Source organism: Myodes glareolus, chromosome 27, assembly GCF_982192425.1.
Source record: "Myodes glareolus chromosome 27, mMyoGla1.1, whole genome shotgun sequence".
NCBI classification, from domain to species: Eukaryota; Metazoa; Chordata; class Mammalia; order Rodentia; family Cricetidae; genus Myodes; species Myodes glareolus.
In genome coordinates this window covers 28,585,967-28,720,885 of record NC_142052.1, presented here as the reverse complement: position 1 = coordinate 28,720,885, position 134,919 = coordinate 28,585,967, and the positions used below count along the sequence as shown (strand labels likewise).

General features: G+C 37.7%; 2 protein-coding genes and 1 pseudogene across 2 annotated transcripts; 2 read left to right on the top strand and 1 right to left on the bottom strand.

The window, feature by feature from the left end:
* Window positions 1-19,248: 19,248 nt before the first annotated feature.
* Window positions 19,249-60,669, top strand: LOC148117628 (uncharacterized). The gene is made up of 4 exons (XM_087902343.1): window positions 19,249-19,440; window positions 57,837-57,963; window positions 58,159-58,219; window positions 58,976-60,669. Exons 1-4 carry the CDS (start codon window positions 19,360-19,362, stop codon window positions 60,528-60,530), a joined length of 1,824 nt encoding a protein of 607 aa, XP_087758469.1. The 5' UTR covers window positions 19,249-19,359; the 3' UTR covers window positions 60,531-60,669.
* A 20,900-nt stretch (window positions 60,670-81,569) lies between these two features.
* LOC148117626 (uncharacterized) lies at window positions 81,570-128,069 on the top strand. The gene is made up of 4 exons (XM_087902339.1): window positions 81,570-81,767; window positions 124,679-124,805; window positions 125,001-125,061; window positions 125,818-128,069. The coding sequence occupies exons 1-4, from the start codon at window positions 81,687-81,689 to the stop codon at window positions 127,640-127,642; spliced, it is 2,094 nt and encodes a 697-aa protein (XP_087758465.1). The 5' UTR covers window positions 81,570-81,686; the 3' UTR covers window positions 127,643-128,069.
* LOC148117627 (DAZ-associated protein 2 pseudogene) lies at window positions 87,215-88,391 on the bottom strand (annotated as a pseudogene).
* Window positions 128,070-134,919: the final 6,850 nt, after the last annotated feature.

Here is a 134,919-nt window from a genome sequence, read left to right as displayed (position 1 = left end):
TATAGGAGTAGCTCCTACAAGGTGAGCTAGGGTTCCTGGATAGGGAATCCTCGAGGCCAAAGAAAAGTCAGAAGAAACAGAAGACAGGATAGAATTGGGAGGTGTGTCCTGTCATGCTGAAGAAGCCAAACAGCCCATAGTTTCTTACAGAACTTCCTTAAATACAAAAGCATAACAAAGCACAGCACAGATGGTCAGTCAGTATCTGACCACAAGGTCATTCCTGTCCTTGAGTTAGTAGCCTCTCCACATTTATCTGAACCCAATTCCAATTTACCATATCCATTTAATTCTCATCTGAGGGAAACCAAGGATTATATAACTTGATAGTTTCAAAACACATCTCTAAGTCTGATATAGACACATGGATTCTGTGAGTTTCCAACAAATTCTTAGGCATAGAATGAAAGATAAAAGTTATCGTGTCCCAATACCCTGTAATTACTTTTCTTATTATCTGACACTCCTGACACTCTTTCAGGGTCCCTGTTTTAGGCACCAATAGTTGGGGTCCGTTCCCAACTACCTCCATTATTGATGACTCTGTGTAGTACCACAAAAATCAGAACACAAAAGATGCAGGGTAGAAAATACAACTGCATACTTTATTGCAAAGTTGTATACTAATAATACTCAAATCACAATCCAAGCTAGGTTCTCATAATACTTGAAATAGTTACAGAAACTACCAACTTTGATACAAGTTATTTCAATAGTTTTGTCCTTTAGTTAATCTAAACAAGAAGTCTGTTGTTATGGAAATAGCTTTAGCTGTAATACAATATATACAAACACTTCATCAGGAGACAAAGCACAACCTAATCATAGCGAGTGAACTATGGTGAACTTCTGTGTACTCAAGGACTGACTATTGGCAGGGCATTCTACTGATAGAGGAGGTATGCTTCCTCCTTACTTAGCCTGCCAAGCATGTCAGCAAGAGTGCGACCTCAAGTCACCCCTGCACAGTTTCTATGAAGTTCAAAGATAGCCCTTTACAGTGGAGTTATGTTTCTGCATTAGCATAATCTCTGACTGGACCTACTGAACCTCTGATCTCTTTCTGTCCTTGAGTTGTTCTCATGGGTATCTTTGTCACAATCACTGGAATCTAACCACTATAGCTATTTATTGTAAATTCATCTCAAGGTTTTTTTTCCATATTTGAAAATTTTTTATACCTACACACTAAAGGAACAAATGAAAGAGAGGAATTTAGAAAGAAAGAAAGAGAGAGTCCGCAAACCTGAAAGAAGACTAGGTAACTGGAAGAGTGGATAGGTAAAAAGAACCTTGAAATGTTGCCCAATATGGTAGCAATTAATAACATGATCAGTGAAGAGGCAGCTTGATTCAAATGAGATACTTAGAGTACTATATACTTTCTCTACTCCAAAGTTTAGTAATCAAAGTTAATACACTTAGTAAACAATGTATAAATGTATTCACACGTTGAAATTATTCATATTTCTTCTTTCTGCATTTCTGTTATGACTGCCAAATTGCTTGAAACATGACTTTGATCGCATTTTTACTTGTGCCAGTTTGTTTTCTATTGTGATGTCGATCACAATGTCTTTAGCTGCTTGAGGAAGAAAGGATTTTTTTGACTTACATTTCCCAATTTAACCTGTCAATCAGGATGTCACTACCGGCGCTAAAGAAGAGGAATGTTGACAGGTGTTTTGCTCCTCATTTCTTGCTTAGCCTGCCCAGGGGTTTCATAGTGCATAGTGGTCTTTGTGCTCCCACTTAAATCATTAATCACAAAACATTCCTTATAGGTCAGATCTGATAGAGACATTTCTCTTTTGAGATTCACTATTTCCAGATGTCAAAAAGTTATACCACAGTGGGGAAAAACTAAATGACACATTATTGAGCAGAACAACTTCTCAGTTTTCGTTCTTCAAGCTGCGTTTTGATTTGGAGCAATCAGAGATGAGTCCAACATTGTCAGTGAAGTCAGAAAGCTGTAAATTCAGGACTAAGACGAGGTGGACAACAGAAGTCCAGGTGATTTCTGCTGTTGTGAATCACAGTGGCTGCCTTGCTGAAGATATGGTTTGATGCCTTTATAGCAGGCATAGACACTTTCCTGGACAACATATTGAAATGTCAGTACTTTTAAACATGTTAGTCTACTAGGGTACACAGTGTTCAAGGATCACAGCTGGAAAGAATCACAGATAGCTTTGTATCCTATAAAGGTGCAACTGTGCAGAAGAAGGTAGACTAGTCCTCTCCTAAGTATCACTGGTTGAGATTCAGGTAAATGAAAGCTAACACCCTCACTAGTGCCTTCTACTCATGGGTGTTGAATCCTGTTCTACATCCTATACTGAGCTACAAGCTTTTATTTATTTTTGGTAAGGTCAGGAAATTCCCTGGAATTCAAATCATATGAGGCTTCCTATTCCTATGAGAAACACTGGTGACTGTTAGGGAGCTTGCTTCTTAGCAGGATATCTGTATGATTATGAAGATCACCAAAAGTAATGTTTAATTACCACAGTTTAATTGAGCTTCTTGAAAGTGGTCCCTGGAAATCAACATAAATTGCCATAACAGTAGCAATCATCAGGAGTCAGCACCCAGGCAATATAACATGGCATTCCAGTTGACTCTTTGGGGATGGAGCTCTGGGAACTGAGGGTTATGAGCTGGTCATCCTAAAAATTTTAGTTTATCTGCTTGGATGCCCTAAAACTCATCAGACCATGAAAGCCTTGTATAAAGCACAGGTAAGCATGTGAGCAATGAGAGGTACAGGAGAAATCACAGAGGAAAAAAAAAAACACATGAAGAAGGACGTAGTAACTCACATCATGGCAATGACAGGAAAGAGAATTGGATTGGGGGCAGGGGTGATCTAAAAATCTAGTGACATGGAGCTCATGACATATTTTGAATTTCTTTGTGTGGAAAAGTATATGGAACTGAGTATAACACCTATGCTTCTGGCTGAACCGGCCATTGACTCTTTTACAACAGCAAGTAAAAAGATTGGCACAGAAACTAATTATATAATGCAGAATATGAATGAGAAATGCAATATAATCATAATGTGATTCTTAAGAAAATGGTAATCAAATTCTAAACTTTTAGAAACTAAGACTCATGTTTTTAGAATCAGAAAAGAATGGGAGAAAATACTCCAAATTTGCAGAATAACAATTATAAAGTAATACTGAACATGTTGTAAATCATGAAAACCTAAATATTTTAACAATGCTTTTAAGCCTGAAGGATACCATGAAGTGAAATATGACAGGCATAAAGAGTCAAATCTCATGTGAGTTCATTTGTATGTGTTGTTTAAAATTTCTGTTAAAAGTTGGGGGTATAATTATGGTTACCAGAAGATTGTGAGTGGTCATCAGGATGGAAGATAGAAGGTGGTTAAAAGGAATATTTTCTTGAAGTAGGAAGAGGGCTACAATTAATATACAATAAAAATATCATCCTTAAGAATAGCCACAAATAAAATATAATATTGTGGTTAATTCTAAAGAAGTGGAAGACCTGTATGACAAGAACTTTACACTTTGGAAGAAAGAAACTGAAGGAGAGACCAGAGAATGGGAAGATCTCTCATGCCCTTGGGTAGGTAAAAATTAATATAATAAAATTAAAATCTTTCCAAAAGATATCAACTGGTTCAATACCATTCCCATGTAAATCTCAGCAAAATTTTTCAAAAACCTTAAAGAAAATATTCAACTTTATATAAAAAAGTAAAAAGCCCACATCATAAAACCAACCATATTGAATCACAAAAAAAGAGAATATGGGCAGTATATTTGAGCTCATTTGCACAGGAGACCATTTTCTAAATATAACCCCAGCAGTACAGACACTGAGAGTAATAATAAATGGTACCTCCTGATACTGAGAAATTTCTGTGAACCAAATGGCATGATCAACAATACAAAAAAGATCTTCACCTACCCCCCAATGAACAGCGGACTGATCTACAAAACATACAAAGAACTAAAAAAAAATTGTCATCAAAAGAACAAATAATGCAATAAAAAGTGGGGTGCAGACCTAATCAGAGAACTCTCAATACATGAATCTAAATTGCCTGAGAGAGACTTAGGGAAATTTCCGACGTCCTTAGCATTTAGAGAAATGAGAATCAAAACAACTCTGAGATTCCATCTTACATCTGTAACAATAGTCAAGATCAAAAAAACTGATGACAACTTAAACTGGAGAGGATGTGGGATTAAGGGAATGCTCCTCCATTGCTGATGGGAGTGTACACTTGTACAGCCACTTTGGATATCAATATGGTGATTTCTCAGAAAATTAGGAAGCAAACCACCTGGTGATGGTACTTGACTTTAATCCCCGCATTTGGGAGGCAGAGACAGGCAGATCTCTGTGATTTTTAGGCTAGCCTTGTTTACAATAGCTACTTCAGGACACACTCAAAAGCTACAGATAAACAATGTCTTAAAAAACCAAAAAATAAAAAAAGGAAAGAAAATAAGGTAACAACCTATTTCAAAACACAGCCATACAACTTTTGGTTATGTACCCAATGGACACTAAACCATACTACAAGGAGAAGTGCTCAACTATGTTCACAGCAACATTATTTTTCACAGTCGGAACCTGAAAACAACCCCTCCACTGAAGAATTGATAAAGAAATTATAGTATATTTGCACAATGGAGTACTACACAGTGGATAAAAATAATGAATCCTGAAATTTATGGGCAAATTGCTGGATCTAAAAAACATCATAAAAGAGTGAGTTAACCCAGACCCAGAAAGACAAATATAATATGTACTCACTCCTAAGTGGCTTCTAGATATAAAACACAGGACAAACATCTTACAATTCACAATTCCAGAGAATATAGACAGCAAAAAGGAGACTACGAGTGACATTCATGGATCTCTTCTACATAGGACATACAGAAAAACAATATCTGAATAAACATGGAGAATGTGGATCATAAAAGAAGGGGAGTGGAGAAGAAAGGAACGTAGTGGACAAATACATAGTTGAATAAAAAAACAGTTAAAAAATCCTTGCTACACAGAAGATCATGGCTGAATTATCCAGAGTGAGAGTAATAAGTGAATATTTGAAATATGGAACTTTGCTTAATTATGTAGCTGAATAAAATAACTTCTCAGGCTAAGGAAAACTGATTCATGGCATCTAATTAAAAATAATCTACACATACTTTACAACAGAAAATTGAAGATTCTGTTTTTGTTGCCACAGACTTTCCAGGCTAATATTATGTCTTTCTGGGTTCTTTGATTGAGTTCAAAACTCTATAATGATAGTTGTCCTTAGTTATGGTGTGTGTAAATATAAAAGTTGAGACTCACAAAAGTAGGATAGATGTTATACTTTACTTTGCCAATTGTAAGTTGACTAAATGTTGTAACTATAATTAAACCAATTAAAATGCCCATATTTTATTAAGCACAGCTCTCTTGGGTGGCCAAGAACATGGCAGGGGAGACAGAAAACCTGGGAGCACATGCAAACCTCAGACTATAAGTTCCTTTTCTAGAAGCCCACTTAATACCCTGTTGAAGTGGTCTTCAAATCCTCTTGAGAAGGGATCAGGACCTGGCATGCAGGGATTTGAAGTCCAAACCAATGAAACTCCCAGGCTGGGTCTGGGATGGATGCCAGGGGCTAGGGTGTTGCTCCCAACTTAATATTCCAGAACCTTTGGATATAGGGGTCACAGAAAGTCGAGATGATAATTATGACTGATATTTTAGACGCTCTTTCTAAAAGTGATAAACTCAAGTCTGGCTACTTCCAGTGGGCATGGGATGTCATGGGAGGGGCAGAGTTGAAAGTTGGTGGGTGTAGAAGGAGCGGTGGGCTGCTTGCCACCTTGCCCGGCTCCTGCCCGCCTGGCTAACTTTACCCGAAATAATTACACGGAAACTGTTTTCTTTTAAACACTGTCTAGCCCATCTCGCCAGCCCCTAATTGCCTAACTTTCACATATTGATTCAACCTATTTCTAATATCTGTGTAGCACCATGAGCTCATGGCTTACTGGGAAAGACTCAGCATGTCTGACCTGGCAGCTTCATGGCGGGCAGCTCTCCTGACCCTGCATTCTTTCTCCCACAATTCTGTTCTGTTTTCCCTGCCTGCCTATGTTCTGACCTATCAGGCCAAGCAGGTTCTTTATTAATTAACCAATGAAAGCAACATATAGAAAGAAGACTCTCCTACATCAGGTGGTTATAGAAAGGCATTAAACTGAGAGCTTAAAAAACGTCCCTGCATACATAAATTTTTCTTTCTTTCTTTCTATCTTCCTTCCTTCCTTCTTCTTCTTCTTCTTCTTCTTCTTCTTCTTCTTCTTCTTCTTCTTCTTCTTCTTCTTCTTGTTCTCCTTTGTTCTTTCAAGATAACGTTTCTCTGGGACAGTCCTGACTCTCCTGGAACTCACTCTGTATACCAGGCTGTCCTTGAACTCACTGACAACCACGTGGTTTTTCACCCTGAGTCTTGAGATTAAATGTGTGAGCCACCAACGCCTAGCAAGATGCTATTTTTCTTAAGAAGCCTCTAGGGTGGGGGATGTATCTACTGCAATACCTCCCCACCCTATCTTTTTTAACTTTTACTTGTCCTGTCTCTCTCATCCATTGTGGTCTTCACATTAAAACTCTGTCAGTGAAGAATGACATGCTGTTTTCAGCTCACTGGTGTACTTAAGAAAATATTCTGGGAATATCTTTGCTGTGTAACTCTCCCATCTGCCTAAATGTCCAGACTGGTAATTTGCCCATTTCTATTTCAATTGTTCAAAATATAATCTGGATAATGAGCCTAAAGGACACTTAAGGATAATACCATATGTGGAATACAAAATCTGTCTAAGATGTCTCCTCTTTGAGCATTACCCAGAGATTAATGCATATCATCATTAAAGAGATTTTTCTGTATTAATCTCCTAAATGTGTGAAGTGATTTCTCAATGGAAAGGCATATTAATTCTAGAGCAGTTATATTTCCCTCCTGTTAGAAAAGTTGTTTCTGAGACAATTTCTCCTAGGTAGACTCAAGTGGCCTTCATCCCTTTCTGTTAGTTTTCAGTATAATTACCTTGAGTGTCCTCTATGTTTTGCCTTCAAAATTTTAAAATGATTATACCACCTCACAGTTTTAAAATTATATATTTGAGTCATGTAGTTGACTATTCAATGCAATCACAGTAAAAGTATTTGCATATGGACCATTCTTTATGTCTTCAAAGCAGAATAGGAGGAATAAATTATTGTATACTCTGAAGGAGAAACAGCATTGGCAGTCAGTTGTTGGAGCCACCATTATAAAATATTGCCGATTGTGGTAGGGGGAGTGATTTTGTACTTTCCCTGCATGTTTTAATTAATGTCATGTGAATGAACACAGAACAGATTGTGTGGTTGTACAGATTGGAAAGGTTATCTTGAGCCCTAAAGCATTGAACTTGCAATTACAAAACTATCCTATGCACATATGATTGATCTTGCTTGACACAGTTATGTCAGCTCAGAGATGCGAGAAACAGGCAACTGACTGTAACTCTATTTGTCAGGATCAGATCTCAGCAGCCAACATAAATATATGGGCAACATACACCTATCTCTTATTAATGACATCCTCTCTTTCAGGGAAGGGTCTACTCTTTTCTCAAAGTCAATATAGAAATGTTGTATTTAATTTTAGGGCTGGAGAGATGGTTCAGCGGTTCAGAACACTGGCTACTCTTCCAAAGGTCCTGAGTTCATTCCCAGCAACCACATGGTAGCTTACAATCATGTAAAATGAGATCTGGTGCCCTCTTCTGGCCTGCAAGTATGCATGCAGGCAGAACACTATATGCATACTATATAAATCAATCTTTTTAAAAAGTGCATTTTTATCATCACTTTAAAAATCACTTTTTGGTATCATTTTCAAACACTTTCTTAAGTGTTTTGCTACTCTTATCTCAATTTGTTTCTGTTTTGTCATGTTTCTAAGTCATTATTATTTTCATTTCATTTCTCTAGAGTTATCTTGGTTATTGATTTCTGTGTAGAGCAATGTCTCCTATAGTTAAAGCTTGCTCATTCTTTGTAAATGAGAACTATTTTGAACACCTAACTTTACCTCTCCTGCCCAGTGGTGGGACAAATGTCCTGTATCTCCTTCAGGTTTGACCTTATGTAGTCAGTGAGAAAGAAAAACAGAGCAGTTAATGAATGTCAGCTAATCATACTGGCTTCTATTGGGGACTTACAAGTGAGAGAGACTGGTACGAGACTTGAGCTCATTGACCACCTTTAAAGCTGGTGGAGGCACAGTGCAGAAAGGGCACACTTAGGCTAAGGGTGAGAGCTTTCCTTCTTCAACAGTCATTGAGGTTAGCTATGTGGAATCAGGTAGTCAATGGTCCATGCTCTATCAATGACCTGATTGACCACTGTTTTCACTCAGTGTGATTATTCAGTTGTAGGTGGCCTGAAATTGAAAGCACAGTGCTGTTCACAGTGGGGCAGGTGGTTTTGGTTTCCAATGGATTATGTATTATTAAAGTGGAATGGAAATGGAACCCACAGCATTCAGTCTGAGGATTCATGGAAACAGGTCTTTCCCATTTGTGTCTAGGTATTCTATAGACATAAAAGAGTGTTATAGTGACTGGCTCCTTAATTTCTCTGGTCATTCTCAATATTTGACTATGGCTTTTTATTGTTGAGAACAATTGGAATTTGTGCTACAGTGATATGTAAAATAAATGTCATTAATCCATTAACTTCCAAAAAGCCAACAAAACTTTTTCATTCATATTGTTTTTTAGAGTCTAACATCATTATTAACCCATCCTTTAAAAGCTTTTTTTAACCTGCCAAGATAGCTTTCTTTATTAAAGGGGAAATTGAGACAACTGTTATTATTGAATTATTTGGATATCTGATAGAAACATGCCCTAAAATCTGATTGGAAGATCTTTGGTAACTCCTATGGTCAACTCAGGTTCTAATTTTATATCTTCAGTTGTAGCAACTAAAGCGATACACATACCACTAAAAATCACTTTAGTTGAGATGATACTAGAATAAGATACTTTCATTTACCAAGTGATGCTGAATTGCACTTAATATGTTTATTCAGTTATGTTGATTTATTCTTATTTTATGTACATTTGTGTTACATGTGCATGTATGTCTATGTGATGGTGTCATGTCCCATAGAACTCAAGCTAAAAACAGTTGTGAGGTTCCATGTGGGTGCTGACAATTAAACTTGGGTCCTCTAGAAGAACAGTCAGTATTCTTACCCACAGTGTCATCTCTCCAGCCCCATCAATCAACTACAATTCTAAATGTGGCTTTAGAATTGGAGAAAGAAGTTATTTTCTCATTTCTTGGTGGTTGGAGCTTTAATGGTGGTATTTTCCTTTTAAGCATCAATTTGCTTAATTTTAAATTTTAATAGACGTGACCAAATGACTGCAAGATTAAATTAATAGGTAAATATCTTTCCACAAACAAGTACCAGTTACCTTGATCAAAACAATTAACCAAATCTTGTCATGGATCTAATAGTTCTTACTGTTTAATCAATTTTTCATCAGAAATAACACTCAACAATATGCTTCCTGGTTTCCTGTATTTTTTTAACTTATTGCAATACAAAAGGTTATTTTCTGTAAATGTATATAATGTGGTATTGAAGTATTTGCTGAAAGAGTTCGAATGTGTAGTTATAGTACAAATTCAAAAACTAGGAACTAGCTATATAGAAATTTAACTGACTGAAAATGCCAGTATATTAGTCAGGGTTCTCTAGAGTCACAGAACTTAAGAACTAAATCTTTCTCTCTATCTTTCTTTCTCTCTCTCTTTCTCTTTATCTCTCAGCTCTGTGTGTGTATTTATATATTTGGATTATTTTGAATAACTTACAAATTTCAGTTCTTCAATGGCTTGCACTAAATGGAAAGTCTGAAAATCTAGTAGTTTCTCGGTCCCACAAGACTGGGTTTCCCAGCTGTTTTGTGTATATGCTGGAATCTCAAAGAAGTAGACTTCAATGACCATGAAGAACCACATATGTTGACAAGGTGAGGGAAAGCAGAGAGAGAAATGACAGCTCTGTCCTCTATTTCTGAATTATAGTTCATTCCAAATGTAGTAAAGTTGACAACCAAGAACAGCTATCACAATGCATCCCTTGTCAACTTGTCATATAATCATATCAACTTATCAATTTCTAAATAGAAAGTAATAACGAGGTTGTAATTATGTCTAAACATAATGTAAGTATACCAAATACAAATCCAAATAGATTATAGGTTTAGAATAGTGACAATGTCCCTTGGAGGACATCTTTCTAGTATTTCAAACTTACTTCCAATAACCACTGATATTCTCTTAATTGATGTTGCAGCATGTGATAAGGAATTGAAATAATATAGCTATAACAATACAAATGCATTATTAACAAAATAGAATGGAAGCACTCATGCCAGTTAAAGTTTTCATTTCTGCAATGGTGACATGGCCTTGGATGGTATTAAGAACAGTCATTTTCTACTACACATTTTGCATTTCTTACACCCTCTGCAACCACATCACATGGTTTGGGGTCTTTCCTAGAGAAGTGACCCATACCTTCACTTCTGATAGGTATGTGACTTTGTCATCCTTCCCAGATAGGACTGTTGTATTTTTCCATTAACTTTGTTCCCAAGGCACAATACCACAAAGAGATATCCTAAAAAATCTCCTGAACTCCAGACATAATCCTTATTTCTCCATTGTACAGAGATAACTTAATTTCCCCATGGTAATTTGAATATATCACCCTGCTTAAGTTGTTATTTCCTTCTTTTTCTGGGGACTTATGGGCATTCAAAGCACATATTACCAGAGAGAAGTTTACTTTTAAAGTATAATAGTATATTTGCTGTGTCTCTTGACAGAAGCCCTTCCCTGTTGGTACCAAAACTTCCATGACATCAGAATTTATGGTGGCAGAAATAGGAACACAAACTTTCCTAGATGAACAGTTGTCATAATAGTGAGTAGAAATATTCCCCTTTCAGACCTAAATTCCTGGGCCAATGGATCCTGGCTGTAGAAGACACCATATCATATATTGTATGCTGATTCAGAGCACATAGGACTTTCTGGAGAAAATTGTCACAGCTCTAAATATGCTGAAGCCTAATTGGTGCTGTAATTGTTTTTTCAAATGAACAAAGTCCATTCAACCTTTCTATAAGTTCACCTTCTTCAGGATGCTGGAGAACATGGTAATAGCAGAGAATTCCTTGATGCAGGCCCTCTCTCAGGCTTCTCTGGCTGGGAAGTGAGTTTCCTGATCAGAAGCAATACTGTGTAAAATACAATGCTCATAGATAAGACATTCTGTAAATACATTGATCATGGATTTATAGAAGCAGTACATGTAGGAAAGGCAAATCCATAACCAGCATAAGTGTCCATTCCAATAAGGACAAAATCTTGTTGCTGAGGGGCAATTGTCTTCTACCCTGTAAAGTTTTGTTGGTTGTATTGCTTTAATAGAATGCTTATTGGCCAGTAACCAGGCAGGAAGTATAGGTGGGGCAACCAGAACAGGAGAGTTCTGGGAAGAGGAAAGGCTGAATCTGCAGTCTCACCCAGACTAAGAGGAAACAAGATGAGAAAGCCTCACTGATGAAAGGTACTAAGCCATGTCATTAACACAGGAATATTTATGGGTTAATGTATGATGTAAGAGTTAATAAGAAGACTGCGCTAACCCCTGTCTTTGCCACTGGGAATACTATATTGTCAAAATTTTCCAGTGATTCGTTTCTTGTATGTTATTCAGTCTCTCTCTTTCTCTCTCTGTCTCTCTCTGTGTCTCTGTCTCTCTCTGTGTCTCTGTCTCCGTCTCTGTCTCTGTCTCAGTCTCTCTCTCTCTCTCTCTCTCTGTGTGTGTGTGTGTGTGTGTGTGTGTGTGTGTAGACTATGTAGAACAGGCTTTAAAACCCACAGTGATCTTCCTGTCTTTCTTGTGTTGCATGAAAGCAGCCATGTCCTCCCTAAACAGTGTTATCAGAGTGAAAGCAATGTTGTTTTGAGGTTAAGAGAGATCATCATAACTATTCATCTATGAGCACAGTATACAGTGCTGTTAGGTGACTTTATCTTGAAGTTTTCTGGTTTTATGCTCTCTATCTTTTGTGTCTGTGAGAAAATTGTATTGGTACAGTTACATTTTAGATCAAACATCAAGGTTGATAATTGACTTTTCACATTGTCATTTACTGAATTTTCAACTAAAACCTTATTGTAAAATATGAACATGCCAGAGGCTTTTCTTTCCATCACTTTTATAATTTATATATATCCCAGCATGACTGAGGAAAGATTGTCCCTAAATGCCCCTGCTTTTACATTGTGATCATGTTCAGAACTGGATTTGTTAACTGAGCATGCTTAAGAAGAGGGAGGATATTACATGAGTATGTTCAGACTCCCTATGTAAAATCTCCATGCTTCCTTTGTTAGGAAAATGGCTGCTTTGGAAAAAACTCCCATGGTTTCTATGTCTCCTGCAGGGACAAAAATTTCCTAATTTCTCTGTCTTGGCTCTTGAGATGACTATTCTTTGTAGTCAAACTGACTAATTCTGGGATTATTGACTATACAAAAATTGGTTATATCTGAGAGGGATTTTACGTCATTAAAGGTTTTGAAAAGGTAAACCCTTCATTCATGAGAATCATCTGAGGTGATAAGCTCCACATTTGCTTTTTTTTTTTTTTTTTTTTGAGACAGGGTTTCATTGTAGATCTGGAGCCTGTTTTGGAAGTAGCTCTTGTAGAGTTGGTTGACCTTGAACTCAAAGAGATCTGCCTGCCTCTTTACCCAACTGCTGGGATTAAAGGCATGCACCATCACCTCCCAGCAAGCTTCACTTTTAGCTGCTTGGTGGCAGTACACACCTTTAACACTATGTTATGAGTCTGTAAGGACAAACAAGTCCAGGGGTGTTAAGAGGCAATATTAAGTGAAATGTTATGAGTTTGCAAAGACAAACAAGTCCTTATTTAAGATGCAATATTAAGTGACACACAGAATGAAACTAAAAAGCATGAAGCAATGTGTGCAGTGGTGATAAGAGGTTGAGCTGGTGAACAGTGTGATGTAACTATATGATAAGCAGACATGTGTGCTAATCTAGAAATAAAAAAAGTAATGTATCCACAGACAGTATAAAAACTTGAGGCTCACGGCCAGAAGACATTCTCAAAATGACTTGCTAGACATGCTGTCAGAGCGGTCATAGAGAATCCAATGAACCAACAACTTCACAGCTGAGACCGTCAAAAAGCCAGAGAACTAGCTCTTGCCTGCGGATCAAGACTTGCTGACTCACTGATAGACCTTCCAAGAGCCAGAGAACTAGCTCTCACCTGCGGATCAAGACTTGCTGATTCAGAGGTCTACGTCGAGAGCCACGGACCATTATCAGGTCATATACACCAATGCCTCAGTAAAATAGGATAGACCTTGCCTAGGACATAGGAACCCTTGCTGAATGTGTGATGTGATTGAAGGTGTGATGTGATTGATTGACTAGGATTGTTATAGGTTTGATGTTTACCTATATCTGCCATACGAATAATTAGAGATTTAAAGGATTGTTATAGTTTTGATATTTGCCCATACCTGCTAACAATTGGAGATTTGACTATTGGCATAAGAAACTTGTTCCTAGAACAAACACTGTGGTCATCCTGAGTATTTACTTGCAGACCTCTAAGTAAGGGCAGAATGCCTGCTCAGGAATAAGGCTCGTGACACACTATCACTCAGGAGGCTGAGGCAGTGAGATTTTCTGAGCTTGAGACAAGTCTGGCCTACAGAATTAGTTTAAGGGTTACACAGACAAATTTGTCTTAAAAAGACCATGGAAAACAAAACAAAACAAAACAAAACAAAAACAGAAAAAGTAAACAAACAAAACAAAACAAAGACTATGATCCACTTTTAACCTAGATCTCACTTTCTGGTAGCAGCCGATATATAGAAAGGATATTAAAGTAAGAAGCTCTCTTTTTGCTCTCGTATCCAGGTCTGGCGATCAAGTTCATTCCATTACCAGCATTAGAGCCGACCTCTTTGGAATTTTGGTGTATACTGAAAACCAGCTGAGACATTGAGCCTCATTGACTGAACAACTACTGGGTTCTTCACTTGATCTTAGACCAAAGGCTGTGAAGAAATCTACTGGATTCTTCCAGTTTTCATTGGTGGGCAGCTATTTTTTAGACGACCTGGACCACAGCTTGTGAAATTTTCTAATAAGCCCACTTTCTAATAAGATGGTGAGATTCATTCTACCAGTCCTGTTTATGTAGAGAATCTTGAATAATGCAGCTGCATGGTTTTATGCACCAGTACATGGAGGAATATTTGCTGGCTAACATCAGTGCACATAAAGACATTCTTCCCGACTCTATTATTCTCTATGTATTCAAATTTCCACGAAGACTACTCTCTTTATTATTTTTCATTTGTCTAGAATTTGCTCTGAATTTCAGGAATAAAACTCAAAAATCCATGGAGCCATCACCTTGCCTTCTAGTGGGGGAAAGATCTTTTTGAGATCTGGTTCCTGCTGTTTTCTCACGGTTCTCTGAAATCCCTGTGACAACCTGGTAAAATGTACCTTCTGTTCATCTGATCTCAGCATGATATCACACAACAAACATTTCCTTTTGTGATCTTAAAACTCTCTTTAGTTGTTAATAGTCTAGGCTTCCTTCTGCATGTAGGACAGGAAATCACTGCACCACCTAGCATAGGTGCATAACAAGCTAGCTAGCCATGTTATGTCCTGGGGGAAAAAGGCAAAGTTCCTATGGAGTACAAGATTGTGACAGTGTCTGCTACTGGAGACAGGCACAAGTGATGTTGAAATGTTTATCTTGGCAGATCTAGAAAAGACCTTTGATGGGGGGGCAGAAAAGAATGGCCAGAATCCCTTGTGCTGGGTCTGTAGCCCTTTGGAAGGTGTTCTTGCCACTCAGGCCTCTGTAAACAATCCGGTGCTCCAGGTGACCTGCCAGTCAGAAGGGTTGCAGCGTTCTTCCTGTGACCCACCTCCATGTCAGGCTTTCCAGAGCAGCTGGCACCAGCGGTTTCCTGTGCTGTGGTGCATTTGCTGCTACATAGAGATGAGGATCTGAGAGCTTTGGTGAGCTGGGAAACAACAATATGGTGAGCAAGGGAATGCAGGTTCCAGATGGGGAGGAGCAGAGGGTGTGGTATGGGAGGCAGTGTGGTGCATTCTCCCTGGATCTGGGTGGGACCCTGCCACGACATTCCCTGTGTTGTGAAGTCCCATGCGGTCCTTGCTAATTTGTGGGCCTGCGGGCAGGCCTCTGAATAACTTAGCTCTGTGGGCTTCATTTGTTTATAGAGAGTTGTGAGCAGGGAGCTGTGTGTACAAACATCTTAATAGTCAATTTCTGCAGGGTTGATACATTCATGGAAACAAGTTGACAAACTTGGAGAGGCCTAGTTTCTCCAGTATTTTCCTGACATTCAGTACTTTTCATTTAACCTTCACATATAGTCATCATTAATTTTAAATTTCTGGAGGTTATGAAAGGATTCTCGTGTTTTTGGTAGCACTCCACTACTATGCTGTAATGTGGAAGAGTAGAATTGGTGACATATAGAGTATTTACCAATGTTTAGGAAATAGATAAGTCTCACAACGTAGAATTTAGCTGAGGGACAGCTGTGTCTAAAACACCAAAAATTTAAGTATATGCTAATCAGTACTGGTAGAGATTAGGATGCTTAGGTATGCATTGTTCACTAGTATTTTGCAGGTATTTGTCTCAAAACTATTACAAAGAAGCCATCACTGACTTCAAACCTGTCACTAGGCCCTTCTGCATATCAAAAGTCACCTCTAACAAGCTGCTCAAGGAGGCATTACAGGGTCACAAAGAACCTTGTGGCCTGGTGTGCCTTAAAGTTCCTGTTTTCTTTTTGAGAAAAGCATAGTTTTGCCAGATGGGCAATATGACATCAGGTGACAAATCCTTGAATGGCAAAATAGGGTTGTGGTAAGAACTGACTTGATCAATTGAGGCTTTCATTTAGGAACTCATGCAGGGAGAGAGAACATTCTTGGGAGCATCCCCTAAGGGGCCAATGTATTAATAATAAAACACAGTTCTTTCTCTAAAACCAGGAATATGTTTGAAAGAGCGGTAATGGTCGAGGGCTAAATCTTCCCACCATAGTTAGCTATGGTTGTCACCCCAAGGCCACTCTGCACTTAGTAAAGGTCTTGAGATTCCCTGTGTTGCCCTTATGTAGAATTGTTTGACTAGCTTTCTCCTAAATTTGTGTGATTGTTTCTCCTGACTTCTGATAATTCTCCCATTTCCTTCCATTCCCCCCCCCCGGAAGTATACAAGATACAGGATGCTTTTCCTCTCTCTATTTCTTTTTTGTTTTTGTTTTTTGAACAGAGTTTCTCTATAGGACTGACTTGACTATCCTAGACTGTCCTGACTCTTCTAGAACTCACTCTGTTGACCAGGCATGCTTCAAACTCACAGAGATTACTTGGCTCTGCCTCCTGAGTTTTGGGATTGATGGCGTGTGACGGCACTGCCTGGCAAGAGGCTACTTTCCTTAAGAAGCTTAAAAAGCATAGGACATTCTTCACCAAGACCTCCTTATCCTACCTTTTATCCTTTTTACATTTTTCTATTCCTGTCTTTCTCATCCCTTGTGACCTTCACCTCAGAAGCCTGCCAGTGTAGAATGCCCTGCTTTTTCAGGTCACCCTGTACTTAAGAAATTATTCTGAGAATAACTTTGACTCCAGTCTACCCAGTTGTCTAATATGGCAAGTTGTCTGTTTTTATTTCAATTGTTCAAGGTGTATCCTGGAGCCAGATCCTAAAGGACACTCAAGGATAATAGCATATGTGGAACTCAAAATCTATCTTAGCTCTCTCCTCTTTGAGTATTAGCCAGAGATGGATGCATGCCATCATTAAACAGATTTTTCTTTATTAATTTCCTAAGTGAGTGAAATGGTTTCTCAATGGAAAGCCGTATTGAAAGACCCCAAAAGTCAGAGGGGTCTCAGTTGGAACCCTCTGCCCAAGGACCAGTCCACTGGATGCAAGAGCAAGAGGCAGTCTATTGAGTACACAGGCGCCTGCAGATGCCTCAACAGCTTAGCTGAATGAGCATGCCGGGCTAGAGATACAACATGCATTTATAGGGGGTTCAGGGGTTACATAAGAGGCTGCATAGCAAGAAGCATTTCATTGGTTCTCACATGGTAGACTGGGTCAAGCTTAGAATAGGGCAGTTTATCCATCTGCAGGTTATCAGAAAAACCATAAGATCTAGATAAAGCTAAGTTTGGCACTCTGGTTGTTTTGATAGAATGTCATAGTGACTTGCTGTTCCCGCTATCTTCCTGTTGTCCTAGTTTCTAAATAACTAACTGAACGCAGATATTCTCTTCAGTAGGGCCCACCTGGTTCCTCTTTTTGTGCAAGAGGCCAGTATCAATTGGGTGGGGGTCTTTCAGTATCAGTTCTAAAACAGCTGCATTTCCATCTTGTTAGAAAATTTTTTCTGGGACAACTTCTGTTATATTGACTTAGGGGGCTTGGTCTGCTGCTGTCCAGGGTAATGACCTACTGTCCTCCATATTTTACTTTCAAAATTCTTAAATAAAAAGACTGTACCACCTCAGAGCTTTAAAATTATGAATTTGTCTTATGTAGTTAAGTATCCAATGGAGTCACAGGAAAAGAATTTGCATATGGAACATTTCTTCTGTCTTCAGGTCAGAATAGGAGGAATAATTTAATGTGTACACTGCAAGGGACACAACATGGGCAATCAGCTCTTGGTGCCACCAGTATGAAAAAAGGGCCCAACTGTTGTACGGGGGAGTGATTTTGTAATTTCCCAGTATGGTTTATTTTAATTAATGCCCTGTTAAGGAACACAGAGCAGATGGTGAGGGGTGAACAGTTGGGAAGGTAATTGTGAGCCAATGAACGATGAATTTGCAATTAGGAAACAATCCTATGAATATATGAATGATCTTGCCTGACACAGTTGTGTTTGCTCAGAGATTTGGAAAACAGGCCATTGACTACAGTGGTGTCCCAAACCTGAGACAGACAGCAAGCCAAGTTAAATTGACATTTTTCTTGTCTTGCATGGAAGCAGCTGTGGCCTTCTGCCTTGCCACCCTGCTCAGAGCAAAACCAGCTGAACATCAAGCCTCGTGAGCTGAACAACTACTGGATTTTTCACTTGATCTTTGGGAAAAGGGTGAGAAGCAATCTACTGGCTTCTTCAATTGTCATTTATAAGTAGCTATGTTTAGACAACCTGAAACACAGCTTGTGAGACATTTTAATAAGCCGACATTTTATGTACCTGTTGAGCTTCATTCTACCTGTCCTGTTCATGTAGAGAATCTTGAATACTGCAGTTGTATATTTTATTTACCTGACCATGGAGTAAGATGTGCTGGCTAACAATAGTGCTCATGAAGACATTCCTTCCAGCTTCATTATTCTCTACATATTCACATTTCTATGAACAGTACTTTTTTATTATTATTCATTTTCCTGGAGTTTGCTTCGAATTTCAGTAATAAAACTCTTAAAGAAAGGAGCCATCATCCAGCCTTTTGATGGGGGAAAGACCTATCATCTTGTTTCAGACCTGACTCCTGCTTTTCTTTTTTCTGTTGTGTGAAATATCTGTGAAAACCTTGTAAAAAGTATCTTCAGTTCATCCAACCTCAGCAAGAAGCATGAACAATCATCTCCTTTTGTGACCTTAAAATTCTCTTTAGCTGTTCATATTCTGGGCATTCATATTCTGTTCCCCCTGTGGAACAGGGAATCCCTGCAACCACCTAGCACAGCACAGTGCACAGTACAAGCCAGCTAGCCACGTTGTGTCCTGGAGGAAAAAGGGAAAGTTTCTAAGGAGTGCAAAATTTTGAAGGTGTCTGCTTTTATAGCCAGGGGCAAGTGCTATTGAAATGCATATTTCGGCCTATCAAGAAAAGATCTTTGACTCAGGTGGATGGAATGACCAGAAACCTCTGTGCTGTCTCTTTAAGTACCCTTCAGCCCTGTGGGAGGTGTTCTTGTCACTCAGGCCGCACTAGCCAATCAGGTACTCCAGGTGACCTGCCAGTCAGAACTAATGCAGGCCTCTTCCGGGCATCCGCTTTCCGTCTCGATATTGCCGATTTTGCTGAGGACCTGGCACTGGTGGTTTCCTTTGTGAAGTTGCTGCTGCTAGGAGATGGTGAACAGCTTTGGCGACCTGAGAAACGACAGCATGGTGAGCTGGGGAATGCTGTCTCCAGATGGGGAGGAGCAGAGGGTGAGTTGAGGGAGACAGGATGTTGTGTTCTTCCGGGATCCGTGTGGGAATCTGCCGCCAGATTCCCTGCCTTGTGAAGTCCCGTGCGGTCCTGTAAATTCCTAGACCAAGGGGCAGGCCTCTGAACAACTTTGCGCTTTGGGCTTAATCGGCTTTGAGAATTGGGAGCAGGGTGCTGTGTGTACAAACATCTTTCTTGTCAACTTCAGTATGCCAAAGACGGAGAAGCCTAGTTTCTCCAGTTTCTTCTTGATATTGATCACTTTGCATTTAACTTTATGTACAATCTCCATTTATTTTTAACTATGCGGACGTTATCAAGGCATCTCACCTGTTGGATAGCACTGCACTTCTAAGCTGCAACGTAGAAGAGTAGAAGTGCTGATATGAAGGATTTGCCAATGCCTTGGAAATAGTTTAGTCTCACAAAGAAGAATTTAGGCTCTAAGTCACCCAAAAGATAAATGTGTTGTAATCAGGACTGTTAGAGATTAGGATGCTAGGGCACACCGTGCAGAAAAGGAGAGGCTGGACTGAGGGTGAAAATTTCCCATTTCTTAAGTAGTTGAGATTATCTATGTGGAATCAGGTAGTCAATTGTAGATGCTCTATCAGTGTCCTGATTGACCATTGTTTGCAGTCTACAGACCAGTGCAAAAAGGAATCTGGGAAAGGGACTGACCTTATCTTTAAACCTAATTGCTATATTTACTGTAGTACATCTATAATAGAAGATCTGGGTAAAATATTGTGGCCCTACTTAACAGAACTTTTCTGCATTAAGACATTGATCTTTCGAGAAAATACATGAGAAATTTTTAATGTGGTCGAATACAAATCCCTAGTCTCTGGAGTACATGACCATAAAATCTGTCTCAAGTTTTCAAAATAGTTTTAGAGTTGACAACTACATCATATTTGCATTCTCCTTGCTTCCTCCAAGCCCTAATATGCCTGGATTGTTTTATAATTCCTGGTCTGTCTTTCTTTAACAACAGTTACAAAGTAACCATAGTTACACAGTGACAGTAGTTACTTTATGAATGTGATCTGTGTCTTTAGGATTAATTAGATTATTACTTCATCAGACATCTTAAAAATATGCTCAGTTAACAGAATGGGGTAATTAAGACACCCAAAGATAGGTTACAGAATGGATTAAATTTTACTTTTTTAATCCTAATGGAAAGGAAACAACTGTGGGGAGACATTGGATAATAAAAAACTCTGCTGAGTCAAATCAACCTCTTTGCTTTAAAGATATGTTGAGCTCAGAATAAAAAAGCAGGATATGTGTTAAATTGGGGAATAAAGATATAGAGACCATCAAAGTTGTTAGGAATATTTTCCTAATGTGAGCTCTCTGCTGATGAAAAATTCCAATCAACTCAAATCAAAACAAGCCAAATTAAAAAATAAGTCCAGGTTTAATGGGAGTTCTGTACTCTCAGGTGGCCCCAAGGGGTCATGAACGCGACCACTGGGAGGAAGGGAAAGAGACCACGTGTTCCTCATTTGGGAGTTCACTTAAGTATTCTGTGGAAGTGGTTCTGAGCACTCCACAGGAAGTAGCCAGATTTGAGTCTACATCCTTTTTTCCAAAGAGAGCCTAAATGTTTTTCATATTTACCACTCCAATTTTCTGTCACCCCTATATCCAAAGAGTCTAGAATGTTAAGTTAGGAGCTTAGGCCCCAGCCCTTGCATCTGTTCTAGCCCCCTGACCCAGAGAGTTAGCACTTTGGACCTGGCCAGCTGGGATTTGGGGGATGTAGACTCAAATCTGGCAACTTCCTATGGGCAGAGGGCATCATGGGAAAGGGGAGAGCTAGGAGTCCACATTCAGCAAAAGGTGTGGCTGGAGAGGCATCTCAAGTACTGGCATCCCAGAGATGTCAGGCATCTGTTCCTTGGGGGAGGTGAGAGGCAGGTGTCTAGGAAAAAATTGTTATCACCAAAGATGAGTGTGCCAGAATGAGGAGCAGGTAGGTGATGTAGTGGAGAGCAGGCTGCATCCCTGGCCTGGCTAGCTTATACCCAAAAAAATCACACAGAAATCTGTATTTATTAAATCACTGCCTGGCCCATTAGTTCTAGCCTCTTATTGGCTAACTCTCACATCTTGATTCAACCCATTTCTAATAATCTGTATGTCACCATGAGCTCATGGCTTACCGGGAAAGATTCAGCATGTCTTACCTAGCAGCTTCATGGCAGGTGGCTCTCTCTGACTCTGCTTTCTTCCTCCCAGAATTCTGTTCTGTCTTCCCCACCTACCTGAGTTTGCCCTGTCAACTAGGCCAAGGCAGTCTCTTTAACCAATGAAAGTAGCACAGACAGGAGACCCTCCTACACCAGGTAGGCTTTAATTTGTCAAAACATGGTGGGATGGTCTTCAAGGTTCCTGCTACACCAGAGAGTCTGCAAGACATTCTGAAAGACACAGAGGAAAGTAACTGATAACATTTGCCAGTACAAGTTGGGACAGTCTTTCAAATTTCCTGCTTCACTGACAAGTCTGTCAGATACTCTAGGCCTGTAGGTTAAAGATTTATGGCCCACGGATGCCGAGGAACTTCAAGTGACTGTCCAGGCAGCCAGAATTCTCTGACATCAGGTATTATTACATCCTTCTGGGATCTGTGATGGAGCAGAAGACTGAACAATTAGATTTATAGTTTTCCTTACTTATGATGGAAAGTAAATTAGGTGAAAAAGTTTTGAATTACTAAAATAGGGTAGGTAATAGAGTATTTTCTCTAAACTTGCTAAATACAAAAATAATGAATATTTTAAATATTATTAAATATCTTGATAAGTGGATTGTTGTATGTAGTTTAGTGAAAAAGCCCAAACCTTTTATTTTAGTTTAGACACAATGTGGAATTGTTGTGGAATATTTGTATGACAGGATTTCTTTTTTTTTTTGAAAGTAATTTTATTAAATTATAAAGAGTTTCCATTTACGCCCCTCCTCCCAACGCCCTCCCACTCCCCCCTCCCTCTTCTCCTCCCTCTTTGTCCCCAAGGGGAGTCAGGGTCTCCTGCCCTGTGGGAAGTCCAAGTTCTTCCCCCCTCCCTCCAGGTCCAGGAAGGTGAGCATCCAAACAGACTGGATCCCAAAAATCCAGTATATGCAGAGGAAACCAGTCCCAGTGTCATTGTCAATGGCTTCTCAGTAAGACTGCTGGCCAGCCACATTCAGAAAATCCGGCCACATTCAGAGAATCTGGTTGGATTACATTCTCATTCAGTCACGGTCAATCTGGCCTTGGTAAACTCTCATTAGATCCGACCCCTTGTATCAGTGCGTGATAGTATCCCTCGCAGTCCTTCGTCATTTTCTTCCTTCCATTTGGATCTTGGGGGGCTCAGTTCCGTGCTCCAACGCAGGCCTCATCTGTATCATCATCCAACGCCAGATGAGGGATCTATGGTGATAAGCAAAATATTCATCAGTATGGTCACGGGCCAAGGCCGGTTCAGGCACCCCCTCCTCTGTCCAGAGAACAATCTGGGGATCTCTCCTTGGACCTGGGATCCCATATATAATCAAGTTTCCTGTAAACTCTAATATGACTCCCTTAGTTGAAATATATTCTTCCCTGATCCCACATTCATCCTTCCTCCCTTCCCCCCATCCCGGTCAACAGAGCTTTCTCCATTCCTCCCCTACTCCCTTCTCTCTAACCCTCTCCCCTTCCAACAACCCTCCCACCCCCCCCCATGCACCCAAGGTTACCTGGGACTCTTGACTATTTCCTACCTCCTGGCGGATAGCTAAAAAAATCTTCATCAGGTTCGTCTTCTTATTTAGCTTCTCTAGGATCACGAATAATAGGCTCAAAGACCTTTAACTATGGTTAGAATCCACTTATGAGTGAATACATACCATATTCCTCTTTTTGGGTCTGGCTTACCTCACTCAGTAAAGCGTTTTCTATGTCCATCCATTTGCATGCAAAATTCAAGATGTCATTATTTTTTACCGCTGAGTAAAACTCTAATGTGTATATGTTCCACACCTTCTTTAACCATTCTTCTATTGAGGGGCACCTAGGCTGTTTCCAGGTTCTGGCTATTACAAATAGTGCTGCTATGAACATAGTTGAACAAATGCTTTTGTAGTATGTTTGGGTATCTCTAGGGTATATTCCCAAGAGAGGAATTGCTGGGTCCTGAGGGAGGTTGACTCCCAGTTTCCTGAGAAACCGCCACACTGATTTCCAAAGTGGCTGCACAAGTTTGCATTCCCACCAACAATGGATGAGTGTTCCCCTCATTCCACTACCCCCCCCCTCATTTCTCTCTCTCATTAGAAAAGAAACACACATCTAAAAGTTCTGTTTGCAATCTTATACACTGCAGAACCACCTGACCAGGAATAGTGCAACTCTACAGTGGGCTGGTTCCTCCGTCATGAATCATTAATCAAGAAAATCCCCAATCACTGAATGTTTTCCTTTACAAATAGAGTTGAATAAAATTTTGCTTTGTTCTTTGTGAACATCTCATAAGAATGCTCCAGCTAGCCTAAAACACACACTGTATAGCTTAATAAATAAATATGTTGGATATTTTAAAACAACTTCCAGGAAACATTCTATTCTATACAATTAGCTCATTTTTCCAGAGCATAATAGTTTTCTATACAAGATGGCATATCCAAAATAGTTGTCTTTATATTTTCTTAAATTTCAATAAACTGGAAGTGGGAGAAATTTCACACTGCTTACATTTTCTCCATTCCTCATTACTTCATTCTATGAAATTAGAATCAATTTTTCTTGAACAGTTTGTAATTTAGAAACATTTTAACTAGTTTCTCTGTAATTATGGTATTTGGACATTTTGTTTTAGTGCTAAGACTCCAACTGTCAAAGGTGAAATAATGCCTATTAAAGTAAACTTTACAGCTACCAGTAAACCAGGTATTTTTTTTACTTTTAGTTTTTCGAGACAGGATTTCTCTCTGTCTTAGGAACCTGTACTAAACTCACTCTATAGACCAGGCCAGCCTTGAACTCATAGAAATCCACCTGATTCTGCCTCCTGAGCACTGGGATTAATGCCATTTGCCACCACCACCTGCCAGTTACTTTTTAAGAATGTTTTTCTAAAATAGTTAGAAACAGTTAATTTGAGGCAAAGGAACTGGTGGCACAGATCATGCTTTCTTTGATCCATAAACCAGTTCCAAGATCACGACATGCTGACATTTTTTCTTAGGCTTGTTTCTTGCTAGATCTTATAACTTCCCTGTTTCTCTTTATCTACATTTTGCCTCCTTCCTTTCTGTATGTCCTATATTTGTTTCTGCTTCTGATATCTGGCTGGTTGGCTGCTGCCTAACTTTAGGTCCTGGGCTTGTCCCTCTCATTCTCGTCCATTCTAGCCTTGTTCTCTCTAGATTCCTCCTCCAATTTTTCCCTTCTACCAGCCAGTCCTGCCTTCTGTTAGCTATTTACTGTTCAGCTTTTGGACCAATCAAGTGCCTTAGGCAGACAAGACAAAACAACAATACCTCTTTACACAATGAAGCAAATGCAACACAACTTCACATAGCTAAAATAATATTCCATGGCATAAACAAATGTAACACATGCTGACATTGTGAAAGTATCCTTCCACAACAGGGACAGGGGCATGAAGTGATTGGAGAGAGGAAGGGGAAAGAAGTTTTCCTTTGTTTATGTTTTAAATATTAAACACGGAGAATAGAGCTAAATAGAGAATTCTCAGAAAGTGAAATACAAATGGCTGACAAACATTTAAGTCTTTAACGCACTTATTAAGTATTGGGGAAATGCAAACCAATTACTATTTCTCTCTGATTTGATTTCATTAATGTCAATATACCTATTTTTTTAAAAAGAATGACAAATCCTGGAAACAATGTGCCGAAAGTTGAACTCCATTTCAGTGCTTAAGGAAATGCAAGCTGTTTTAACCATTTTTAAACTCAATCTGGAGGTTCCTTGAAAGGCCACCTCTAAAGATACTATGTACCCAGCAGTACCACCACTGGCATAAACATCCAGAAGTCTATATCATGTATGGTAAATCTGCTAATTTATGGTCATTGTAATTATATGTACAATAGCCAGGACACAGAAAGCACCCTAGATTTGAATCAACTGTTTAATGAATAATAAAAATTGTTATAGTCATATATGGTAACATTGAAACATTGAGAAAAATTAAACTACAAAGTTCACTGCCTGATATTTTGTTTGTATTCTGATAAATAAAGCTTAGGTGAAGATCAGAGGATAATTTCCTATTTCTCCACTGGCTTTAGCAAAAGCACTGTGGAATCTGTGTGTTTATAAACAATTGAATATTGAACACGTGTATTTACATTAATAATACAGGTAGTGTGCATTTGTTCTTTCATTCCCCTAATGATAGGATATTCTCTGGCACCCTATAGACATTGCTCTTACTGAACTAGTTCACTCTTAATAATTCCTGCTCACTGTCTTAGGTAAAATGACTCTTCTGAATCTTATCCTCTAGGACTTCAATCTACCCACTAAAGTTTCAATATTCATGTTGCCCTCTAGCAACAAAAATCTGTCATATTAATGAACTCCTAGATATCTGTCTCCACTTCTAACTATTCCTAATGTTTAATTTTTCTTTCTTTCTTCTTCTACTTCTTTTTTTCAAAATAATGTTTTCTAATTTCATCCATTTTCCTGCAAAATTCAAGCTGTTGTTATTTCTTTCTGTTGTGTAGTACTCCATTGCTTAAATGTACCACAGTTTTTTTTTTTTTTTTGTCCATTTTACCGAGGGGCATTTAGGTTGTTTCCAGGTTCTGGTTATCACAAACAAAGCTGCTATGAACATAGTTGAGCACAAGTCTTTGTGGCACAATTGAGCATCTTTTGGATATATACCTAAAAGTGCTATTATTGAGTCTTGAGAAAGGTTGTTTCCAAATCTTTTGAAAAATTGCCACCCTGACATCCAAAGGCGATGTACCAGCTTGCATTCCCACCAGCAATGCAAAAGTGTTCCCTTTTCCCATAACGACTCCAGCATAATTTGTCATCAGTGTTTTTGATCTTGGCCATTTTTACATGTGTAAGATGGAATCTCAGTTGTTTTGATTTGCATTTCTCTGATGACTAGGGATGTTGTACATTTCTTTAAGTGTCTTTCAGCCATTTTAGATTCCTCTATGGAGAATTCTCTGTTTAGGTCTGTACTCCACTTTTTTATTAGACTATGTGGTCTTTTGGTGTCCAATTTCTTGAGTTCTTTGTATATTTTAGAGATCAAACCTCTGTCTGATGTGGGGTTAGTGAAGATCTTTTTCCATTCTGTATGCTGTCCTTTTGTGTTGTTGACCATGTCCTTTGCTTTACAGAAGCTTTTCTGTTTTAAAAGGTCTCATTTATTAATTGTTTTCCTCAGTATCTGTACTGCTGGGTTTCTATTTTGGAAGTGGTTCCTCGTGCCAATGCATTCAATCATACTTCCCGCTTTCTCTTCTATAGGATTCAGTGTCACTGACTTTATGTTGTGTTCTTTGATCCATTTGGATTGATACTTTTTATTTTTTAAATGAATATTTTTTTTATTTTATTTTGTTTCAAATGACAGATCTGCTCAAGGTAATTTTACTCAGTTTATTTTTAAAAGGATAGGGCTATTTAAAAGACTATACATACAAAAATTTTTATTATAAGGTCAAACTTTTCTATACTGAATTACAAAACTTATAAAATTATTTATTGGAGTTTCTGTCAGTTGTGGTGACATCTAAAGAACATGGCCTAGATAGTATTTTGCTGTTTAGGATGCTAGCACTAAATGAGCAAATCCACTAAATGAGTACATTTAGTAAATTTTAGTGAGACTCTAATTCTATAAATACTGAAATAATCAGCACATATGCATTCAGCTAATAAAACAAAGAACATGTTTTTGAAAATGTATTTAAGATATATTCAAAAGAATTTATGTCAGGTGAATAAAACATGAAATTTTTCTAAAATGGTATAACAAATGTTAGATCCAAAACAAAACAGTAAGTTAGCAGACTTCTACAGAAATGAACAGACTATTCTGCAATCCTAACAGAGCAAACCTTCACCACAGTGAAAGTCAGATAATATCAGATCCTGCTAACAGCCTGCTTTCTGGTTGCCCTGAGTTGTGGCTCCCACCAAGGATATTGTAGTTTAGAGAGACTCCACTGGGCTTACTCTCATACCTGGTTGTTATTGTAACCACATGTAAAAATAGTACAAATCATGAAGCAAGAATAAATGTTCTTGAACGTTAAGTTTATTATAAGGAAATGCTCAGGAAAGGAAAATAGCTTCAAGAATTATGTCAGTGAGAAAAAAAACTATCTTTAAAATCTCAAAGAAGAGTATATTCATTTGCTTTTAATTTTCTGAAGTTTTGGACCTAAAAGTTTAAAATTCTAGACACTAATGTCTGATTTACCTAAGAAAGTAAGTGGGATGCCCAAGGTCTCAGGACTCTACCCAGCACTCAGTAAGTGGCAGCCATCAGAGCCTTGACAACAGTCTAGTAATACATAGGACTTCAACCTTACACCCAGGACCATGAAACAAAAATTAGCAACTATTATTTATAAAGATAGCTTTGAGGAAAGAAAAATGGTAGAAATGGCTACTGTGCCAACAAGTAAGTTCAATTCCTAACACCACCAAAAAAAAAAATTAAATAAAATAAAGATGAGAACTTAAAAAAGAGTAGAAACATATATAATATATATAGAATATAATATATAGAACATAGAGTGTATATATATAGTGTACTACAATCGACCTTGAATTTTTTCCAATAGATCAAAATCATACTAATGTATTTATCTCAATATTATATCCACCTTTTTTCTCTAGTAGAGAGACATTGGCTCTGACCATTAATCCTTTATAATCAACCCCATTTAAATGGAAATAAACATCTATAAATTATCATTTTAGAGATTATCATTTGAGCATTATTTTCTTCAAATTGCTTTCTCTTGTTTTTTGGGCAAAGTATTTTTAGGGTTCATAGAGATCTTTCCGGGGATCATGTTTCATCAAATCACATTAGCCTTAAATTAATCTATAGCTTTTCATCATCTGTGGAAACAAAAGCAGAACATATTTTCCAAGTTACATATCATTAGACTCAAATTTTGAAGTCAAGATACTTTTAAATATATGTGTTGGTTTAGCTTAGGAGCCCATACAATAAAATGTCTTTCTGTAGTTAGCTCATGCACAGTTTACAAATTCATAGTAAACACAATAATATACATAACCCAGACTTCTGCCTTTATTTTGCTTTTTTTTTACTCTATTTTTTACATTTATTTTCTTTATTTTGGGTTTTTTGAGAAAGAGTTTCTCTGTGTATCTTTGGTTGTCCTGGAGCTAACTCTGTAGCCCAGACTGTCACTGAACTCACAGAGATCCTCCTGCCTCTGACTCCCAACTACTGGGATGAAAGGCATGTGCCACCACACCTGACTAATCTATTTATTTTAAAGGAATTTTTTTCCCTTTTTCTCTTTTCTCCCAAGCCTGAATGTATTTTTTAAAAACTTTTTAACTGTTTGGACCATATGTATTTCCTTCTGAATCTGGCTTTACCATAGATCTTTGTCTTTTTGGGGGCATATTAAGTATTTTTTCTTTTGTGCATTTCTTTACTTTACTTTAAATTTGTTTTTCACATTTTACATACCAATACCAGTTCCTACTCCCTCCTCTCATCCAGTTCCCTTCACCTCTGCTCCACACATTTCACCCACTCCTCAAAGAAAGTAAAGATTCCCATGGGGGGAGTCAATAAGGTCTACCATATTGTTTGAAGAAGGACCAAGGCCCTCCCTTCTATATCCAGGCAAAGCAATGTATCCATCCAAAGAGAATGGGTTCCAAAAATCCACTACAAGCAGTAGGAACTAATCCTGGTCCCACAGTCAGTGGCCCTGCAGTTTGTTCCAGTTGTATAACTGTCATCCACATTCAGACAGTCGAGTTTGATCCTATGCTGGTTCCTTCCCCATCAGTCTGAAGTTGGTGGTCTCCAATTATGTCAGGTAAACTGTTTCAGTGGGTATCCCCATCATAGTCTTGACCTCGTTGCCCATATTCTGACTTTTACCACTCCTTTTTTAAAGGAATGTAAAACTATTTATTGACCACTCTTCATTATTTACAATAAAATAAATATACAGCTGGATGACATTCGGATACTACAAAGTTACTTTTCTGGCTCATTGAACCAGAACCCAAATACTGAAAAGATTGATCCTATCAATAAGGAATGAGACAGGGTAAAGAAAAAGCATGTAAGTCATTAGTTTATATTACCAAATTTTGTTCATTTATGTCAGTAGGTCATCTCTAGCCATGATTCTATTTCCACAGCAAACAGATATTCCACACATCATAACCTTTTAGTAGATTTCAACTTTCTACAAAGGAATGGTTCACCAGAGGAACCTTATATGCCCAGTTGTCTTTTTGCTTAGTTTTCAGAGACAGGGATTCTCTGTATATCTCTGGTTATATAATTTTAGCTTCTTTTCAAAAATCAGGTTTTTATAGGTATGTAGATTCATATCTGAGTCTTTGTTTCGATTTCATTTGTCAACATGTCTGTTTTTATGCCAATACCAATCGCCTTTCATTACTATAGCTCTATAAGCTGAGGTGGTGATACTTCCAGAAGTTCTACTACTGTACAGCATTATTGGCTTTCCTTGGTGTCTTGTTTTCCCCTATGAATTTGAGTAGTGTGCTTTCAAGGTCTGTGAAGAATCATGTTGGGATGTTGAAGATGATTGCGTTAAATCTATAGATTATTTTTGGTAGGGTTGCCTTTGTTATTATGTTGATCTTACCTATCTAAGAACAACATTCCATTTTCTGGTATTTTCTTCAATTTCTTTCATTAAAGACAAAGTTTTGGTCTAACACATCATTTTCTTCTTTAGTTAGTGTTACCTGAAGATATTTTATATTATTTGTGCCTATTTGAATAGTGATGCTACTCTGATTTCTTTCTCATGTTCTTTATCATTTGTATATAGAACGATTACTGATTTTTTTTAGTTGATCTTGTATCCTGACACATTACTGAAGGGATTTATTAGCTGTAGGAGTTCCCTGAAAGAGTTTTTTAGGTCACGTATGTATAACATCATGTCATCTGCAAATAGCAAGCAAAAGTTTGACTTCTTTCTTACTAATTTGGATCCTCTTGGTCTTTTTTTGTTGTCATTTACTCAAACTGGAACTTCAAGAACTATGTTTTATAGGTATGTTGAGAGAGAACAGCCTTGTTTTGTTCCTCATTTTAGTGATTCTCTCCATTTAATTTGATGTGTACTGTTGCCTTTTGTTTATTTCTTTTATTATGTTAAGATACCCTCCTTGTATCCCTGATCATTCCAAGACCTTTTTCATGAAGGGGTATTAGATTTTGTCAACTACTTTTTCAGCATCTAATGAGATGATCGTATTTTTTTTTATTTATTTATATGGTGGATTACATTGACAGACTTTCACGTGTTAAACCATCCTGCATCTCTGGGATGAAGCTGACTTCACCATGGTGAATAATTTTTTGGATGTGTCTTAGATTTGGTTTGCAAGTATTTTACTGAGTATTTTTGCACCAATGATCATGAGGGAGATTGGTCTGTAATTTTCTTTCTTGATTGAGTCTCTTTGTGGTTTTATTATTAGGGTAACTGTAACTTCATAAAAAGAGTTTGGAAATCTTCTTTCTCATTGTATTTTCTGTAAAAAAAATGAATAATATAGGTGTTAACTCTTTTTTGAAGTTCTGCTAGATTTCTTCACTGAAACCATTCAGCCCTGGATTTTTTTTTTTTTGAGGGGGGCTTTTGATGTCTGCTCTAATTCTTTGCAGGTTATAGGTTTATCTAAATTGTTTTCCTGGTCCTGATTTAATTTTGTTATGTGGTACCTATCCAGACAATTGTTCATTTACTTTACATTTTCCAATTTTTTGGAATACAGGTTTTGAGGTATAACATAAAGATTCTCTGGATTTCCTCAGAGTCTTAGGTTATGTCCACTGCTGTGGGACAATGGTCTGTACCCTGTCACCTCTATTTTAAATGAATGCTGAATGTCCAGCAGCCAGGCAGGAGATATAGCCAGGGCAATGAGAATTCTGGAAGAAGTTGGCAGTCATTACCCAAGACAGAGAGGACACCAGACCCAGAGCAAGCAAGATGTGACTGCCTTGCGGAAAATTGTATCAAGCCACATGACTAACACAGACAAGCATTGTGGGCTAATGCATGTTATAAGAGTTAATAAGAAGCCTTAGATACTAGGCCAATCAATTTATATTTAAAGTATATCATTTTGTGATTTCTTTGGGACTTAAAGACTGCAGGAATCAGGAAAGACAGAAACCTCGGCAAACAATCTACCTTTTCATTTATGATTTTGTTAATTTAGATGTTCTCTCTCTCTGCTTTTTGGTTAACTTGGATAAGGGTATGTCTATCTTCTTTATTTTTTCAAAGGACCATTCTTTGTTACATTGAGTCTTTGTATTGTTTTCCTTGTTTATATGTTATTGATTTCAGCCCTAAATTTGATTATTTCTTTTCATCTACTCATCTTGAGTGAGACTGCTGCTTTTTATCTGGAGCTTTCAGGTGTTCTCTTAAGTTACTAGTGTGAGATTTCTCCATGTTGTTTATGTAGGCACTTAGTGCTATGGATTATCTTCACAGCACTGCTTTCATAGTGTCCCAAAGGTTTGGGAATGTTGTGCTTTGTTATTGTTGAATTACAGAAAGTGTTCAATTCCTTCCTTCTTTCTTTCCTCCCTCCTTCCCTCCCTCCCCCCTCTCTCTCTCTTTCTTTCTTTCTTTCTTTCTTTCTTTCTTTCTTTCTTCTTTGACCCACTGTGATACAACTGAGCACTGTTCACTTTCCAAGAGTTTGTAAACTTTCTGTGATTGGTGTTATTGAAGTCTAACTTTAAAACATGGTGATTTGATAAGACTTGGGGTGATTCCAATTTTTGTGTCTGTTGAAATTTGCTTTGTTACCACATATGGAGTCAATTTTGGAAAAGGTCCTAGAGGTGCTGAAAACAACCTTCTGCTTTTGGGTGGAATATTCTGTAGATGTGTGTTAAGTCCATTTGAGTCATAACATCTGTAGCTGTCTTAATTCTCTGTTAAGTTTCAGTCTGTTTGACTTGGAAAAAGTGGGGTGTTTAAGTGTCCTACTATTAATGTGTAGAGTTTGATTTATGATTTAAGCTTTAGCAATGTTTCTTTTACATATCTGGGTGCTTTTATATTAGGGGCATAGATGTTCAGGATTGAGACTTCATCTTGATGGATTTTTCCTGTGATGAGTATGAAGTGTACTTCCCCATCTATTCTGATTGATTTTAGTTTGCAGTCAATTTTGTTAGATATTAGGATAGCTACACCTGCTTGTTTCTCAGGTTCATTTTATTGACCATTCTATGGTCAAGTGGATGGACAAATAATCAGAACAAAAGTCTACTCAGAATTTGTACTTTTTATTCAGGGTGAGTTTGAGTGTGTCCATCTGTAACATGAGGGGCCCTGCTTATTAGGGTTTCTGTCCTGCCCAGTTCCCCACAGTTGGCATGCCCCAAATAAAATCAATCACACAGGAGATCTCTATAAGTTATAATGCTGATTGACCCATTAGGTCAGGCTACTTATTAGCTAACGCTCACATCTTGATTAACCCATTTTTCTGATCTATTTTAGCCATAGGCTCAGGACCTTTTTCAGCAAGACAGCTCACATCTTGTTGCTCCAGTGATCTGGGCAGGAGTGAGGGAGGGAGCTTCCTCCTCCCTAGTCTTCTCCTATTTTCTTTGCCCCGCCTCTACTTCCTGTCTGGTTGACCTGTCTCTACTTCCTGCCTGGTCAATCAGCGTTTTATTAAAATACATGATTGACAGAATACAGACAATTACCCGCACCATTTCCCTCTTTTTTTTTAAACAATGAAAAATATCCATAGTCCATTTTTGGGGTAATGTGGGCATAGTATTTCAGGCTACTTCCTGCTGGTTTATGGGTGCTTATAATCTCATGGGGACCTAAAGAAAATCATGAGTGTGATTGTGTGCATGTGAGAATGCTGATGTATGTGCACTGCAAGTATTACAGCTCCAGAGGTAAAGGGCTCCTGACTTGTCAGAAAGTCAGGCTATACTTCATAGTGTTACAACTCTGGGGGAAGTATCCTAACTTTTTGGGAAGTTCAGATATACATACAAGTGTTATAGCTATGGAGATAAAGGTATCCAAACTTCTCAGGAAGTCAGGCTATACCTACAATTCTGAAGGTATAACCTGGTTACCAACAGTCATGAGAAAAGAAGGTATCCTTACTTAATGAGATGAAAGGCCATATCTGAATCTGGGGTCTGGTATGGGATGGTCACCCACAATATAAGGAAACCATGCTCTTCTCTGAGAGAGAGCCATTAGAGCTGATTTCCTCTCTGCTTCTAAGTGAGATTTACTGCAGAAATATCCTTTTAATCTCAACTACTGCAAAAGTTGTTATTACTTCTGCGTCACTCTGCTAAGGAGAAACCCTGCAGAAATGGACCAATCTGCTGTTTATGAAAAGAAGTTATTACTTTGTTTGGCCATGCTACCCTGTTGGATCTTCCAAGAATAAACTCTGATCTGTGTCACCAAATGATCGTGACCCAAAATTCTTTCAAAATTTATTACTGATGGAGGAATCCAGGAAATTGGCTGACTCAGCAAATGTGGAAAAAGACAGTTCCCAACTGAACACAAACAGGGGATTTTCTAGGGCTTCTTAGGAATGGAGTTTTCCAGGGAGAAGACTTTCAGGGAGGGTATTAGTCAGATTTCAATCCCCTTGAGCTTAGATAACCTCAGATTGGTTAGATTTCATAATTGGGAATTAGTTGGTTTTATGTTCAACTATTGGTTGATTTTCCTGCAAAGGGATTGTTTAGTTTTATGTTCAGTTGGCCAGAGGCCAATTTGGTTCTGGTTCCAGGGCCAAAGTGTATTCTTTGGCTCTGGTTTTATGTCAGGCTGTGTTCCTTTTGTTCTGCTTTCAGGGTTAGGGTGTGTTTCTTTCACTAAATCAGTGCTCTACCCTCGTCTTCTACCTTCTCTCATGAACTACGTGCTACCAATTTATTCAGAAATCTTGTCTTTTTCTACATACCACATATATCCATGATACCTCTATTAGGGTCCTCTTTGTTGTCTATGTTCTCTGGGATTGTGTATTGTAGGCTGGTTGTCCATTGCTTTATATCTGAAAACCATTTAGGAGTGAGTACATATTTGCCTTTCTTGGTCCGCGTTAACTCATTTTATATGTTTTATAGATCCAGCCAATTGCCCAGAAATTTCAAGTGGTCATTATTTTTTCCTTGTGTACTACTTCACTGTGCAAATGTACAACAATTTCTTTATCCATTGTTCAGTGGAGGGTTTGTTTTCAGGTTCTGGATATGACAAATAATGTTGCTATAGATATATTTGAGCACTTGTCCATGTGTTATGATTGAGCATCCTTTGGTTATATACAAAAAAGTGGGATTGCTAGGTCTTGAGATAGATTGTTTCTTTTTTTTTCCTTTTCTTTTTTTGATTTTTCAAGACAGAGGTGCTCTGTAGCTTTGGAGCATGTCCTGAAACTATCTCTTGTATATCACACTGGTGTCAAACTTACAGAGATCTACCTGTCTCTGCCTACCAAGTGCTAGGATTAAAAGCATGCACCACTACCACCCAGATTGCTTCCTAATTTTCTGAGAAACCACCATATTGATATCCAAAGCAGCTGTACCAGTTTGCACTCCCATAAGAAATGTAGGCGTATTCCCTTTATCCCACAACCTCTCCAGCTTAAATTGTCTTCAGTGGTTTTGATATTGCCTATATTTACAGAGCTAAGATGGAATCTCAGAGTTGTTTTGATTTACATTTCTCTAATGACTAAAAATGTTGGGCATTTCGCTAAGTGTCTCTCAGTTATTATAGATTCATTTTTTTTGAGAGTTCCCTGTTTAGGTGTGTACCCCATTTGTTATTGGATTTTTCTGATAACCAATTTCTTGAGTTCTTTATAAGTCTTAGAGATCAATCTTCTATCTGATGTGGGGTTGATGAAGATCTTTTCCCATTCTATAGGCTGCCTTTCTGTCTTGATGACAGTGATCTTTGCTTTACAGAAACTTCTCAGTTTCCGGAGGAACCATTTATTAGTTGTTTCTCTCAGTGTCTGTCCTACTGGAATATTTAGCAAGTGGTCTCCTATGCCAAAGCATTCAAGTGTACTTCCTACTTTGTATTCTATGAGGTTCAGGGTGTTTTTTGTTGTTATTGTTTTTGTTGTTGTTGTTGAGGTCTTTGATACATTTTGACTTGGTTTTCCAATAAGATCCCTTGGTCCTCCTGTCTGTTTTTCTGCCAATACTGGTCTGCTTTCAGTATGGTAGCTCTGTAGTAGTTTGAAGTCAGGGATTGTGATGACTCCAGAAGTTATTTGTTGGACAGGACTGTTTTGAGCTTCTTGTATTTTCTTTTTGCTTTTCTATATGAAAATGAGTATCAAATTTTCAAGTTCTGTGAAGAATTTTTCTGGGATTTGGATGGAAATGGCACTGACTTTGGAGATTGCTTTTGGTAAGATTGCTATTTTTACTTTGTTAATTCTACCTACCAAAGAGAATGGGACATTTTCTGGTGTCCTCTTCAACTTCTTTCATCAAAGAGTTAAACTTCTTTTTTTAATATTTATTATGTATACAATATTCTGTCCGTATGTCTGCAGGCCAGAAGAGGGCACCAGACATCCTTACAGATGGTTGTGAGCCACCATGTGGTTGGCAGGAATTGAACTCAGGACCTTTGGAAGAACAGGCAATGCTCTTAACCACTGAGCCATCTCTCCAGCCCCCAAAGACTTAAACTTCTTGTCATACAGATTTTCTACTTGCTTACTTAAAGTTACTCCAAGATATTTTATGTTATTTAAAGCTATTGTGAAGAGTGATGCTTCCATGACATATTAATTCCAGCCATCTTGCTCTTTAAAAAATATCCCTTGTAACCACCTTCTAACTATCTTCCTGATAACCTTTCCCAAGTTACTGGTCACCATAATTTTGTCCCCAACTGCTAATGGAACTTTTAAGTGCAAGTTAACTCATTTGTCTCTTCATGCTTGACATATTTTTCTTTATGTTATCCATTAGGCTCAAATACATTGTTGAACATTGTAGGCTTTCATCTTTTACAAGATGTTACAGTTCTATTTTCCTTATTCTGCAAATTTAGAAATGTTGTTTTCCATATATTTTCTGATTGTGAGAACATGAGTCATTTTCTTCTAAAGATTTACAGTCTCATTATGGTTTTCATAAAAGAATTATATTATTTTTTATTGATTTCTTCATTGTTTTTTGCTATTATATCATTGGTTTCTGCTCCCATATTCTTCATTGCTGTTGTTCAACAGTGCCAGGCAGGTACAGCCAAGAACAGAGGTGTTTTACTTGGTCCCTTCTTGATTTCACACATCAAAACATTAAAAATACCTCAGGAATTCCTATCTATAGATTTTAGATCACCCCCAGCTCCAACTCTATTTCCTGGCATTACCATGATGTGAGTTTCTAGGTCCACCTTCATGTGTTATGGGAAGAGACTCGGGTTCCTTCTGCAGTCTCTGATTCATCCTGCACCTCTCAGGACTCACACCCTTATCTGTGCTTTAGCCAAATCTTCTTATGGTCTGATGGACCTTGGGGAAATCCAAGTACATAAATCAAAGACTTAGGCTCATCTGCTCATACTCCTCAGCTCCCACAGTTCCAAACCCAGAGAACCAACTGGAATGCTAAGTCATTTTCTTTGGGTATTGTCCCTGGAATAGTTAGTTATGTTGCTATGGCAATTCATACTGAGTTCCAGGGAATGCTTCCAAGAAGGTCATTAGACTGTGATAATTGAACATTGCTTTTTGCGTTTATCATAATCTTACAAAAGTCCTGTTAAAAAGCAAACACTTACCTGTCTGCCATCAATGTTTCTAATACCAATAGGGGTGCTCATGTGACTTAAATTCCAGGGAATATAATATTATCATAAATAAATAAAAACTTGTTGCTCAGTATAGACTCTAGAATAGGATTCAGAGTCCTTCAGTAGGAGGCAGATGTGTGTTGGTTTTCCACTACCATCTAGTTTCTCCACAGCAGCACCTGTGATACTTTTGAGAAGACCAGTCTACCTTCTTCTGGACAGTCATACCTTTGTAGGATACTCAGTTATCTCTTCACCTTAGCTTGGTCTTGGATTATAAACTGACTTCAGTGACAAAGACAAGTGGCTGTTAAAGGTGCTAAACATAATCAAATAATCAAATGTAAAAAAATAATCAACGTAGACTAGAATCATGCTCTGAACCTATATCATTCAAACCTCTCCACAGTCACTGAAGTACTAATCAATTAATTAGTCTTGTGGAAGGCCCAGTAGAGGTGGAGATTTTTTCTGGGTACAACTGTTCACAATTGCTTGTTCTTTGCCCTTGGACAGAAAATCATAATGGCTGGATCAGGTTGTTGAGGAATTTTCTAATGACATGGGGGCCAGAAAGCAGAAGGAAAGAATACAGCAAAGATCAGGGAAATATATAACTTTCAAGGCATATCTCCAGTGATCTTTTCCCTCCAAGTAGATTATAATCATCCCACATTCCTCAAATGGTGTTACGATCTGGGAAATCAGTCAATAAGCACATAAACTATGGGGTTATTTCATGTTCAAAATGTAACCATGCCAGTAAACTCCTAAACTGCACATATAGACTTCATAATTGATATGCATTTAATGTTTGTCTTCTCATATATCAGTCTGTTTACCTAATATCTAACCATCTGTTCACATTGTTTTTATAGCCTGCTTTTTAGAAAATGTCTTTGGAACTTTGAGTGTTAAAGTCTTGTGTGCAAAAATTGGGTACTTGATTTTGTATTCCCAGTAGCCAAATAAAATGTAGTTATGGATGGCTATGCCTGCGATCCTAGCTAAGATAAGGTGTAGAAAAGAGGATCCCTGGGATTTGTTGATTGGCCAGAGTAGGAGAATCAGAAAGCTTCAGTGCTGGATTCTGTCTCAAAACAGTATATACATAGAGAGAAAGGGGAGAGAGACAGAGAGAGAGAGAGAGAGAGAGAGAGAGAGAGAGAGAAGGATTGAGGCAGGATTGAGGCAGGCCCTTCATATCAACTCTGGACTTCACATAAACATGTTATACAGCATTTGGGGGCCCAGTCTCTAGGCTACATGGTATTTTCTCAAAAACTAAACCAAAACCAAGCAGTGAGAACAAAAAATCTGGAATTGAGTGTGGCTGAGAAGACAGGAGAGCTTGTTTTGTGAGCTTAAAGAACTCAATTCAAGGCCCAGAATTCAAGCTGAAGAGAAAAAGAAAAACAAATATGGTCACAGGGACGTTTAACATAGTACTATGACACAGAGAACATTGGGTACCTAGGGCTTATTGGCCAGATAACCTAGCCTACTTGGAAAGTTACAGAGCAATCACAGACCATATCTCAAAAGAAATAACAAATAAGTTTGAGAAAATCATAGGAATAACATCAGAGTTTCTTCTCTGTCTTCCACAGGTATACACACAGACAGACAAACACAAAATCGCATACATACATATATCTCCATAAATATGTATACACACTCATGCACAAACATACACACACAGATATGCACTGGAGCATACAAACAGATATACATACAAATGCTTTGCTTGTATAGCTTTCTAAATGTTTATTTACACCTATTTATATTTGTAACCTGGAAATTCCCAGCTATTGAGTAGGGTTTACATTAAAATGCTGTCACAGTTTCATGAGTACCCAGGTTTTGAATATTTGGTAAGCCAAATCCCATTTCCAAGTAACGTCTGAGTTGGGAAAATTCTCTTGTATATTCAAATGATTAGTCATTTAAATTAGTTTATTAAAGCACTGACTGGCCAGAAGCTGGGCATGAGGCTGAGGGATCACGACATGAATGTGCCATGCTGATAAATGTTCTACCAATGGAAGATACTAAATAAGAAATATGGGTTAACATAAATGTAAGAGCAGGTTAGTAATAACTATGATCTTTTGGGTAAGTATTTTCAATTCTTAAAATCATTAAAGCTCCTGTGTGGTAATTTTGAGCTGTCAGTTAGGGAAAAGTAACTGTTCACTAGATAGGGGTCTGGAGAGACTCAACAATAGTGAGGATTCTAGCCTTATGGTCACCAATTTGTTGTTGTACAAAGAGTTCCTAAATAGTTCAGATTAGAAATAATGAAGGCTTATTCATCTGGGCATAAACTATCGGAAACTACCATGTATTGTCGTTATTTAAATTGAAACACAACAAGGCAGTCTATTTCTTCACTTTAATTTTACTTTTGGTATAGTATGACTCATTGGCAAAAGTTCTCAGACTAACAAAATAAAGCAATTTTTCGGCATTTTTATGCCATAATAGCACATTTGCATCTCATAACAATTCTTGCTTTAAAAAGCTTGATATTTTTGTTCTCCACATACCAACTTAATGAACTTTAAAATAACCCTTTAACAGTGGTTGCCTCACCTAGAGTCATTCTTTGTCCTTCATTTTTTATTGCTACCTTAGATTCTCATTTTTTATTGTTGAAGCTCTCACTTCCACATGATTTATGAGAGCACAATAGTGATTAGAAACAGATGGGAGAAATAGATGGGTTGACATACCCTAAGCTGTAATTACATTTTATTTTATGATGGACACAGTACTAACTGTGACAGTCCTTTATGAGTTTCTGAGCTTTTGACCATTGTTATTGTCCTCCTTTATTTTTTAGCACAGTGGCCTCATGAGACAATACATTTTTTTCCTAGAAGTGAACATTTAGGTTGTTTTTATATTTAGAATACCATGAATATAACTGCCACAAGCATGAGAATCCAATACTTCTTAATTCTAATTTTAATAATGTGGAAAATATACTTAGGTGATTGCTGGGATCTATAGTAATTTATGTCATTTTATGAGTACTACTCTGTATATTGTGAAGACACATAAAAATATGGCTATAAAGAGAACGTCTGGGCGTAACACTTTACTGTGCCCCCTGTGGTAATGGTGCTGGCCCCGGGGGTAATATCCATATGTATCAAAATAAATACACTAAATATGTGTAATTTTACATCAACTCTAACAATGCAACATGCTGTTATTAAATTTTAGCTGATATCTGTGGGAAATTCCAATTCACTGCTATCAGAGTTTATTTCCCATGATACTACACAATCTCATGTCACATTAAGGTTCACTGTTAAATTCTGGAGCATGCATTATTTTCGTTGTTTGTTTTCTCATTTAAATCATACCAAGTGTTGAATCTTTTAGGTGAAAACAACAATGTATTCTTTGTCACTATACTATACTATACTATACTATACTATACTATACTATACTATACTATACTGCAGTCTTCTTTCTATGTCTCTTTACATTTTCCAAATACACACTCGAGAATGTTTAGAGTCCTGGGTGAATGGCCTAGGTCAACACATGAATGAACAGAACCATTGCCTATGATATGGTCCGCCAAACTTCCAGAATATCTGACAAGTCAGCAAACCTTCTCCTGCTATTCAGAAGGCAATGTACCTCCACTTCCCATGCTCCCTCACATTTTCCAAGAGCATCATAAGAGGAGAAATCTAGAAAAATCCCAAAATATACCTCCCAACCTCCCAATTTTGCCCCATAAAATTACCCAGCTGGGCCTTGGGATAATAGCAGTCCCCCTACTAGATGAGGAGAGATCAAAGATTAGACTGCACAGGCCTTCCCAGCTATGGCCTTCCACCCTAGAGGAAGACAAGACTTTCATGAAGTACATTTGTATTTCAGTAGGAACTCTTTCAGTCTCTCAGTACACTTCCTGTTCCTCTCCAAGATACAGTGTCCCTTGTGTGCATATTTCATTACACACTCAATGTCCAGGGCAGACAAGTCTCTGCATCACAACTCATAAATTCTGCTGCCAAAGAAAGGTCACATTTCAACAGTGATTGCTTTAAGAGTAAAAAGAGGCCATGAATTAAAAAACAATGCAGTCTATGGAAAGGCTTGGAAGAAGAATAAAGAAGATGGAAATTAGGCAATTGTTATCCCCAAATATTATTTTAAAAAGTTGAAATAGGTTTTATGGCCATATAGTGCAAAGTCGAAAGATTTATAATAGAGCACACCAAGTTTCAGTCATTTTCTCTTGGGATGTTCATCTTAAACCTGTAAAATAACAGTTCTTTTAGGCAGAGTTATCCAGTTATGTATCCAGTTATATTTGTTCAAATTAGTGTATCTACAGTAATTTGTTTCCATAAAATAAGTTCTACTCTTTTTCCAGGATCTAGATTTCCTGGTCTGAGGATGCGAGAAATGACTAGTCAGGACATTTACAAATTACTACATGATAATATATAATAATAATAATAATAATAATAATAATAATAATAATAATAACAAAAATGAAAAACAAAAACAAAAAAACAAATATGAAACAATCCCAAATATGAAATGATCCAAAATCCTAAACCGTTTGAGTGCCAACATAACAGAATAAGTGGAAAATTATATTCCTGACGTTATGTGATAAGCTGCAGTTAATGTACATACACATTAATCACCTTCAAGGCATCTGAATAAGGCATATATGAAACATAAAACAATAACAGGTTAGACTTGATTATCAGTCTCCAGTTATTCATTTTGTATATGCATATCCCAGTATCTGAAATCATCTGACATCATCATACCACACAAGTACGGTACCACCATTTTGGATCAGGGACACTCCACATCCCTTGAGATTTTCCTCTAACATCCCCATCAGGAGAAGATCCTACAGTTCATGTGTTAAGTAGGTGCAGAGTTATGGTTCACAAGGAAACAATCTTTTCTTTGACTGTGACACATACAATGGGGGCTACGTTGAAGACTGGCAACTACCTCTTGTTATTCTCCTGTAGGAGATAAACTCCTAAATATTCTGGAGATACACAGCAGGATAGTATTTACCACAGGTTGGGAAGGGTGACAAAAATGGACAGAGAATTATTGAGATAGAGATTTAATGATTAAACAGGTTAAGTTCTAGTACTCCATAGCAAAGTAGGGACACTATAGTTAACAATAGTTCATTGTATATTTTTAAATTTATAAGAGGAAAGATATTTAAATGCTTTAAACACAAAGAAATGATAAATGCTTGAGGTGATAGACATGCTAATTACACTGGGTTGATCATTGCCCTTCATATACAGGAATTCCAATTCCATCATACCCCATGATGATGCGTTTCAATTATGACTAAAAATGAAATTAGCCATAAAAAAGATAATGGTGCATTGTTTAATCAAGTGATCCTCACATGTGTTAATATAGAACGATCACTGATGGACAGGGCATCTTTCTACTGGTACAATCCTGATTACTACAATCTTGTTGATTTGTCTCTTATAGATATCAAATTTTAATTGATTTTTCACTTGAAACACTTTACTCAAATGAAGGACTGTGTTTTCTTTCACTTATAAGTGGATAATTGGATCTTATTTGAAATAAATCTCTCTGCTGTGCTTTTCTAGGACTCACACACACACACACACACACACACACACACACACACTAGTTAGATCAACAGTAATCTTTCCTTGCATGGAGGAATGGCAGTTGTATAACGAATCTTTAACATAACTTCCATATCGTGGTAACATCTAAATTTTTGTGAAGAATCAAGGATACTCATTGCAGAACTGGAAGGACTGTGGTGTCTGAGTCATTTGATTTCTGATCCTCCTATAGAAGAACTGCTAATATTGAGAGACCCAGCTGGCTGTCCGTAGCCAGTGAGGGATTCTGGGAAGGGTTAGGAATCAAGAGTACTAGTGGCTGACAGTTTGTGAGTTCTTTTCATGATTCTCTTCTGTCTCCACTGTAGGGAGTGGTAAGGAAACCACAAGCTACCCCGTAACGAGTGGGGGGTGTTCAGAGCAGGTCTGTTGAAATGTCATCTCTGCTGGGACTTGGAAGTACCATGATCCAGACTGTAGTTTTGGTGGTCTATGTGGTTCATGTTGGCAGTGGTCCTTGTTCTCTGAGCCTCCTTGTGTATGGATTTACTGGGGAAGGGGAGACTCTGCATCCCTGGAATGGAAGGAAATGATGCTGGTTGTATCGCTGTCCACAATGCACACCTGAGCACTGCTTTTGTTGTACACTGGTAAGAGAGATTAGAAAATTGAAGGTTTAGTTTCTAGAAGTTCTGAATATTGCATTCCAATTTCAGGTTTGTGTTATCAAGATTACAAATAGTGTAGGACCTGGTAGAGCGATAGTTGAGTAGAATGCTTTTAACCTGGTGGTGCCACTAGCTGCAATGGTGTGATCCAGTGAAGCTTAGTTCCAGGGGACAAAAGGAGTTTCTGATTTGCAGAGATTTCACAGCTGTGCATTGTATTAGACAGGTAGACAGGGCACAAGCCACATATTCAACTTTATGCCATGTAGCAGGAAGCAGATTTTAAATCGTTTTATAGGCTGTTTTGGGCTTGAAAAAGATTAATTAGATTAACACTTCATCTGGCATCTTAAAATATGTACTCAGTTAACAGAAAGGGGTAATTAAAGCCCGCAGAGATATGTTACAGAATAGATTATTAACTTTTAAATTTTTAAATGCTAATAAAAAGGATACAACAGGTGAGGGTAAACACTAGATAATAAAAAAAATCCCTGCTAAATTAAGCCAATCTGTATGCTTTAAAGATACATTGCATTCAGAATAAAAACCAAGATATGTATTAAATTGGGGAAGAAAGTTATAGAGACCACTTAAATCCTTAAAGATTAGTTTCAAAAAAAGATCTCTTGAGTAAAAGAGACAATAGTTCATAAGAGAGCATTATCATTCAATCTTAACTAATTTCTAAGACCAACGGATGTTTTCCTTTTGATTAACTATAATTTCCAAAAATAAAACTCCATAAAGTTAGGGTTAAGGCAGAGTTTTGTTTTGTCTTTACGAGGTCTGCCTTTTTATTGTACTTGGACATTATCCTTTGCAGCTCTTAATATTCTTTCTTCATTCTCTATGTTTTACATTTTGATCAGTATATGTTGGGGGAACTTTTCTTTGGTCCAGTCTATTTGGTGTTCTCAAAACTTCTTGTACCTTCATAGATATATTCTTCTTTGGGTTGGGAAAGGTTTTTTCTATTATTTTTTTGTTGAGTATAGTTTCTGTGCCTTTGAGTTAGTGTTGTTCTCTTTCTTCTATCCCTATTATTCTTAGGTTTTAATTTTTTTCATGGTGTCCCAGATTTCCAGGATGTTTTGTGTAAGGTTTTGGTTGGATTTATTTTCTTTAACAAATGATTTGATTTCCTCTATAGTATCTTCAGCACCTGAGATCCTCTCTTCTACCTCTTGTATTCTGTTGGTTACACTTCCTGCTGTAGTTCCCATTTGTTTACCCAGATTTTCCATATACAGAATTCCCTTCATTTGTTTCCTTTGTTGCCTCTAATTCAGTCAAGTCTTGAGCCATTTGTTTCATCTGTTTGATTGTTTTTTCTTGTTTTCTTTGAGAGAGTTATTGATGCCTTCCAATTTTTTGTTTGTCTTTTCCTTGATTTCTTTAAGGGAATTTTTATTTCCTTCATCATCCTCCTATACTTACGTTGGGAACCCCATCATCCTCACAAAGTTACATTGAAAATCATTTTTTTTTCCTTCTCCTGGGTTAGTATTTAGTATGATTACATCTTCCTGTAGTATGACCACTGGGTTCTGGTGTTACCATGTTGCTTTCTATGTTGTTGGATGAATTCTTGCATTGGCACCTACCCATCTCATCCTTCAGTTGGTACCAGCACTGTCTTTGCCTCTTGGTCCAATTTTTGAAGTGGTTGTTTTTGTCTTTGCGACCTGTTCTTGGACAACTCTGTGTTTCAGAGAGCCAATGCCACTGAGGTCTGTCTTTGCACTCTCTCTTGGCCTGCTCTTTTGTTCTGCATTTCTGGGTCACTCTCTTGGTCCAGTCTGTGCAGTCACAGCTTGTGCTTCAGGGTCCCTGTCTTGGTCTACCCTGTGAAGCTGCATTTGTGTTTTAATGTTCCTCTGAAGTTCCAAGTGGCTGGGAGGTAGGATGGGGGGTTTTGGTGGTGGAGTGAGACTGTAGCTTTCAGGCTCTGATGGATGGTGTGGGGGTGTTTCAACAGCACACCTGAAGGAAATTTTCCTGTTGGCTGTCACATGAACTGAAGCAGGTAGTGTTTGGGCCCAGAGTTTTGCCCCAGTATGGAATTCCTAGAGAGGTTGTCCTGCTGGGCAGGTCATCACTCACCTCTTGGTATTTTCTGTGTAATAGCAGGCTGTGCTTCAGAGTTCCACTTAAGTTGGGGGTGCATGGATAGGAGGGCTTGAGGCAGAGTGGGACTTGTAACTTTCAAGGTTCAATGGATGGGATGGAGGTGTTGGAGCAGCCTACTTTCAGGAAACTTACATGCTAGCTGGCTAGGGAAGCTGAGGCCACTGGCAGGTGTCCTGGGATTTTGCTCTGGTATGGAGGGCCTAGAGAGTGGGGTGTCCTGCTGCATGGTCCCCACTGTGTAGTGTGGAGGGCCGCAACTACATTCTCCATAGCTTCTAGGGACAAAGGTAGAGATTGACCTCTGTTACCTCAAGGTGTGGTGGTACATGCCTTCGGTCCCAATGCCTGGGAGGCAGAGACAGGCAGATCTCTGTGAGTTCAAGGTGTTGTAGCACATGCCTTTAATCCCAGCGCATGTGCTTGGTAACTCTCTACTGCTGAGTCCCTGCCTACTTCCGAGGCATCACCTGGGATAATGGGCAGCGGACCAATCCAAGAGTGACACGTCAGAAGCGAGGACTGTTTTCTTTATAAGGGCTGGGTTCCCCTCATTCAGGGTCTCCGCTTTGGAAGCTGATGCTCTCCCTCTCAAGACGCATTAAATCTTTACTGCACAAGAATCCTAAGTGCCCCGCGTCGTTCTTCCTGGCGAGAAGGTAGCGCGGGACAGTGTAGTATCAGGCTGTGTTTCAGAGTTCCATTGAGATTGTGGCAGGGGTTTGGAGGAGTGCAATAGGAGATTTGGGGCAGAGTGGGACTCGTAGAATTCAGGGTCCAATGGATCGTGAGTATATTTCTTAAGCTTCAGTTTTTAAGTTTCTTCACTTGTTGCTTGTTTGTTTGCTTTTCATTTTCTCAAGACAGGGGTTTTCTGTATCTTTGAAGTCTTTTTGTTTTTTGTTTTTGTTGGACTTTTTTTTTTGGTTTTTCAAGACAGGGTTTCAGGTAGTTTTACAGCCTGGCCTGGAACTAGCTCTTGTAGACCAAGTTGGCCTCAAACTCTCTGCCTCCCGAGTGCTGGGATGAAAGGTGTCCATCACTCTTCTCTGGCCAACAAGGCTTTAGTGGGTTTTTCAAGAGAAGGTTTCTCTGTGTATGTCAGGCTCTGCTGGGACTCAAACTAAACAGCAGGTTGTTCTCAAACTCACAGAGATCTGCCTGTTTCTTCTGCACAGGTACAGGAGTTGAAAGCATGCACCACCACTTCCTGGCCAAACATGCATTTCTTTATATCCTTTTTTGTGTGTGAAAATATGGTAATATTTATTGTGTGATTCCATACAATAGAAACTATTTTTACACTTGCATAACCACACAGGAGAAATGGGACCAGTGTTGTACTAGATATTCTAAGAAATTCATTCTGAATTAAAGGAGGATTGTTTTAACTGACTGAGTTTTCAGATGGAATTTTGCATGAATTAGAATCAGTGTGTTCTCTTAAACTTCTGTATGAAACACAAAATCTAGGGAGAGTTGATGCATTGGTACTAGATTTGAAGAAAGTTTACAAACTTCCCATTCATTTCATGTCTTTGCTGTCACTGTCCACTTCTATCACCATGGTGAATTCCTCTCAGCTCCCATATCATTTCCAAAGGAAATTTCAGGTAAAACTATATGTCTTCTATGGAAAAGGACATATGGACATTCCCAATTGCCCCAAATGTGTTTCCTTTTTTTGGCATAATAGATAAAAATACTAAGAAGAGTTTAAAAACCAAAATTCTGATCTCTTTGAATCAAGAACTATGATCAATTTACCTGGTCCCTTCAGGGACTATTATTTATACTTCTCTTGCTACTTTTTCTCCTAGACTGAAATCAGGTACAAATATTTGATCATGTAATTTGGGTACTTTTGAACTGTTCCTTACCTATTACTTCTGATTGTAAATTAGAGGAAGTTTGCTGTTAGACAAGGGTCATGAACTTTTTAAAGACTTGTCAATTGTATTGTTTTAACAAAATGCTCATTGGCCAGTGGCCATGCGGGAAGTATATGCTGGATGACCAAGCAGGAAGTATAGGCAGGGCTGATCAGAGCAGGAGAATTCTGGAAAGAAGAAAGGTTCAGCCTGCAGTTATCACCCAAAGGCAAAGGATATAAATGAGATTGCCTTGCTGATAAAAGGTACCAAGCCATGTCACTGACACAGACAAGACTTATGGGTGATTTTAGGATGTAAGAGTTAATAGGAAGCATGACCTAATAGACACAACAGTTTATAATCAATGTAGAACTTTGTTTGGTTTTGGGGACTAATGACTATAGAACCAGGTGAAACAAATGTTAACAAATGTTGTCAACATGAATAACTAAATCCAATTTAAACCAGAGAGAGCTTGGAAATTAATTCAAGACACAAAAGAACAGAGTTAAGCATGGTTTCTTGGTATCAGCATTTTCTTAGCTGGGCTCTGATAGAGGCAAGTGTTGCTCATTTAAGAGAAGCTTCCTGAGTCAGTTTTAGCTGTAAAAACCTTGCAGCCCTTTTAAGAAGCACCACACCAAACACTTAAATGGTGTCTATGTACAGTTACCATCATGCTTCTTGGTGGTGCTAAGGACCTTGAAACTCCATAGAATTGTGGCATTAAACATGGTTCCTGCCAGTACCTCAACCCTGAGGCTAGACTCACCGAAAGCTAAGGAATCAGGTGGATCCAACTGTCAAAGCCAAGTCTTTAACCATAGCCATATTGCTTAGCATATTATAGGGGTAAAGAGAAGATTCAATAATCTACACTTTTATCCTATCATTTCATTGGGTGCCTTTTTTAGGTGGATGTTTCTGCCCCCACCAAAAACTCTCAAATACACAGCAGCCACTTCAAAAACAATTGACCCAGAAGCTTAATACAACTTATGAATGCTTGCGCCGTGGCTTAGGCTTATTACTAACTCACTCTTAGACTGAATATTGACATTCATCGCAGCAATCATGCTACCCTTTAAAGCTCATTTTATTCTTTTTTCTCTCATTCAGTGATATGTCTTTTAATATACATATTTCAGCTGGAATTAGAGGTGTATGGCTGTAATCACTGTACACAGGAGTGTGGGTGGGGGCAATCTCCGTGAGTTTGAGGGTTTGAGGTCAGCTTGTTTCCCATAATAAATTCCTGGTATCCATGTTTATGTAGACATATCTTGTCTAAAAATGTCCCCGAAGAAAGCCCACTTCAAATTATGGAACTTTTCCTAATAAAATTTGACTGCACTTAGACTGAATTCAACCATCCTTTTTATCTTTACTCACATAGAGAGAACTGTCTTAACAATGAAAATAGGAATGAATATACAAATTTCGTTCACATTCTGTCCAAGGGATCCTTTGCCAACCATCCAGAGGTGACTTTTTTTTAATTATTTATTTATTATGTATACAACATATCCTTCCATGTATGCTTGCTTGCCAGAAGAGGGCACCAGATCTCATTATAGATGGCCGTTAGCCACCATGTGGTTGCTGGGAATTGAACTCAGGACCTCTGGAAGAGTAGTAAGTGCTCTTAACCTCTGAGCCATCTCTCCAGCCCCCAGAGGTGACTTTATCTTTCAAGTGATAAGAGACAGAAGGAAGAGTGAGTCACCTTCACCTGCAACATTGTATTGACATATGTGGGACCCAGAGAGTTGTCTCACAAGTACTGGTCCTCTTGGGTACCCATCTTTGATTCCTAGCATACACATCAGATTGGACAGTCCTCCCTGTATTTGTAGGTTCTGAAGATCTGGTGCATTCTTCAAGCCTTAGGGCACCAGATTGGCAAATGTTGAAGAAAAAGGTTTGTGGGTGTCTCTATGTTTTAAATATATTTTCTTCATGTGTACATATATGTAACAATATTAAAAATACATGAATATTAATAAATATTCATGACATAGTTTTAATAATATTTTCTGTCAAAGGCAGATAAGAATCATGTTGCTCAAAAACAAGTAAAATTTTACTGCAAGTGGGTAAATTAGCTTCAGACATGGATGATCTCTGTATTTGTGTGTTTAAATGAACATGTTCAGTCCTGAAACCACAACACACAACGAACAGAAATGGACCCAGCAGATTCTATTCACATATTTGTCCAAACTTATTAGAACATACTTAACAGTGAAGGAATTGGAAGAGAAATATTTGGAAAGGGATAAAGAGAGGACACAAGAGGGTAAAGAGGTGTAATACATTTTAATTTAAATGTGTAAAATATATTTTAATAAAAATGTGACTTAAGAGATAGCTTAGAAATTAAGAGCAATGGTTATTTTTGAAGACAGCAGGGTCATGTTGCTAGAACTCCTGTAACTCAGGTTGAAGTGATCTGATTCCCTCTTCTGCCTCGGCAGGTCTTGACACAGACACACAATTTGGGCAAATATTCATACATATAAAATGAAACTTAAAGAATGCAATCCTGTAGAGTAAATTTCACAACCTTGAAACAGAGAGTAGTCAGGGCTAGTTAAAATGAACTATTTTTGGTCCTTCTTAGAAGTATCTCTGGTCTTCCTTTGAACCACCATTTTCAGTGTCAAAAGAAGCCTTATTCTGAAGTTAGAAGAGCTCAGAATAGCTGCTCATTTAAGACAATCTTTTATAATGTGGACAGGACTTTCCCATATTTTTGTATTTGTGGTCTATTTCCTATGTATGTGCATATATCTTTTAAATTTATCTTTTAGATCTTGCTTGATCAGAACAATAGTTTTGGTTTGTAAATCTCCATCTGCCAACTTGGTTAGACATGCCTTCTCCTGTCTTCCTCCCCTTTTGGTTGTTTTGTTTTCCAAGACTAGGTTTCTCTATAGTTTTGAAGCTTGACCTGGAACTAGCTCTTATAGATGAGTCTGGCCTTGAACTCACAGAGGTCTATCTGCCTCTGACTCCCTAGAGTTCAGATTAAAGGTGTGTGCCACCACTGCCTGACTTCTGTCCCTCTTTAAGTTGTTCACAGTATAACCTTGGTCCTGAACTCAAAAGAAACTTCAAGATGACAGCATATGTGGAGTGCAAAATGTTTTCCAGACTGGCTCCTCTTTTTAGCATTAACCACTACTAGATGCCTGCTGTTGTTACAGCAATTTATGTTAATTAAATGTTTAAGTTTGTGGAATGATTCATGCCTGGGAAGGCATATTAATTCTAGAACATCAGTCTTGTAGAAAAATGTTTCTTAGACAAAAATTCTTTTGTTGGATCATGTAGCCTTGATACCACTCCATTGCTGCCCAGGAAATTGACCTTGCTCTCCTGGTGATTAAACCAACTAAATATTTAGATTGAAGAACTCAGTCAACACTTAGTTGTGAAATTTTAAATTTGAGTAATGGAGTCAACTGTTCATTTCAATAACAAGAAAAGGTTTTGTGTGGAGCATGGTTTTGGCCTTCAGAACCTGACAGTAAATACACAGGCTGTGTATCCTATAGGGGAAACACTGTAGGCAGGCAGCAGTGAAGTCACCATTATGAAATAAGATATGATTGTAGATGGATAAGTGATTTTGTAATTTCCCAGCATGTACTGATTCATGTCATGTAATGAAGGCAGGCCAGATTTAGGTTTACAATGTGAGAAGGTTAATTGAGCCAATGAATATTGAAATTCCAACAAGAAGCTCTAATATACAGATATGTTCAGTCTTGTTTGTCATGGTTATATCCGTTAGCTCTGGCTGTGTTTGTCAGGTGACAGCCCCAAGCAGCTAACATTGTATTTAAGGACAGCATGGAATAATATCTTATTAATGCCATTCCCTTTGAAAGAGAATGGTTTTGTGTTTTTCAAAGTCAGTCTACCTTTATGGTTTTTTCAGCTACTTTTTAAAAAACAAACTATGAGTTTCAATTTTTAACTTAAAATATCTTTAAATGCATCATTGTGTAGGCCCCTTACTTCCCTTGCTCCCTGGGATGCAAATCAAGGACTGTTTTGGCAACCAGCTAAAGCTTCCTGCTAGTTCTGTGTTTGTTCTGCTCTAGCCTGGTAAAATAGCGTAAAGCTTTAAAATGGTAATTTCTCAACCTGCCCGGAAGTGCCCAGGCGCCAAGATCCCTCTACCCTGTCTGACACTGCTCTGCACCCTTCACCCACCTGCCTGCTGAGAAGCTTTCGGTGCCAGCTTCCCCATCCCCCTCTGGCTGGGAGGGGTTCTCCTTGTCTGGGGCCAAAGTATTTAACCCTGGTTTTTGGCTGAATAAAGGGGCATTCTCCTCTTGGCGAATGACTCAAGCTCTCTGTATGTGTGTGCATCTTATATTTTATTGCCTGGGACTTTGCCCAGCTCGTGTAAGGTATGGAATCGCAGTCCATACCGGTAGGGAGGTGATGCAGACCTCAGGTGTGGAGGAAATGTCCTCCACATCATTGCTCTAATTTCTTATTTCTTCCTATTCCCCATTATTTTTAGGTCATTAAGAATTTCTTTCCATTTTTTATCAAGTCTGTTTTTTACTTGTTTATGTTTAAGCAATGTCTCTGGTAACTTAGGCTGGCCACACACAATGCCATTGAGAATTCCATTGCACATCTAATCCTGCTTCTGCTTCCAAGTGCTGAAAAGTCCTGCAACTGCTTCATGGCTGGGCCTTAACTGGTCAGTGAAAAAAAAATAGACTGGTAAATGGGGGCCCTCCTACTTCTCTGGGTTATAATTCCAACTTAAAAATGAAGATGGATTGTGTACAAATTGAGTTCGATGACCAACTTAAAGCATGCATAGTCCCAGTACAGAAAGGGATGGACAAGAAGAAGCATGAATACTTACTAAAGTAGTCTACTTTAGAAATAAGTAGTGAAGTGATATATTCAAGATGATTGATTGAAGGGTGATCCGAATTAGTAGTATTAATAAAATCCCAGAGTCAGATATTGGGGTAAAGCTGACAGAACAGAGAAGCAACACAACAGCCACATTCACTTCTTGCCCCTCCAAATCTCATGGATATGGGGAATATAACTGAGATCATCTTTTGGGCAGTGAGTGATTTTAGCCTCTCAGCAATCTCCCCAGCTCAAGACTGAGGGCCTCAAAACCAATTTGAGGTTGACAAATGAGACAGATTTCTGCTGGGCACATTGTTCCCCACCAATAATCCCAAAATATTGAATATGGGCACAGGTGGATTTTGCCTTTCAGGTCCAGTTAGTGTACATAGCAAGAACCTGTCTCAAAAGAAAACATTAAACAAATATCATTCGTGCTGAATTTGGTGGTTCACACTTTAGATTTTAGTGCATAGCAAGTTGATACAGGAGTATCACCAATAGATTCAAATCAGGCTAAGGTATCTTGTGAGACCCTGGTCAACAAAACTTCCCCTCCCCAAACGTTTCAGACTGCTGTTCTTTTTACTGTTTCTTAAACCTAACAAAGCTCTACCCATTTGTTTTGGAATGCTGAAACCAATACCTGAAATGAAAATGGAGACCTAATTAGCACTTACTGCAGATTCTAACTTCATAAATCTCAAGGGTAGAAATACCATCTAAGCACTTTTCACTCTTTTAAATAAGTGAGCCTGTTAAAATAATCTTAAAATGTTTTTATTAAGTATAAAATGATTTACTAGCTAGGGACTTGAGAAATAATGAGTAAAATCTATCTCAGAAAAAAATTCAGGTTGTTAATTCAACACATCCACTACAAAATGTCTGGGTTTTACCTTGCTGTGGTTTAAGCTTTAATGTTCGTATATCCCTTGTAAGCATCCATTTACTTAATTTTAAATTTTAATAGACTTGAATAAATGACAGCAAGATAAAATTTAATGATAAATATATTTCTACTCACAAGTACCTTCACCTTGATCAAAACAAATGATTAAATCTTGCCATAGAGCTAATGGCTCATACTGTTTGATAAATTTTTCATCAGTTTGACACTCAATATTACACTTCATTTTTCCCATACTCTTTCAACTATTACTGCATGAAAGGTTATTTTCTTCATGTGTATTTAATGTGATACTGAAGTAGTTGCTAAAAGTGCTTCAGGTATGTAATTATGGCATAAATTAAAAAATTGGGAACTAGAAGTGGATATAGGAGCAGGGAAGACAATATCGACATTAAGGCATCCATTTTAGGGTTGGCAAGAGACTTGAATCTAGAGGGGATCCCAGGTGTCCATGGGATGTCTCCAGCTAGGGCCGTCAACAGTAGGGGAGAGAGTACCTGAAAGTTCCTTTCCTCACTAACACTGATTATCTCGTATATCACCATAGAATCTTCATCTGGCAACAGATGAAGATAGAAACAGAGACCCTCATCAGAGGAATAGACTGAGCTCCCAAGGTCCAGTTGAAAATTAGAAGGAGGGAAAAGACTCAGTACCACTTGGGGTTGGTCCACCAACTGAGGCAGATATCCCGATTTTTATGTGACAAAAAAATAGAAACTTGAACATAATTAACTGTTCTTGTAGGACCAGGAAAATGAAAATGTAATGGCAGAAAGTGGGTATTGACATCATTAGATTTCAGTTGAAAATAAAGTTGATAAAAAAAACAATCCTGGGTTCTTTTGTCTGATTTTTTTTTCCAGGACAGGGTTTTCCAGTGTAACAGTCCTACCTGTCGCGGCGCTAGCTCTTGTGGACCAGGCTGGCCTCAACCTCAAGGGCTTTACCTGCCTCTGTCTCCCCAGGGCTGGGATTAAAGGCATGTGTCACCACTATCCAGACATTTGTGTGAAATTTTATCTCCAAATTTTTTATTATTCTGCCTATGCTCTAGAAATTTAGTAATGCCAAATTAAAATGTAATGGGCTAATGTCTTTAATGGAATATTGAAGTTGTTCAATGGTTATCACTGATGACTTACTTAGCTGTACAGTAAAAAAAACACAAGTAGGGCAGAAATAAATGAAAATGAAAAGGTAGTTTCAAAGGGCATTCATGTGTTAATACAGGCAGGATTTTTCAAAGAGTTTATCATCATTACAGAAAAAGCCATTGCTCTGGACTGGAAGCTTATCAAGGTGCCCTAAGAGTAAGACTCCATACACATAAGCCTTCAATTTAAAGATGGTTGAGCAAAGTGACTCAGTCTCAGGAAGCTACTTCATTCCAAACCTTCTACACTTGTGGTCCAATCTCGTTAGTGCTTTTTGCAGTTAAACAAAAACCCTACTTCTCAGGATCACCAGTAATGTGTTGGTCTTGGGAACTGAAAGAATCAAAATTTAGGATCATGGATTTTTAGTTTATGCTGACAGTTTACCATTGTTTCAGGCATCTGTGTTTGGCAGAGTCAGAAGCCCAATGAGGAGACAGTGAGAGTTCATGGCATGAAGCTGAGAAGATTGGAGCTGGGTGTGGTGTTGTTGGTTGTTTCTTTTACTCCCTTCTTCCTTTAGGGCCAGCCACCCAGTTCACAATTAAATTTCACACATGAAAGCTTATTTTTTTTCTTATAAATACTTGACTTTGGCTTGTTTCAAGGCAGGTTGTTGTTAATTTAACTGTTCTCTCTGCATTTCCCCCTGGCCTTTATCGTTATTCCTCTCTTTATTTCTTACTCCATGGCTTGCTGTGTAGCTGGATTAAAGGCTCCTGTTGTTCTCTCCTTATGCTGCCTCTTCTTTAATCCTCCCAGATTTTTCCTACCATTTATTCTCTTTTTCTCACAGGCCTGCCTGTCCTTTCTTGTCCTGCAATTGGTCATTCAATTCTTTTTTAGACCAACTAGGTATTTTAAATAGGCAAAGCGTCACAGCGTCACACAGCTAAACCAATGGAACAATTCTTTGCATCATTAAAACAAATGCTCCACAACATAAATAAATATACCACATTTAAAAATATTATTTCAAAAAACACTGGGTTACATTTTGAGCCCACAGATGTTAAGATTCGTAAGTTATGACACAACTTCCATGGAGACCTAGCTGCTTATAGTGAGTGGAAGTTACCAAAGAGAGAAATGCATGAGAAGTTGCAGGGATAGGGCCATTTAAGTCATTTGAAATTGAAGCCCATACATCTGACCAGAGAGCTACAGGATTTGTTGGTTGTCTGGCTCTGCTTCAGTCTTGCCTTGGTCCAATCATCCCTTACTGTGTGTTTATTTTTCTCTTTTGGAATGTTAATGTTATTTTGTGCCATTGATGTTAGGAAGAGGTAACGTGTATCAGGTTTTATAAGATATTGTTGTCAACAGATTGTCCTGAGTGCAAGAGGGGACATTGCACATTTGGACAGTGTAGGGACTATTGCAGATGAGGGTCATTAAATGTCTATCCTTGAAATGACTAAATGCATTTTTTCTATTGTTGACCATGAATCAATAATGACTGGGGTCAGAATGTACTTATTGAATGAAAAACCTCCCAGAAAACATCATGTATTTGAAAAAGTTTCTCTCCTTGGTGACTTTCTTTCAATTTCCTGTGAATCTTTAGTAGGAGAAGCCTGTCTAGATGAAATTCCTCACTGTATGTGGTGAGTCTCAATACCCTTAACTATTTCCTGACATTTATATCTACTGTTTTGTGTTTGTCATTAATTTGACAATTTCTTACTTATACTGAAATGATTTTGCTATCATTATAGGCTTGGTCTATATTTTCTATATCTTACCTATATTCTATAAGTAAGAATAAGATATAGCCGAAACAGTTGCTTTTACGGAGTTTGGAAACCTGCTATTTTAATTGTTTTGTTTGCTTGTCTAAGTCACCCTTACTATGTGGCTCCAAATTCCTGAAGGTAAAGGGGGAGGCATCATTTCTGGCTCTATTCATTTTTATATTATAGGGTGATAGCCCTGGAATATAGTTTTTTTATATGTCAAGTATATGTTGCTGTGCTGAGCTTCATGTGTATCTTGAATTTTAAAATTTGAAAGAGGGTTTCACTCTGTTTCCCAGGTGTCATGTATTTATGACATTAATACTGCCTGAACATTTTGAGTCAGTTAATTGCAAGTACATGAACTTCGTCTGGCCTGTTATGCTTGATTTGATATTTTTAAAATCAATATGACTCTTTTATATGTCTGCATGGAAATTCATTACCTGGGTATCAAGGTGATCTAAAGATCTCAGAATTCCTGATCAAGGAACAATGGAAAGTTGTGATCCCTGTGTAAGAACTGGAAAATGTGCCCACCTCCATTCAAGACCAGCAAGAACTCTGAATTACTCTGCCCTCTCTCCAGCCCTGTGTTGATTATTTATGACCAACATTTATATTTCTAGTGTTTTCATCTGTCCATTTTAACTGCCTTATACACAAAGTTGCTTTCGACAAAATGTTATTGGAATTACAGTTTAAATTATGGCACTTAGATAGCTGGAAGATGAATACAAAACTAGAGTGAATGCAAAATTATTTGTAAGAACTTCAATAAATGTCTTTCAGTTTTTTTCTGTTCCATTTGTCTGTTTCACGGATTTTGCAATGGGGACAGTGTCTTAATGTGTCCTTCCACCTGTCCTGGACCTGATTGTATAGCCTTGACTGACATTCAACTTCAAGACAAATATACCCACCTTTGTTTTCTGAGTGTTGTGGTTAAAGACACAATACACCCAGTGTGTCCATATTACTTTTTATTTTGTGGTCTGTGACTCTTCATACAATTTTCTCATGCATACTGTATACTGTTGATCTTTTTTGTTGTCTCTTCCTGTCTGTCAGTAGACATTGATCTTATGAGGTGATATCCCATATAAAGACATGTAGAAATGACAGAGTTTACTCTGCTTTTCAATTTCCTTCCAAAGTGACTGTCTATGTCATGGAATAAGAGTAAGGAACCCCAGAATCATATGTCTATACTCTGAAAGAAGTATGCATTTCCAACTTTATCACTGTCATGCTTTCCATTTTACATGTGTGATATATTTTAGAAGGCAGTGACCTATGATGATGTGTATATCAACTTCACTCGGGAAGAGTGGGATCTGCTGAATCCTTCCCAGAAGAATCTCTATAAAGATGTAATGCTGGAGACCTACAGGAACCTCATTTCTATAGGTAAAAATGAATTTCCTTCATGTTTCAAAGTATGGAAACAGCTTTTCCTTAGTTAAGGATGTTGTTCTGCAATTTGATTTAGAAAGAAGAATGAGGTGAATAAAGCAGTAATAGTTCTTAGGTGCACTTAAGATAATAAGCTAAATGTTGCACATTGTTAAATGATATGACAGATATTCTGGTCCTGTATTTCAGGTTACATTTGGGAAGACCATAACACTGAAGAACTATGGCAATGTTCTAGAAGACATGCAAGGTAATTTTCATGTGCAAGTTGATACCAATGTGCCTCTGATGAGATTGCACTTTTTCCTAGAACTTTTAAATAAAAGTAGCAATGCAAATAAGCACAGCTTTAAGTGCATAGATGGTTATTAAATTCTCAGAAATCCATATACTTCAATTTCATGTCTGTGAATTATTCTTCCTTTTCTATGTGTATATAAGCTTATGAGCAAAGGGATATGTAAAGATTTAACATACATGTCCTTAAGGACAAAAAGAAGATCAGCAGTAGTTCCCATGTAGAGTATACTTGTTGAATTTGATTCAAGGATGGAATACTGATGGTTTTCTACCATCATTATTAATATATAAACATTACAAAAATGCCACATGAGTTCTAGGTTTGTGTAAATACTTATGAATGTCCTAGTTCACTTAGCAAATATAAATGATTCACAGTATAGTAAAATTTATGAATGCAGTAAACTTGGTAAATCTCTCAGTGTATTCAGTATTCTTCCAAAAAGTGAATAATATAATATGAAATGTTTTTGTAAATGCAAAAAGGTATACCATGAAACAAAGGAATTTATCATTATACTCATATTTCTAGGTGCAACCTGACAATTAATTAAAAAGCAAACATGATTTTAAACAGAGTTATGATATCTTAATGCCTAATTCCTTTTAGAATTGGATCAGGTCATAAAATTAATTCATATAGATATAAGGTTCAACAGTGTCTTAAATGTGGTAAATCTTTTAACTGTGCCAATTATCCTTGCAGGATTGAAAGGAATCAAAATGGTGAGAAGAACCTTTCAGTGTATACTCACTGTGTTAAAGCCTTGTCTTATGACACTCACCTTCTACAGAATGAAGAAACACATATTGGACAAAAATGCTCTAAAAGTAAGCAGTGTGGAAAAGCCTTTGCTTATCTCAATAATATTCAAGTGCTTAAAAGAAAGCACACTGGAAAGAAACCCTATGAATACAGTCAAGATGATAAAGACCTTGTTCTTCATGTAACTCATCAAAGTCATAAAAGAATACATTCTGGAGAGAAACCCTATGAATGTAATGAATGTGGTAAAGCCTTTGCCCAGCACAATAAACTTCAATTGCATAAAAGAACACATACTGGAGAGAAACCCTATGAATGTAATCAGTGTGGTAAGGCCTTTGCCCGACACAATAGTCTTCAACTGCATAAAAGAACACATACTGGAGAAAAACCCTATGAATGCAATCAGTGTGGAAAGGCCTTTGCAGATCATAGTAATCTTCAAAAGCATAAAAGAATACATACTGGAGTGAAACCCCATGATTGTAATCAGTGTGGTAAGGTCTTTGTATTTCACATTGCTCTTCAAAACCATAAAAAAATACAAACTGGAGAAAAACCCTATGAATGTAATCAATGTGGTAAGGCCTTTGCCCAGCACAGTAAACTTCAATTGCATAAAAGAACACATACTGGAGAGAAACCCTATGAATGTAATCAGTGTGGTAAGGCCTTTGCCCAACACAATAGTCTTCAACTGCATAAAAGAACACATACTGGAGAGAAACCCTATGAATGTAATCAGTGTGGTAAGGCCTTTGCCCGACATAGTATTCTTCAAAACCATAAAAGAACACATACTGGAGAAAAACCCTATGAATGTAATCAATGTGGGAAGGCATTTGCTCGGCACAATAAACTTCAATTGCATAAAAGAACACATACTGGAGAGAAACCCTATGAATGTAATCAGTGTGGTAAGGCCTTTGCCCGACACAATAGTCTTCAACTGCATAAAAGAACACATACTGGAGAAAAACCCTATGAATGCAATCAGTGTGGAAAGGCCTTTGCAGATCATAGTAATCTTCAAAAACATAAAAGAATACATACTGGAGCGAAACCCCATGATTGTAATCAGTGTAGTAAGGTCTTTGTATTTCACAGTGCTCTTCAAAACCATAAAAAAACACAAATTGGAGGAAAACCCTATGAATGTAATCAATGTGGTAAGGCCTTTGCCCAGCACAGTAAACTTCAGTTGCATAAAAGAACACTTACTGGAGAGAAACCCTATGAATGTAATCAGTGTGGTAAGGCCTTTGCCCGGTACAGTCATCTTCAACTGCATAAAAGAACACATACTGGAGAGAAACCCTATGAATGTAATCAGTGTGGTAAGGCCTTTGCCCGACACAATAGTCTTCAACTGCATAAAAGAAGACATACTGGAGAAAAACCCTATGAATGCAATCAGTGTGAAAAGGCCTTTGCAGATCATAGTAATCTTCAAAAGCATAAAAGAATACATACTGGAGCGAAACCCCATGATTGAAATCAGTGTGGTAAGGTCTTTGTATTTCACAGTGCTCTTCAAAACCATAAAAAAAACACATACTGGAGAAAAACCCTATGAATGTAATCAATGTGGTAAGGCATTTGCCTGGCACAGTAGTCTTCAAAACCATAAAAGAACACATACTGGAGAAAAACCCTATGAACGTAATCAATGTGGTAAGGCCTTTGCCCAACACAGTACTCTTCAATTGCATAAAACAACACATACCGAAGAGAAACCCTATGAATGTAATCAATGTAGTAAGGCATTTTCCTGGCTCAATAATCTTCAAAAGCATAAAAAAACACATATTGGAGAGACACTCTATGAATGTAATCAATGTGGTAAGGCATTTGCCTGGCACAGTAGTCTTCAACAGCATAAAAGAACACATACTGGAGAGAAACCCTATGAATGTAATCAGTGTGGCAAGGCCTTTGTATTTCACAGTGATCTTCAAAATCATAAAAGAACACATACTGGAGAGAAACCCTATCAATGTAATCAATGTGGTAAGGCCTTTTCCCTGAACAATACTCTTTGAAGGCATAGAAGAACACATACTGGACAGAAACCCTATGAATGTAATCAGTGTGGTAAGGCCTTTTCCGAACACAGTAGTCTTCGATTGCATAAAAGAACACATACTGGAGAGAAACCCTATGAATGTAGTCAATGTGGTAAGACCTTTGCCCGGAGCAGTTATCTTCAACTGCATAAAAGAACACATACTGGAGAGAAACCCTATGAGTGTAATCAGTGTGGTAAGGCCTTTGCCCAACACAGTAGTCTTCAAAACCATAAAAGAACACATACTGGAGAGAAACCCTATGAATGCAACCAATGTGGCAAGGTCTTTGCCTATCAAAATAATCTTAAATTGCATAAAAGAATACGTACTGGAGAGAAGGAAATGCTATCAGTGTTATCAGTGTTGTAAGTCCTTTGCACCGCACAGTAATCTTCAGTTGCTTTGAAGAACACATACTGGATAGAAACACCATGAATGTAATCAGTGTGATAAGGCAGTTCCAAGTTGCTGTCATCTTCAATTGCATTAAAAACACGTTGTAGAGAGAAACACTATGATTGTAATCATTTTGGTACGGCCTTTTCATAACACAGTCATCTTCAAAAGCAAAAGATCACATAGGAGAGAGAACCCCTATGAATGTAGTCAGTGTGGTTAAGCCTTTGGAAACCACTGTACTGTTCATGGTAATAAAAGAACACACAGTGTAGAGAATCTTTATGAATGTATATCAGTGTAAGACACAGACTGGAGAGATAACAGTGAATGGAATCTGTGGTAAATCCTTTGTCACAATCATCTCCAAATCCATAAAATAAACCATCTTTCAGAAAAACTCTTTGAATTTAGTGTATGTATTCTGCAAAATCATGAGAAAAATCATACTATAGTGAAACTCTATAAGTGAATTTAGTGTTTTAATGTTTTGTACTTCATATAGGAGTAAGGCTTTTGTGTGTAATCAGTCTAATAAAGCTTATGCATATTACCCTAATCATTTGGGCCTGTGGAAGAAACAGAGGGCTTATCATGACTTATTTTTAAAAGATCTTAGCCAACACACATATAGTCAGTAAACTAACAGCAGTTATTGTCTAGAAAAAAAATGGATAGTGTAAAAATCTGTTCAAGCACTCTGATATCTCTTTTTATTTTGTTTGAACCAGCAAACTACTGGGCAAAACCACTTTTTGTGCCTATGAGTGGGAGAAAGGGCTAGTCAAAGAAACATACCTTGGACCTGAAAGCAGAGCCAAAGGAAAGCACTTTTTCTCTGAATCTAGAACTGGCTAAAGAAACAATATCTCCCTGAAAACAGCCCAAACATTAAAAATTGCCAGTGAAAGAAACACACACTCAAAACACAACTAAATAATAAAGCCCCATATTCTACCCTTCTCCAAGTCAGCACAAATGTAACCAATCCCTCAGTATAAAATGCAGCCCATCTCTGATTTTGTTCAGAATCGGGGATTAAAATCTAACAAATTCCCTCCTTCAAAATCTCCTTTGATGCACCCTGGTTTTAAAAAGACCTATATGAGCCATATGCAAATGCAGTAGCAGCTGCCCCATTCCACACTGGCAGGGTTACTTATGCTTTTGATTTCTTCCCTCTCAAATCTGTTGATTGGAGATTTTTGTGTGAAGACATTCTTTCACTGGAATGCTTCAAAAACTCCTCGAGTTGTGCCTAGACACAGTTGTTACTTTCATTTGGAAACCCTTATGAGAATTTATACATTTCAAAAACTGAAGCAATTATTGTTGTCCTTCCTTAGTACCCCTGGCCTTTAAATATCTATAAGTAATGTTCAAACAGCTGTTTGTTATTTTCCTGGCCTATATTTAACTTTTTGAATATGATATACAAATTACTTCTTATTTTACTATTACTTATTTTACAATTATACTCGAGTTACTCCTTACTGGATTTTCATGCTGTACAGCTAACTTCTTTTTAATATTTACACCGTACAACTGCTGATGCTCCCAGGATATCCTTAATGCACCTCAGAGCACCCTTGGAATTTGCGGTGTCCCTATGAAGACACCCCTCCCAAGAAAGCTGCACAGCTGGATGTCACGTATAGGAGTAGCTCCTACAAGGTGAGCTAGGGTTCCTGGATAGGGAATCCTCGAGGCCAAAGAAAAGTCAGAAGAAACAGAAGACAGGATAGAATTGGGAGGTGTGTCCAGTCATGCTGAAGCAGCCAAACAGCCCATAGTTTCTTACAGAACTTCCTTAAATACAAAAGCATAACAAAGCACAGCACAGATGGTCAGTCAGTATCTGACCACAAGGTCATTCCTGTCCTTGAGTTAGTAGCCTCTCCACATTTATCTGAACCCAATTCCAATTTACCATATCCATTTAATTCTCATCTGAGGGAAACCAAGGATTATATAACTTGATAGTTTCAAAACACATCTCTAAGTCTGATATAGACACATGGATGCTGTGAGTTTCCAACAAATTCTTAGGCATAGAATGAAAGATAAAAGTTATCGTGTCCCAATACCCTGTAATTACTTTTCTTATTATCTGACACTCCTGACACTCTTTCAGGGTCCCTGTTTTAGGCACCAATAGTTGGGGTCCGTTCCCAACTACCTCCATTATTGATGACTCTGTGGAGTACCACAAAAATCAGAACACAAAAGATGCAGGGTAGAAAATACAACTGCATACTTTATTGCAAAGTTGTATACTAATAATACTCAAATCACAATCCAAGCTAGGTTCTCATAATACTTGAAATAGTTACAGAAACTACCAACTTTGATACAAGTTATTTCAATAGTTTTGTCCTTTAGTTAATCTAAACAAGAAGTCTGTTGTTATGGAAATAGCTTTAGCTGTAATATAATATATACAAACACTTCATCAGGAGACAAAGCACAACCTAATCATAGCGAGTGAACTATGGTGAACTTCTGTGTACTCAAGGACTGACTATTGGCAGGGCATTCTACTGATAGAGGAGGTATGCTTCCTCCTTACTTAGCCTGCCAAGCATGTCAGCAAGAGTGCGACCTCAAGTCACCCCTGCACAGTTTCTATGAAGTTCAAAGATAGCCCTTTACAGCTGAGTTATGTTTCTGCATTAGCATAATCTCTGACTGGACCTACTGAACCTCTGATCTCTTTCTGTCCTTGAGTTGTTCTCATGGGTATCTTTGTCACAATCACTGGAATCTAACCACTATAGCTATTTATTGTAAATTCATCTCAAGGTTTTTTTTCCATATTTGAAAATTTTTTATACCTACACACTAAAGGAACAAATGAAAGAGAGGAATTTAGAAAGAAAGAAAGAGTCAGCAAACCTGAAAGAAGACTAGGTAACTGGAAGAGTGGATAGGTAAAAAGAACCTTGAAATGTTGCCCAATATGGTAGCAATTAATAACATGATCAGTGAAGAGGCAGCTTGATTCAAATGAGATACTTAGAGTACTATATACTTTCTCTACTCCAAAGTTTAGTAATCAAAGTTAATACACTTAGTAAACAATGTATAAATGCATTCACACGTTGAAATTATTCATATTTCTTTTTTCTGCATTTCTGTTATGACTGCCAAATTGCTTGAAACATGACTTTGATCGCATTTTTACTTGTGCCCGTTTGTTTTCTAATGTGATATTGATCACAATGTCTTTAGCAGCTTGAGGAGGAAAGGATTTTTTTTGACTTACATTTCCCAATTTAACCTGTCAATCAGGATGTCACTGCTGGCGCTAAAGAAGAGGAATGTTGACAGGTGTTTTGCTCCTCATTTCTTGCTTAGCCTGCCCAGGGGTTTCATAGTGCATAGTGGTCTTTGTGCTCCCACTTAAATCATTAATCACAAAACATTCCTTATAGGTCAGATCTGATAGAGACATTTCTCTTTTGAGATTCACTATTTCCAGATGTCAAAAAGTTATACCACAGTGGGGAAAAACTAAATGACACATTATTGAGCAGAACAACTTCTCAGTTTTCATTCTTCAAGCTGCGTTTTGATTTGGAGCAATCAGAGATGAGTCCTACATTGTCAGTGAAGTCAGAAAGCTGTAAATTCAGGACTAAGACGAGGTGGACAACAGAAGTCCAGGTGATTTCTGCTGTTGTGAATCACAGTGGCTGCCTTGCTGAAGATATGGTTTGATGCCTTTATATCAGGCATAGACACTTTCCTGGACAACATATTGAAATGTCAGTACTTTTGAACATGTTAGTATACTAGGGTACACAGTGTTCAAGGATCACAGCTAGAAAGAATCACAGATAGCTTTGTATCCTATAAAGGGGCAACTGTGCAGAAGAATGTAGACTAGTCCTCTCCTAAGTAACACTGGTTGAGATTCAGGTAGAGGAAAGCTAACACCCTCACTAGTGCCTTCTACTCATGGATGCTGAATCCTGTTCTACAACCTATACTGAGCTACAAGCTTTTATTTATTTTTGGTAAGGTCAGGAAATTCCCTGGAATTCAAATCATATGAGGCTTTCTATTCCTATGAGAAACACTGGTGACTGTTAGGGAGCTTGCTTCTTAGCAGGATATCTGTATGATTATGAAGATCACCAAAAGTAATGTTTAATTACCACAGTTTAATTGAGCTTCTTGAAAGTGGTCCCTGGAAATCAACATAAATTGCCATAACAGTAGCAATCATCAGGAGTCAGCACCCAGGGAATATAACATGGCCTTCAAGTTGACTCTTTGGGGATGGAGCTCTGGGAACTGAGGGTTATGAGCTGGTCATCCTAAAAATTTTAGTTTATCTGCTTGGATGCCCTAAAACTCATCAGACCATGAAAGCCTTGTATAAAGCACAGGTAAGCATGTGAGCAATGAGAGGTACAAGAGGAATCACAGAGGCAAAAAAACACATGAAGAAGGACCTAGTAACTCACATCATGGCAATGACAGGAAAGAGAATTGGATTGGGGGCAGGGGTGATCTAAAAATCTAGTGACATGGAGCTCATGAGATATTTTGAATTTCTTTGTGTGGAAAAGTATATGGAACTGAGTATAACACCTATGCTTCTGGCTGAACCGGCCATTGACTCTTTTACAACAGCAAGCAAAATGATTGGCACAGAAACTAATTATATAATACAGAATATGAATGAGAAATGCAATATAATCATAATGTGATTCTTAAGAAAATGGTAATCAAATTCTAAACTTTTAGAAACTAAGACTCATGTTTTTAGAATCAGAAAAGAATGGGAGAAAATACTCCAAATTTGCAGAATAACAATTATAAAGTAATACTGAACATGTTGTAAATCATGAAAACCTAAATATTTTAACAATGCTTTTAAACCTGAAGGATACCATGAAGTGAAATATGACAGGCATAAAGAGTCAAATCTCATGTGAGTTCATTTGTATGTGTTGTTTAAAATTTCTGTTATAAGTTGGGGGTATAATTATGGTTACCAGAAGATTGTGAGTGGTCATCAGGATGGAAGATAGAAGGTGGTTAAAAGGAATATTTTCTTGAAGTAGGAAGAGGGCTACAATTAATATACTATAAAAATATCATCCTTAAGAATAGCCACAAATAAAATATAATACTGTGGTTAATTCTAAAGAAGTGGAAGACCTGTATGACAAGAACTTTACACTTTGGAAGAAAGAAACTGAAGGAGAGACCAGAGAATGGGAAGATCTCTCATGCCCTTGGGTAGGTAAAAATTAATATAATAAAATTAAAATCTTTCCAAAAGATATCAACTGGTTCAATACCATTCCCATGTAAATCTCAGCAAAATTTTTCAAAAACCTTAAAGAAAATACTCAACTTTATATAAAAAAAGCAAAAAGCCCACATCATAAAACCAACCATATTGAATCACAAAAAAAGAGAATATGGGAAGTATATTTGAGCTCATTTGCACAGGAGACCATTTTCTAAATATAACCCCAGCAGCACAGACACTGAGAGTAATAATTAATAAATGGTACCTCCTGATACTGAGAAATTTCTGTGAACCAAATGGCATGATCAACAATACAAAAAAGATCTTCACCTACCCCCCACTGGACAGCGGACTGATCTACAAAACATACAAAGAACTAAAAAAAAAATTGTCATCAAAAGAACAAATAATCCAATAAAAAGTGGGGTGCAGACCTAATCAGAGAACTCTCAATACATGAATCTAAATTGCCTGAGAGAGACTTTGGGAAATTTCCAACGTCCTTAGCGTTTAGAGAAATGAGAATCAAAACAACTCTGAGATTCCATCTTACATCTGTAACAATAGTCAAGATCAAAAAAACTGATGACAACTTAAACTGGAGAGGATGTGGGATTAAGGGAATGCTCCTCCATTGCTGATGGGAGTGCACACTTGTACAGCCACTTTGGATATCAATATGGTGATTTCTCAGAAAATTAGGAAGCAAACCACCTGGTGATGGTACTTGACTTTAATCCCCGCATTTGGGAGGCAGAGACAGGCAGATCTCTGTGATTTTTAGGCTAGCCTTGTTTACAATAGCTTCTTCAGAACACACTCAAAAGCTACAGAGAAACAATGTCTTTAAAAAAAACCAAAAAATAAAAAAGGAAAGAAAATAAGGTAACAACCTATTTCAAAACACAGCCATACAACTTTTGGTTATGTACCCAATGGACACTAAACCATACTACAAGGACAAGTGCTCACCTATGTTCACAGCAACATTATTTTTCACAGCCAGAACCTGAAAACAACCCATCCACTGAAGAATTGATAAAGAAATTATAGTATATTTGCACAATGGAGTACTACACGGTGGATAAAAATAATGAATCTTGAAATTTATGGGCAAATTGCTGGATCTAAAAAACATCATAAAAGAGTGAGTTAACCCAGACCCAGAAAGACAAATATAATATGTACTCACTCCTAAGTGGCTTCTAGATATAAAACACAGGACAAACATCTTACAATTCACAATTCCAGAGAATATAGACAGCAAAAAGGAGACTACGAGTGACATTCATGGATCTCTTCTACATAGGACATACAGAAAAACAATATCTGAATAAACATGGAGAATGTGGATCATAAAAGAAGGGGAGAGGAGAAGAAAGGAACGTAGTGGAAAAATACATAGTTGAATAAAAAAACAGTTAAAAAATCCTTGCTACACAGAAGATCATGGCTGAATTATCCAGAGTGAGAGTAATAAGTGAATATCTGAAATATGGAACTTTGCTTAATTATGTAGCTGAATAAAATAACTTCTCATGCTAAGGAAAACTGATTCATGGCATCTAATTAAAAATAATCTACACATACTTTACAACAGAAAATTGAAGATTCTGTTTTTGTTGCCACAGACTTTCCAGGCTAATATTATGTCTTTCTGGGTTCTTTGATTGAGTTCAAAACTCTATAATGATAGTTGTCCTTAGTTATGGTGTGTGTAAATATAAAAGTTGAGACTCACAAAAGTAGGATAGATGTTATACTTTACTTTGCCAATTGTAAGTTGACTAAATGTTGTAACTATAATTAAACCAATTAAAATGCCCATATTTTATTAAGCACAGCTCTCTTGGGTGGCCAAGAACATGGCAGGGGAGACAGAAAACCTGGGAGCACATGCAAACCTCAGACTATGGGTTCCTTTTCTAGAAGCCCACTTAATACCCTGTTGAAGTGGTCTTCAAATCCTCTTGAGAAGGGATCCGGACCTGGCATGCAGGGATTTGAAGTCCAAACCAATGAAACTCCCAGGCTGGGTCTGGGATGGATGCCAGGGGCTAGGGTGTTGCTCCCAACTTAATATTCCAGAACCTTTGGATATAGGGGTCACAGAAAGTTGAGATGATAATTATGACTGATATTTTAGACGCTCTTTCTAAAAGTGATAAACTCAAGTCTGGCTACTTCCAGTGGGCATGGGATGTCATGGGAGGGGCAGAGTTGAAAGTTGGTGGGTGTAGAAGGAGCGGTGGGCTGCTTGCCACCTTGCCCGGCTTCTGCCCGCCTGGCTAACTTTACCCGAAATAATTACACGGAAACTGTTTTCTTTTAAACACTGTCTAGCCCATCTCGCCAGCCCCTAATTACCTAACTTTCACATATTGATTTAACCTATTTCTAATATCTGTGTAGCACCATGAGCTCGTGACTTACTGGGAAAGACTCAGCATGTCTGACCTGGCAGCTTCATGGCGGGCAGCTCTCCTGACCCTGCATTCTTTCTCCCACAATTCTGTTCTGTTTTCCCTGCCTGCCTATGTTCTGACCTATCAGGCCAAGCAGTTTCTTTATTAATTAACCAATGAAAGCAACATATAGGAAGAAGACTCTCCTACATCAGGTGGGTATAGAAAGGCATTAAACTGAGAGCTTAAAAAACGTCCCTGCATATATAAATTCTTCCTTCTTTCTTTCTATCTTTCTTTCTTCCTTCCTTCCTTCCTTCCTTCCCTTCTTCTTCTTCTTCTTCTTCTTCTTCTTCTTCTTCTTCTTCTTCTTCTTCTTCTTCTTCTTCTTCTTCTTCTTGTTCTCCTTTGTTCTTTCAAGATAACGTTTCTCTGGGACAGTCCTGACTCTCCTGGAACTCACTCTGTATACCAGGCTGTCCTTGAACTCACTGACAACCACGTGGTTTTTCAACATGAGTTTTGAGATTAAATGTGTGAGCTACCAACGCCTAACAAGATGCTATTTTTCTTAAGAAGCCTCTGGGGGGGGGATGTATCTACTGCAATACCTCCCCACCCTATCTTTTTTAACTTTTACTTGTCCTGTCTCTCTCATCCATTGTGGTCTTCACATTAAAACTCTGTCAGTGAAGAATGACATGCTGTTTTCAGCTCACTGGTGTACTTAAGAAAATATTCTGGGAATATCTTTGCTGTGTAACTCTCCCATCTGCCTAAATGTCCAGACTGGTAATTTGCCCATTTCTATTTCAATTGTTCAAAATATAATCTGGATAATGAGCCTAAAGGACACTTAAGGATAATACCATGTGTGGAATACAAAATCTGTCTAAGATGTCTCCTCTTTGAGCATTACCCAGAGATTAATGCATATCATCATTAAAGAGATTTTTCTGTATTAATCTCCTAAATGTGTGAAGTGATTTCTCAATGGAAAGGCATATTAATTCTAGAGCAGTTATATTTCCCTCCTGTTAGAAAAGTTGTTTCTGAGACAATTTCTCCTAGGTAGACTCAAGTGGCCTTCATCCCTTTCTGTTAGTTTTCAGTATAATTACCTTGAGTGTCCTCTATGTTTTGCCTTCAAAATTTTTAAATGATTATACCACCTCACAGTTTTAAAATTATATATTTGAGTCATGTAGTTGACTATTCAATGCAATCACAGTAAAAGTATTTGCATATGGACCATTCTTTATGTCTTCAAAGCAGAATAGGAGGAATAAATTATTGTATACTCTGCAGGAGAAACAGCATTGGCAGTCAGTTGTTGGAGCCACCATTATAAAATATTGCCGATTGTGGTAGGGGGAGTGATTTTGTACTTTCCCTGAATGTTTTAATTAATGTCATGTGAATGAACACAGAACAGATTGTGTGGTTGTACAGATTGGAAAGGTTATCTTGAGCCAAAAAAACATTGAACTTGCAATTACAAAACTATCCTATGCACATATGATTGATCTTGCTTGACACAGTTATGTCAGCTCAGAGATGCGAGAAACAGGCAACTGACTGTAACTCTATTTGTCAGGATCAGATCTCAGCAGCCAACATAAATATATGGGCAACATACACCTATCTCTTATTAATGACATCCTCTCTTTCAGGGAAGGGTCTACTCTTTTCTCAAAGTCAATATAGAAATGTTGTATTTAATTTTAGGGCTGGAGAGAAGGTTCAGTGGTTCAGAACACTGACTACTCTTCCAAAGGTCCTGAGTTCATTCCCAGCAACCACATGGTAGCTTACAATCATGTAAAATGAGATCTGGTGCCCTCTTCTGGCCTGCAAGCATGCATGCAGGCAGAACACTATATGCATACTATATAAATCAATCTTTTTAAAAAGTGCATTTTTATCATCACTTTAAAAATCACTTTTTGGTATCATTTTCAAACACTTTCTTAAGTGTTTTGCTACTCTTATCTCAATTTGTTTCTGTTTTGTCATGTTTCTAAGTCATTATTATTTTCATTTCATTTCTCTAGAGTTATCTTGGTTATTGATTTCTGTGTAGAGCAATGTCTCCTATAGTTAAAGCTTGCTCATTCTTTGTAAATGAGAACTATTTTGAACACCTAATTTTACCTCTCCTGCCCAGTGGTGGGACAAATGTCCTGTATCTCCTTCAGGTTTGACCTTAAGTAGTCAGTGAGAAAGAAAAACAGAGCAGTTAAAGAATGTCAGCTAATCATACTGGCTTCTATTGGGGACTTACAAGTGAGAGAGACTGGTACAAGACTTGAGCTCATTGACCACCTTTAAAGCTGGTGGAGGCACAGTGCAGAAAGGGCACACTTAGGCTAAGGGTGAGAGCTTTCCTTCTTCAACAGTCATTGAGGTTAGCTATGTGGAATCAGGTAGTCAATGGTCCATGCTCTATCAATGTCCTGATTGACCACTGTTTTCACTCAGTGTGATTATTCAGTTGTAGGTGGCCTGAAATTGAAAGCACAGTGCTGTTCACAGTGGGGCAGGTGGTTTTGGTTTCCAATGGATTATGTATTATTAAAGTGGGATGGAAATGGAACCCACAGCATTCAGTCTGAGGATTCATGGAAACAGGTCTTTCCCATTTGTGTCTAAGAATTCTATAGACATAAAAGAGTGTTATAGTGACTGGCTCCTTAATTTCTCTGGTCATTCTCAATATCTGACTATGGCTTTTTATTGTTGAGAACAATTGGAATTTGTGCTACAGTGATATGTAAAATAAATGTCATTAATCCATTAACTTCCAAAAAGCCAACAAAACTTTTTCATTCATATTGTTTTTTAGAGTCTAACATCATTATTAACCCATCCTTTAAAAGCTTTTTTTAACCTGCCAAGATAGCTTTCTTTATTAAAGGGGAAATTGAGACAACTGTTATTATTGAATTATTTGGATATCTGATAGAAACACGCCCTAAAATCTGATTGGAAGATCTTTGGTAACTCCTATGGTCAACTCAGGTTCTAATTTTATATCTTCAGTTGTAGCAACTAAAGCGATACACATACCACTAAAAATCACTTCAGTTGAGATGATACTAGAATAAGATACTTTCATTTACCAAGTGATGCTGAATTTCACTTAATATGTTTATTCAGTTATGTTGATTTATTCTTATTTTATGTACATTTGTGTTACATGTGCATGTATGTCTATGTGATGGTGTCATGTCCCATAGAACTCAAGCTAAACACAGTTGTGAGGTTCCAGGTGGGTGCTGACAATTAAACTTGGGTCCTCTAGAAGAACAGTCAGTATTCTTACCCACAGTGTCATCTCTCCAGCCCCATCAATCAACTACAATTCTAAATGTGGCTTTAGAATTGGAGAAAGAAGTTATTTTCTCATTTCTTGGTGGTTGGAGCTTTAATGGTGGTATTTTCCTTTTAAGCATCAATTTGCTTAATTTTAAATTTTAATAGATGTGACCAAATGACTGCAAGATTAAATTAATAGGTAAATATCTTTCCACAAACAAGTACCAGTTACCTTGATCAAAACAATTAACCAAATCTTGTCATGGATCTAATAGTTCATACTGTTTAATCAATTTTTCATCAGAAATAACACTCAACAATATGCTTCCTGGTTTCCTGTATTTTTTTTAACTTATTGCAATACAAAAGGTTATTTTCTGTAAATGTATATAATGTGGTATTGAAGTATTTGCTGAAAGAGTTCGAATGTGTAGTTAGAGTATAAATTCAAAAACTAGGAACTAGCTATATAGAAATTTAACTGACTGAAAATGCCAGTATATTAGTCAGGGTTCTCTAGAGTCACAGAACTTAAGAACTAAATTTTTCTCTCTATATTTCTTTCTCTCTCTCTTTCTCTTTCTCTCTCAGCTCTGTGTGTGTGTTTATATATTTGGATTATTTTGAATAACTTACAAATTTCAGTTCTTCAATGGCTTGCACTAAATGGAAAGTCTGAAAATCTAGTAGTTTCTCGGTCCCACAAGACTGGGTTTCCCAGCTGTTTTGTGTATATGCTGGAATCTCAAAGAAGTAGACTTCAATGACAATGAAGAACCACATATGTTGACAAGGTGAGGGAAAGCAGAGAGAGAAATGACAGCTCTGCCTTCTATTTCTGAATTATAGTTCATTCCAGATGTAGTAAAGTTGACAACCAAGAACAGCTATCACAATGCATCCCTTGTCAACTTGTCATATAATCATATCAACTTATCAATTTCTAAATAGAAAGTAATAACGAGGTTGTAATTATGTCTAAACATAATGTAAGTATACCAAATACAAATCCAAATAGATTATAGGTTTAGAATAGTGACAATGTCCCTTGGAGGACATCTTTCTAGTATTTCAAACTTACTTCCAATAACCACTGATATTCTCTTAATTGATGTTGCAGCATGTGATAAGGAATTGAAATAATATAGCTATAACAATACAAATGCATTATTAACAAAATAGAATGGAAGCACTCATGCCAGTTAAAGTTTTCATTTCTGCAATGGTGACATGGCCTTGGACGGTATTTAGAACAGTCATTTTCTACTATACATTTTGCATTTCTTTCACCCTCTGCAAGCATATCACATGGTTTGGGGTCTTTTCCTAGAGAAGTGAACCATACCTTCACTTCTGATAGGTATGTGACTTTGTCATCCTTCCCAGATAAGACTGTTGTATTTTTCCATTAACTTTGTTCCCAAGGCACAATACCACAAAGAGATATCCTAAAAAATCTCCTGAGCTCCAGACATAATCCGTCTTTCTCCATTGTGCAGAGATAACTTAATTTCCCCCATGGTAATTTGAATATATCACCCTGCTTAAGTTGTTATTTCCTTCTTTTTCTGGGGACTTATGGGCATTCAAAGCACATATACCAGAGGGTAGTTTGCTTTTAAAGTATAATAGTATATTTGCTGTGTCTCTTGACAGAAGCCCTTCCCTGTTGGTACCAAAACTTCCTTGACATCAGAATTTATGGTGGCAGAAATAGGAACACAAACTTTCCTAGATGAACAGTTGTCATAATAGTGAGTATAAATATTCCCCTTTCAGACCTAAATTCCTGGGCCAATGGATCCTGGCTGTAGAAGACACCATATCATATATTGTGTGCTGATTCAGAGCACATAGGACTTTCTGGAGAAAATTGTCACAGCTCTAAATATGCTGAAGCCTAATTGGTGCTGTAATTGTTTTTTCAAATGAACAAAGTCCATTCAACCTTTCTATCAGTCCACCTTCTTCAGGATGCTGGAGAACATGGTAATAGCAGAGGATTCCTTGATGCAGGCCCTCTCTCAGGCTTCTCTGGCTGGGAAGTGAGTTTCCTGATCAGAAGCAATACTGTGTAAAATACAATGCTCATAGATAAGACATTCTGTAAATACATTGATCATGGTTTTATAGAAGCAGTACATGTAGGAAAGGCAAATCCATAACCAGAATAAGTGTCCATTCCAATAAGGACAAAATCTTGTTGCTGAGGGGCAATTGTCTTCTACCCTGTAAAGTTTTGTTGCTTGTATTGCTTTAATAGAATGCTTATTGGCCAGTAACCAGGCAGGAAGTATAGGTGGGGCAACCAGAACAGGAGAGTTCTGGGAAGAGGAAAGGCTGAATCTGCAGTCTCACCCAGACTAAGAGGAAACAAGATGAGAAAGCCTCACTGATGAAAGGTACTAAGCCACGAGCCACGTCGTTAACACAGCAACATTTATGGGTTAATGTATGATGCAAGAGTTACTAAGATGACTGAGCTAACCCCTGCCTTTGCCACTGTGAACACTATATTGTCAAAATTTTCCAGTGATTCGTTTCTTGTATGTTATTCAGTCTCACTCTCTTTCTCTGTCTCTGTTTCTCTGTCTCTGTTTCACTCTCTCTCTCTCTCTCTCTCTCTCTCTCTGTGTGTGTGTGTGTGTGTGTGTGTGTGTGTGTGAGTGTGTGTGTAGACTATGTAGTACAGGCTTTAAAACCCACAGTGATCTTCCTGTCTATCTTGTGTTGCATGAAAGTAGCCATGTCCTCCCTAAACAGCTTTATCAGAGTGAAAGCAATGTTGTTCTGAGGTTAAGAGAGATCATTATAACTATTCATCTATGAGCACAGTATACAGTGCTGTTAGTGACTTTATCTTGAAGTTTTCTGGTTTTATGCTCTCTATCTTTTGTGTCTGTGAGAATTATTGTATTGGTACACTTACCTTTTAGATCAAACATCAATGTTGATAATTGACTTTTCACATTGTCATTTACTGAATTTTCAACTAAGACCTTATTGTAAAATATGAACATGCCAGAGACATTTCTTTCCACCACTTTTATAATTTATATATATCCCAGCATGACTGAGGAAAGAATGTCCCTAAATGCCCCTGCTTTTACATTGTGATCATGTTCAGAACTGGATTTGTTAACTGAGCATGCTTAAGAAGAGGGAAGATATTACATGAATATGTTCAGACTCCCTTTGTAAAATCTCCATGCTGCCTTTGTTAGGAAAATGGCTGCTTTGGAAAAAACTCCCATGGTTTCTATGTCTCCTGCAGGGACAAAAATTTCCTAATTTCTCTATCTTGGCTCTTGAGATGACTATTCTTGGCAGTCAAACTGACTAATTCTGGGATTATTGACTATACAAAAATTGGTTATATCTGAGAGGGATTTTACATCATTAAAGGTTTTGAAAAAGCAAACCCTTCATTCATGTGGATCATCTGAGGTGATAAGCTCCACATTTGCATTTTTTGATTTTGTTTTGTTTTTTTGAGACAGGGTAACACTGTAGATTTGGAGCCTGTTTTGGAAGTAGCTCTTGTAGAGTTGGTTGACCTTGAACTCAAAGAGATTTGCCTGCCTCTTTACCCAACTGCTGGGATTAAAGGCATGCACCATCACCTCCCAGCAAGCTCCACTTTTAGCTGCTTGGTGGCAGTGCACACTTTTAACACTATCACTCAGGAGGCTGAGGCAGTGAGATTTTCTGAGCTTGAGACCAGTCTGACCTACAGAATGAGTTTAAAAGCTACACAGACAAATTTGTCTTAAAAAGACAAAGGAAAACAAAACAAAACAAAACAAAAACAGAAAAAGCAAACAACAATACAAAACAAAACAAAGACTATGATCCACTTTTAACCTAGATCTCACCTTCTGGTAGCAGCCGATATATAGAAAGGATATTAAAGTAAGAAGCTCTCTTTTTGCTCTCGTATCCAGGTCTGGCGATCAAGTTCATTCCATTACCAGCATTAGAGCCGACCTCTTTGGAATTTTGGTGTATACTGAAAACCAGCTGAGACATTGAGCCTCATTGACTGAACAACTACTGGGTTCTTCACTTGATCTTAGACCAAAGGCTGTGAAGCAATCTACTGGATTCTTCCAGTTTTCATTGGTGGGCAGCTATTTTTTAGACGACCTGGACCACAGCTTGTGAAATTTTCTAATAAGCCCACTTTCTAATAAGATGGTGAGATTCATTCTACCAGTCCTGTTTATGTAGAGAATCTTGAATAATGCAGCTGCATGGTTTTATGCACCAGTACATGGAGGAATATTTGCTGGCTAACATCAGTGCACATAAAGACATTCTTCCCGACTCTATTATTCTCTATGTATTCAAATTTCCACGAAGACTACTCTCTTTATTATTTTTCATTTGTCTAGAATTTGCTCTGAATTTCAGGAATAAAACTCAAAAATCCATGGAGCCATCACCTTGCCTTCTAGTGGGGGAAAGATCTTTTTGAGATCTGGTTCCTGCTGTTTTCTCACGGTTCTCTGAAATCCCTGTGACAACCTGGTAAAATGTACCTTCTGTTCATCTGATCTCAGCATGATATCACACAACAAACATTTCCTTTTGTGATCTTAAAACTCTCTTTAGTTGTTAATAGTCTAGGCTTCCTTCTGCATGTAGGACAGGAAATCACTGCACCACCTAGCATAGGTGCATAACAAGCTAGCTAGCCATGTTATGTCCTGGGGGAAAAAGGCAAAGTTCCTATGGAGTACAAGATTGTGACAGTGTCTGCTACTGGAGACAGGCACAAGTGATGTTGAAATGTTTATCTTGGCAGATCTAGAAAAGACCTTTGATGGGGGGGGCAGAAAAGAATGGCCAGAATCCCTTGTGCTGGGTCTGTAGCCCTTTGGAAGGTGTTCTTGCCACTCAGGCCTCTGTAAACAATCCGGTGCTCCAGGTGACCTGCCAGTCAGAAGGGTTGCAGCGTTCTTCCTGTGACCCACCTCCATGTCAGGCTTTCCAGAGCAGCTGGCACCAGCGGTTTCCTGTGCTGTGGTGCATTTGCTGCTACATAGAGATGAGGATCTGAGAGCTTTGGTGAGCTGGGAAACAACAATATGGTGAGCAAGGGAATGCAGGTTCCAGATGGGGAGGAGCAGAGGGTGTGGTATGGGAGGCAGTGTGGTGCATTCTCCCTGGATCTGGGTGGGACCCTGCCACGACATTCCCTGTGTTGTGAAGTCCCATGCGGTCCTTGCTAATTTGTGGGCCTGCGGGCAGGCCTCTGAATAACTTAGCTCTGTGGGCTTCATTTGTTTATAGAGAGTTGTGAGCAGGGAGCTGTGTGTACAAACATCTTAATAGTCAATTTCTGCAGGGTTGATACATTCATGGAAACAAGTTGACAAACTTGGAGAGGCCTAGTTTCTCCAGTATTTTCCTGACATTCAGTACTTTTCATTTAACCTTCACATATAGTCATCATTAATTTTAAATTTCTGGAGGTTATGAAAGGATTCTCGTGTTTTTGGTAGCACTCCACTACTATGCTGTAATGTGGAAGAGTAGAATTGGTGACATATAGAGTATTTACCAATGTTTAGGAAATAGATAAGTCTCACAACGTAGAATTTAGCTGAGGGACAGCTGTGTCTAAAACACCAAAAATTTAAGTATATGCTAATCAGTACTGGTAGAGATTAGGATGCTTGGGTATGCATTGTTCACTAGTATTTTGCAGGTATTTGTCTCAAAACTATTACAAAGAAGCCATCACTGACTTCAAACCTGTCACTAGGCCCTTCTGCATATCAAAAGTCACCTCTAACAAGCTGCTCAAGGAGGCATTACAGGGTCACAAAGAACCTTGTGGCCTGGTGTGCCTTAAAGTTCCTGTTTTCTTTCTGAGAAAAGCATAGTTTTGCCAGATGGGCAATATGACATCAGGTGACAAATCCTTGAATGGCAAAATAGGGTTGTGGTAAGAACTGACTTGATCAATTGAGGCTTTCATTTAGGAACTCATGCAGGGAGAGAGAACATTCTTGGGAGCATCCCCTAAGGGGCCAATGTATTAATAATAAAACACAGTTCTTTCTCTAAAACCAGGAATATGTTTGAAAGAGCGGTAATGGTCGAGGGCTAAATCTTCCCACCATATTTAGCTATGGTTGTCACCCCAAGGCCACTCTGCACTTAGTAAAGGTCTTGAGATTCCCTGTGTTGCCCTTATGTAGAATTGTTTGACTAGCTTTCTCCTAAATTTGTGTGATTGTTTCTCCTGACTTCTGATAATTCTCCCATTTCCTTCCATTCCCCCCCCCCCCCGGAAGTATACAAGATACAGGATGCTTTTCTTCTCTCTATTTCTTTTTTGTTTCTGTTTTTTGAACAGAGTTTCTCTATAGGACTGACTTGACTATCCTAGACTGTCCTGACTCTTCTAGAACTCACTCTGTTGACCAGGCATGCTTCAAACTCACAGAGATTACTTGGCTCTGCCTCCTGAGTTTTGGGATTGATGGCGTGTGACGGCACTGCCTGGCAAGAGGCTACTTTCCTTAAGAAGCTTAAAAAGCATAGGACATTCTTCACCAAGACCTCCTTAGCCTACCTTTTATCCTTTTTACATTTTTCTATTCCTGTCTTTCTCATCCCTTGTGACCTTCACCTCAGAACCCTGCCAGTGAAGAATGCCCTGCTTTTTCAGGTCACCCCTGTACTTAAGAAATTATTCTGAGAATAACTTTGACTCCAGTCTACCCAGTTGTCTAATATGGCAAGTTGTCTGTTTTTATTTCAATTGTTCAAGGTGTATCCTGGAGCCAGATCCTAAAGGACACTCAAGGATAATAGCATATGTGGAACTCAAAATCTATCTTAGCTCTCTCCTCTCTGAGTATTAGCCAGAGATGGATGCATGCCATCATTAAACAGATTTTTCTTTATTAATTTCCTAAGTGAGTGAAATGGTTTCTCAATGGAAAGCCGTATTGAAAGACCCCAAAAGTCAGAGGGGTCTCAGTTGGAGCCCTCTGCCCAAGGACCAGTCCACTGGATGCAAGAGCAAGAGGCAGTCTATTGAGTACACAGGCGCCTGCAGATGCCTCAACAGCTTAGCTGAATGAGCATGCCGGGCTAGAGATACAACATGCATTTATAGGGGGTTCAGGGGTTACATAAGAGGCTGCATAGCAACAAGCATTTCATTGGTTCTCACATGGTGGACTGGGTCAAGCTTAGAATAGGACAGTTTATCCATCTTCAGGTTATCAGAAAAACCATAAGATCTAGATAAAGCTAAGTTTGGCACTCTGGCTGTTTTGATAGAATGTCATAGTGACTTGCTGTTCCCACTATCTTCCTGTTGACCCAGTTTCTACATAGCTAGCTGACCACAGATATTCTCTTCAGTAGGGCCCACCTGGTTCCTCTTTTTGTGCAAGAGGCCGGTATCAATTGGGTGGGGGTCTTTCAGTATCAGTTCTAAAACAGCTGCATTTCCATCTTGTTAGAAAGATTTTTCTGGGACAACTTCTGTTATATTGACTTAGGGGGCTTGGTCTGCTGCTGTCCAGGGTAATGACCTTGCTGTCCTCCATATTTTACTTTCAAAATTCTTAAATAAAAAGACTGTACCACCTCAGAGCTTTAAAATTATGAATTTGTCTTATGTAGTTAAGTATCCAATGGAGTCACAGGAAAAGAATTTGCATATGGAACATTCCTTCTGTCTTCAGATCAGAATAGGAGGAATAATTTAATGTGTACACTGCAAGGGACACAACATGGGCAGTAAGCTCTTGGTGCCACCAGTATGAGAAAAGGGCCCAACTGTTGTACGGGGGAGTGATTTTGTAATTTCCCAGTATGGTTTATTTTAATTAATGCCCTGTTAATGAACACAGAGCAGATGGTGAGTGTTGAACAGTTGGGAAGGTAATTGTGAGCCAATGAACGATGAATTTGCAATTAGGAAACAATCCTATGAATATATGAATGATCTTGCCTGACACAGTTGTGTTTGCTCAGAGATTTGGAAAACAGGCCATTGACTACAGTGGTGTCCCAAACCTGAGACAGACAGCAAGCCAAGTTAAATTGACATTTTTCTTGTCTTGCATGGAAGCAGCTGTGGCCTTCTGCCTTGCCACCCTGCTCAGAGCAAAACCAGCTGAACATCAAGCCTCGTGAGCTGAACAACTACTGGATTTTTCACTTGATCTTTGGGAAAAGGGTGAGAAGCAATCTACTGGCTTCTTCAATTGTCATTTATAAGTAGCTATGTTTAGACAACCTGAAACACAGCTTGTGAGACATTTTAATAAGCCCACATTTTATGTACCTGTTGAGCTTCATTCTACCTGTCCTGTTCATGTAGAGAATCTTGAATACTGCAGTTGTATATTTTATTTACCTGACCATGGAGTAAGATGTGCTGGCTAACAATAGTGCTCATGAAGACATTCCTTCCAGCTTCATTATTCTCTACATATTCACATTTCTATGAACAGTACTTTTTTATTATTATTCATTTTCCTGGAGTTTGCTTCGAATTTCAGTAATAAAACTCTTAAAGAAAGGAGCCATCATCCAGCCTTTTGATGGGGGAAAGACCGATCATCTTGTTTCAGACCTGGCTCCTGCTTTTCTTTTTTCTGTTGTGTGAAATATCTGTGAAAACCTTGTAAAAAGTATCTTCAGTTCATCCAACCTCAGCAAGAAGCATGAACAATCATCTCCTTTTGTGACCTTAAAATTCTCTTTAGCTGTTCATATTCTGGGCATTCTTCCCCCTGTGGAACAGGGAATCCCTGCAACCACCTAGCACAGCACAGTGCACAGAACAAGCCAGCTAGCCACGTTGTGTCCTGGAGGAAAAAGGGAAAGTTTCTAAGGAGTGCAAAATTTTGAAGGTGTCTGCTTTTATAGCCAGGGGCAAGTGCTATTGAAATGCATATTTCGGCCTATCAAGAAAAGATCTTTGACTCAGGTGGATGGAATGACCAGAAACCTCTGTGCTGTCTCTTTAAGTACCCTTCAGCCCTGTGGGAGGTGTTCTTGTCACTCAGGCCGCACTAGCCAATCAGGTACTCCAGGTGACCTGCCAGTCAGAACTAATGCAGGCCTCTTCCGGGCATCCGCTTTCCGTCTCGATATTGCCGATTTTGCTGAGGACCTGGCACTGGTGGTTTCCTTTGTGAAGTTGCTGCTGCTAGGAGATGATGAACAGCTTTGGCGACCTGAGAAACGACAGCATGGTGAGCTGGGGAATGCTGTCTCCAGATGGGGAGGAGCAGAGGGTGAGTTGAGGGAGACAGGATGTTGTGTTCTTCCGGGATCCGTGTGGGAATCTGCCGCCAGATTCCCTGCCTTGTGAAGTCCCGTGCGGTCCTGTAAATTCCTAGACCAAGGGGCAGGCCTCTGAACAACTTTGCGCTTTGGGCTTAATCGGCTTTGAGAATTGGGAGCAGGGTGCTGTGTGTACAAACATCTTTCTTGTCAACTTCAGTATGCCAAAGACGGAGAAGCCTAGTTTCTCCAGTTTCTTCTTGATATTGATCACTTTGCATTTAACTTTATGTACAATCTCCATTTATTTTTAACTATGCGGACGTTATCAAGGAATCTCACCTGTTGGATAGCGCTGCACTTCTAAGCTGCAACGTAGAAGAGTAGAAGTGCTGATATGAAGGATTTGCCAATGCCTTGGAAATAGTTTAGTCTCACAAAGAAGAATTTAGGCTCTAAGTCACCCAAAAGATAAATGTGTTGTAATCAGGACTGTTAGAGATTAGGATGCTAGGGCACACCGTGCAGAAAAGGAGAGGCTGGACTGAGGGTGAAAAATTTCCCATTTCTTAAGTAGTTGAGATTATCTATGTGGAATCAGGTAGTCAATTGTAGATGCTCTATCAGTGTCCTGATTGACCATTGTTTGCAGTCTACAGACCAGTGCAAAAAGGAATCTGGGAAAGGGACTGACCTTATCTTTAAACCTAAATGCTATATTTACTGTAGTACATCTATAATAGAAGATCTGGGTAAAATGTTGTGGCCTTACTTAACAGAACTTTTCTGCATTAAGACATTGATCTTTCAAGAAAATACATGAGAAATTTTTAATGTGGTCGAATACAAATCCCTAGTCTCTGGAGTACATGACCATAAAATCTTTCTCAAGTTTTCAAAATAGTTTTAGAGTTGACAACTACATCATATTTGCATTCTCCTTGCTTCCTCCAAGCCCTAATATGCCTGGATTGTTTTATAATTCCTGGTCTGTCTTTCTTTAACAACAGTTACAAAGTAACCATAGTTACACAGTGACAGTAGTTACTTTATGAATGTGACCTGTGTCTTTAGGATTAATTAGATTATTACTTCATCAGACATCTTAAAAATATGCTCAGTTAACAGAATGGGGTCATTAAGACACCCAAAGATAGGTTACAGAATGGATTAAATTTTACTTTTTTAATCCTAATGGAAAGGAAACAACTGTGGGGAGACATTGGATAATAAAAAACCCTGCTGAGTTAAATCAACCTCTTTGCTTTAAAGATATGTTGAGCTCAGAATAAAAAAGCAGGATATGTGTTAAATTGGGGAATAAAGATATAGAGACCATCAAAGTTGTTAGGAATATTTTCCTAATGTGAGCTCTCTGCCGATGAAAAATTCCAATCAACTCAAATCAAAACAAGCCAAATTAAAAAATAAGTCCAGGTTTAATGGGAGTTCTGCACTCTCAGGTGGCCCCAAGGGGTCACGAACGTGACCACTGGGAGGAAGGGAAAGAGACCACGTGTTCCTCATTTGGGAATTCACTTAAATATTCTGTGGAAGTGGTTCTGAGCACTCCACAGGAAGTAGCCAGATTTGAGTCTACATCCTTTTTTCCAAAGAGAGCATAAATGTTTTTCATATTTACCACTCCAATTTTCTGTCACCCCTATATCCAAAGAGTCTAGAATGTTAAGTTAGGAGCTTAGGCCCCAGCTCTTGCATCTGTTCTAGCCCCCTGACCCAGAGAGTTAGCACTCTGGGCCTGGCCAGCTGGGATTTGGGGGATGTAGATTCAAATCTGGCAACTTGCTGTGGGCACAGGGCATCATGGGAAAGGGGAGAGCTAGGAGTCCACATTCAGCAAAAGGTGTGGCTGGAGAGGCATCTCAAGTACTGGCATCCCAGAGATGTCAGGCATCTGTTCCTTGGGGGAGGTGAGAGGCAGGTGTCTAGGAAAAAATTGTTATCACCAAAGATGAGTGTGCCAGAATGAGGAGCAGGTAGGTGATGTAGTGGAGAGCAGGCTGCATCCCTGGCCTGGCTAGCTTATACCCAAAAAAATCACACAGAAATCTGTATTTATTAAATCACTGCCTGGCCCATTAGTTCTAGCCTCTTATTGGCTAACTCTCACATCTTGATTCAACCCATTTCTAATAATCTGTATGTCACCATGAGCTCATGGCTTACCGGGAAAGATTCAGCATGTCTTACCTAGCAGCTTCATGGCAGGTGGCTCTCTCTGACTCTGCTTTCTTCCTCCCAGAATTCTGTTCTGTCTTCCCCACCTACCTGAGTTTGCCCTGTCAACTAGGCCAATGAAAGTAGCACAGACAGGAGACCCTCCTTCACCAGGTAGGCTTTAATTTGTCAAAACATGGTGGGATGGTCTTCAAGGTTCCTGCTACCCCTAGAGAGTCTGCAAGACATTCTGAAAGACACAGAGGAAAGTAACTGATAACATTTGCCAGTACAAGCTGGGACAGTCTTTCAAATTTCCTGCTTCACTGACAAGTCTGTCAGATACTCTAGGCCTGTAGGTTAAAGATTTATGGCCCACGGTTGCCGAGGAACTTCAAGTGACTGTCCAGGCAGCCAGAATTCTCTGACATCAGGTATTATTACATCCTTCTGGGATCTGTGATGGAGCAGAAGACTGAACAATTAGATTTATAGTTTTCCTTACTTATGATGGAAAGTAAATTAGGTGAAAAAGATTTTAATTACTAAAATAGGGTAGGTAATAGAGTATTTTCTCTAAACTTGCTAAATACAAAAATAATGAATATTTTAAATATTATTAAATATCTTGATAAGTGGATTGTTGTATGTCGTTTAGTGAAAAAGCCCAAACCTTTTATTTTAGTTTAGACACAATGTGGAATTGTTGTGGAATATTTGTATGACAGGATTTCTTGAATTCCTTTCTTTTGCATTTTTTAACTCTGTGTAGCTGTGTGACTCTGCCTGTTGAAAATACTTGATTGGTCTAATAAATATCTGAATAGCCTATAGATAGGTAAAATTGGGATAGGTGTGGCTGTTGTTCAGCAAGAATAAGTAGAAGGAGAAAGAGAGAAGTATCCAGGAACAAGACAAGGAGAGACAGACATCAGGGGCTAGTCACCCAGCTATGCAGATGAATAAGTAAATAAAGGTATATAGAATAGAGAAAGATAAAAGCCCAGAGGCAAAAGATAGATGGGACAATTTAAGTTAACAAAAGCCATGTAAAAAGAATCCAAGCTAAGGCTTGGCATTCATAGGTAAGAAGAAACCTCCATGTGATTTATTTAGAAAGCTAGTGGTAGGCCTCTAAAAGTGCCAAAGATTAAAAAAAATCAACTAAATAATGAAGCATCCTTTGTGCATATGCCCAAGAGTGGTATAGCAGCATCTCGAGGTAGATCTATTCTGCCATTTGGTTTTCATGATAGCTGTATAAGTCTGTAAAATTTATTTCCCAAACAGGAACCAGAGTGAAGCACTTAAAGTACTGCTCAGTTCATGCCATTCTAAAGTATGAGTCCTTCAGCGACTGTGACTTGAAATTCCTAGGACTGCTCTTACTACCGAGAATGGACTTTTTTGTTTTTATTTTGTTTTTTAGCACTGATTTGATGTTCCAGTAATTGTTTTTAATACTTTGACTACATGTATTTGTGAGCTCTTGAGATGATTCATCCCATCAATGCACACTGACATACATGTACAATAAATTTGTTCCAATGGTAGAGAGAATCAGTTCTTAAAAGTTATACATTGGCCTTTACATATGAGGTATAGCATATACCAGGGTTCACCTTGACCTTTTTGGTACATTATAGCTGTTATAGAAAAGTAATAATAGCTTTACTTAAATACAGGTAATGTCTTCATGCTTTCATAGGTCTGAAAATATCAATGCTTGTTGTGCTATGAAAAAAATAGAAAAACATGTGTGGTCTAAAAATTTTCTGCCAGAATTACTTATTTTGCTCTCTAATCTTTAGTAGGGGTGGGTGGCCTTGACTTCCATATGCACCCAAGGATGGCCCTGTCTTGATGCTCTTATCCTCACACAATCACTGTTCAGCTCATGATTTCTGTATGTAAAATGTGACAGTGTTGCGCCTTTTTCATACTGCATAGGTTTAGATTCAGAGTTGAAGGATGCTCTTGATTTTCCTTCAGATCTATGTGATTTCTGCTTGTTTTTGGTCCTTCATGGCCCACGTCTACAGAAAATAGTACTAAGTCATCATTATTACTTGACTTTCCTTTTTAAAATTTTATTTGCTTTTACAACTATTATTTTGGGATATCTTTTATTTTCCATTATTCTAGGTAATTTTTGCATTGGGAGTAAAACCCAGCAGGGCTTCTGCTAGCAGTTCTTCTACCACTGAGCTGCTCCCTTCCTAGAAATACTTGTTTAGGGGCTGGAAAGATGGCTCAGTGGTTGAGAGCATTGCCCGCTTTTCCAAAGGTTCTGAGTTCAATTCCAGGCAACCGCATGGTGGCTCACAACCATCTGTAATGAGTTCTGGTGCCCTCTTCTGGCCTGCAGACATACACACAGACAGAATATTGTATACATAATAAACAAATAAATATTTTTAAAAAGAATCAATAAAAATCTAAATGAGGGGGAGCAAATGCCTTAACAACTAAAACATAAATAAGAAATACTTGTTTAATATTGGAAAATGTGTTTTCTTCACTATGATTTCAGTAAATAGATCAAGTGTTTCCATAACAGTCGATGGTACAGTCAAACAACACATGTACAGAACACAAGATTTAGATGAACTGAAATGTCAGATAAAATAAAATCCAATCTCAGAAAACAAATCAAAATATTAAGGATCCCTGAAATATTAATCCTAATGAGATCTCACTGGACTCAAGTCGTTTCATAGCGAGGCATTCATGTGACCCTACTAACCAACCCATCACAGGAAAACTCCTGGGAACCCAAGTGGCTGCTTCAGACACTCAGAAAATGAAAACCAGGTTTGATCCGACACACCCTTAATTTGGCTTTAAAGCCAAGCTTTTTCATGTGTTTTCTTCTCTGCCCATCACTTTTAAAGAAACATTTCTGGGACAGCTTGCACTGAGAACTGTTGTTTAAGTTCAGGTTTGGCACCACAGCAAGTCTGGGTTCATGGTGATGCAGAGACGGCCTGCGAGGTGGGTCCAAAAGGTCCCCTCACCTTCTCCTGGAGATACACAAAACCCAAAGAAATGGGTCTGTGCTCAGGGCACAGGGGCTTCAGAGGATACTTATGAAGACATTTAAAAATGGCAAGTGGGACAGGTGCACGGTGAGAAGGGCCGAGTGGCCGGCTCTCTGTCCTGCACCACTGATTTGATGGAAGACGAAGGACAGGGTGGGCCGGTAGGGAGGAAAAGGCAGACAGCTAATGCGTTTCATTTAACAGCTACTATAAATCAAAGACTTAAAGGAAATTAAAGACCAATCAGAATAATTTGGCAACTTTAATTCTTAGGAAGATCAAAGTTCTCTCCAAACCTAATTTGATGTTTCATTACTAAAAGCGCAGACCAGAATGGTACAGTGTTACTGCAGAAGATTAGGGAAGAGCCTCGGCTGCTTCACTCACACTCATTTGAAGAATGGATGCCTCCCTACCTCAAATGCTCTAGGGAGGAACTGCTACCCTTACATGGTTCCTTATTAAATTTGAAAAGTGCCTCAAAGTTTGGACACCAGAAAGACACCCCGAAAAACATGTGTCTAAACTGCAACTTGAGGTTAATATGACTAAAGCAGTTACATAGTGAGAAGTGCTGAAGGTACGTGATGTCTTTCCCGGCACAGGCGTGGCCACGGTTCTTCACCAAATGGTGTAGCCACCATCTGAGCCACCCATGAAGAAGTTTCCCTTGCGCTGAGTCACCAGGACGTTGGCTTCCTGCATGACTGCAAGCTGAGCAGCGTTGGGAGGGCATCCAGGGGGTGGAGGGGGAATGTTGCCAGCGGTAGGGCCAGTGCCAAATCTGGCACCTGCATCATACCCTCCTTCTACCAGCACTGCTGAGCCAGGTGGATAGATGGGACCGACTGGATAGTAAGCCATGGGGACTGTGGAGCCTAAAGGCCCAATAGCCACAGACTGGGCCATAGGCAGCTACAGAGAGGCGCCAGGAAACGCAGCTGACGTGGTAGGGACTGTGGCTGCCCCTAGATGAACAAAGCTTGGACGATAGTGTTCTGAGTACGCAGGCGGAGCGTCTGTGTAGGGTGGAGCCTGAGGAAGGTGTAAGGTCTGAGGGTATACTGGATTCCCAGGTGGTTGCACAGGGTAGTTAAGCTGTGTTGGATATTGACCTTTGCTGTTCGTGGTGGCTACGGGTCCGCTTCGCTCGGCGTCATGGACGGTTATTTTTTTCATCCTTTTCCTGTTCGGAGTCGCTCTGTGTCCGGAAAATGTGTTTTCTTCACTATGGTTTCAGTAAATAGATCAAGTGTTTGCTTAAAAATTATTTGTATTGTTTTTCAGTTCACTGTGGCTTTTCTCACAGTAGGATAGTTGTCTTTATAGATTACTTCATTTCTTAATTTTTAAGTTTTTTATCCATGTATCTTACCTTTCAATAAAGACTGAAGCTTTTCTTATGGATGCTATCATGTCTGTACTTAAGAAAATTTATTACTTTTTGTCACAAAGTCAACAAAATATCTTAGCTAAATAATATTTACAATGTTGTTAAACTTCTATTTAATAAAGTAATTGCTATATTTGAGCTAATTTTTCTGAATAACATTCCTGGAATTCATTTTTGTAACCCCAGCTGTTCTGACACTTGGGGAAATCCTGCTAACTCCTAAGAGCTGGGATTATACATCATGACCTGGAAAATATCATTTTTCTTCCAGTTATTTCTTACCTTGTATATGTCTAAGTAAATGATTGTGTATTGTAACAAATATGAAATCTGCTAAGAAATGTAGCTCTTGCTTACAACTAGACAGTCATTGGGAAGGATGTTTCCTATTCTTCAGTTGGAAGATAGATTTTTTGAGTTCAGATTAGTTTAATTCAAGATACATTTTCAGACCTATGAAAGCATGAAGACATTACCTGTATTTAAGTAAAGCTATTATTACTTTTCTATAACAGCTATAATGTACCAAGAAGGTCAAGACCATTACAAATTAGGGAAAAAAATTTTGTTGCAGTCCTGGAGTAGGTTCTTCTTGGCCCCTGAGAACACATTGTTGTCCATGTAGGGAAAAATCTAGTGCCTTGTGTTTTCACAACATTAGACTTGCTTAGCCAGCTTGGTTTTGGGGATCAGTTTGGTGTTTGCCATGGATTCAGGGTCCCTGGGTTAAAAATGAGGTGTACACAAGATTAAACATAGCCAGAAATCCTGGGGTTTCCTTGTCTATATTTCAGCAGCTATTTATGGAATCCTGGTGCCTACACGTATCTCTGTGTGCCACTTGCATTTCTCTTACCTAGTGAGTGAATCCCTGCAAATGGAATTAAAGATGGTTGTTGGTTTCTCTGTGGATGTTGGAAATCATTCCAGGCCCCTTAGAAAAGGAATCTGTGCTCTTTATTGTTGGGCTTTTGCTCCTCTTCCTCAATCTTTTGCCTATCACAGATTTGTTTCATCTTGTCTGTGATGATATTATTACTATTGTTTGTTTAGTTTAGTATTTTGAGACAAGCTCTCAGGTAGCCCAGACTAATTGTGACCTCCTGTGAATCCTTGAACTTCTGATCCTTCTAAGTTTCCAGAATTGCTGGGATTAGAAGTGCACACCACTACCACAGCTGCTACACATGTTTTTGGTGATGTGAATGCAGGGAAACACTCCACCAACTAGGCAAGCTTTGTCCACAGCACCTATTATGTTGTCTTTTCATTGAAACATGGTAAACCGAATTGTCTTCATTTTCATCATATTTTCATTGAGTTCACTAATTTCAGTCGTTAGACCTGTCCTGAGTGACAAATTAATTAGATTTTATTTGAGTGAATGTTAGAGGCTCTGAAATGGATTACTTTGAAGGAATACAAAATATTTCAAGAACTCTTGTCATTATTCATACTGTCATGCATTTGTAGTTTCCCACTCCTGTTTGAATCTTAATTATGTCATAATACTTCTGAAAATCAGCCCACTGTCATCTTTCCAGTACTTTCCTGTCAGCTTTTTGTAAAATTTCCAGTTTAAGCAACTATCATTTAGTTAATAGATGTACTGATAGTTCATCTGTATTTTAATAAATAAAACTTGCCTGAAGATCAGAGAGTAAAGCAGTTGCACTGATCAGCCATACTGACCATGTAGTGGTGGCACACACCTTTTTTCCCCATAACCCTACTAGTTTGCCATAGAAATTGGGCAGTAGTTGTGCACACCTTTAATCCCAGCACTAGAGAGGATTATAAGATTGGAGGAGTCTGATTTCAGGCTCAGTGTAATTCTCATGATTCTTGGAAGCAGTCTTGAAAATTGCCATTTCAGGCTGAGTTAAGGTAAGAGTGTGTACCTGATTGCTTTGCTTTTCTGGTCTTCAGGTTGATCCCCCAGATCTGTCTCTGGGTTTTAATTAATCAAACTACAAACAGGTGTTAGGATGATATATGATGTTCCAGTTGCTTTTCTTCCACCTAGCCCCTAACTGATCAGAAACATGTTGAGAAGTTCAAGTTTTTGACTGTCTTAGTTTGTTATTCCTACATTATCCATCCTTTCTTATTTTATAATTTATTCATTTATTTATTTGATTTTTTGAGACAGGGTTTCTCTGTAGCCTTGAAGCCTGTTCTGGAGCTAAGTCTTGTAGACTAGGCTGATCTCAGAGAAGCAGGGATCTGCCTGCCTCTGCCTCCCTAGTGCTGGGATTAAAGTCGTGCATCACCACTGCCTGGCTTACAATTTCATATGTAAGTTTAATGTACCATGATCAATCCCACCCTTTATTTCAACCCCTACTGTGCCCCTGTCTCTTTTTTGTTTCCTCTTCTCCAGTTCAGTGGATGCTTTTAGATTCATGGAATTCACTTAGTCCTTGTGGGAGGAAAGGGTTTACTTGGCATACACAGACCACCATGAATGCAAGTCAGTCAGGAAATCAATACAGAAACATAGGTGCAGGAGCATAAATAGAGACCCTGGAGGAATACTGCTTCCTGACTTGTTGTTCCTGACTTCAATTTTCTTTCTTTATTCTTTTCTTTTTAAATTGAAAATATATTTTCAGACAATATATTTTGATTATGATTTCCATATCCCCAATTCCTCTCACATCTTCCCATACAACCCATACTACCCCCCCCATTTCTCTCTCTCATTAGAAAAGAAACACACATCTAAAAGTTCTGTTTGCAATCTTATACACTGCAGAACCACCTGACCAGGAATAGTGCAGCTCTACAGTGGGCTGGTTCCTCCGTCATGAATCATTAATCAAGAAAATCCCCAATCACTGAATGTTTTCCTTTACAAATAGAGTTGAATAAAATTTTGCTTTGTTCTTTGTGAACATCTCATAAGAATGCTCCAGCTAGCCTAAAACACACACTGTATAGCTTAATAAATAAATATGTTGGATATTTTAAAACAACTTCCAGGAAACATTCTATTCTATACAATTAGCTCATTTTTCCAGAGCATAATAGTTTTCTATACAAGATGGCATATCCAAAATAGTTGTCTTTATATTTTCTTAAATTTCAATAAACTGGAAGTGGGAGAAATTTCACACTGCTTACATTTTCTCCATTCCTCATTACTTCATTCTATGAAATTAGAATCAATTTTTCTTGAACAGTTTGTAATTTAGAAACATTTTAACTAGTTTCTCTGTAATTATGGTATTTGGACATTTTGTTTTAGTGCTAAGACTCCAACTGTCGAAGGTGAAATAATGCCTATTAAAGTAAACTTTACAGCTACCAGTAAACCAGGTATTTTTTTTACTTTTAGTTTTTCGAGACAGGATTTCTCTCTGTCTTAGGAACCTGTACTAAACTCACTCTATAGACCAGGCCAGCCTTGAACTCATAGAAATCCACCTGATTCTGCCTCCTGAGCACTGGGATTAATGCCATTTGCCACCACCACCTGCCAGTTACTTTTTAAGAATGTTTTTCTAAAATAGTTAGAAACAGTTAATTTGAGGCAAAGGAACTGGTGGCACAGATCATGCTTTCTTTGATCCATAAACCAGTTCCAAGATCACGACATGCTGACATTTTTTCTTAGGCTTGTTTCTTGCTAGATCTTATAACTTCCCTGTTTCTCTTTATCTACATTTTGCCTCCTTCCTTTCGGTATGTCCTATATTTGTTTCTGCTTCTGATATCTGGCTGGTTGGCTGCTGCCTAACTTTAGGTCCTGGGCTTGTCCCTCTCATTCTCGTCCATTCTAGCCTTGTTCTCTCTAGATTCCTCCTCCAATTTTTCCCTTCTACCAGCCAGTCCTGCCTTCTGTTAGCTATTTACTGTTCAGCTTTTGGACCAATCAAGTGCCTTAGGCAGACAAGACAAAACAACAATACCTCTTTACACAATGAAGCAAATGCAACACAACTTCACATAGCTAAAATAATATTCCATGGCATAAACAAATGTAACACATGCTGACATTGTGAAAGTATCCTTCCACAACAGGGACAGGGGCATGAAGTGATTGGAGAGAGGAAGGGGAAAGAAGTTGTCCTTTGTTTATGTTTTAAATATTAAACACGGAGAATAGAGCTAAATAGAGAATTCTCAGAAAGTGAAATACAAATGGCTGACAAACATTTAAGTCTTTAACGCACTTATTAAGTATTGGGGAAATGCAAACCAATTACTATTTCTCTCTGATTTGATTTCATTAATGTCAATATACCTATTTTTTTAAAAAGAATGACAAATCCTGGAAACAATGTGCCGAAAGTTGAACTCCATTTCAGTGCTTAAGGAAATGCAAGCTGGTTTAACCATTTTTAAACTCAATCTGGAGGTTCCTTGAAAGGCCACCTCTAAAGATACTATGTACCCAGCAGTACCACCACTGGCATAAACATCCAGAAGTCTATATCATGTATGGTAAATCTGCTAATTTATGGTCATTGTAATTATATGTACAATAGCCAGGACACAGAAAGCACCCTAGATTTGAATCAACTGTTTAATGAATAATAAAAATTGTTATAGTCATATATGGTAACATTGAAACATTGAGAAAAATTAAACTACAAAGTTCACTGCCTGATATTTTGTTTGTATTCTGATAAATAAAGCTTAGGTGAAGATCAGAGGATAATTTCCTATTTCTCCACTGGCTTTAGCAAAAGCACTGTGGAATCTGTGTGTTTATAAACAATTGAATATTGAACACGTGTATTTACATTAATAATACAGGTAGTGTGCATTTGTTCTTTCATTCCCCTAATGATAGGATATTCTCTGGCACCCTATAGACATTGCTCTTACTGAACTAGTTCACTCTTAATAATTCCTGCTCACTGTCTTAGGTAAAATGACTCTTCTGAATCTTACCCTCTAGGACTTCAATCTACCCACTAAAGTTTCAATATTCATGTTGCCCTCTAGCAACAAAAATCTGTCATATTAATGAACTCCTAGATATCTGTCTCCACTTCTAACTATTCCTAATGTTTAATTTTTCTTTCTTTCTTCTTCTACTTCTTTTTTTCAAAATAATGTTTTCTAATTTCATCCATTTTCCTGCAAAATTCAAGCTGTTGTTATTTCTTTCTGTTGTGTAGTACTCCATTGCTTAAATGTACCACAGTTTGTTTTTTTTTTGTCCATTTTACCGAGGGGCATTTAGGTTGTTTCCAGGTTCTGGTTATCACAAACAAAGCTGCTATGAACATAGTTGAGCACAAGTCTTTGTGGCACAATTGAGCATCTTTTGGATATATACCTAAAAGTGCTATTATTGAGTCTTGAGAAAGGTTGTTTCCAAATCTTTTGAAAAATTGCCACCCTGACATCCAAAGGCGATGTACCAGCTTGCATTCCCACCAGCAATGCAAAATGTTCCCTTTTCCCATAATGACTCCAGCATAATTTGTCATCAGTGTTTTTGATCTTGGCCATTTTTACATGTGTAAGATGGAATCTCAGAGTTGTTTTGATTTGCATTTCTCTGATGACTAGGGATGTTGTACATTTCTTTAAGTGTCTTTCAGCCATTTTAGATTCCTCTATGGAGAATTCTCTGTTTAGGTCTGTACTCCACTTTTTTATTAGACTATGTGGTCTTTTGGTGTCCAATTTCTTGAGTTCTTTGTATATTTTAAAGATCAAACCTCTGTCTGATGTGGGGTTAGTGAAGATCTTTTTCCATTCTGTATGCTGTCCTTTTGTGTTGTTGACCATGTCCTTTGCTTTACAGAAGCTTTTCTGTTTTAAAAGGTCTCATTTATTAATTGTTTTCCTCAGTATCTGTACTGCTGGGTTTCTATTTTGGAAGTGGTTCCTCGTGCCAATGCATTCAATCATACTTCCCGCTTTCTCTTCTATAGGATTCAGTGTCACTGACTTTATGTTGTGTTCTTTGATCCATTTGGATTGATACTTTTTATTTTTTAAATGAATATTTTTTTTATTTTATTTTGTTTCAAATGACAGATCTGCTCAAGGTAATTTTACTCAGTTTATTTTTAAAAGGATAGGGCTATTTAAAAGACTATACATACAAAAATTTTTATTATAAGGTCAAACTTTTCTATACTGAATTACAAAACTTATAAAATTATTTATTGGAGTTTCTGTTAGTTGTGGTGACATCTAAAGAACATGGCCTAGATAGTATTTTGCTGTTTAGGATGCTAGCACTAAATGAGCAAATCCACTAAATGAGTACATTTAGTAAATTTTAGTGAGACTCTAATTCTATAAATACTGAAATAATCAGCACATATGCATTCAGCTAATAAAACAAAGAACATGTTTTTGAAAATGTATTTAAGATATATTCAAAAGAATTTATGTCAGGTGAATAAAACATGAAATTTTTCTAAAATGGTATAACAAATGTTAGATCCAAAACAAAACAGTAAGTTAGCAGACTTCTACAGAAATGAACAGACTATTCTGCAATCCTAACAGAGCAAATCTTCGCCACAGTGAAAGTCAGATAATATCAGATCCTGCTAACAGCCTGCTTTCTGGTTGCCCTGAGTTGTGGCTCCCACCAAGGATATTGTAGTTTAGAGAGACTCCACTGGGCTTACTCTCATACCTGGTTGTTATTGTAACCACATGTAAAAATAGTACAAATCATGAAGCAAGAATAAATGTTCTTGAACGTTAAGTTTACTATAAGGAAATGCTCAGGAAAGGAAAATAGCTTCAAGAATTATGTCAGTGAGAAAAAAAACTATCTTTAAAATCTCAAAGAAGAGTATATTCATTTGCTTTTAATTTTCTGAAGTTTTGGACCTAAAAGTTTAAAATTCTAGACACTAATGTCTGATTTACCTAAGAAAGTAAGTGGGATGCCCAAGGTCTCAGGACTCTACCCAGCACTCAGTAAGTGGCAGCCATCAGAGCCTTGACAACAGTCTAGTAATACATAGGACTTCAACCTTACACCCAGGACCATGGAACAAAAATTAGCAACTATTATTTATAAAGATAGCTTTGAGGAAAGAAAAATGGTAGAAATGGCTACTGTGCCAACAAGTAAGTTCAATTCCTAACACCACCAAAAAAAAAATTAAATAAAATAAAGATGAGAACTTAAAAAAGAGTAGAAACATATATAATATATATAGAATATAATATATAGAACATAGAGTGTATATATATAGTGTACTACAATCGACCTTGAATTTTTTCCAATAGATCAAAATCATACTAATGTATTTATCTCAATATTATATCCACCTTTTTTCTCTAGTAGAGAGACATTGGCTCTGACCATTAATCCTTTATAATCAACCCCATTTAAATGGAAATAAACATCTATAAATTATCATTTTAGAGATTATCATTTGAGCATTATTTTCTTCAAATTGCTTTCTCTTGTTTTTTGGGCAAAGTATTTTTAGGGTTCATAGAGACCTTTCCGGGGATCATGTTTCATCAAATCACATTAGCCTTAAATTAATCTATAGTTTTTCATCATCTGTGGAAACAAAAGCAGAACATATTTTCCAAGTTACATATCATTAGACTCAAATTTTGAAGTCAAGATACTTTTAAATATATGTGTTGGTTTAGCTTAGGAGCCCATACAATAAAATGTCTTTCTGTAGTTAGCTCATGCACAGTTTACAAATTCATAGAAAACACAATAATATACATAACCCAGACTTCTGCCTTTATTTTGCTGTTTTTTTACTCTATTTTTTATATTTATTTTCTTTATTTTGGGTTTTTTGAGAAAGAGTTTCTCTGTGTATCTTTGGTTGTCCTGGAGCTAACTCTGTAGCCCAGACTGTCACTGAACTCACAGAGATCCTCCTGCCTCTGACTCCCAACTACTGGGATGAAAGGCATGTGCCACCACACCTGACTAATCTATTTATTTTAAAGGAATTTTTTTCCCTTTTTCTCTTTTCTCCCAAGCCTGAATGTATTTTTTAAAAACTTTTTAACTGTTTGGACCATATGTATTTCCTTCTGAATCTGGCTTTACCATAGATCTTTGTCTTTTTGGGGGCATATTAAGTATTTTTTCTTTTGTGCATTTCTTTACTTTACTTTAAATTTGTTTTTCACATTTTACATACCAATACCAGTTCCTACTCCCTCCTCTCATCCAGTTCCCTTCACCTCTGCTCCACACATTTCACCCACTCCTCAAAGAAAGTAAAGATTCCCATGGGGGGAGTCAATAAGGTCTACCATATTGTTTGAAGAAGGACCAAGGCCCTCCCTTCTATATCCAGGCAAAGCAATGTATCCATCCAAAGAGAATGGGTTCCAAAAATCCACTACAAGCAGTAGGAACTAATCCTGGTCCCACAGTCAGTGGCCCTGCAGTTTGTTCCAGTTGTATAACTGTCATCCACATTCAGACAGTCGAGTTTGATCCTATGCTGGTTCCTTCCCCATCAGTCTGAAGTTGGTGGTCTCCAATTATGTCAGGTAAACTGTTTCAGTGGGTATCCCCATCATAGTCTTGACCTCGTTGCCCATATTCTGACTTTTACCACTCCTTTTTTAAAGGAATGTAAAACTATTTATTGACCACTCTTCATTATTTACAATAAAATAAATATACAGCTGGATGACATTCGGATACTACAAAGTTACTTTTCTGGCTCATTGAACCAGAACCCAAATACTGAAAAGATTGATCCTATCAATAAGGAATGAGACAGGGTAAAGAAAAAGCATGTAAGTCATTAGTTTATATTACCAAATTTTGTTCATTTATGTCAGTAGGTCATCTCTAGCCATGATTCTATTTCCACAGCAAACAGATATTCCACACATCATAACCTTTTAGTAGATTTCAACTTTCTACAAAGGAATGGTTCACCAGAGGAACCTTATATGCCCAGTTGTCTTTTTGCTTAGTTTTCAGAGACAGGGATTCTCTGTATATCTCTGGTTATATAATTTTAGCTTCTTTTCAAAAATCAGGTTTTTATAGGTATGTAGATTCATATCTGAGTCTTTGTTTCGATTTCATTTGTCAACATGTCTGTTTTTATGCCAATACCAATCGCCTTTCATTACTATAGCTCTATAAGCTGAGGTGGTGATACTTCCAGAAGTTCTACTACTGTACAGCATTATTGGCTTTCCTTGGTGTCTTGTTTTCCCCTATGAATTTGAGTAGTGTGCTTTCAAGGTCTGTGAAGAATCATGTTGGGATGTTGAAGATGATTGCGTTAAATCTATAGATTATTTTTGGTAGGGTTGCCTTTGTTATTATGTTGATCTTACCTATCTAAGAACAACATTCCATTTTCTGGTATTTTCTTCAATTTCTTTCATTAAAGACAAAGTTTTGGTCTAACACATCATTTTCTTCTTTAGTTAGTGTTACCTGAAGATATTTTATATTATTTGTGCCTATTTGAATAGTGATGCTACTCTGATTTCTTTCTCATGTTCTTTATCATTTGTATATAGAACGATTACTGATTTTTTTTAGTTGATCTTGTATCCTGACACATTACTGAAGGGATTTATTAGCTGTAGGAGTTCCCTGAAAGAGTTTTTTAGGTCACGTATGTATAACATCATGTCATCTGCAAATAGCAAGCAAAAGTTTGACTTCTTTCTTACTAATTTGGATCCTCTTGGTCTTTTTTTGTTGTCATTTACTCAAACTGGAACTTCAAGAACTATGTTTTATAGGTATGTTGAGAGAGAACAGCCTTGTTTTGTTCCTCATTTTAGTGATTCTCTCCATTTAATTTGATGTGTACTGTTGCCTTTTGTTTATTTCTTTTATTATGTTAAGATACCCTCCTTGTATCCCTGATCATTCCAAGACCTTTTTCATGAAGGGGTATTAGATTTTGTCAACTACTTTTTCAGCATCTAATGAGATGATCGTATTTTTTTTTTATTTATTTATATGGTGGATTACATTGACAGACTTTCACGTGTTAAACCATCCTGCATCTCTGGGATGAAGCTGACTTCACCATGGTGAATAATTTTTTGGATGTGTCTTAGATTTGGTTTGCAAGTATTTTACTGAGTATTTTTGCACCAATGATCATGAGGGAGATTGGTCTGTAATTTTCTTTCTTGATTGAGTCTCTTTGTGGTTTTATTATTAGGGTAACTGTAACTTCATAAAAAGAGTTTGGAAATCTTCTTTCTCATTGTATTTTCTGTAAAAAAAATTGAATAATATAGGTGTTAACTCTTTTTTGAAGTTCTGCTAGATTTCTTCACTGAAACCATTCAGCCCTGGATTTTTTTTTTTTTTGAGGGGGGCTTTTGATGTCTGCTCTAATTCTTTGCAGGTTATAGGTTTATCTAAATTGTTTTCCTGGTCCTGATTTAATTTTGTTATGTGGTACCTATCCAGACAATTGTTCATTTACTTTACATTTTCCAATTTTTTGGAATACAGGTTTTGAGGTATAACATAAAGATTCTCTGGATTTCCTCAGAGTCTTAGGTTATGTCCACTGCTGTGGGACAATGGTCTGTACCCTGTCACCTCTATTTTAAATGAATGCTGAATGTCCAGCAGCCAGGCAGGAGATATAGCCAGGGCAATGAGAATTCTGGAAGAAGTTGGCAGTCATTACCCAAGACAGAGAGGACACCAGACCCAGAGCAAGCAAGATGTGACTGCCTTGCGGAAAATTGTATCAAGCCACATGACTAACACAGACAAGCATTGTGGGCTAATGCATGTTATAAGAGTTAATAAGAAGCCTTAGATACTAGGCCAATCAATTTATATTTAAAGTATATCATTTTGTGATTTCTTTGGGACTTAAAGACTGCAGGAATCAGGAAAGACAGAAACCTCGGCAAACAATCTACCTTTTCATTTATGATTTTGTTAATTTAGATGTTCTCTCTCTCTGCTTTTTGGTTAACTTGGATAAGGGTATGTCTATCTTCTTTATTTTTTCAAAGGACCATTCTTTGTTACATTGAGTCTTTGTATTGTTTTCCTTGTTTATATGTTATTGATTTCAGCCCTAAATTTGATTATTTCTTTTCATCTACTCATCTTGAGTGAGACTGCTGCTTTTTATCTGGAGCTTTCAGGTGTTCTCTTAAGTTACTAGTGTGAGATTTCTCCATGTTGTTTATGTAGGCACTTAGTGCTATGGATTATCTTCACAGCACTGCTTTCATAGTGTCCCAAAGGTTTGGGAATGTTGTGCTTTGTTATTGTTGAATTACAGAAAGTGTTCAATTCCTTCCTCCTTTCTTTCCTCCCTCCTTCCCTCCTTCCCCCCTCTCTCTTTCTTTCTTTCTTTCTTTCTTTCTTTCTTTCTTTCTTCTTTGACCCACTGTGATACAACTGAGCACTGTTCACTTTCCAAGAGTTTGTAAACTTTCTGTGATTGGTGTTATTGAAGTCTAACTTTAAAACATGGTGATTTGATAAGACTTGGGGTGATTCCAATTTTTGTGTCTGTTGAAATTTGCTTTGTTACCACATATGGAGTCAATTTTGGAAAAGGTCCTAGAGGTGCTGAAAAGAACCTTCTGCTTTTGGGTGGAATATTCTGTAGATGTGTGTTAAGTCCATTTGAGTCATAACATCTGTAGCTGTCTTAATTCTCTGTTAAGTTTCAGTCTGTTTGACTTGGAAAAAGTGGGGTGTTTAAGTGTCCTACTATTAATGTGTAGAGTTTGATTTATGATTTAAGCTTTAGCAATGTTTCTTTTACATATTTGGGTGCTTTTATATTAGGGGCATAGATGTTCAGGATTGAGACTTCATCTTGATGGATTTTTCCTGTGATGAGTATGAAGTGTACTTCCCCATCTATTCTGATTGATTTTAGTTTGCAGTCAATTTTGTTAGATATTAGGATAGCTACACCTGCTTGTTTCTCAGGTTCATTTTATTGACCATTCTATGGTCAAGTGGATGGACAAATAATCAGAACAAAAGTCTACTCAGAATTTGTACTTTTTATTCAGGGTGAGTTTGAGTGTGTCCATCTGTAACATGAGGGGCCCTGCTTATTAGGGTTTCTGTCCTGCCCAGTTCCCCACAGTTGGCATGCCCCAAATAAAATCAATCACACAGGAGATCTCTATAAGTTATAATGCTGATTGACCCATTAGGTCAGGCTACTTATTAGCTAACGCTCACATCTTGATTAACCCATTTTTCTGATCTATTTTAGCCATAGGCTCAGGACCTTTTTCAGCAAGACAGCTCACATCTTGTTGCTCCAGTGATCTGGGCAGGAGTGAGGGAGGGAGCTTCCTCCTCCCTAGTCTTCTCCTATTTTCTTTGCCCCGCCTCTACTTCCTGTCTGGTTGACCTGTCTCTACTTGCTGCCTGGTCAATCAGCGTTTTATTAAAATACATGATTGACAGAATACAGACAATTACCCGTACCATTTCCCTCTTTTTGTTTAAACAAAGAAAAATATCCATAGTCCATTTTTGGGGTAATGTGGGCATAGTATTTCAGGCTACTTCCTGCTGGTTTATGGGTGCTTATAATCTCATGGGGACCTAAAGAAAATCATGAGTGTGATTGTGTGCATGTGAGAATGCTGATGTATGTGCACTGCAAGTATTACAGCTCCAGAGGTAAAGGGCTCCTGACTTGTCAGAAAGTCAGGCTATACTTCATAGTGTTACAACTCTGGGGGAAGTATCCTAACTTTTTGGGAAGTTCAGATATACATACAAGTGTTATAGCTATGGAGATAAAGGTATCCAAACTTCTCAGGAAGTCAGGCTATACCTACAATTCTGAAGGTATAACCTGGTTACCAACAGTCATGAGAAAAGAAGGTATCCTTACTTAATGAGATGAAAGGCCATATCTGAATCTGGGGTCTGGTATGGGATGGTCACCCACAATATAAGGAAACCATGCTCTTCTCTGAGAGAGAGCCATTAGAGCTGATTTCCTCTCTGCTTCTAAGTGAGATTTACTGCAGAAATATCCTTTTAATCTCAACTACTGCAAAAGTTGTTATTACTTCTGCGTCACTCTGCTAAGGAGAAACCATGCAGAAATGGACCAATCTGCTGTTTATGAAAAGAAGTTATTACTTTGTTTGGCCATGCTACCCTGTTGGATCTTCCAAGAATAAACTCTGATCTGTGTCACCAAATGATCGTGACCCAAAATTCTTTCAAAATTTATTACTGATGGAGGAATCCAGGAAATTGGCTGACTCAGCAAATGTGGAAAAAGACAGTTCCCAACTGAACACAAACAGGGGATTTTCTAGGGCTTCTTAGGAATGGAGTTTTCCAGGGAGAAGACTTTCAGGGAGGGTATTAGTCAGATTTCAATCCCCTTGAGCTTAGATAACCTCAGATTGGTTAGATTTCATAATTGGGAATTAGTTGGTTTTATGTTCAACTATTGGTTGATTTTCCTGCAAAGGGATTGTTTAGTTTTATGTTCAGTTGGCCAGAGGCCAATTTGGTTCTGGTTCCAGGGCCAAAGTGTATTCTTTGGCTCTGGTTTTATGTCAGGCTGTGTTCCTTTTGTTCTGCTTTCAGGGTTAGGGTGTGTTTCTTTCACTAAATCAGTGCTCTACCCTCGTCTTCTACCTTCTCTCATGAACTACGTGCTACCAATTTATTCAGAAATCTTGTCTTTTTCTACATACCACATATATCCATGATACCTCTATTAGGGTCCTCTTTGTTGTCTATGTTCTCTGGGATTGTGTATTGTAGGCTGGTTGTCCATTGCTTTATATCTGAAAACCATTTAGGAGTGAGTACATATTTGCCTTTCTTGGTCCGCGTTAACTCATTTTATATGTTTTATAGATCCAGCCAATTGCCCAGAAATTTCAAGTGGTCATTATTTTTTCCTTGTGTACTACTTCACTGTGCAAATGTACAACAATTTCTTTATCCATTGTTCAGTGGAGGGGTTGTTTTCAGGTTCTGGATATGACAAATAATGTTGCTATAGATATATTTGAGCACTTGTCCATGTGTTATGATTGAGCATCCTTTGGTTATATACAAAAAAGTGGGATTGCTAGGTCTTGAGATAGATTGTTTCTTTTTTTTCCTTTTCTTTTTTTGATTTTTCAAGACAGAGGTGCTCTGTAGCTTTGGAGCATGTCCTGAAACTATCTCTTGTATACCACACTGGTGTCAAACTTACAGAGATCTACCTGTCTCTGCCTACCAAGTGCTAGGATTAAAAGCATGCACCACTACCACCCAGATTGCTTCCTAATTTTCTGAGAAACCACCATATTGATATCCAAAGCAGCTGTACCAGTTTGCACTCCCATAAGAAATGTAGGCGTATTCCCTTTATCCCACAACCTCTCCAGCTTAAATTGTCTTCAGTGGTTTTGATATTGCCTATATTTACAGAGCTAAGATGGAATCTCAGAGTTGTTTTGATTTACATTTCTCTAATGACTAAAAATGTTGGGCATTTCGCTAAGTGTCTCTCAGTTATTATAGATTCATTTTTTTTGAGAGTTCCCTGTTTAGGTGTGTACCCCATTTGTTATTGGATTTTTCTGATAACCAATTTCTTGAGTTCTTTATAAGTCTTAGAGATCAATCTTCTATCTGATGTGGGGTTGATGAAGATCTTTTCCCATTCTATAGGCTGCCTTTCTGTCTTGATGACAGTGATCTTTGCTTTACAGAAACTTCTCAGTTTCCGGAGGAACCATTTATTAGTTGTTTCTCTCAGTGTCTGTCCTACTGGAATATTTAGCAAGTGGTCTCCTATGCCAAAGCATTCAAGTGTACTTCCTACTTTGTATTCTATGAGGTTCAGGGTGTTTTTTGTTGTTATTGTTTTTGTTGTTGTTGTTGAGGTCTTTGATACATTTTGACTTGGTTTTCCAATAAGATCCCTTGGTCCTCCTGTCTGTTTTTCTGCCAATACTGGTCTGCTTTCAGTATGGTAGCTCTGTAGTAGTTTGAAGTCAGGGATTGTGATGACTCCAGAAGTTATTTGTTGGACAGGACTGTTTTGAGCTTCTTGTATTTTCTTTTTGCTTTTCTATATGAAAATGAGTATCAAATTTTCAAGTTCTGTGAAGAATTTTTCTGGGATTTGGATGGAAATGGCACTGACTTTGGAGATTGCTTTTGGTAAGATTGCTATTTTTACTTTGTTAATTCTACCTACCAAAGAGAATGGGACATTTTCTGGTGTCCTCTTCAACTTCTTTCATCAAAGAGTTAAACTTCTTTTTTTAATATTTATTATGTATACAATATTCTGTCCGTATGTCTGCAGGCCAGAAGAGGGCACCAGACATCCTTACAGATGGTTGTGAGCCACCATGTGGTTGGCAGGAATTGAACTCAGGACCTTTGGAAGAACAGGCAATGCTCTTAACCACTGAGCCATCTCTCCAGCCCCCAAAGACTTAAACTTCTTGTCATACAGATTTTCTACTTGCTTACTTAAAGTTACTCCAAGATATTTTATGTTATTTAAAGCTATTGTGAAGAGTGATGCTTCCATGACATATTAATTCCAGCCATCTTGCTCTTTAAAAAATATCCCTTGTAACCACCTTCTAACTATCTTCCTGATAACCTTTCCCAAGTTACTGGTCACCATAATTTTTTCCCCAACTGCTAATGGAACTTTTAAGTGCAAGTTAACTCATTTGTCTCTTCATGCTTGACATATTTTTCTTTATGTTATCCATTAGGCTCAAATACATTGTTGAACATTGTAGGCTTTCATCTTTTACAAGATGTTACAGTTCTATTTTCCTTATTCTGCAAATTTAGAAATGTTGTTTTCCATATATTTTCTGATTGTGAGAACATGAGTCATTTTCTTCTAAAGATTTACAGTCTCATTATGGTTTTCATAAAAGAATTATATTATTTTTTATTGATTTCTTCATTGTTTTTTGCTATTATATCATTGGTTTCTGCTCCCATATTCTTCATTGCTGTTGTTCAACAGTGCCAGGCAGGTACAGCCAAGAACAGAGGTGTTTTACTTGGTCCCTTCTTGATTTCACACATCAAAACATTAAAAATACCTCAGGAATTCCTATCTATAGATTTTAGATCACCCCCAGCTCCAACTCTATTTCCTGGCATTACCATGATGTGAGTTTCTAGGTCCACCTTCATGTGTTATGGGAAGAGACTCGGGTTCCTTCTGCAGTCTCTGATTCATCCTGCACCTCTCAGGACTCACACCCTTATCTGTGCTTTAGCCAAATCTTCTTATGGTCTGATGGACCTTGGGGAAATCCAAGTACATAAATCAAAGACTTAGGCTCATCTGCTCATACTCCTCAGCTCCCACAGTTCCAAACCCAGAGAACCAACTGGAATGCTAAGTCATTTTCTTTGGGTATTGTCCCTGGAATAGTTAGTTATGTTGCTATGGCAATTCATACTGAGTTCCAGGGAATACTTCCAAGAAGGTCATTAGACTGTGATAATTGAACATTGCTTTTTGCGTTTATCATAATCTTACAAAAGTCCTGTTAAAAAGCAAACACTTACCTGTCTGCCATCAATGTTTCTAATACCAATAGGGGTGCTCATGTGACTTAAATTCCAGGGAATATAATATTATCATAAATAAATAAAAACTTGTTGCTCAGTATAGACTCTAGAATAGGATTCAGAGTCCTTCAGTAGGAGGCAGATGTGTGTTGGTTTTCCACTACCATCTAGTTTCTCCACAGCAGCACCTGTGATTCTTTTGAGAAGACCAGTCTACCTTCTTCTGGACAGTCATACCTTTGTAGGATACTCAGTTATCTCTTCACCTTAGCTTGGTCTTGGATTATAAACTGACTTCAGTGACAAAGACAAGTGGCTGTTAAAGGTGCTAAACATAATCAAATAATCAAATGTAAAAAAATAATCAACGTAGACTAGAATCATGCTCTGAACCTATATCATTCAAACCTCTCCACAGTCACTGAAGTACTAATCAATTAATTAGTCTTGTGGAAGGCCCAGTAGAGGTGGAGATTTTTTCTGGGTACAACTGTTCACAATTGCTTGTTCTTTGCCCTTGGACAGAAAATCATAATGGCTGGATCAGGTTGTTGAGGAATTTTCTAATGACATGGGGGCCAGAAAGCAGAAGGAAAGAATACAGCAAAGATCAGGGAAATATATAACTTTCAAGGCATATCTCCAGTGATCTTTTCCCTCCAAGTAGATTATAATCATCCCACATTCCTCAAATGGTGTTACGATCTGGGAAATCAGTCAATAAGCACATAAACTATGGGGTTATTTCATGTTCAAAATGTAACCATGCCAGTAAACTCCTAAACTGCACATATAGACTTCATAATTGATATGCATTTAATGTTTGTCTTCTCATATATCAGTCTGTTTACCTAATATCTAACCATCTGTTCACATTGTTTTTATAGCCTGCTTTTTAGAAAATGTCTTTGGAACTTTGAGTGTTAAAGTCTTGTGTGCAAAAATTGGGTACTTGATTTTGTATTCCCAGTAGCCAAATAAAATGTAGTTATGGATGGCTATGCCTGCGATCCTAGCTAAGATAAGGTGTAGAAAAGAGGATCCCTGGGATTTGTTGATTGGCCAGAGTAGGAGAATCAGAAAGCTTCAGTGCTGGATTCTGTCTCAAAACAGTATATACATAGAGAGAAAGGGGAGAGAGACAGAGAGAGAGAGAGAGAGAGAGAGAGAGAGAGAGAGAGAGAGAGAGAGAGAGAGAAGGATTGAGGCAGGATTGAGGCAGGCCCTTCATATCAACTCTGGACTTCACATAAACATGTTATACAGCATTTGGGGGCCCAGTCTCTAGGCTACATGGTATTTTCTCAAAAACTAAACCAAAACCAAGCAGTGAGAACAAAAAATCTGGAATTGAGTGTGGCTGAGAAGACAGGAGAGCTTGTTTTGTGAGCTTAAAGAACTCAATTCAAGGCCCAGAATTCAAGCTGAAGAGAAAAAGAAAAACAAATATGGTCACAGGGACGTTTAACATAGTACTATGACACAGAGAACATTGGGTACCTAGGGCTTATTGGCCAGATAACCTAGCCTACTTGGAAAGTTACAGAGCAATCACAGACCATATCTCAAAAGAAATAACAAATAAGTTTGAGAAAATCATAGGAATAACATCAGAGTTTCTTCTCTGTCTTCCACAGGTATACACACAGACAGACAAACACAAAATCGCATACATACATATATCTCCATAAATATGTATACACACTCATGCACAAACATACACACACAGATATGCACTGGAGCATACAAACAGATATACATACAAATGCTTTGCTTGTATAGCATTCTAAATGTTTATTTACACCTATTTATATTTGTAACCTGGAAATTCCCAGCTATTGAGTAGGGTTTACATTAAAATGATGTTACAGTTTCATGAGTACCCAGGTTTTGAATATTGAGTAAGCCAAATCCCATTTCCAAGTAACGTCTGAGTTGGGAAAATTCTCTAGTATACTCAAATGATTAGTCATTTAAATTAGTTTATTAAATCACTGACTGGCCAGAAGCTGGGCATGAGGCTGAGGGATCACGACATGAATGTGCCATGCTGATAAATGTTCTACCAATGGAAGATACTAAATAAGAAATATGGGTTAACATAAATGTAAGAGCAGGTTAGTAATAACTATGATCTTTTGGGTAAGTATTTTCAATTCTTAAAATCATTAAAGCTCCTGTGTGGTAATTTTGAGCTGTCAGTTAGGGAAAAGTAACTGTTCACTAGATAGGGGTCTGGAGAGACTCAACAATAGTGAGGATTCTAGCCTTATGGTCACCAATTTGTTGTTGTACAAAGAGTTCCTAAATAGTTCAGATTAGAAATAATGAAGGCTTATTCATCTGGGCATAAACTATCGGAAACTACCATGTATTGTCGTTATTTAAATTGAAACACAACAAGGCAGTCTATTTCTTCACTTTAATTTTACTTTTGGTGTAGTATGACTCATTGGCAAAAGTTCTCAGACTAACAAAATAAAGCAATTTTTCAGCATTTTTATGCCATAATAGCACATTTGCATCTCATAACAATTATTGCTTTAAAAAGCTTGATATTTTTGTTCTCCACATACCAACTTAATGAACTTTAAAATAACCCTTTAACAGTGGTTGCCTCACCTAGAGTCATTCTTTGTCCTTCATTTTTTATTGCTACCTTAGATTCTCATTTTTTATTGCTGAAGCTCTCACTTCCACATGATTTATGAGAGCACAATAGTGATTAGAAACAGATGGGAGAAATAGATGGGTTGACATACCCTAAGCTGTAATTACATTTTATTTTATGATGGACACAGTACTGTGACAGTCCTTTATGAGTTTCTGAGCTTTTGACCATTGTTATTGTCCTCCTTTATTTTTTAGCACAGTGGCCTCATGAGACAATACATTTTTTTCCTAGAAGTGAACATTTAGGTTGTTTTTATATTTAGAATACCATGAATATAACTGCCACAAGCATGAGAATCCAATACTTCTTAATTCTAATTTTAATAATGTGGAAAATATACTTAGGTGATTGCTGGGATCTATAGTAATTTATGTCATTTTATGAGTACTACTCTGTATATTGTGAAGACACATAAAAATATGGCTATAAAGAGAACGTCTGGGCGTAACACTTTACTATGCCCCCTGTGGTAATGGTGCTGGCCCCGGGGGTAATATCCATATGTATCAAAATAAATACACTAAATATGTGTAATTTTACATCAACTCTAACAATGCAACATGCTGTTATTAAATTTTAGCTGATATCTGTGGGAAATTCCAATTCACTGCTATCAGAGTTTATTTCCCATGATACTACACAATCTCATGTCACATTAAGGTTCACTGTTAAATTCTGGAGCATGCATTATTTTCGTTGTTTGTTTTCTCATTTAAATCATACCAAGTGTTGAATCTTTTAGGTGAAAACAACAATGTATTCTTTGTCACTATACTATACTATACTATACTATACTATACTATACTATACTATACTATACTGCAGTCTTCTTTCTATGTCTCTTTACATTTTCCAAATACACACTCGAGAATGTTTAGAGTCCTGGGTGAATGGCCTAGGTCAACACATGAATGAACAGAACCATTGTCTATGATATGGTCCGCCAAACTTCCAGAATATCTGACAAGTCAGCAAACCTTCTCCTGCTATTCAGAAGGCAATGTACCTCCACTTCCCATGCTCCCTCACATTTTCCAAGAGCATCATAAGAGGAGAAATCTAGAAAAATCCCAAAATATACCTCCCAACCTCCCAATTTTGCCCCATAAAATTACCCAGCTGGGCCTTGGGATAATAGCAGTCCCCCTACTAGATGAGGAGAGATCAAAGATTAGACTGCACAAGCCTTCCCAGCTATGGCCTTCCACCCTAGAGGAAGACAAGACTTTCATGAAGTACATTTGTATTTCAGTAGGAACTCTTTCAGTCTCTCAGTACACTTCCTGTTCCTCTCCAAGATACAGTGTCCCTTGTGTGCATATTTCATTACACACTCAATGTCCAGGGCAGACAAGTCTCTGCATCACAACTCATAAATTCTGCTGCCAAAGAAAGGTCACATTTCAACAGTGATTGCTTTAAGAGTAAAAAGAGGCCATGAATTAAAAAACAATGCAGTCTATGGAAAGGCTTGGAAGAAGAATAAAGAAGATGGAAATTAGGCAATTGTTATCCCCAAATATTATTTTAAAAAGTTGAAATAGGTTTTATGGCCATATAGTGCAAAGTCGAAAGATTTATAATAGAGCACACCAAGTTTCAGTCATTTTCTCTTGGGATGTTCATCTTAAACCTGTAAAATAACAGTTCTTTTAGGCAGAGTTATCCAGTTATATATCCAGTTATATTTGTTCAAATTAGTGTATCTACAGTAATTTGTTTCCATAAAATAAGTTCTACTCTTTTTCCAGGATCTAGATTTCCTGGTCTGAGGATGCGAGGAGTGACTAGTAAGGACATTTACAAATTACTACATGATAATATATAATAATAATAAAAATGAAAAACAAAAACAAATAAATATGAAACAATCCCAAATATGAAATGATCCAAAATCCTAAACCGTTTGAGTGCCAACATAACAGAATAAGTGGAAAATTATATTCCTGACGTTATGTGATAAGCTGCAGTTAATGTACATACACATTAATCACCTTCAAGGCATCTGGATAAGGCATATATGAAACATAAAACAATAACAGGTTAGACTTGATTATCAGTCTCCAGTTATTCATTTTGTATATGCATATCCCAGTATCTGAAATCATCTGACATCATCATACCACACAAGTACGGTACCACCATTTTGGATCAGGGACACTCCACATCCCTTGAGATTTTCCTCTAACATCCCCATCAGGAGAAGATCCTACAGTTCATGTGTTAAGTAGGTGCAGAGTTATGGTTCACAAGGAAACAATCTTTTCTTTGACTGTGACACATACAATGGGGGCTACGTTGAAGACTGGCAACTACCTCTTGTTATTCTCCTGTAGGAGATAAACTCCTAAATATTCTGGAGATACACAGCAGGATAGTATTTACCACAGGTTGGGAAGGGTGACAAAAATGGACAGAGAATTATTGAGATAGAGATTTAATGATTAAACAGGTTAAGTTCTAGTACTCCATAGCAAAGTAGGGACACTATAGTTAACAATAGTTCATTGTATATTTTTAAATTTATAAGAGGAAAGATATTTAAATGCTTTAAACACAAAGAAATGATAAATGCTTGAGGTGATAGACATGCTAATTACACTGGGTTGATCATTGCCCTTCATATACAGGAATTCCAATTCCATCATACCCCATGATGATACGTTTCAATTATGACTAAAAATGAAATTAGCCATAAAAAAGATAATGGTGCATTGTTTAATCAAGTGATCCTCACATGTGTTAATATAGAATGATCACTGATGGACAGGGCATCTTTCTACTGGTACAATCCTGATTACTACAATCTTGTTGATTTGTCTCTTATAGATATCAAATTTTAATTGATTTTTCACTTGAAACACTTTACTCAAATGAAGGACTGTGTTTTCTTTCACTTATAAGTGGATAATTGGATCTTATTTGAAATAAATCTCTCTGCTGTGCTTTTCTAGGACTGACACACACACACACACACACACACACACACACTAGTTAGATCAACAGTAATCTTTCCTTGCATGGAGGAATGGCAGTTGTATAACGAATCTTTAACATAACTTCCATATAGTGGTAACATCTAAATTTTTGTGAAGAATCAAGGATACTCATTGCAGAACTGGAAGGACTGTGGTGTCTGAGTCATTTGATTTCTGATCCTCCTATAGAAGAACTGCTAATATTGAGAGACCCAGCTGGCTGTCCGTAGCCAGTGAGGGATTCTGGGAAGGGTTAGGAATCAAGAGTACTAGTGGCTGACAGTTTGTGAGTTCTTTTCATGATTCTCTTCTGTCTCCACTGTAGGGAGTGGTAAGGAAACCACAAGCTACCCCGTAACGAGTGGGGGGTGTTCAGAGCAGGTCTGTTGAAATGTCATCTCTGCTGGGACTTGGAAGTACCATGATCCAGACTGTAGTTTTGGTGGTCTATGTGGTTCATGTTGGCAGTGGTCCTTGTTCTCTGAGCCTCCTTGTGTATGGATTTACTGGGGAAGGGGAGACTCTGCATCCCTGGAATGGAAGGAAATGATGCTGGTTGTATCGCTGTCCACAATACACACCTGAGCACTGCTTTTGTTGTACACTGGTAAGAGAGATTAGAAAATTGAAGGTTTAGTTTCTAGAAGTTCTGAATATTGCATTCCAATTTCAGGTTTGTGTTATCAAGATTACAAATAGTGTAGGACCTGGTAGAGCGATAGTTGAGTAGAATGCTTTTAACCTGGTGGTGCCACTAGCTGCAATGGTGTTATCCACTGAAGCTTAGTTCAAAAGGAGTTTGTGATTTGCAGAGATTTCACAGCTGTGCATTGTATTAGACAGGTAGACAGGGCACAAGCCACATATTCAACTTTATGCCATGTAGCAGGAAGCAGATTTTAAATCATTTTATAGGTCGTTTTGGGCTTGAAAAAGATTAATTAGATTAACACTTCATCTGGCATCTTAAAATATGTACTCAGTTAACAGAAAGGGGTAATTAAAGCCCGCAGAGATATGTTACAGAATAGATTATTAACTTTTAAATTTTTAAATGCTAATAAAAAGGATACAACAGGTGAGGGTAAACACTAGATAATAAAAAAAAATCCCTGCTAAATTAAGCCAATCTGTATGCTTTAAAGATACATTGCATTCAGAATAAAAACCAAGATATGTATTAAATTGGGGAAGAAAGTTATAGAGACCACTTAAATCCTTAAAGATTAGTTTCAAAAAAAGATCTCTTGAGTAAAAGAGATAATAGTTCATAAGAGAGCATTATCATTCAATCTTAACTAATTTCTAAGACCAACAGATGTTTTCCTTTTGATTAACTATAATTTCCAAAAATAAAACTCCATAAAGTTAGGGTTAAGGCAGAGTTTTGTTTTGTCTTTACGAGGTCTGCCTTTTTATTGTACTTGGGCATTATCCTTTGCAGCTCTTAATATTCTTTCTTCATTCTCTATGTTTTACATTTTGATCAGTATATGTTGGGGTAACTTTTCTTTGGTCCAGTCTATTTGGTGTTCTCAAAACTTCTTGTACCTTCATAGATATATTCTTCTTTGGGTTGGGAAAGGTTTTTTCTATTATTTTTTTGTTGAGTATAGTTTCTGTGCCTTTGAGTTGGTGTTGTTCTCTTTCTTCTATCCCTATTATTCTTAGGTTTTAATTTTTTTTCATGGTGTCCCAGATTTCCAGGATGTTTTGTGTAAGGTTTTTGTTGGATTTATTTTCTTTAACAAATGATTTGATTTCCTCTATAGTATCTTCAGCACCTGAGATCCTCTCTTCTACCTCTTGTATTCTGTTGGTTACACTTCCTGCTGTAGTTCCCATTTGTTTACCCAGATTTTCCATATACAGAATTCCCTTCATTTGTTTCCTTTGTTGCCTCTAATTCAGTCAAGTCTTGAGTCATTTGTTTCATCTGTTTGATTGTTTGTTCTTGTTTTCTTTGAGAGAGTTATTGATGCCTTCCAATTTTTTGTTTGTCTTTTCCTTGATTTCTTTAAGGGAATTTTTATTTCCTTCATCATCCTCCTATACTTACATTGGGAACCCCATCATCCTCACAAAGTTACATTGAAAATCATTTTTTTTTCCTTCTCCTGGGTTAGTATTTAGTATGATTACATCTTCCTGTAGTATGACCACTGGGTTCTGGTGTTACCATGTTGCTTTCTATGTTGTTGGATGAATTCTTGCATTGGCACCTACCCATCTCATCCTTCAGTTGGTACCAGCACTGTCTTTGCCTCTTGGTCCAATTTTTGAAGTGGTTGTTTTTGTCTTTGCGACCTGTTCTTGGACAACTCTGTGTTTCAGAGAGCCAATGCCACTGAGGGCTGTCTTTGCACTCTCTCTTGGCCTGCTCTTTTGTTCTGCATTTCTGGGTCACTCTCTTGGTCCAGTCTGTGCAGTCACAGCTTGTGCTTCAGGGTCCCTGTCTTGGTCTACCCTGTGAAGCTACATTTGTGTTTTAATGTTCCTCTGAAGTTCCAAGTGGCTGGGAGGTAGGATGGGGGGTTTTGGTGGTGGAGTGAGACTGTAGCTTTCAGGCTCTGATGGATGGTGTGAGGGTGTTTCAACAGCACACCTGAAGGAAATTTTCCTGTTGGCTGTCACATGAACTGAAGCAGGTAGTGTTGGGGCCCAGAGTTTTGCCCCAGTATGGAATTCCTAGAGAGGTTGTCCTGCTGGGCAGGTCATCACTCACCTCTTGGTATTTTCTGTGTAATAGCAGGCTGTGCTTCAGAGTTCCACTTAAGTTGGGGGTGCATGGATAGGAGGGCTTGATGCAGAGTGGGACTTGTAACTTTCAAGGTTCAATGGATGGGATGGAGGTGTTGGAGCAGCCTACTTTCAGGAAACTCACATGCTAGCTGGCTAGGGAAGCTGAGGCCACTGGCGGTTGTCCTGGGATTTTGCTCTGGTATGGAGGGCCTAGAGAGTGGGGTGTCCTGCTGCATGGTCCCCACTGTGTAGTATCAGGCTGTGTTTCAGAGTTCCATTGAGATTGTGGCAGGGGTTTGGAGGAGTGCAATAGGAGATTTGGGGCAGAGTGGGACTCGTAGAATTCAGGGTCCAATGGATCATGAGTCTATTTCTTAAGCTTCAGTTTTTAAGTTTCTTCACTTGTTGCTTGTTTGTTTGCTTTTCATTTTCTCAAGACAGGGGTTTTCTGTATCTTTGAAATCTTTTTGTTTTTTGTTTTTGTTGGACTTTTTTTTTGGTTTTTCAAGACAGGGTTTCAGGTAGTTTTACAGCCTGGCCTGGAAGTAGCTCTTGTAGACCAAGTTGGCCTCAAACTCTCTGCCTCCCGAGTGCTGGGATGAAAGGTGTCCATCACTCTTCTCTGGCCAACAAGGCTTTAGTGGGTTTTTCAAGAGAAGGTTTCTCTGTGTATGTCAGGCTCTGCTGGCACTCAAACTATACAGCAGGTTGTTCTCAAACTCACAGAGATCTGCCTGTTTCTTCTACACAGGTACAGGAGTTGAAAGCATGCACCACCACTTCCTGGCCAAACATGCATTTCTTTATATTCTTTTTTGTGTGTGAAAATATGGTAATATTTATTGTTTGATTCCATACAATAGAAACTATTTTTACACTTGCATAACCACACAGGCGAAATGGGACCAGTGTTGTACTAGATATTCTAAGAAATTCATTCTGAATTAAAGGAGGATTGTTTTAACTGACCGAGTTTTTAGATGTAATTTTGCATGAATTAGAATCAGTGTGTTCTCTTAAACTTCTGTATGAAACACAAAATCTAGGGAGAGTTGATGCATTGGTACTAGATTTGAAGAAAGTTTACAAACTTCCCATTCATTTCATGTCTTTGCTGTCACTGTCCCCTTCTATCACCATGGTGAATTCCTCTCAGCTCCCATATCATTTCCAAAGGAAATTTCAGGCAAAACTATATGTCTTCTATGGAAAAGGACATATGGACATTCCCAGTTGCCCCAAATGTGTTTCCTTTTTTTGGCATAATAGATAAAAATACTAAGAAGAGTTTAAAAACCAAAATTCTGATCTCTTTGAATCAAGAACTATGATCAATTTACCTGGTCCCTTCAGGGACTATTATTTATACTTCTCTTGCTACTTTTTCTCCTAGACTGAAATCAGGTACAAATATTTGATCATGTAATTTGGGTACTTTTGAACTGTTCCTTACCTATTACTTCTGATTGTAAATTAGAGGAAGTTTGCTGTTAGACAAGGGTCATGAACTTTTTAAAGACTTGTCAATTGTATTGTTTTAACAAAATGCTCATTGGCCAGTGGCCATGCGGGAAGTATATGCTGGATGACCAAGCAGGAAGTATAGGCAGGGCTGATCAGAGCAGGAGAATTCTGGAAAGAAGAAAGGTTCAGCCTGCAGTTATCACCCAAAGGCAAAGGATATAAATGAGATTGCCTTGCTGATAAAAGGTACCAAGCCATGTCACTGACACAGACAAGACTTATGGGTGATTTTAGGATGTAAGAGTTAATAGGAAGCATGACCTAATAGACACAGCAGTTTATAATCAATGTAGAACTTTGTTTGGTTTTGGGGACTAATGACTATAGAACCAGGTGAAACAAATGTTAACAAATGTTGTCAACATGAATAACTAAATCCAATTTAAACCAGAGAGAGCTTGGAAATTAATTCAAGACACAAAAGAACAGAGTTAAGCATGGTTTCTTGGTATCAGCATTTTCTTAGCTGGGCTCTGATAGAGGCAAGTGTTGCTCATTTAAGAGAAGCTTCCTGAGTCAGTTTTAGCTGTAAAAACCTTGCAGCCCTTTTAAGAAGCACCACACCAAACACTTAAATGGTGTCTATGTACAGTTACCATCATGCTTCTTGGTGGTGCTAAGGACCTTGAAACTCCATAGAATTGTGGCATTAAACATGGTTCCTGCCAGTACCTCAACCCTGAGGCTAGACTCACCGAAAGCTAAGGAATCAGGTGGATCCAACTGTCAAAGCCAAGTCTTTAACCATAGCCATATTGCTTAGCATATTATAGGGGTAAAGAGAAGATTCAATAATCTACACTTTTATCCTATCATTTCATTGGGTGCCTTTTTTAGGTGGATGTTTCTGCCCCCAACAGAAACTCTCAAATACACAGCAGCCGCTTCATAAACAATTGACCCAGAATGCTTATGAATGCTTGCGCCTTGGCTTAGGCTTATTACTAACTCACTCTTAGACTGAATATTGACATTCATCGCAGCAATCATGCTACCCTTTAAAGTTCATTTTATTCTTTTTTTTCTCTCATTCAATGATATATCTTTTAATATACATATTTCAGCTGGAATTGGAGGTGTATGGCTGTAATCACTGTACACAGGAGTGTGGGTGGGGGCAATCTCCGTGAGTTTGAGGGTTTGAGGTCAGCTTGTTTCCCATAATAAATTCCTGGTATCCATGTTTATGTAGACATATCATGTCAAAAAAAGTCCCCGAAGAAAGCCCACTTCAAATTATGGAACTTTTCCTAATAAAATTTGGCTGCACTTAGACTGAATTCAACCATCCTTTTTATCTTTACTCACATAGAGAGAGCTGTCTTAACAATGAAAATAGGAATGAATATACAAATTTCGTTCACATTCTGTCCAAGGGATCCTTTGCCAACCATCCAGAGGTGACTTTTTTTAATTATTTATTTATTATGTATACAACATATCCTTCCATGTATGCTTGCATGCCAGAAGAGGGCACCAGATCTCATTATAGATGGCTGTGAGCCACCATGTGGTTGCTGGGAATTGAACTCAGGACCTCTGGAAGAGCAGTCAGTGCTCTTAACCTCTGAGCCGTCTCTCCAGCCCCCAGAGGTGACTTTATCTTTCAAGTGATAAGAGACAGAAGAAAGAGTGAGTCACCTTCACCTGCAGCATTGTATTGACATATGTGGGACCCAGAGAGTTGTCTCACAAGTACTAGTCCTCTTGGGTACCCATCTTTGATTCCTAGCATACACATCAGATTGGACAGTCCTCCCTGTATTTGTAGGTTCTGAAGATCTGGTGCATTCTTTTGGCCTTAGGGCACCAGATAGGCAAATGTTGAAGAAAAAGGTTTGTGGGTGTCTCTATGTTTTAAATATGTTTTCTTCATGTGTACATATATGTAACAATATTAAAAATACATAAATATTAATAAATATTCATGACATAGTTTTAATAATATTTTATGTCAAAGGCAGATAAGAATCATGTTGCTCAAAAACAAGTAAAATTTTACTGCAAGTGGGTAAATTAGCTTCAGACATGGATGATCTCTGTATTTGTGTATTTAAATGAACATGTTCAGTCCTGAAACCACAACACACAACGAACAGAAATGGACCCAGCAGATTCTATTCACATATTTGTCCAAACTTATTAGAACATACTTAACAATGAAGGAATTGGAAGAGAAATATTTGGAAAGGGATAAAGAGAGGACACAAGAGGGTAAAGAGATGTAATACATTTTAATTTAAATGTGCAAAATATATTTTAATAAAAATGTGACTTAAGAGATAGCTTAGAAATTAAGAGCAATGGTTATTTTTGAAGACAGCAGGGTCATGTTGCTAGAACTCCTGTAACTCAGGTTGAAGTGATCTGATTCCCTCTTCTGCCTCGGCAGGTCTTGACACAGACACACAATTTGGGCAAACATTCATACATATAAAATGAAACTTAAATAATACAATCCTGTAGAGTAAATTTCACAACCTTGAAACAGAGAGTAGTCAGGGCTAGTTAAAATGAACTATTTTTGGTCCTTCTTAGAAGTATCTCTGGTCTTCCTTTGAACCACCATTTTCAGTGTCAAAAGAAGCCTTATTCTGAAGTTAGAAGAGCTCAGAATAGCTGCTCATTTAAGACAATCTTTTATAATGTGGACAGGACTTTCCCATACTTTTGTATTTGTGGTCTATTTCCTATTATGTGCATATATCTTTTAAATTTATCTTTTAGATCTTGCTTGATCAGAACAATAGTTTTGGTTTGTAAATCTCCATCTGCCTACTTGGTTAGACATGCCTTCTCCTGTCTTCCTCCCCTTTTGGTTGTTTTGTTTTTCAAAACTAGGTTTCTCTATAGTTTTGAAGCTTGACCTGGAACTAGCTCTTGTAGATGAGTCTGGCCTTGAACTCACAGAGGTCTGTCTGCCTCTGACTCCCTAGAGTTCAGATTAAAGGTGTGTGCCACCACTGCTTGACTTCTGTCCCTCTTTAAGTTGTTCACAGTATAACCATGGTCCTGAACTCAAAAGAAACTTCAAGATGACAGCATATGTGGAGTGCAAAATGTTTTCCAGACTGGCTCCTCTTTTTAGCATTAACCACTACTAGATGCCTGCTGTTGTTACAGCAATTTATGTTAATTAAATGTTTAAGTTTGTGGAATGATTCATGCCTGGGAAGGCATATTAATTCTAGAACATCAGTCTTGTAGAAAAATGTTTCTTAGACAAAAATTCTTTTGTTGGATCATGTAACCTTGATACCACTCCATTGCTGCCCAGGAAATTGACCTTGCTCTCCTGGTGATTAAACCAACTAAATTTTTAGATTGAAGAACTCAGTCACCACTTGGTTGTGAAATTTTAAATTTGAGTAATGGAGTCAACTGTTCATTTCAATAACAAGAAAAGGATTTGTGTGGAGCATGGTTTTGGCCTTCAGAACCTGACAGTAAATACACAGGCTGTGTATCCTATAGGGGAAACACTGTAGGCAGGCAGCAGTGAAGTCACCATTATGAAATAAGATATGATTGTAGATGGATAAGTGATTTTGTAATTTCCCAGCATGTACTGATCCATGTCATGTAATGAAGGCAGGCCAGATTTAGGTTTACAATGTGGGAAGGTTAATTGAGCCAATGAATATTGAAATTCCAACAAGGAGCTCTAATATACAGATATGTTCAGTCTTGTTTGTCATGGTTATATCCATTAGCTCTGGCTGTGTTTGTCAGGTGACAGCCCCAAGCAGCTAACATTGTATTTAAGGACAGCATGGAATAATATCTTATTAATGCCATTCCCTTTGAAAGAGAATGGTTTTGTGTTTTTCAAAGTCAGTCTACCTTTATGGTTTTTTCAGCTACTTTTTAAAAAACAAACTATGAGTTTCAATTTTTAACTTAGAATATCTTTAAATGCATCATTGTGTGGGCCCCTTACATCCCTTGCTCCCTGGGATGCAAATCAAGGACTGTTTTGGCAACCAGCTAAAGCTTCCTGCTAGTTCTGTTTGTTCTGCTCTAGCCTGGTAAAATAGCGTAAAGCTTTAAAATGGTAATTTCTCAACCTGCCCGGAAGTGCCCAGGTGCCAAGATCCCTCTACCCTGTCTGACACTGCTCTGCACCCTTCACCCACCTGCCTGCTGAGAAGCTCACTCGGTGCCAGCTTCCGCATCCCCCTCTGGCTGGGAGGGGTTCTCCTTGTCTGGGGCCAAAGTATTTAACCCTGGTTTTTGGCTGAATAAAGGGGCATTCTCCTCTTGGCGAATGACTCAAACTCTCTGTATGTGTGTGCGTCTTATATTTTATTGCCTGGGACTTTGCCCAGCTCGTGTAAGGTATGGAATCGCGGTCCATACCGGTAGGGAGGTGATGCAGACCTCAGGTGTGGAGGAAATGTCCTCCACATCATTGCTCTAATTTCTTATTTCTTCCTATTCCCCATTATTTTTAGGTCATTAAGAATTTCTTTCCATTTTTTATCAAGTCTGTTTTTTACTTGTTTATGTTTAAGCAATGTCTCCGGTAACTTAGGCTGGCCACACACAATGCCATTGAGAATTCCATTGCACATCTAATCCTGCTTCTGCTTCCAAGTGCTGAAAAGTCCTGCAACTGCTTCATGGCTGGGCCTTAACTGGTCAGTGAAAAAAAAAATAGACTGGTAAATGGGGGCCCTCCTACTTCTCTGGGTCATAATTCCAACTTAAAAATGAAGATGGATTGTGTACAAATTGAGTTCGATGACCAACTTAAAGCATGCATAGTCCCAGTACAGAAAGAGATGGACAAGAAAAGCATGAATACTTACTAAAGTAGTCTACTTTAGAAATAAGTAGTGAAGTGATATAGTCAAGATGATTGATTGAAGGGTGATCTGAATTAGTAGTATCAATAAAATCCCAGAGTCAGATATTGGGATAAAGCTGACAGAACAGAGAAGCAACACAACAGCCACATTCACTTCTTGCCCCTCCAAATCTCATGGATATGGGAAATATAACTGAGATCATCTTTTAGGCAGTGAGTGATTTTAGCCTCTCAGCAATCTCCCCAGCTCAAGACTGAGGGCCTCAAAACCAATTTGAGGTTGACAAATGAGACAGATTTCTGCTGGGCACATTGTTCCCCACCAATAATCCCAGCACATTGAATATGGGCACAGGTGGATTTTGCCTTTCAGGTCCAGTTAGTGTACATAGCAAGAACCTGTCTCAAAAGAAAACATTAAACAAACATCATTCGTGCTGAATTTGGTGGTTCACACTTTAGATTTTAGTGCATAGCAAGTTGATACAGGAGTATCACCAATAGATTCAAATCAGGCTAAGGTATCTTGTGAGACCCTGGTCAACAAAACTTCCCCTCCCCAAACGTTTCAGACTGCTGTTCTTTTTACTGTTTCTTAAACCTAACAAAGCTCTACCCATTTGTTTTGGAATGCTGAAACCAATACCTGAAATGAAAATGGAGAACTAATTAGCACTTATTGCAGATTCTAACTTCATAAATCTCAAGGGTAGAAATACTATCTAAGCACTTTTCACTCTTTTAAATAAGTGAGCCTGTTAAAATAATCTTAAAATGTTTTTATTAAGTATAAAATGATTTACTAGCTAGGGACTTGAGAGTAAAATCTATCTCAGAAAAATATTCAGGTTGTTAATTCAGCCAATCCACTACAAAATGTCTGGGTTTTACCTTGCTGTGGTTTAAGCTTTAATGTTCGTATATCCCTTGTAAGCATCCATTTACTTAATTTTAAATTTTAATAGACTTGAATAAATGACAGCAAGATAAAATTTAATGATAAATATATTTCTACTCACGAGTACCTTCACCTTGATCAAAACAAATGATTAAATCTTGCCATAGAGCTAATGACTCATACTGTTTGATAAATTTTTCATCAGTATAACACTCAATATTACACTTCATTTTTCCCATACTCTTTCAACTATTACTGCATGAAAGGTTATTTTCTTCATGTGTATTTAATGTGATTCTGAAGTAGTTGCTAAAAGTGCTTCAGGTATGTAATTATGGCATAAATAAAAAAATTGGGAACTAGAAGTGGATATAGGAGCAGGGAAGACAATATCGACATTAAGGCATCCATTTTAGGGTTGGCAAGAGACTTGAATCTAGAGGGAATCCCAGGTGTCCATGGGATGTCTCCAGCTAGGGCCGTCAACAGTAGGGGAGAGAGTACCTGAAAGTTCCTTTCCTCACTATCACTCTGATTATCTCGTATATCACCTTAGAATCTTCATCTGGCAACAGATGAAGATAGAAACAGAGACCCTCATCAGAGGAATAGACTGAGCTCCCAAGGTTCAGTTGAAAATTAGAAGGAGGGAAAAGACTCAGTACCACTTGGGGTTGGTCCACCAACTGAGGCAGATATCCCGATTTTTATGTGACAAAAAAATAGAAACTTGAACATAATTAACTGTTCTTGTAGGACCAGGAAAATGAAAATGTAATGGCAGAAAGTGGGTATTGACATCATTAGATTTCAGTTGAAAATAAAGTTGATAAAAAAAAACAATCCTTGGTTCTTTTGTCTGATTTTTTTTTTCCAGGACAGGGTTTTCCAGTGTAACAGTCCTACCTGTCGCGGCGCTAGCTCTTGTGGACCAGGCTGGCCTCAACCTCAAGGGCTTTACCTGCCTCTGTCTCCCCAGGGCTGGGATTAAAGGCATGTGTCACCACTATCCAGACATTTGTGTGAAATTTTATCTCCAAATTTTTTATTATTCTGCCTATGCTCTAGAAATTTAGTGATGCCAAATTAAAATGTAATGGGCTAATGTCTTTAATGGAATATTGAAGTTGTTCAATGGTTATCACTGATGACTTACTTAGCTGTACAATAAAAAAACCAAGTAGGGCAGAAATAAATGAAAATGAAAAGGTAGTTTCAAAGGGCATTTATGTGTTAATACAGGCAGGATTTTTCAAAGAGTTTATCAACATTACAGGAAAAGCCATTGCTCTGGACTGGAAGCTTATCAAGGTGCCCTAAGAGTAAGACTCCATACATATAAGCCTTCAATTTAAAGATGGTTGAGCAAAGTGACTCAGTCTCAGGAAGCTACTTCATTCCAAACCTTCTACACTTGTGGTCCAATCTCGTTAGTGCTTTTTGCAGTTAAACAAAAACCCTACTTCTCAGGATCACCAGTAATGTGTTGGTCTTGGGAACATGAAAGAATCAAAATTTAGGATCATAGATTTTTAGTTTATGGTGACAGTTTACCATTGTTTCAGGCATCTGTGTTTGGCAGAGTCAGAAGCCCAATGAGGAGACAGTGAGAGTTCATGGCATGAAGCTGAGAAGATTGAAGCTGGGTGTGGTGTTGTTGGTTGTTTCTTTTACTCCCTTCTTCCTTTAGGGCCAGCCACCCAGTTCACAATTAAATTTCACACATGAAATCTTATTTTTTTTCTTATAAATACTTGACTTTGGCTTGTTTCAAGGCAGGTTGTTTTTAATTTAACTGTTCTCTCTGCATTTCCCCCTGGCCTTTATCGTTATTCCTCTCTTTATTTCTTACTCCATGGCTTGCTGTGTAGCTGGATTAAAGGCTCCTGTTGTTCTCTCCTTATGCTACCTCTTCTTTAATCCTCCCAGATTTTTCCTACCATTTATTCTCTTTTTCTCACAGGCCTGCCTGTCCTTTCTTGTCCTGCAATTGGTCATTCAATTCTTTTTTAGACCAACTAGGTATTTTAAATAGGCAAAGCAACACAGCATCACACAACTAAACCAATGGAACAATTCTTTGCATCATTAAAACAAATGCTCCACAACATAAATAAATATACCACATTTAAAAATATTATTTCAAAAAACACTGGGTTACATTTTGAGCCCACAGATGTTAAGATTTCTAAGTTATGACACAACTTCCATGGAGACCTAGCTGCTTATATTGAGAGTAAGTTACCAAAGAGAGAAATGCATGAGAAGTTGCAGGGATAGGGCCATTTAAGTCATTTGAAATTGAAGCCCATACATCTGACCAGAGAGCTACAGGATTTGACGGTTGTCTGGCTCTGCTTCAGTCTTGCCTTGGTCCAATCATCCCTTACTGTGTCTTTATTTTTCTCTTTTGGAATGTTAATGTTATTTTGTGCCATTGATGTTAGGAAGAGGTAACGTGTATCAGGTTTTATAAGATATTGTTGTCAACAGATTGTCCTGAGTGCCAGAGGGGACATTGCACATTTGGACAGTGTAGGTACCATTGCAGATGAGGATCATTAAATGTCTATTCTTGAAATGACTAAATGCATTTTTTCCATTGTTGACCATGAATCAATAATGACTGGGGTCAGAATGTACTTATTGAATGAAAAACCTCCCAGAAAACATCATGTATTTGAAAAAGTTTCTCTCCTTGGTGACTTTCTTTCAATTTCCTGTGAATCTTTAGTAGGAGAAGCCTGTCTAGATGAAATTCCTCACTGTATGTGGTGAGTCTCAATACCCTTAACTATTTCCTGACATTTATATCTACTGTTTTGTGTTTGTCATTAATTTGACAATTTCTTACTTATACTGAAATGATTTTGCTATCATTATAGGCTTGGTCTATATTTTCTATATCTTACCTATATTCTATAAGTAAAAATAAGATATAGCCGAAACAGTTGCTTTTACGGAGTTTGGAAACCTGGTATTTTAATTGTTTTGTTTGCTTGTCTAAGTCACCCTTACTATGTGGCTCCAAATTCCTGAAGGTAAAGGGGGAGGCATCATTTCTGGCTCTATTCATTTTTATATTATAGGGTGATAGCCCTGGAATATAGTTTTTTTTATATGTCAAGTATATGTTGCTGTGCTGAGCTTGCTTCATGTGTATCTTGAATTTTAAAATTTGAAAGAGGGTTTCACTCTGTTTCCCAGGTGTCATGTATTTATGACATTAATACTGCCTGAACATTTTGAGTCAGTTAATTGCAAGTACATGAACTTCGTCTGGCCTGTTATGCTTGATTTGATATTTTTAAAATCAATATGACTCTTTTATATGTCTGCATGGAAATTCATTACATGGGTACCTGGTCATCAAGGTGATCTAAAGATCTCAGAATTCCTGATCAAGGAACAATGGAAAGTTGTGATCCCTGTGTAAGAACTGGAAAATGTGCCCACCTCCATTCAAGACCAGCAAGAACTCTGAATTACTCTGCCCTCTCTCCAGCCCTGTGTTGATTATTTATGACCAACATTTATATTTCTAGTGTTTTCATCTGTCCATTTTAACTGCCTTATACACAAAGTTGCTTTCGACAAAATGTTATTGGAATTACAGTTTAAATTATGGCACTTAGATAGCTGGAAGATGAATACAAAACTAGAGTGAATGCAAAATTATTTGTAAGAACTTCAATAAATGTCTTTCAGTTTTTTCTGTTCCATTTGTCTGTTTCACGGATTTTGCAATGGGGACAGTGTCTTAATGTGTCCTTCCACCTGTCCTGGACCTGATTGCATAGCCTTGACTGACATTCAACTTCGAGACAAATATACCCACCTTTGTTTTCTGAGTGTTGTGGTTAAAGACACAATACACCCAGTGTGTCCATATTACTTTTTATTTTGTGGTCTGTGACTCTTCATACAATTTTCTCATGCATACTGTATACTGTTGATCTTTTTTGTTGTCTCTTCCTGTCTGTCAGTAGACATTGATTTTATGAGGTGATATCCCATATAAAGGGTAGAAATGACAGAGTTTACTCTGCTTTTCAATTTCCTTCCAAAGTGACTGTCTATGTCATGGAATAAGAGTAAGGAACCCCAGAATCATATGTCTATACTCTGAAAGAAGTATGCATTTCCAACTTTATCACTGTCATGCTTTCCATTTTACATGTGTGATATATTTTAGAAGGCAGTGACCTATGATGATGTGTATATCAACTTCACTCAGGAAGAGTGGGATCTGCTGAATCCTTCCCAGAAGAATCTCTATAAAGATGTAATGCTGGAGACCTACAGGAACCTCATTTCTATAGGTAAAAATGAATTTCCTTCATGTTTCAAAATATAGAAACAACTTTTCCTTGGTTAAGGATGTTGTTCTGCAATTTGATTTAGAAAGAAGAATGAGGTGAATAAAGCAGCAATAGTTCTTAGGTGCACTTAAGATAATAAGCTAAATGTTGCACATTGTTAAATGATATGACAGATATTCTGGTCCTGTATTTCAGGTTACATTTGGGAAGACCATAACACTGAAGAACTATGGCAATGTTCTAGAAGACATGCAAGGTAATTTTCATGAGCAAGTTGATAACAATGTGCCTCTGATGAGATTGCACTTTTTCCTAGAACTTTTAAATAAAAGTAGCAATGCAAATAAGCACAGCTTTAAGTGCATAGATGGTTATTAAATTCTCAGAAATCCATATACCTCAATTTCATGTCTGTGAATTATTCTTCCTTTTCTATGTGTATATAAGTTTATGAGCAAAGGGATATGTAAAGATTTAACATACTTGTCCTTAAGGACAAAAGGAAGATCAGCAGAAGTTCCCATGTAGAGTATACTTGTTGAATTTGATTCAAGGATGCAATACTGATGGGTTTCTACCATCATTATTAATATATAAACATTACGAAAATGCCACATGAGTTCTAGGTTTGTGCAAATACTTATGAATGTCCTAGTTCACTTAGAAAATATATATGATTCACAGTATAGTAAAATTTATGAATGCAGTAAACTTGGTATATCTCTCAGTGTATTCAGTTTTCTTCCAAAAAGTGAATAATATAATATGAAATGTTTTTGTAAATGCAAAAAGGTATACCATGAAACAAAGGAATTTATCATTATACTCATATTTCTAGGTGCAACCTGACAATTAATTAAAAAGCAAACATGATTTTAAACAGAGTTATGATATCTTAATGCCTAATTCCTTTTAGAATTGGATCAAGTCATAAAATTAATTCATATAGATATAAGGTTCAACAGTGTCTTAAATGTGGTAAATCTTTTAACTGTGCCAATTATCCTTGCAGGATTGAAAGGAATCAAAATGGTGAGAAGAACCTTTCAGTGTATACTCACTGTGTTAAAGCCTTGTCTTATGACACTCACCTTCTACAGAATGAAGAAATACATATTGGACAAAAATGCTCTAAAAGTAAGCAGTGTGGAAAAGCCTTTGCTTATCTCAATAATATTCAAGTGCTTAAAAGAAAGCACACTGGAAAGAAACCCTATGAATACAGTCAAGATGATAAAGACCTTGTTCTTCATGAAACTCATCAAAGTCATAAAAGAATACATTCTGGAGAGAAACCCTATGAATGTAATCAATGTGGTAAGGCCTTTGCCCAGCACAGTAAACTTCAATTGCATAAAAGAACACATACTGGAGAGAAACCCTATGAATGTAATCAGTGTGGTAAGGCCTTTGCCCGACACAATAGTCTTCAACTGCATAAAAGAACACATACTGGAGAAAAACCCTATGAATGCAATCAGTGTGGAAAGGCCTTTGCAGATCATAGTAATCTTCAAAAGCATAGAAGAATACATACTGGAGCGAAACCCCATGATTGTAATCAGTGTAGTAAGGTCTTTGTATTTCACAGTGCTCTTCAAAACCAGAAAAAAACACATACTGGAGAAAAACCCTATGAATGTAATCAATGTGGTAAGGCCTTTGCCCAGCACAGTAAACTTCAATTGCATAAAAGAACACATACTGGAGAGAAACCCTATGAATGTAATCAGTGTGGTAAGGCCTTTGCCCGATACAATAGTCTTCAACTGCATAAAAGAAGACATACTGGAGAAAAACCCTATGAATGCAATCAGTGTGGAAAGGCCTTTGCAGATCATAGTAATCTTCAAAAGCATAAAAGAATACATACTGGAGCAAAACTCCATGATTGTAATCAGTGTGGTAAGGTCTTTGTATTTCACAGTGCTCTTCAAAACCATAAAAGAACACATACTGGAGAAAAACCCTATGAATGTAATCAGTGTGGTAAGGCATTTGCCTGGCACAGTAGTCTTCAAAACCATAAAAGAACACATACTGGAGAAAAACCCTATGAATGTAATCAATGTGGTAAGGCCTTTGCCCAACTCAGTACTCTTCAATTGCATAAAAGTACACATACCGAAGAGAAACCCTATGAATGTAATCAATGTGGTAAGGCATTTGCCTGGCACACTAATCTTCAAAAGCATAAAAAAACACATATTGGAGAGACAATCTATAAATGTAATCAATGTGGTAAGGCATTTGCCTGGCACAGTAGTCTTCAACAGCATAAAAGAACACATACTGGAGAGAAACCCTATGAATGCAATCAGTGTGGTAAGGCCTTTGTATTTCACAGTGATCTTCAAAATCATAAAAGAACACATACTGGAGAGAAACCCTATCAATGTAATCAATGTGGTAAGGCCTTTTCCCTGAACAATACTCTTCGAAGGCATAGAAGAACACATACTGGACAGAAACCCTATGAATGTAATCAGTGTGGTAAGGCCTTTTCCGAACACAGTAGTCTTCGATTGCATAAAAGAACACATACTGGAGAGAAACCCTATGAATGTAGTCAATGTGGTAAGACCTTTGCCCGGAGCAGTTATCTTCAACTGCATAAAAGAACACATACTGGAGAGAAACCCTATGAGTGTAATCAGTGTGGTAAGGCCTTTGCCCAACACAGTAGTCTTCAAAACCATAAAAGAACTCATACGGGAGAGAAACCCTATGAATGCAACCAATGTGGCAAGGTCTTTGCCTATCAAAATAATCTTAAATTGCATAAAAGAAAACATACTGGAGAGAAGGAAATGCTATCAGTGTTATCAGTGTTGTAAGTCTTTTGCACCGCACAGTAATCTTCAATTGCTTTGAAGAACACATACTGGATAGAAACACCATGAATGTAATCAGTGTGATAAGGCAGTTCCAAGTTGCTGTCATCTTCAATTGCATTAAAAACACGTTGTAGAGAGAAACACTATGATTGTAATCATTTTGGTACGGCCTTTTCATAACACAGTCATCTTCAAAAGCAAAAGATCACATAGGAGAGAGAACCCCTATGAATGTAGTCAGTGTGGTTAAGCCTTTGGAAACCACTGTACTGTTCATGGCAATAAAAGAACACACAGTGTAGAGAATCTTTATGAATGTATATCAGTGCAAGACACAGACTGGAGAGATAACAGTGAATGGAATCTGTGGTAAATCCTTTGTCACAATCATCTCCAAATCCATAAAATAAACCATCTTTCAGAAAAACTCTTTGAATTTAGTGTATGTATTCTGCAAAATCATGAGAAAAATCATACTATAGTGAAACTCTATAAGTGAATTTAGTGTTTTAATGTTTTGTACTTCATATAGGAGTAAGGCTTTTGTGTGTAATCAGTCTAATAAAGTTTATGCATATTAGCCTAATCATTTGGGCCTGTGGAAGTAACAGAGGACTTATCATGACTTATTTTTAAAAGATCTTAAGCCAACACACATATAGTCAGTAAACTAACAGCAGTTATTGTCTAGAAAAAAAATGGATAGTGTAAAAATCTGTTCAAGCACTCTGATATCTCTTTTTATTTTGTTTGAACCAGCAAACTAATGGGCAAAACCACTTTTTGTGCCTATGGGTGGGAGAAAGGGCTAGTCAAAGAAACACACCTTGGACCTGAAAGCAGAGCCAAAGGAAAGCACTTTTTCTCTGAATCTAGAACTGGCTAAAGAAACAATATCTCCCTGAAAACAGCCCAAACATTAAAAATTGCCAGTGAAAGAAACACACACTCAAAACACAACTAAATAATAAAGCCCCATATTCTACCCTTCTCCAAGTCAGCACAAATGTAACCAATCCCTCAGTATAAAATGCAGCCCATCTCTGATTTTGTTCAGGATCGGGGATTAAAATCTAACAAATTCCCTCCTTCAAAATCTCCTTTGATGCACCCTGGTTTAAAAAAAAGACCTATATGAGCCATATGCAAATGCAGTAGCAGCTGCCCCATTCCACACTGGCAGGGTTACTTATGCTTTTGATTTCTTCCCTCTCAAATCTGTTGATTGGAGATTTGTGTGAAGACATTCTTTCACTGGAATGCTTCAAAAACTCCTCGAGTTGTGCCTAGACACAATTGTTACTTTCATTTGGAAACCCTTATGAGAATTTATACATTTCAAAAACTGAAGCAATTATTGTTGTCCTTCCTTAGTACCCCTGGCCTTTAAATATCTATAAGTAATGTTCAAACAGCTGTTTGTTATTTTCCTGGCCTATATTTAACTTTTTGAATATGATATACAAATTACTTCTTATTTTACTATTACTTATTTTACAATTATACTCGAGTTACTCCTTACTGGATTTTCATGCTGTACAGCTAACTTCTTTTTAATATTTACACCGTACAACTGCTGATGCTCCCAGGATATCCTTAATGCACCTCAGAGCACCCTTGGAATTTGCGGTGTCCCTATGAAGACACCCCTCCCAAGAAAGCTGCACAGCTGGATGTCACGTATAGGAGTAGCTCCTACAAGGTGAGCTAGGGTTCCTGGATAGGGAATCCTCGAGGCCAAAGAAAAGTCAGAAGAAACAGAAGACAGGATAGAATTGGGAGGTGTGTCCTGTCATGCTGAAGAAGCCAAACAGCCCATAGTTTCTTACAGAACTTCCTTAAATACAAAAGCATAACAAAGCACAGCACAGATGGTCAGTCAGTATCTGACCACAAGGTCATTCCTGTCCTTGAGTTAGTAGCCTCTCCACATTTATCTGAACCCAATTCCAATTTACCATATCCATTTAATTCTCATCTGAGGGAAACCAAGGATTATATAACTTGATAGTTTCAAAACACATCTCTAAGTCTGATATAGACACATGGATTCTGTGAGTTTCCAACAAATTCTTAGGCATAGAATGAAAGATAAAAGTTATCGTGTCCCAATACCCTGTAATTACTTTTCTTATTATCTGACACTCCTGACACTCTTTCAGGGTCCCTGTTTTAGGCACCAATAGTTGGGGTCCGTTCCCAACTACCTCCATTATTGATGACTCTGTGTAGTACCACAAAAATCAGAACACAAAAGATGCAGGGTAGAAAATACAACTGCATACTTTATTGCAAAGTTGTATACTAATAATACTCAAATCACAATCCAAGCTAGGTTCTCATAATACTTGAAATAGTTACAGAAACTACCAACTTTGATACAAGTTATTTCAATAGTTTTGTCCTTTAGTTAATCTAAACAAGAAGTCTGTTGTTATGGAAATAGCTTTAGCTGTAATATAATATATACAAACAGTTCATCAGGAGACAAAGCACAACCTAATCATAGCGAGTGAACTATGGTGAACTTCTGTGTACTCAAGGACTGACTATTGGCAGGGCATTCTACTGATAGAGGAGGTATGCTTCCTCCTTACTTAGCCTGCCAAGCATGTCAGCAAGAGTGCGACCTCAAGTCACCCCTGCACAGTTTCTATGAAGTTCAAAGATAGCCCTTTACAGCTGAGTTATGTTTCTGCATTAGCATAATCTCTGACTGGATCTACTGAACCTCTGATCTCTTTCTGTCCTTGAGTTGTTCTCATGGGTATCTTTGTCACAATCACTGGAATCTAACCACTATAGCTATTTATTGTAAATTCATCTCAAGGTTTTTTTTCCATATTTGAAAATTTTTTATACCTACACACTAAAGGAACAAATGAAAGAGAGGAATTTAGAAAGAAAGAAAGAGAGAGTCCGCAAACCTGAAAGAAGACTAGGTAACTGGAAGAGTGGATAGGTAAAAAGAACCTTGAAATGTTGCCCAATATGGTAGCAATTAATAACATGATCAGTGAAGAGGCAGCTTGATTCAAATGAGATACTTAGAGTACTATATACTTTCTCTACTCCAAAGTTTAGTAATCAAAGTTAATACACTTAGTAAACAATGTATGACTGTATTCACACGTTGAAATTATTCATATTTCTTCTTTCTGCATTTCTGTTATGACTGCCAAATTGCTTGAAACATGACTTTGATCGCATTTTTACTTGTGCCAGTTTGTTTTCTATTGTGATGTCGATCACAATGTCTTTAGCAGCTTGAGGAAGAAAGGATTTTTTTGACTTACATTTCCCAATTTAACCTGTCAATCAGGATGTCACTACCGGCGCTAAAGAAGAGGAATGTTGACAGGTGTTTTGCTCCTCATTTCTTGCTTAGCCTGCCCAGGGGTTTCATAGTGCATAGTGGTCTTTGTGCTCCCACTTAAATCATTAATCACAAAACATTCCTTATAGGTCAGATCTGATAGAGACATTTCTCTTTTGAGATTCACTATTTCCAGATGTCAAAAAGTTATACCACAGTGGGGAAAAACTAAATGACACATTATTGAGCAGAACAACTTCTCAGTTTTCGTTCTTCAAGCTGCGTTTTGATTTGGAGCAATCAGAGATGAGTCCAACATTGTCAGTGAAGTCAGAAAGCTGTAAATTCAGGACTAAGACGAGGTGGACAACAGAAGTCCAGGTGATTTCTGCTGTTGTGAATCACAGTGGCTGCCTTGCTGAAGATATGGTTTGATGCCTTTATAGCAGGCATAGACACTTTCCTGGACAACATATTGAAATGTCAGTACTTTTAAACATGTTAGTCTACTAGGGTACACAGTGTTCAAGGATCACAGCTGGAAAGAATCACAGATAGCTTTGTATCCTATAAAGGTGCAACTGTGCAGAAGAAGGTAGACTAGTCCTCTCCTAAGTATCACTGGTTGAGATTCAGGTAAATGAAAGCTAACACCCTCACTAGTGCCTTCTACTCATGGGTGTTGAATCCTGTTCTACATCCTATACTGAGCTACAAGCTTTTATTTATTTTTGGTAAGGTCAGGAAATTCCCTGGAATTCAAATCATATGAGGCTTCCTATTCCTATGAGAAACACTGGTGACTGTTAGGGAGCTTGCTTCTTAGCAGGATATCTGTATGATTATGAAGATCACCAAAAGTAATGTTTAATTACCACAGTTTAATTGAGCTTCTTGAAAGTGGTCCCTGGAAATCAACATAAATTGCCATAACAGTAGCAATCATCAGGAGTCAGCACCCAGGCAATATAACATGGCATTCCAGTTGACTCTTTGGGGATGGAGCTCTGGGAACTGAGGGTTATGAGCTGGTCATCCTAAAAATTTTAGTTTATCTGCTTGGATGCCCTAAAACTCATCAGACCATGAAAGCCTTGTATAAAGCACAGGTAAGCATGTGAGCAATGAGAGGTACAGGAGAAATCACAGAGGAAAAAAAAAAACACATGAAGAAGGACGTAGTAACTCACATCATGGCAATGACAGGAAAGAGAATTGGATTGGGGGCAGGGGTGATCTAAAAATCTAGTGACATGGAGCTCATGACATATTTTGAATTTCTTTGTGTGGAAAAGTATATGGAACTGAGTATAACACCTATGCTTCTGGCTGAACCGGCCATTGACTCTTTTACAACAGCAAGTAAAAAGATTGGCACAGAAACTAATTATATAATGCAGAATATGAATGAGAAATGCAATATAATCATAATGTGATTCTTAAGAAAATGGTAATCAAATTCTAAACTTTTAGAAACTAAGACTCATGTTTTTAGAATCAGAAAAGAATGGGAGAAAATACTCCAAATTTGCAGAATAACAATTATAAAGTAATACTGAACATGTTGTAAATCATGAAAACCTAAATATTTTAACAATGCTTTTAAGCCTGAAGGATACCATGAAGTGAAATATGACAGGCATAAAGAGTCAAATCTCATGTGAGTTCATTTGTATGTGTTGTTTAAAATTTCTGTTAAAAGTTGGGGGTATAATTATGGTTACCAGAAGATTGTGAGTGGTCATCAGGATGGAAGATAGAAGGTGGTTAAAAGGAATATTTTCTTGAAGTAGGAAGAGGGCTACAATTAATATACAATAAAAATATCATCCTTAAGAATAGCCACAAATAAAATAAAATATTGTGGTTAATTCTAAAGAAGTGGAAGACCTGTATGACAAGAACTTTACACTTTGGAAGAAAGAAACTGAAGGAGAGACCAGAGAATGGGAAGATCTCTCATGCCCTTGGGTAGGTAAAAATTAATATAATAAAATTAAAATCTTTCCAAAAGATATCAACTGGTTCAATACCATTCCCATGTAAATCTCAGCAAAATTTTTCAAAAACCTTAAAGAAAATATTCAACTTTATATAAAAAAGTAAAAAGCCCACATCATAAAACCAACCATATTGAATCACAAAAAAAGAGAATATGGGCAGTATATTTGAGCTCATTTGCACAGGAGACCATTTTCTAAATATAACCCCAGCAGTACAGACACTGAGAGTAATAATAAATGGTACCTCCTGATACTGAGAAATTTCTGTGAACCAAATGGCATGATCAACAATACAAAAAAGATCTTCACCTACCCCCCAATGAACAGCGGACTGATCTACAAAACATACAAAGAACTAAAAAAAATTGTCATCAAAAGAACAAATAATCCAATAAAAAGTGGGGTGCAGACCTAATCAGAGAACTCTCAATACATGAATCTAAATTGCCTGAGAGAGACTTAGGGAAATTTCCGACGTCCTTAGCGTTTAGAGAAATGAGAATCAAAACAACTCTGAGATTCCATCTTACATCTGTAACAATAGTCAAGATCAAAAAAACTGATGACAACTTAAACTGGAGAGGATGTGGGATTAAGGGAATGCTCCTCCATTGCTGATGGGAGTGTACACTTGTACAGCCACTTTGGATATCAATATGGTGATTTCTCAGAAAATTAGGAAGCAAACCACCTGGTGATGGTACTTGACTTTAATCCCCGCATTTGGGAGGCAGAGACAGGCAGATCTCTGTGATTTTTAGGCTAGCCTTGTTTACAATAGCTACTTCAGGACACACTCAAAAGCTACAGATAAACAATGTCTTAAAAAACCAAAAAATAAAAAAAGGAAAGAAAATAAGGTAACAACCTATTTCAAAACACAGCCATACAACTTTTGGTTATGTACCCAATGGACACTAAACCATACTACAAGGAGAAGTGCTCAACTATGTTCACAGCAACATTATTTTTCACAGTCAGAACCTGAAAACAACCCCTCCACTGAAGAATTGATAAAGAAATTATAGTATATTTGCACAATGGAGTACTACACAGTGGATAAAAATAATGAATCCTGAAATTTATGGGCAAATTGCTGGATCTAAAAAACATCATAAAAGAGTGAGTTAACCCAGACCCAGAAAGACAAATATAATATGTACTCACTCCTAAGTGGCTTCTAGATATAAAACACAGGACAAACATCTTACAATTCACAATGACAGAGAATATAGACAGTAAAAAGGAGACTACGAGTGACATTCATGGATCTCTTCTACATAGGACATACAGAAAAACAATATCTGAATAAACATGGAGAATGTGGATCATAAAAGAAGGGGAGTGGAGAAGAAAGGAACGTAGTGGACAAATACATAGTTGAATAAAAAAACAGTTAAAAAATCCTTGCTACACAGAAGATCATGGCTGAATTATCCAGAGTGAGAGTAATAAGTGAATATTTGAAATATGGAACTTTGCTTAATTATGTAGCTGAATAAAATAACTTCTCAGGCTAAGGAAAACTGATTCATGGCATCTAATTAAAAATAATCTACACATACTTTACAACAGAAAATTGAAGATTCTGTTTTTGTTGCCACAGACTTTCCAGGCTAATATTATGTCTTTCTGGGTTCTTTGATTGAGTTCAAAACTCTATAATGATAGTTGTCCTTAGTTATGGTGTGTGTAAATATAAAAGTTGAGACTCACAAAAGTAGGATAGATGTTATACTTTACTTTGCCAATTGTAAGTTGACTAAATGTTGTAACTATAATTAAACCAATTAAAATGCCCATATTTTATTAAGCACAGCTCTCTTGGGTGGCCAAGAACATGGCAGGGGAGACAGAAAACCTGGGAGCACATGCAAACCTCAGACTATAAGTTCCTTTTCTAGAAGCCCACTTAATACCCTGTTGAAGTGGTCTTCAAATCCTCTTGAGAAGGGATC

Excerpts from the sequence above, each read along its gene's own strand:
- LOC148117628 (XM_087902343.1), top strand. The coding sequence starts at position 19,360 with ATGGTGAACAGCTTTGGCGACCTGAGAAACGACAGCATGGTGAGCTGG. Across the intron at positions 19,441-57,836 it reads CAGATGGGGAGGAGCAGAGG|AAGGCAGTGACCTATGATGA; the intron begins GTGAGTTGAGGG and ends GATATATTTTAG. Across the intron at positions 57,964-58,158 it reads CAGGAACCTCATTTCTATAG|GTTACATTTGGGAAGACCAT; the intron begins GTAAAAATGAAT and ends CCTGTATTTCAG.
- LOC148117626 (XM_087902339.1), top strand. The coding sequence starts at position 81,687 with ATGATGAACAGCTTTGGCGACCTGAGAAACGACAGCATGGTGAGCTGG. Across the intron at positions 81,768-124,678 it reads CAGATGGGGAGGAGCAGAGG|AAGGCAGTGACCTATGATGA; the intron begins GTGAGTTGAGGG and ends GATATATTTTAG. Across the intron at positions 124,806-125,000 it reads CAGGAACCTCATTTCTATAG|GTTACATTTGGGAAGACCAT; the intron begins GTAAAAATGAAT and ends CCTGTATTTCAG.